General features: G+C 38.4%; 5 protein-coding genes, 1 long non-coding RNA gene, 2 other non-coding genes and 1 pseudogene across 47 annotated transcripts in view; 3 read left to right on the forward strand and 6 right to left on the reverse strand.

The window, feature by feature from the left end:
• The first annotated feature begins 16,391 nt into the window (after positions 1–16,391).
• Positions 16,392–75,926, forward strand: LOC148878146 (glycerol-3-phosphate acyltransferase 9-like). The gene is made up of 12 exons (XM_088949380.1): positions 16,392–16,617; positions 16,746–16,803; positions 32,862–32,980; positions 49,094–49,193; positions 68,532–68,627; positions 68,766–68,862; positions 70,770–70,857; positions 70,944–71,040; positions 71,359–71,444; positions 71,661–71,780; positions 71,927–72,025; positions 75,700–75,926. The coding sequence occupies exons 1-12, from the start codon at positions 16,511–16,513 to the stop codon at positions 75,755–75,757; spliced, it is 1,125 nt and encodes a 374-aa protein (XP_088805506.1). The 5' UTR covers positions 16,392–16,510; the 3' UTR covers positions 75,758–75,926.
• Positions 75,927–86,586: 10,660 nt separating this feature from the next.
• LOC148878147 (small nucleolar RNA snoR80) lies at positions 86,587–86,714 on the reverse strand. The gene has a single exon (XR_016106426.1). It is a non-coding gene; the product is annotated as a small nucleolar RNA snoR80 (small nucleolar RNA).
• A 280-nt stretch (positions 86,715–86,994) lies between these two features.
• On the reverse strand, positions 86,995–87,089 carry LOC148878148 (small nucleolar RNA Z157/R69/R10). The gene has a single exon (XR_016105965.1). It is a non-coding gene; the product is annotated as a small nucleolar RNA Z157/R69/R10 (small nucleolar RNA).
• Positions 87,090–92,052: 4,963 nt separating this feature from the next.
• LOC148878149 (protein NDR1 pseudogene) lies at positions 92,053–93,250 on the reverse strand (annotated as a pseudogene). The gene has a single exon (XR_016100674.1). The product of XR_016100674.1 is annotated as a protein NDR1 pseudogene (transcript).
• Positions 93,251–99,435: 6,185 nt separating this feature from the next.
• Positions 99,436–100,740, reverse strand: LOC148878150 (uncharacterized). Its single transcript, XR_016105247.1, has 2 exons — positions 100,040–100,740; positions 99,436–99,950 (listed from the first exon to the last, which is right to left on the reverse strand). It is a non-coding gene; the product is annotated as an uncharacterized LOC148878150 (long non-coding RNA).
• A 1,373-nt stretch (positions 100,741–102,113) lies between these two features.
• Positions 102,114–105,143, reverse strand: LOC148878151 (Late embryogenesis abundant (LEA) hydroxyproline-rich glycoprotein family). The gene is made up of 2 exons (XM_088949394.1): positions 103,866–105,143; positions 102,114–102,567 (listed from the first exon to the last, which is right to left on the reverse strand). Exon 1 carries the CDS (start codon positions 104,549–104,551, stop codon positions 103,871–103,873), a length of 681 nt encoding a protein of 226 aa, XP_088805520.1. The 5' UTR covers positions 104,552–105,143; the 3' UTR covers positions 102,114–102,567; positions 103,866–103,870.
• Positions 105,144–110,086: 4,943 nt separating this feature from the next.
• Positions 110,087–114,834, forward strand: LOC148878152 (mitochondrial arginine transporter BAC1-like). 39 transcript variants are annotated; one of them, XM_088949501.1, is made up of 11 exons: positions 110,087–110,431; positions 110,520–110,592; positions 112,209–112,335; positions 112,513–112,550; positions 112,674–112,790; positions 112,868–112,940; positions 113,369–113,720; positions 113,793–113,891; positions 113,965–114,165; positions 114,240–114,338; positions 114,424–114,834. In XM_088949501.1, exons 8-11 carry the CDS (start codon positions 113,799–113,801, stop codon positions 114,538–114,540), a joined length of 510 nt encoding a protein of 169 aa, XP_088805627.1. In that variant the 5' UTR covers positions 110,087–110,431; positions 110,520–110,592; positions 112,209–112,335; positions 112,513–112,550; positions 112,674–112,790; positions 112,868–112,940; positions 113,369–113,720; positions 113,793–113,798; the 3' UTR covers positions 114,541–114,834. The 39 variants fall into 39 exon arrangements, with proteins under 39 accessions (XP_088805627.1, XP_088805666.1, XP_088805683.1 ...); XM_088949615.1 differs by having other exon boundaries at positions 110,116–110,431; positions 110,520–110,659; positions 112,249–112,335; positions 113,798–113,891; XM_088949511.1 differs by having other exon boundaries at positions 110,116–110,431; positions 112,249–112,335.
• Positions 114,835–129,970: 15,136 nt separating this feature from the next.
• Positions 129,971–131,682, forward strand: LOC148878153 (peroxidase 3-like). Its single transcript, XM_088949828.1, has 4 exons — positions 129,971–130,261; positions 130,409–130,603; positions 130,725–130,887; positions 131,002–131,682. Exons 1-4 carry the CDS (start codon positions 130,052–130,054, stop codon positions 131,415–131,417), a joined length of 984 nt encoding a protein of 327 aa, XP_088805954.1. The 5' UTR covers positions 129,971–130,051; the 3' UTR covers positions 131,418–131,682.
• Positions 131,683–143,188: 11,506 nt separating this feature from the next.
• LOC148878154 (peroxidase 27-like) overlaps positions 143,189–144,179 on the reverse strand; it is a 1,660-nt gene continuing 669 nt past the window's right edge. The window contains exon 3 of the mRNA XM_088965533.1: positions 143,189–144,062. Within this exon, the coding sequence (XP_088821659.1) occupies positions 143,490–144,062 (573 nt within the window). The 3' untranslated portion in view covers positions 143,189–143,489. The remainder of the gene's footprint in view (positions 144,063–144,179) is intronic.

Here is a 144,179-nt window from a genome sequence, read left to right on the forward strand (position 1 = left end):
ACAAAGTAGGACTGAAGCTCACATTTAAAGCAAACAAATCCGTGTTAACTAAAAATAATGTATTTATTGTAAAAGGATATAATGTTGGTGAATTATTTTTACTAAATATTTTTTATATTATTATAAATAAAGATGCTTCTTCTTCTACTTATATTGTTGAAGCAATTGATATTTAGCATGCTAGATTAAGACATTGTAATGCTCCTTATTTAAAATGATTATGCAAGTTAGGAGTGTTGAATGTTCCTATAAATTTTACAAGTGAAAAATTCCAAGTATGTGTAGAAATAAAATTTATTAAAAAAACCTAATAAAAGTGTAGAAAGAGAATTTGAATTACTACAACTTGTATACACTGATTTAAGGGATTTTAAGTTTTATGAAGCTAGAGGAGGAAAAAGATATTATATAACCTTCATAAATGACTTCTTTAGATATGCAAATGTTGTTTTAATTAGATCAAAAGATGAAGTTGAACAAGTTTTTATAATATAGAAGACTGAAGTACACAATTAATTAGGAAAGAAAATAAAAAATAGAACAAATAGAGGGATTGAGTATTATAAAAAAACCATAAGAAAATTCTTTGAAGAAAATGGAATTATACATGAAACCACAACCCCTAACCAAACTAAATCTAATGGAGTTATAGAAAGACTTAACAAAACGTTAAAGGTGCACCTCTGAACTTGGGGGGGGGGGGGGGAGTAATCCTAATAGTTTGTCACCTGTATAATAGAACACATCCCAAGAAGAAAGGACAAATACCATTTGAACTTTGGTATAATAGGAGATCTAGTTTAAACTACTTAAAAGTTTGGGGTTTCTTAGCAAGGGTTGAATTACCTGAACCTAAAAGAAAGAAATTGAGATAAAAAACCTATGGTTTTGTATTCATTGGATATATCGGTTCCTTATAATTAAAACTATGGATAATGTTTTAGAGTACAACACAATAATTAAGTCCCTAGATGTACAATTCTTTGAGCATATCTTTCCATGGAGAAAAGAAACAATAAATAGGGAACTTCCCCAAGTTTAAAACAGAAATCAAGAACAAGAGTTAAATGCTCAAAGAGTCAGTACTTCACTTAGTCAAGGAAACATCGATTCTATGGATCAAGAACCAGACTTAAGGAGAAGTAAAGACAAAGAAAAGAAACAAACTTGGGTGATAGAACGTTCACATTTCTGGTGGACAATGACCCAATAACCTATCAAAAAGTCATAGCCTCCCCTGATGTAGTATAATAGAAATAAGTCATAAAAATTGAAATAGACTCTTTAGTCACTAATTACACTTGGGAACTTGTTTGCTATAGCATCAATTTACAAACTGGCAGTCCATCAAATGGATGTAAAAACAACTTCTTAAATGGGGAATTAGAGAAAGAAATATATATTAAGCAACTTGAAGGTTTCATAGTACTAGGACAAGAGAACAAAGTTGAAGGAGTAGGATATCCATCACATGGACGCCCAAAGATTACAGAATAAGGGGGCGAATTGTAAAAAATTTTCTCTCCCTTCAATTGGGAATCGAATTCCCTATTTAGAAAATCATATTTTCAATGATCATTCTTGAACCATAAACTGAACCAGATCTGAACCAAAAGGAGTAGGGAGGGATTATACCTGATACGGAGAAACAGTATCTCCCAATGGAGGTGTTCACGCCCAAGGAAAGATCCAAAATCTGCTCCCATTGAAGATGGCACAGTGTAGGGTGGAGCAGAATCAGTAGTGTTCTTCCAAAGAACTTGACCCTTCACAAGAATCAACTAGATGGAACGTGAGGACAGCTTCCTATCAATTCTTTCTTAAAGAACTGATGTCAAGATCGAATCTTGACTTCTCCCACAATAGGAGATCAAACTGGAAAATAGGGCGACAAGAACAAGTAGGCGGCAAGAAAAGAATTCTGTAAAGATGCTTAATTCTTCCTACTTGATTTCAGCACTGAAGAGGATCTGAATGTGATATCTTCTAAAAGCTGTCGCCCCCTCCTGATTTTGTTAACCTAAAAGATCAGCTCCTAATCCAATTAGGAGGTGCTTATCTAAATCATATTTGGATAAGATCTCTCTTTAGATGATAAGGATAAACCCTTATCTTATCTACAGATTGGATTAGCTTCTCCTAATCTCATTAGGAGGTTTCTAGATCTGAATCACATTCAGATCTGGACTTTCTGAGTAGATAGGGTCAAGACCCTATCCTATCTGCTAATCCATCTCAGAATTTGCCCCATTATTAACTAATTAAATAGTCTAGTTCGAAATGGGCTTTAGGCCCATTAAGCTTATGTGCTCACTTAACCTTCCTAACTACTGCCCAGTTGGGCTTCCTTGTATGGCGTGAGACCCAAACATCGATCTACACATCAACCACATGGGTTCGGCCCAGCCTTTGTTACAAGGCCTGGCCGAATACACTGTTATGGATAGTGCACCCCTTGAAACCCATCTCATGGGCTCTATGGGCCCAACACTTACCCTAAGTGGTCCCTGGGCCAAGCCACCTTGTAACACTCAGGGACTGTGGGCAGATGCAAGATTAACCCATCAGGTATTATCCTCAATGGTCTTACACTTAACCTCTCGGCCCATAATGATCATACACTGCCCGACAAGAGAGGACCTCTCCCTCGGCTATAAGGAACAGTGTTGCACTCTTTGCTTATATGGATCATAGGAATTAAAACCTTTTGCAAATCATTTCGAAACCAAAATATATATACTTTTATATCTCATATATAAAATATATTTTACAAAACAAATCTCAACGATTGAAATCGGCTGCCGACAGTCTTGGTTTCCGTCAATGAGAGTGCATCCACGATCATTACCTTTGTCCGACAAAGGGGTTGATCCTGTCACTATGATCATCCACTCAGATGAATTATCAGACTGTCCCAACATACCCAGGTTTTGACCCCCGCTAAGGATCTCACTGAGTGGTATATCAAAGACAGCCCAATCCAACACCTAGTGCAATATCATAATCGAGTCTAGGGGTCGGGTGTAAATTTTCAGTTTTGCCCATCAATCTCCAAGGTCCAGGGCAATACTGAAAATCTGGTCCCGTTCATAGATTTAATTAATCATACACTGTATGTGCCTAGGGTCTCACCCTAGTAGCTGAGACAAGTCACCCCAACTGACTTGGTGGCACCACAGTGTCAGCCTTATCAGGATAGGTCTCTCCAAACCGACCCACTGGCTGTGAACATTCTAAACTAACACGAGTCTCATTAAGTGTCCAATTTAAGGGTATTACACAGAAACATACCAAGGGAACATGAATCAAATATGAAACATACCAAGGGAACATGAATCAAATATGCACTTTTATTCATTTACAATAAACTCATAAAGTACATCATTTGATTGAAGCTAAGGGCATACAAAACTATCTAACAAAAGTATGTAAATTGATTAAGTATTTGTATGGATTAAAACAAACTCTCAAACAATGGCATGAAAAATTTAATAATGTGGTAATAACGAATGAATATAATATAAATGATTTTGACAAATGTATCTACAACAAGTTTGTAGATGATAAAGGAGTCATGATCTGCCAATATGTTGATGATATGCTAATAATGGGTATAAGTCTAGAAGTAGTAAAACAAAACAATTTTTAATGTCTAAATTCGACACTAAGTCTCTGTTTGGATGCAGTGAAAATACAAATATGCATTGCACATTTTTTGCAGAACCGGTCCATGTGCATGCAAAATAGGGCCAGGCGTCTGGGCACTCTTTGCACTCTTGTTGTTTGTTTTCAAATACAAATTTCTACAAAACATATTTGTTCATGTTTGGCTTTTTGATGGATGCAAAAATAAAGTGGCCCAACTCCTGAAACCACTCTAACCAATTTTTGTGTCATAATTGACCATTTAAGGCACCAAATTTAACCATTGGCTCACTTTCGCCATTTTGATGTATAATGACCTTTTTTTATAAATGTTGATGTATAACTACCATTAAGCTAAACTTTGTAAATTTTTTATAGAAGTTGCACAAAATAATAAAAATTGAATAAAGATAAAAGAAAATGCAACAATTACAAAAGAAAATAACAAGCCTTTAAACAAATATAAAAAATAACATATTAATTAATAAATTATAGAAAATAAAAAATGTAGGAAATCTTATTATAAATTCCAAAAAAACAACAAAAAATATAATGAAAGACATAGAAATTGCATACAAATAATAGAAATTGAATAAAAACATAAAAAGTGTGACAATTACAGAAGAAAATTGAATCCAATATTGGATTAAAATGGAAATTGTCTAATTAATGAAAAGCAATTTGCTTAGATGAATGCCCCTTTCACAAAAATGTGAAGAATGTTGTCTATCAATAAAAAAGAAAAATAAATGAAAGAGGAAGAATGTAATTTTCATACCACCACTAGATGCTGATCACTTAGATCATGGTTCAATAATTTGACTACCTGAGGAGTGAAACAAGTAAAACAAGTAAGATATAAGCAGTAATAAAATGCATAGTTAACCACAAATATTATATAAAAGAGGTAAAATTTATCCAAGCCAAAATAGTATGGCGGTCTAGGAGTTAATCTGAACAGCCTAGATGGTCTATGCGGTTCAACTTTAGGTCTAGTCTAGTCTAGTCCAACTTTCAAAACACTGGTTAGGTATGGACAATGTGCTTTGATGCTAGTTAGGCTTACCTTCTCTGGTAAGAATGCTCCTAGAAAATAACCTCCCAAAATGACAACCTAAAACAAGACCTATGTCTACTTGATGATATATCCAAAAATCTAGCTAGCTAATTAACACTTCAAATGTGCAATAGGTGAAATTTTAAGTTACAGAGGATACAAGAATCACAATAACATGACCAGTTAGTGCTCCTCTAATGACTCGCAGAGGTGAAGAACCTGCAACAAGTGCTGCATAAGGAAAAAATAAATTAATTAATCTAGAATAAGAAAGGAAATACTTGGATAAGGAATTAAAGGAGTAATGCACCCTATCTATGCAGTTACAAATGTTAACATGGCACACATGTATAGGGGGTTTTGCTAGAGTATTATTTTTCCCATATTGATCCTAGATATCCAGGATAAGATTTCTTTTTCTTCTAGTATAAAGAAAATAAAATCAAAAGAAATACTTGACATGCAAATCTAAATTCTGAAATAAGTAAATTCTATTAGCATAATTGGTTAGAATTATGTGCTATTGGCATGAGTTTGTAGCTTTATAGATTCAAGTCCTACATAGGTTTAAACTGTTTAAAAATTATATTAATAGCTAGGAGTTTTAAACTCCAAATGGTTTCAAATAGAAACTTGGAAATCAAATAATTGACATCAACTGGAAACTTCAGCAATGGCTTTATCCAATATGAAAATAAAATTTCTATACATAAACCTCGAAATAATATAACTTTAGAATGATTGATCAACAACTCACAGCACAAAAAACCTTATACTACATAATTTGAAGATGGGGATCTTTCTACTTACTTTTCCCTTCGTGTTCTAGCAATAACCTCCACCATGACCACCCAGTGAATTCAATTTCTTTTTAAGGTTAAAGTTGAAACATCTTGCCATACACCATGAGGGTGTTTGGAAAGTTTTTCTACAGGGTCTCTTGGGCTTTTCTAAGCTCAAAAGGCCAACATTTGGTCATTTTCCATTTGGCTATTAAAAGACAAAAAAAAAATCAAAACAAAACAAAAGATGGATTCTTTACTTATCCAAAAAACAGAACTACAAGGGCAATTTGAACACAATGTGAGTGAAGCTAAATAGTTGGAGGAGGGAAAAAGAGAACTGTTGCAGGTTCAAACTGAACTGCAAGAGCAAATATTAGAATTGGATAGAATATCTAGAGATAAAGGAGATTAAATTTCTTCTATCCTGAAGAAACTTTAGGATGTCAATAATGATGCATCAACTCAAATAGAGGAATTAAAAGCAAAGATCAATAAAATCAAAGAAACTTCAGGATGAAATTTCATTCTCCTTTGGCACAGAAATTTCAATTGGAAGAACAGATCAGAAATAAAAGCCACAAAGTTGAAAAGGTTGGAGAGGAAAACCATACATTGCATCTAATTCAGACTGACTTGCAAAATCATGTGCAAGATCTGTAGAGAGTATTAAAAGAAAAGGAAATTGAACTTTCCATACTACTAAACACAAAATGCACGCCATTCTCATACTTGTTTCATACCCAAAACACCATACCTATGCATCACAATCCCAAAAATCAAACATGTCTATGAACCTAGATCTATCCAAAACTTTCAGTGGGAAAGCATACAAGGTTAGTAGGGTAGATTATGTAGAGTGGAGTTTTTGGAATGTTTTGGTAAATATGGAGAGTGCCTACTGAGAAAATAGGGATCTGAAGATCATGTTGAATGTTTTGCAGAGTGGTTGATTCAAGATGGTTGAGTGTATTCCAAACAATCTGCAACTTGTGATAACCAACCTATGTCTTATTCTAGTTTTGTGGTTCAGAGGGCAATGATGTGGATGGTGAAGATATTCTTGAGTAAGAGGTTGTCTGTAGAATCTGTTTCACCAATCCATTCTATTTAAAGTCATATCCACTACTAAATTATTAGTGCATATATCATTTCTTATCGCTTCTACCCATGTCCTTTTTGGTCTACCCCTAGATCTTCTTTCCCCTTCAACTTGTAACCAATTACTAGGTTCTGCCTAATTCCTTGCCATAGAGAGAAATATCAAGACCATGGCATATGTTATTTCATAGCTTGCTAGTTGCCACTAAAAGGATACTCTATGCATTCCACTCGCTTATATTATTCACAAGGAAGGTTTAGATGGACCCATAACTAATGCTATACTTTTTCATATGGCATTTCTTCCTAATCAGTTCTTGGTCCTCTTTTAATAAAGTTTGTTACTATTTTTATGCTTAGTGATGAAAAGGTTTCTCTGGATCTATGTGCCAATTCAATTTGCACTAGTGGCTAATCTTTTCTACACATTGCTAAATAAGAAGACTCTCCCTGTAACCATTATTTCAGTACCTGTTGAATTGACTCCAAAAATGAAAAGTTCAACACCAATAAAAAAAGAGAAGTTCAAATCTTTATAAATACCACAACTTTGTAGATTCTAACTTCTAGCATTTGACAAATCCAACAATCAATTACCTAATGCTAGATTCTAATTAATAACTTAAGATTTAGAATTGAACCTAACTTGAACCACATAAATGAAGATCAATGAAAAGAAAGTTTTGATGTGGAGTAGAGTTTTGTTAGGTCAAATCATCCTTATTTGGTCAACCTTCATACTGGTACCAATGGGGGGCATAGATTTCCTCATTAACAATCTCATGTAGCATAACATACAAAGTTCAGACTCTAGATTCGACCATAGTCAAATTCTAAGAGCACAAAATAAGAACCCAAACACCATAGACCAAATATCAAGAGAATTAGAAAAATGACCACCAGCCTTATGAACTGACAATAAGAACATACATAATTATTCTACCAATGATATGAACTAACTATAAAATTAGACAGTCAAATTCCCCTACTAGTTTATGAGTTCATCTCTGGTGGTACACTCTCCTACAATGTCCATCATCAAAGTGAGGATGTTCCATTGTCATGGAACAACCGTTTAAGAATGCTACTAAAGTTGTAGGAGCAATTGCTTATCTACATTCAACAACTATTGTATCAATCTATCATAGAGACATAAAGTCTTCAAACATTCTCTTAGATGATAAGGGCAAAGCTAAAGTTTCAAATTTTGGGATTTCAAGGTTAATATAAATTGATAAAATTCATTTAACCATAGTTGTACAAGGGACCTTTGAATTTCTGGAGCTTGAGTATTTTCAATCAAGCCAATTCACAAACAAAAGTGATGTTTATAGTTTTGGGGTTGTTCTTGTAGAGCTTCTAAAAGGGGAGAAGCCAATTTCTTCTACTAGACAAGCATAAGGGAAGAAATTAGTCACATATTTTGTTTCTTCAATTTATAGAGGACTTATCAAGAATTACATAGTTGTGACATAGATTCTCTATTTGTCTTTCCCCTATATTTTATATTTCACTATTTGTTCTAATTTACTTGGTTGTTATTCTTAATTTATATTCAACATAGATTTTTGTTTTTTTTTAAATTGTTATTTGAAAAATCTTATATACTAATCAGAAAGAAAAGGTTGCGACAAGTTCTGGTATGATAATTTTATGCTTTTTAAACATTCAAATGGATGTGTTAATATTTGTCAGTACTCGACATTATGGCCCCGTTTGCTTTTCAGTAAGTTACAAACCTGGTTAAATGTATTTACCTGGGTAAGTGTTTCCTAGGAAAGACTTTCCCAGGCAAGTGCATTTACCCATGTTCTTTTATTTCCAATGTAAATAAGGCAATGGCCATTTTATCCATAAAAATCCATTATTAAAAGGGGCATTTTTGTCACATTCAAGTGTTGGCAAATTTCCCCACAGGTGGGAAAGTCATTTACCCACCTAGGAGATGGGTATCACTTACCCGGATAAGTGATACCCAGGAAAATAAACCTTCACTGACCCCCATATAAATCTGAAAAAAGAACAAGGGATTCTTGGTTAGTGGGAATAAAAATCCCATTGACCAACTTTCCCCCCTCTCAAAATCCAGAAAAGAATGCCCCTATATGTTTTTGTACTTGTTGAGTATTTATTGTAATACTATTACTTTTTATGTTGCACAAGTTCATTATCCAAGTAACACTAACTTGACTCCAACTGAAAATTCAGGGTCAGGTTTCAACTAAACTTATTACTGCTTATTGAAGCCCTAGTTGTTAAGCTTCTAATAACCCTGTCTACTTTCATGTTTAGTCTATATTTTTTCTCTAGCATTGTAAAGGACTACATCAATTTGCATTTTTCTAAACCTTTTTACTACAATATGGCCATTTCTAACATTTTCTATCATATGTTACCAATGGTAACAGCTTGAATTAGTCAGGACCATATGATATTGTGGTAGCCATATAGTGGTTCAAAAATCCCTAGATCTATAATGGAAGAAGTACAAACAAATACGACTAGTAAAAATGATGTGGGACTTCTTGAGATTTACACAAACAAATACAACAAAAAATCTAAAGACAAGTGAAGTTCCTGTGAGTTCTCTAGTGAGTTCTCAAAAGCAAGTTTCAACACTAGGTTCGTTAAGAGCTTGTTCTACTTTAGAAGTAAAACTAACCTATTCATAGTTTTCTATCTCTTGTTTTAGAGCTCAATTTAGCTTGGTTATATCTAAAAATTTATTGTGAATGGAATTTAAATCTGATTGAATCCAACTTGTGAAAGAGGTTGGATACATTACTAGTGAAAGTGTAGATGTAGGGAGGGGAATCCCGATTTGGAGAAGTAAAATGAACATGAAGAAAAAGAACCAAAAAAATATAATGATAGTGGTTATACATCCAAGTAGGAGGAAAATGAAGCATATCTAACAATATCTGGACTTACCGTTGAGGATGAAGCTATGATGGTGAAGTTCTAGGTTCAGATCTGAGTCTAATTGCAATGAGGAAGGCAGGAGCTCAAATCTAGATATAGATTTTGAAAGAATGGTAGGATCCATCTTATGGATGCCAAGAAGGGTGTGGAATGGGTGGGCGAATTTCAAAAATTTTCCTATCTTCTCCCAACTGGGAATCATATTCCCTAAATTTAGAATACAAAATTCAAGGATTCTACTTGAACCATAATCAAACCAGATCTGAACCAAAAGTAAAAGGGAGGATTATACCTAATCCAGAGAAATAGTATCTCCCAAAGTTGGTGTTCACGCCCAAAGAAGACACCAAGATCCGCTCCTGCTGAAGATGACACAGTTGTGGATGGAACGGAACCAGCAAGGTGCGTCCTACACATTGGATCCTTCGCAAGAACCCACTGGAAATTCTGAACACCGAATTCTTTTTAGTCTTTTCTACAAGACTGATGTTAAGAGCTGATTTCTTGACTTCCTTCTACTGCAAAGATTGAATCTTGCAAGAGGGGTTGGCAGCGACTTGGAGGAGAGCTCCTGGGACGAAGATGGCTCAGCAACTTTTCTTCTCTTTGGAGTTCTGAGATCTAATCTCTGTATGCAGAAGACTTTCTTCTCCACTAGAAAAAACTCTGTTCGAAATCTGGTATATTCGAATTGATTTTCTCCTCCTTTCTTCTTGATTAAGAAATCCTCCTAATTAGGAGTTATCCCAATCCAAATCAATATTTGGATAGGGGATAATCTTAATCTTATCTGCAGATTAAGTTAGTTTACTCTTGATCTTATCAGAATGTTACCACATTCAAATATAATTTGAATTTGGTCTCCTAGAGTGGATAAGGTCAAAAGCCCGATCCTTTTACTAACATTAATCTCAGATTCGCCCCTTAGATGGGTGATCATATCAGCCCAGCTTGTAATGGGCTTTTGGCCCATTAAGTGTTCAGTGTTTAACTAGTTTCCAATTTACTGCCCAGTTGGGCTTCTTTGTATGGTGTGGGACCCAAGCATTGATCTACACACCAGCCACATGGGTTCGGCCTAGCCTTTATTACAAGGCCCAGTCGAATTCACTGAAAACTCAGTGACCCCTTGAGCCCATCACATGGACCCTATGGGCCCAACACTTACATTAAGTGGTCCCTGGGCCAAGCCATCTTATAAAAACCCAGGGACTATGGGCAAGTGCAAGATTAGCCCATCAGGCATTATCCTAAATGGTATTACACTTAACCTCTCAGCCTTTAATGATCAAGCACTGCCCGACAAGAGAAGACCTCTCCCTCGGCTGTAAGGAACAGTGCCGCACTCTCTACTCACATGGATCCCGGGAATTAAAACTTTTTGCAAATCTTTTGAAACCGTACATACACACACACACACACACACACACACACACACACACTAATATATATATATATATATATTAATTTTGCAAAAAAAAATTCCAACAATTGAAATCAACAGTCGGCAGTTTGGTTTCCATCAGAGAGAATGCATTCCCGATCATTACCATTGTCCGGCAAAGGGGCTGATCCTGTCACTATGATCACTCACTCAGATGAATTCTTAGACTACCCCAACATATCTAGGTTTTGACCCCCACTAAGGATCTCACTGATTGTCATATCAAAGATAGCCCGATCTGACACCTAGTGAAGTGTCACAATCGAGTACAGGGGTCAGGTGTAACTTTCCAGTTTTGCTCATCTGTCTCCAAAGTATAGGGCAATACTGGAAATCTGGTCCAGTTCAAGGATTCAAGCAATCCCATACTACATGTGCCTTGGGTCTTACCCTGGTAGCCGAGACAAGCCATCCCAGCATTTAGTGGCACATCGGTATCAGTCTTGGCAGGATAAATCTCCCTAGACTTATCCAACGGTTGTGAACATTTAAAACTAACACGAGTCTCTATAAGTGTCCAGTTTTAGGGTCTTACACAGAAATATACCAAACAACATGAATTAAACATGTACTTTATTTAGGGTCTAACCTATTCACAGTTTTCTATCTCTTGTTTTAGAGCTCAATTTAGTTTGGTTATATCTAAAAATTTATTGTGAATGGAGTTTAAATCAGATTGAATCCAACTTGTGAAAGAGGTTGGATACATTACTAGTGAAAGTGTAGATGTAGGGAGGGGAATCCCGATTTGGAGAAGTAAAATGAACATGAAGCAAAAGAACTACAAAAATAGAATGATAGTGGTTATACATCCAAGTAGGAGGCAAATGAAGCATATCTAACAATATCTGGACTTACCGTTGAGGATGAAGCTATGATGGTGAAGTTCTAGGTTCAGATTTGAGTCTGATTGCAATGAGGAAGGCAGGAGCTCAAATCTAGATATAGATTTAAGAAATCTTGAAGACATAGAGAAGTCACCGACGACAAATATTAGACATCAATAGCAATCATTATCGTCGAGCTTCGATTGATGTTTGTAGAAAGTTGTGACGACGAATGCAAATGGTTGGCTTGTTTCCCACAATTGCTTAAAAGAGAAAAAATTTGCTTGGAAAAAATTGAAGTAACCTTTGTCCTCAATATTGATGCATTTTCTGACAAAAATGCATATTTGTACCAATCTTTAACACATTTTTACACTCTTTCCAAATGCTTGCAAATCCAACCTGGGATGCATATTTGTGTTGAACCGGAATTTGCACCCCTTCCAAACGGAGCCTAAAGACATGGGTGATGTTGATGTAATTTTGGGGATTAAAATCCATAAGCAACAAGAAAACTTTATTCTCTCCTAGTCACACTATCTGAAAACTATACTTAGGAAGTTTGGACATTATGGTTGTAAACCAGTTTGTAGTATCCACTTAAGAAAACATGTAGGAGAACCTGTTTCACAAAAGGAGTATGCAAGTATAATTGGATCTGTGTCATACTTAATGAACTACATAAGACCAGATATAACAATAGTAGTTGGAAAACTAAATCAGCATACTCATAATCCTGGGAATGAACAATGCAAAGCTCTAGTATGATTATTAAGATATTTAAAGGGAACTGTAAACTTTGGTGTGTATTATTTAGGTTTTCCTCTTGTTTTAGAAGGCTTTAATAATGTAAATTGGATTTCAGATTTTAAATGATAGTATCTCCACTAGTAGGTATATCTTTACCCTAGGAGGTGGAGCAATTTCTTAGAAAACAATAAAGCAGCTTTGCAATACAAATTCAACAATGGAAGTTGAATTCATTGCATTAGAATTGGTAGGGTCTGAGGCAGAGTGGCTAAGGAACTTATTGGCAGATATACCACTTAGCCACAACCGGTCCATCTATATCTCTCCATTGTAATAGTCAAGCAGCAATAGCTAGAGCCAAGAATAAAACATATAATGATAAAAGAAGTCACATCCACCTAAGATACAACTTGGTAAGACAATACCTTAATGAAGGTACAATCGTATTGGATTTTGTAAGGTTTGAAAAGAATCTTGCAGATTCATTAACCAAACCACAAACTTCTAAAGTGGTTTATGAGGCATCGGTAGGAATGGGGTTAAAGCCCGTTATATAAGTCATTGGTGATGGACACCCAACCTATGTGAAAGGAGATCATTGGAATTAGGTTGAATGGGTGAGAATGAATCATTGAATGACTTGGGAAAGCACTATTAATTTGTGCCCCATTACAGATGTCGAAATAAGATAGTATTCACTACAGTTTGAGGAGGGTGAGTGTAAGACTCTTAATCGGTTAAGAACCGTATGTGTAGTGTACACTAAATAACTGACATAAATGAGTGTGAAGTGTGGCCGTTTCTATGAGAACTCTAAGGGCTGACTCTCTAAAACATTTATGATTCGAAGAGGGGAACAAGGCTGAAATGTTTCAAAACAAAAGAACCACTAAGGAAATGTGAGTTGAGTTAGTTGACAGATTAGTTAGTTACAACAAAGGGAAAAGGTTAAAGGAGTCTGACTCTACTTATACTCTATAACACAATTTGTCATACCTAAGTGTTGATTGAAGTCCAAAAGACATCACCATGAATACTACTCTCGCTGTGATGCTCAGGTGTCTGATCTTCTTGTAATTTTGAATATTGTAGGGTATTGTTGGAGGGAGATTCAAAATTTCAAGAATCACCTCTCTCCCTCTTTTTGTTTTAGTTGTCTTTTCTCTCTTTCCCTCCTCTTGCATGTAGGAGACTCTTGTCCCACTTTGCTTAAGAAAAGAGTTGGCTTGGAGTATATTATCATCCTATCGGTAGGGACCTATAGGAGGAAAGCAATATATATCTCTACAAGAATGTGAGGGGGGTTGGGGGTACTTTTCACACATGGTTGCTAAGCCAAGCCAGGCCAGAATGGGGCATGGGCAAGGGCAAGGATGAGGGTGCGGGTATATGCATGCTACATTGAAACGTTTTTGCCTTTGACCAGTTTAAACTATTTTGACTTTTGAGTTCAAAAGTTTTGTTTAAAATGTTTTTGTCTTCTTATACTTGCTTGTTTTGTGTCCCTATGTCTCTTCTAACAGGTGTCTTGTTGCACCATTCTGGAGAGACACTTCTCTCTAAAAGAACACAGTTGTGTCCATTCGGGTGACCGAGAACACTATATAAATAAAGTGGTGGTCAACCCAATGTTATACACCAACAAATTCACAATTCTTTGTTTGTCTTCTTTCTTGAGCATTCTCTTTTGTGGTTTGCGGAGGTATGGTAAGCGAGTGCACATTTACTAGTGGCCTGTGGGCTGTTTTATCTTAGCGACTGATTTGCAATCACTCGACTACATCGTAGGGGGCAAATGTGGTTTTAAAGAGATTGACCAAGTGGCATGACTCAGCCCTCCCTTTCTCTACAATTCTTAGTCTCGTTTTCACAGTTCTGCAACATTGTCGAATTTGGTTTGGAAAGCGTTCACCAATAAGTTCTATTATGCCCTATTTATTACTATTTTTCCAACAAACTTCCACATGAAAATTGAGATTTTAGTGGAAAAATCTCCATTCCAAATAGATTTTTCCAACTAACAATAGTACTTTTGAGTGTGGACCAACTCCCAAGCTATACAAGCTAAGAAAGTGACATTAATATTTCTAGTCTAGACAAGTGAAATTAATAGTTCTAGTCCTTTCTAGTCCAAAATAACTTATCCTCACCATTAGTCAAATTGACATTAGTATTCATAACTAGGGATTGAGCATTGTCCTTAATTGCAATATTAGTAAAAAGTGCCAACTTCCATTAATACTTAGAACTTCATTCAATTTAAAATCATAATCAATAGATTTCATGGCATAATAGAGCCATACCTGACCAATTATTATACCAAAAGGATAGATTACCATTGCATATATGCATGCAATATGGGGTTATCAATTGTCATTATATAATATATTTCTAAGCAAAGTTCTTAGGGAGTCTTTTAAGGCAAACGATTACTCATTTTAAGAAAGAGTATCCATTCTATGAGCAATTTTATTGAACATATGGCTACCTTGGCTTCAAAAACATGAAAGCGATTATTTCACTCTTAATTAAACGTACTCACTTCAAATGTGAGGGACTAATGATGATGATAAAGACTTGGGTGGTGCTAATTAGGGACAAGATGTATTCACAACAAAAGTTGTCCCAATAGGGTACCAACATGAACTTGTCTCACATCTCACCACGAGAACATTTTTTTTTTGTTGTGAGCATATATGGACTCTACCAATTGATTCAATTAGTAATGTCTCTATTTGGTGTATTAGAGATTACTAGAGATTATGGATCAAATCTTGCTATCATTAGAGTTGGGAGTGTTAGGTATAAGGGGTAGTAACCACATCTTCTCCCAACAATAAAATCTCACCACGGGAACATTTTTTTTTGTTGTGAGCATACCTGGACTCTACCAATTGATTCAATTAATAATGTCTCTAATTGGTGTATTAGAGATTACTAGAGATTATGGTTCAAATCTTGCTATCATTGGAGTTGGGAGTGTCAGGTATAAGGGGTAGTAACCAGATCTCCCAACAATAAAAAATGTTCCAACATATTAGAACGTGATGTATCTACTTAGATATGATGAGTCTTAGGGCTTGTTCCTTTCCTATTATCTTTTATCTCTTAAAGTGCAATCATACAACTTTTTGTTTTCCAATGATACTCTCAAAAAGACAAACAAAAGCTCTCATATATGAGGTTAAAATGGATATTTGATAAACTTTAGAATTTAGAACAATATTTTCTGTATTAAAAATTCAAATGAAAGAAAAATTCACCAATATCAATATACCTTTTAATGTAATTATTACACTTTTAAATGTCAGACTCGAAACAAATGAATAAGCCATTAATCTCATGGTAAAGTGTGTTTCGATTTTTTTTTTTTGTCTCAACTCTAGGGGATGGGCTACACCGTTGGGGTAGGGATATGCTATCAATAAAATGATCCTAATAGGTAACCGTAGCTACATATTAACATCTCCCTTATTATTCATGAAAATATATATGTGACACTCACTTGTTGGGATACTACTGGAAATTTTTGTTGGTAGTAGATCTGAACTACCCTTGGTGGGAAAAAAATTCACCGTATTCTTTATTTTTGTTTTTTGGAAAATCATCATAAAAAGCTTTTAATATGCTGAGTGATTAATTGATACCGAGTGTGGATCTTATTGTTTTATATGGGATGGGATTTTAGTTGTAAAGTTTTTAATGACTTAATTTTTATTATAAGAAATTCAACCCAAATTTACTTGCATCCAAACAAAATAATGGATATAGTAGCCCGTACAAAATACGGGATGGTCATTTTCCACACGTGTCAAAGGAATGTCGAGGTGCGCGGATATAAAAAGTAGAGGGAATCTAAGTGGGAAAGAGGGAGGTACTGAAAGAGAGGCAAATTTCCGCAGTGGAGGAGGATCTACCCATCTCTACTCTATCTACCTCTTTCTCTCTCCACAGAGAGGGCACCGAAAAAGAAGGTGCCAAAATGAGTCAGCTCAACTCAACCAGCTCCGAGATGGATTTGGATCGACCAAATATAGAAGAATATCTACCATCAGAAGCCATTCAAGAGTCTAACGAGAAGCTTCACTTGTAATTTCTTTCTTTAGTTCCTCCTGATCACCACCACCTTGCACCAGCACCGCATCATCATTAATTTTTCCCTGATTTCGATAGTTGAATCTTCTATTACTAATCACACTGTCCATAAACCTGATTAGGCGTGATTTGCTCGATATTTCGCCAACTCTGACAGAGGCTGCCGGCGCCATCATTGACGTAAGCCTCTGCTTTCTTCTTTCTCTATTTTTATTTATTTTCTCATTTGGATTCATTCATTAAACTTAGATAAGTTCAACCATAATTTTTAGAACACCTTAACCAGGTCGCATTTTGGGCGTTAATCAGATTTCATAAGTTTAGCATTTAAATGTCTATCAATTTAATTTAGTTTTTAGTTTTTGTTTTTATCGGTAACTGTAAAATTCTTTAATATTAGAAATAAAGCTCAAGAGTACGATAAAATACAGAAGCAGTGAAACATAAACCCTGTTATCCCTCCCCGAAACAACTTTTCTTCTTTTGACAATTGTGCCCAAAACAATTTATCAAAAAAAAAAAAAAAGGAAATTGTGCCCAAAACAACTGATCTCTACCCGCCCCTTGTTTAGCGAGAACATGTACAAAGGAATTTGCACTCCTTTTGACCCATCGAACTCCCACTTCCATATTTTGTGTGAACCGTTTGAAATTCTTCCTTTCGTTGTTATAACTCCACAGTTTTGCCTCCTCACTTAGTAGCCACCCCACAACCAATTTAGAATCCCCTTCACTAACTAATTTTCCAATTTTCAGAGATCTTGCTCTCTATACTCCTTCAATTAAAGCCAAAATTTCAGCTCTTAGGGAATCTCTTACTCCAATTGGGCCAGAATAAAAACCAAGTATTTTTCCCTCTCATCCCTAAACATCCCTATTCCTTATATGCCCAGTTATCCAAACTGATTCCATCAAATTGAGCTTAACAAGTCCTCTTTCTTTGTGGAGGTCAAGTAGGAATACTGATATTCTTAATTGGGGCAGAATTTGTGTCAATATCTAGGGGGGGAGGGATTTACAAAGCGGCCCTTTTCCTTGGTGTCAATATCTTCTAGTGACTCAACTCCTTATAGTAGCACTTTGATTCGTACTCTCAACTCAGGGAATTCTTTGAAGGAGTAATGTTACTAAGAGCACTTGCGCAAACAAAGGCATTTGCAAGAGTTCTCAACCACTTGATCTGCTTGTGAGGGGGCTTGTTATTAAGTGCGCTCTAATAACAAATACAAGGGGGATGGGTGGTGTTATTAGAATTGAAAATTGAAGGGATGAGAGATCCATCATATGGATGGCCGGACCCTGTAGGTAGGTTGGGCGAAATTTCAAAAATTTCTCTCTCTCCCATGTGGGAATCACATTCCCTGTTTTAGAAAATTGCTTTTCAAGGATCAATCTTGAACCAAGAACCGAACTAGATCTGAAAAAATTCAGTAGGAGAGGGATATACCTGATACGAAGATGCAGTATCCCCAATGAAGGTGTTCACGCCCAAAGAAAAACACCAAAGACTGCTCCCGCTGAAGATGACACAGCATATGGTGGAGCAGAATCAGTAGGGTCCGTCCAATGAACCGAATTCTTTAGCAAGAATCCGATGGAGGCAGTGAGCACGACTTCTGATTAGCCTTTCTCCAAAGACTGATATCAAGACTCTTCTTGATCGTTCCTACAATGGAGATCGAACTGGCAGTATGGCGGCAACTGGTGGAGAATGCAGGGAGAAGATGGTGCAGTCACACTGGTGCTATCTTCTCTCTATGTAAACTGAGATCTGATCTCTGGAATGCTGGGATGGGTTGAATGGTTTGCCCCCTCCTCCTTTTATAGGCTTAAAGAGAGTTCCTAATCTCATTAGGAGTTTCCTAATCCAAATCTGTATTTGGATAAGGAGTTCTCTTTAAGAGATAAGGATAAGTCCTTATCTTATCTGTAGATTAGATCAGCTCTCTCCTAATCTTATCAGGAGGTTTCCAGATTCAAATCCTTATTTGAATCTAGACTCTTTGAGTGGATAGGGATAAGACCCTATCCTATCTGCTGATTTAATCCCGGATCCACCCCCTTATTTAACTAATCATATTAGGCCAGTTCGAAATGGGCTTTAGGCCCAATAAGTCTAAGTGCTCAGAATGCTTCCAAACTGCTGCCTAGTTGGGCTTCTTTGTATGGCGTGGGACCCAAACATTGATCTACACATCAGCCACATGGGTTCAGCCCAGCCTCTGTTACAAGGCCTGGCCGAATTCACTGAAAAGACAGTGAACCCCCTGAAGCCCATCACATGGACTCCTAATGGGCCCAACACTTACACTAAGTGGTCCCTAGACCAAGCCACCTTATAAAAACCCAGGGACTGTGGGCAGATGCAAGATTAGCCCATTAGGTATTACCCTCAATGGTCTTACACTTAATCTCTCAGTCCATAATGATCAAACACTACCTGACAAGAGAGGACCTCTCCCTCAGCTACAAGGAGCAGTGTTGCACTCTCTACTCACATGGATCCCGGGAATTAAAACCTTTTTGCAAACGTTTAGAAACCGTAATATATATGTATATCCGTATATAAATATATTTTGTAAAACAAATTTCAACGATTGAAATCGGCTGCCGGCAGTCTTGGTTTCAATCAGAGAGAGTGCATCCCCGGTCATTACCTTTGTCCGACAAAGGGGCTGATCCTGTCACTATGATCATCCACTTAGATGAATTTTCGGACTGTCCCAACATACCCAGGTTTTGACCCTCGCTAAGGATATCACTGATTGGCATATCAAAGACAACCCAATCCGACACCTAGTGCAGTATCATAATCAAGTCTAGGGGTTAGGTGTAACTTTCTAGTTTTGCCCACTAATCACCAAGGTCCAGGGCAATACTGAAAATCTGGTCCGGTTCAGGGTTTCAAGTAAACCTACACTGCATGTACCTTGGGTCTCACCCTGGCAGCTGAGACAGGCCACCCCAACACTTGGCGGCACATCAGTGTCAGCCTTAGCAGGATAAATCTCCCTAGACTTATCCAACGACTGTGAACATTCTAAACTAACACGAGTCTCATTATGTGTCCAATTTAAGGGTATAATACAAAAACACACCACTATAGCATTAATCAAATATGTACTTTATTCATTTACAATAAATGTCATAATGTACATCAGTCTAATTGGAGCTAAGGGCATACACTGCCTAACATAACTCAGGGAATTCTTTGAAGGAGTAATGTTACTAAGAGCACTTGCGCAAACAAAGGCATTTGCAAGAGTTCTCAACCACCTGATCTGCTTGTGAGGGGGCTTGTTATTAAGTGCGCTCTAATAACAAATACAAGGGGGATGGGTGGTGTTATTAGAATTGAAAATAATGGTATGATTTGGTGTAAATCATGGGCACTTCATATTATTCAATACAGTGTAAGTGCATCAGCATTGAACAAGGTCTGGTTTCCTGAGCTAGACATGCAATACTGGTATAGATAGAACTAATTCTATTAAAATGCCGTTTGACAGTAAAAAATGGAAAGAAAAGAATTTGGTGAACATGCAGCTTTTGTGAAAACCATAGAGCGTCTGCTTAGTGTTAGGTACTACCTAACTCAGAAACTGTTCGAGGTGTCTAGCCTCCTACCGTGAGAGAGAGAGAGAGAGAGAGAGAGAGAGAGTAGTAACTTCTGTTATCCTGGCTGTAGCAGTCTGCCTTATTATATAGGCTTACACTGAATCAATTATTGGCTTCTTGGCCTCTTGGTTGTTACACTTCAGTTATGCCCACATGGCTCTCTTGGCTTTCTTCTTGAATAAACCCTGATACCACTTGGGTCTATGGCTTTGTGGTTCTAATACTTAGGCCATGTTCTTTTTTTTTTTTGATTTTTTCTGAAACACATTTACCCATGTTCTTTTTTTGTTTGATTTATCCAGGTAAATGAAATCCTTTATTTTCCCATGTTCTTTTGCAACACCCACTTTCCTGGGTAAATTGCTATTTTTTCATCTCTTTCCAATTTTACCCCTTGGCCCAAATCCATGTTTTTTGGACATTTTGTCTCATTAACACATAAGCTGTCCAAATAATAGGCCATATTCTTAGGCCATGTTTCTGATAGGCCCCCAATTATCCTCACATATGCTAGGAGAGGGAAAGGGCAGTGTAAGCCAGGTTAGCAGTCGGTTGAGGGAAATGTTTAGATATTGGTGTGCTTATCGTAGCTATGCCAGCTGGGCATTGCTAGAGGGAGTTAGTTATGATATCAGGAGGGAATATTTCTGGAGGGAGTTAGTTAGGATGTTAGGAGGGAATATTTCTAGAGGGAGTTAGTTGTGATGTCAGGAGGGAATATAATATATATGGGAGTTTCTAGATAGGGGGAGGTAGACGGTGAGAAACATTTTGAGTGTTTGGGGAGAGCCGGTGGTCTCTCGAAGAACCGACCACTGTTATTACTCTCCATTGAATGAATACAAGTTTCTTTTCATTTGAGTTGTGTATTTTCGTTGAGTGCCTGTGAATTGCGTGTGAGATTTCTGGACATATCAGTGGTATCAGAGCCCGACTTTCCTCGGCCATGGTAACAGTTAAGGAGGTGGCATCGCAGGTGGAGGGATTCGAAGAACGCTTGTCTTCTCTGCATTCTGATTTTCGTTTAGGGATGGATGGCTTACATAATGACTTTCAGCGTCTCGATCCAGATAAGATAGCGACTCTAGAGAGCTCAGTTCAATCTCTGGAAGAAGGCATTCAAGGTCTGGTGAAACGTTTTGATCTGTTGCTTCATCAACGTGATCTTCCTCAGGTATCTTTTGCTCCTTTAACTACTACTAACGTTTCTCCTCCATTTCTCTCATCGAGTCATGTTGCTGACAAAGGGAGGAGCACAGCATTTCCGACGTCTTCTTCGATGCCGGTGTCGTAACATGCTTCTGATTCTCTTCCTCGGAAGTTGGAGTTGCCTATTTTTGATGGGGAGAATCCAGACGGCTGGCTTTTTCGTGCTGAGCGCTATTTTGAAATTAATGGATTGCTTCCGGTGGAGCGTTTGCAAGCTGCCGTTGTTTGCTTAGAGGGAGATGCATTGGCTTGGTATTACTGGGAAGAAGGTCGGCGACCTTTTCGTGGCTGGGAAGAATTCAAAGAGCTCTTCCTTGAGCATTTTTGATCGACTCAGGAAGGTAACTTACAGGGGCAGCTCTTCTCGTTACATCAATCTTCTACTGTTAAAGAATATCGCCACCAGTTCGAGGTTCTCTCGGCTCCCTTACGTGGCCTGCCGGAATCAGTCCTTGAAGCGGCGTTTGTTAATGGTTGTGTCTAGATATCCAGGCCGAGCTCCGATAGATGGAACCCGTTGTGTTGATTAGGAAAATGGTCGCAGCCCAGGAGATTGAGGATAAGAACCAGGCCCTTTGGGCTTATCAATTGGGGTTATTTCCTCGTTGGCCCACAACATCCCCATCTAGAGCCCATATAAATTCATGTGTGACGCAGGTGACTACTTCTGCTGACACTCGACCTACACGTGCTGCGGTACCTTCTTCTTCTTCATCGGTCCCTATTATTAAGTCCTTGCCACCAGCTTTCAAAAAAATGTTCGATAAAGAGATGCAGCAGAAGCGTGCGAAGGGTCTATGTTTCCGTTGCGATGAGAAATACAGTCATGGTCATCGTTGTGCTCAAAAATCACTTCAGGTTTTATGGGTTCAGGATGATGTGGAGGAATTTGCTTCTGATGAATCTAATTTGGACAGCACTTCGGATGACACTGAAATCGCTCCGGCTCCAGATTCGGCCGTGCTTTGTGTTTCATCTCTTGTGGGCTTGTGTGATGCTAATTCCCTTAAGGTGAGTGGACGCATTTTGTCGCGTGAAGTAGTCGTGTTGATAGACTCGGGTGCATCCCACAATTTTATCTCTGAAGCTTTAATCGAGGAGTTGAAATTGCCCCGTACTCCTACACACGAGTTTGGAGTTCAGATGGGTAACGACGATGAGGTGAGAACTTATGGAGTTTGCCGTCAGGTTTGCCTCAACTTACCTGAATTGGATGTCATTGCAGATTTCTTCCCTTTGAAATTGGGTTCTACGGATGTCATTCTTGGTTTTCAATGGTCAGCATCTCTCGGTGATTCAGTGATGAATTGGGGTAACATGTCTATGAAGCTCACTCTGGGGGGTATTTGTGTGAAACTACAGGGCGACCCTTCTCTCTGTTCTTCTCAGGTGTCTTTGCACGCTATGATGCGTAACTTGCAACATGGGGGACAAAGGGTTTTGTTGGAATTGAGACATTTGCTGGTGGTGGATCCTTCTTTGAACTCTACTTTGTCTACACCCCTGTCTCTACCAATTTCTTCTTTACTGGGTGAGTTCAAAGACGTTTTTTGATAGGCCTACGGGTTTACCTCTACTCGGGCTAGGGAGCACGCTATTGTCTTGCGTGGCACTTCCCCTATCTCTGTTCGTCCTTACAGATACCCTCAGTTCCAGAAAGATGAAATTGAACGCCTTGTCTCTGAGATGCTGGCTGCGGGTATTATTCAACCAACTACAAGCCCCTACTTGAGCCCGGTCCTTTTTAGTCAAGAAAAAGGATGGAAGCTGGCATTTCTGTGTTGATTACCGAGCCCATAACCGTGCCACGGTTCTGGATAAGTTTCCCATTCCGGTTATCGAAGAACTTCTCATGAGCTTCATGGTGCTTCTATTTTCAGCAAAATTGATCTTAAATCGGGCTACCATCAGATTCGTGTCCGTAGTGAGGATATCCCCAAGACCGCATTTCACACACACGAGGGCCATTATGAGTTCCTTGTCATGCCCTTTGGTCTTACTAATGCGCCATCGACTTTTCAGTCGTTAATGAATACTGTTTTCCATAATTTCCTCCGTCGCTTTGTTCTGGTGTTTTTCGATGATATTCTGGTTTATAGTGCTTTCGAAGCTGCCCATTTGGATCACCTTCAACAGGTCTTTTCTGTGTTGCGTGCCCACTGTCTTTTTGCTAACTCAAAGAAATGTATCTTTGCTCAGCCTAGCATTGAATACCTGGGTCATATTATCAGTGCGATTGGAGTTTCTGCCGATCCTTCTAAAGTCCAGGCTATGGTTGATTGGCCCCAATCGTTTTCACTTAAAGCTCTTTGCAGTTTTCTGGGACTTATGGGCTATTATCGCCGTTTTGTGCGTAACTACAGTAAAATAGCATGGTCATTGACACAACAACTTAAAAAGGATGCCTTCTCATGGAATGCAGAAGCTAAGAATGCTTTTCGGGAGTTGAAACGGGCTATGATGACAGTACCTGTGTTGGCCCTTCCGGATTTTTCCCAGCTCTTCTTGATCTAGATAGATGCATCCGGGGCAGGTCTCGGTGCAGTATTGATGCAGAATAATCGCCCTATAGCTTTTTGCAGCCACAAGCTTAGTCTGTCTGCACAGTCTAAATCTGTTTACGAGCGTGAGCTGATGGCCATTGTCTTTGCCATTAAAAAGTGGCGCCCCTATCTTCTCGGTAGGCGCTTCACGGTACGTACTGACCAGCATAGTCTTAAGTATCTGTTGGAGCAACGGGTTGTCGAAGGTGAGCATCATAAGTGGCTCCTTAAGCTTATGAATTATGATTTTGAGATTCAGTACAAACCGGGTACTGAAAATGCCGTGGCTGACGCTCTTTCCAGAGTTCCTGCTGAAATGCACTTAAATTCTCTTACACTCCCTATTTTTCTTGATTTTGATGACCTTAAGGAGCAAGTTGATACTGGTTCCTTTCTGGCCAACATTAAAAATGTTATACAGCAGGATCCTGCTGCCTATCCTGCCTACTCTTTAGTTGGAGATCACCTTTGTTATCATGGTAAATTGGTTCTGCTTGCTTCTTCTCCATATATACCCCTCTTAAAGAGTTTCATTATGGTGTTGTGGGGGGTCACACTGGTATCCGCCGGACATATCAGCTGAATTTTATTGGCGGGGGATAAAATGCTCTGTTTAGGAGTTTGTGCAGGCTTGTGATGTGTGTCAATGCAGTAAGTATGAAGCCATGTCTCCTGCTGGCCTTTTGCAACCTTTACCCGTTCTTGATCAGATCTGGGAGGATATTGCTATGGACTTTATTGAGGCTCTTCCTAAGTCTAAGGGATTTGATACCATTATGGTGGTGGTCGGTCGTCTCTCCAAGTACGCCCATTTCATCCCTCTCAGTCATCATTTCTCAGCTCTCACGGTAGCTCAGGCTTTCTTACACAACATTGTTCGTTTACATGGCATTCCCCGATCAATTGTGTCTGATCGTGATAAAGTCTTTATGAGTTTCTTTTGGCACGAGCTTTTCACCTTGCAAGGTTCAGAATTGCGTCGTAGTTCAGCTTACCATCCTCAGACGGATGGTCAATCGGAGGTGGTTAATTGCTGTTTAGAGACTTATTTGCGCTGTTTTGCGGCTGATTCTCCCTCTCGCTGGTCTTCTTGGTTATCTTGGGCGGAATACAGCTATAATACCTCCTTTCACACTGCTGCTTGTATGACACCTTTTAAGGTGGTTTATGGGCGTGATCCTCCCGCTTTGAGCTTGGTTCTACTGCTAATGCTGATGTTGAAGCTGTTCTCCTTTAGCGTGACGCTATACTTATTGAGCTGCATGCTCACCTACACCGTGCACAACAAAAGATGAAGGACTCAGCTGATGCGAGCCGGCGTGATGTGAATTTTGATGTTGGGGATTTGGTATATGTGAGGGTGCGACCTTATCGTCAGCAGTCTTTAGCTCGCCGAGCCAATGAAAAGCTTGCCCCTCGTTTTTTTGGACCATTTGCTATTGTGGAAAGAATTGGTGCTATCGCTTATAAACTTCACCTTCCTCCAGATGCACGGATTCACCCAGTTTTTCATGTCTCGCAACTCAAAAAGGCGATTGGTAACCATATCTCTTCTCCTGTGATTCCTTCCACTCTGTCTGCTGATATGGAGATGCTTGTGGAACCAGCTGCCGTGCGCGGTGTGCGTCCATCCATTATGCCTGGAGTTACTGGTTTGGAAGTGCTTATTCATTGGCAGGACCTGCCTGATTTTGAAGACTCTTGGAAGCCCCTTGACTTGCTTCGAGACCAATTCCCTCATTTTAACCTTGAGGACAAGGTTAGACTTTGGGCGGCGGGTAATGATAGGCCCCCAATTATCCTCAAATATGCTAGGAGAGGGAAAGGGTAGCGTAAGCCAGGTCAGCAGTCGGTTGAGGGAAATGTTTAGATATTGGTGTGCTTATCGTAGCTATGTCAGCTGGGCATTGCTAGAGGGAGTTAGTTATGATATCAGGAGGGAATATTTCTGGAGGGAGGGAGTTAGGATGTCAGGAGGGAATATTTCTAGAGGGAGTTAGTTGTGATGTCAGGAGGGAATAATATATATGGGAGTTTCTGGATAGGGGGAGGCAGGCGGTGAGAAACATTTTGAGTGTTTGGGGAGAGCCGGCGGTCTCTCGAAGAACCGACCACTGTTATTACTCTCCATTGAATGAATACAAGTTTCTTTTCATTTGACTGTGTATTTTCGCTGAGTGCCTGTGAATCGTGTGTGAGATTTCCAGGACATATTAGTTTCCTGGGTAAATGCACATGAGAGATACCTTAGGCCATGTTCTTTGGACATTTTGTCTCGTTAACATATAACCTGTCCAAATAATAGCTTGAATAACCTGTTCAACTATAATCTGTCCAAGTAACAAGTTCAACGACTTGTTTAATTATAACCTATCCAAACAATAACTTGTTCAATAACCTGAAACAAGAAATATCAATAAATTGAAGAAAAATTTTCTTTGTTATACTGAATCAATCGACTGAGTAATAATTCATATGCATTCTTTTTGTTTATGGTCTCATATAAAATACTTGTCAATACATAGATTTCAGTGTTTTTTTTTCTCTGTTTCTTCTTTCTTCTGCTTTTAGAAGATACAATCTCCTCTTTCTTTGATACACATGGTAGACCACCTGTTGAAGAACCTTGAGGGCGTCATGATTTTCGCTTTTTGAAGTAGGCTCCTTGGTGGGTTGGCTCTGATTGGAATTCTCACTTTCTGCTGGCTTAAAACCTGCCAAGTTCGCTAGTTTGTCCACTGCATTAACTAGTGGTTGGATCCTTGTTGCAATTGAAGACTATAGCCATGTTCTTCATCAAGCTTCTACATTGGTGACTATTATGCATGGTGCTGATCTAATTTTAGTTTATTGTTTAGATTTTCTAAATGAAGGCAATTGAAGACTATAGCCACATTCTTCATCAAGCTTCTACAGCTGGTGTTGATCCAACATGGTGATGTATTGGTAGAACTGTGTTCAGCATATGAGATGGTGCTCTAGGAAGTCCATGAAGTTGCACAGGGGGATTATTATGCATGCCATTGACGAATGATGGAGATTTTGGCCACATCATGTTTGTTGGAAGATGAGGCTGATATGAGTTGGAGCAATTCCACATATGATGATGTCCATGAAGAGGGTAGCTCCCATTTACAGAAGAACCAAAAACTGTGAAACACAGGAGACATTAATTGCAATGCAAGTAATAGGGGAAACAAGCATGTAATAAAATCCCAACTACCATCTTTTCATTCAAAAATAGCAAATCACCTGACTAAATAAACAACCGGCTTATCAAGTTGTTTCTAGCTACATGCCGACTTGTTCAATGGTCCCCATTCAGGTCCCCATGAGTTTCACTATCCAATATTTAGTCCCATCAACAGTTGTTCCATAGCCCACAATTGCCACTCCATGGTCCAGCTCCGTGCCACAGGATCCGGTGAATACCCCCTGAGATCAAGTTGACCCAGTTAGACAAATATATATTTGCGTCATTCATGAGGATTTGGACCCTTGAGTTAGGTAGATCATAGTATCTCTGAGTAGAATTGGAAGTTGAGACCACCAGCCTCTATGGCGACAGATACAGGTTTGTTTGCGACAGCCTTCATCAATGCATCATCGTCGTTAGGAGGGATGTTCTCATGCCCATCAATTGTACCATAGGAGAATTTTTCTACAAAAACCAGCAAATTTGTTCTCCATAAGGACTTAACTTTTTGGGAAGGATGTAGACAGGAAACCTATAGGAATAAATGTGTCACCTTTGATGCTTCACAACTCCCATCTTCAGCTCTGTAAGGATATATCTCCTATGAGGTTAGCCCTCCAGTGTTCTTGATGAATTCAAATGCATATTCCATTTCAACCTTGGTTTTCGGTTTTGTCACAGTTGACCAGCTCCTGTTCGGACAGAGTGACAAGCTCATTCATTCTGATTTTGTTTATATCTTCAACTGCAACCACAGTTGAAAATTCCCAACAACTACCTGTAACACCAATGAGAAATGGTATATAATTGCTGGCTAGATGTTTGATAGCATAGAAATTCATGAATCATGACTACTTGTGGATAATAAGAACAGATGATAAGAACTGTCTTGTCTAAGTCTAACCAAGCTTAAACTAAAGAGAAATGGACTAAAAACAAATAGTTTAATGATGAATCGAATAAATCTTATTGTTTACTAATAAGAATCATACCGCATTTATAAATAGATATGTCAGGAGACTGCCCCTTCTTGTTATCAGTTTGGCCAAATCTCTCATTTGGATCAAATGCAAGGACTGGCCAGCATGGACTACAGGCAAGGATGATCTCCATGGTAATTCAAAAATTACCAATGGACCAGGTTCAATGTGAACACATTAGCACCACGGAAAGAATAGCGCCAACCCAGGTAAAGGAGCAGATTTGAACTAAGAAAAAAAGCAAAACCATGTGTTGATGTGTGACTCCTCAAAGAAATACCATTTATCATCCAACATTGCCTTCTTAATAAGAATGTGTATGATTATGACATAACTCATCCCCTACTTAAAGACCTCAGATGCATCCAATAGCATTAGGATGTGGAGATTAACAGCTATTCTCAGAATAATATGCAAAAAGTTGAGGGAACCCAGTTCTCGACTTTTTTTTTTTTCCTCCAAAGTAACATTAGGGATTATCTTTTGATGTTTGTTTGAAGAAAGAATTACTACATTGGATTTGATCTTCTGACATGTTCTTCCCTTTTCTCGCTAGTAATTGTAAATGTGTTGCATTGATGCCAAAATATGCAAGTTAAATGCTATTAGAAAGCCCTAAAATTCACTGCAAAAATACTTAGAATATGGAGCTACCATGCATCTACAAGCAAATGTAAGTAAGTTGCTATCACAAAGGTCCAAGCTTCACCAAAAAATTAGAATTTGGAGCTGCCCATAACCTCAATTAGACTCCTTATCTATGATAGCTATATAATAGTGCGTGGGCATCATATTGTGGCAGGCAATTCCAACATTAGTGTATGTTTTATGCCTGAAATCTTGTCAAACTGTGTCCTTTCCATGCTCAAGTTACTCAGCCCCCCTGTACAAAATAAAAGAAGTAAAAATAAAAATATGTGTTCAGTTTGTACAGATATATCAAAAAGAATCTCAGTAGTTGACACTTCCCTCTCTAGAGTCTGGACTCTGGCTGATCTAATAACTAATGAATATAGAAGTTGAATCTGAATATCAAAGATCTAGCCTCTCAAATGTGGCAACAAAATGTCCCGAGTTCCATTCGAATATGTCACTGTCTCTTATCTATTCCATAGAAATCTATAAATCTGGATTAGTATTTATACTTGATATCCCATGGAGATATCTAGTTATATAAATAGTAAGAGTTCAGATCTTGCATAATCCCATGGGCCGACTAGTTCTGAGTCAGTACACACCATTGCTGTTCTTGAGAATACCTCCAATTCTCAGAGGTCCTGGATTTCCGAGGGAATATCCATTAAATATGGAACTTTTACCATGCAGTTCCAAATAGCCACTATGTTTTCCCTATGAGAAGAGTCTTAATCAAATGAAAGATAGAAGGGTTGCATTTTTTTCTTCTTTGAGGAAAGGTGAAGTATAGTATTTCATTTCATTAAAATTATGCCCATGTACAACTAGAGGCTGTACACTAGGAATATACAAAAAACTACTCTTGCAACCCTATAAAGAAATTCCTTGGCTGTTTACAAGAAGATTATAAAATACAAAAAAGGATTATAAGTACTCCTTCCCTTGAAAATTTTGTGAATATTGAACCTAGAGTGTAATTTTTGCATCATCTTCTGAGAAACAGAGTCTGCTAAGCTACTCTTGTTCTGCAAGACCCATGCATTTCTCTCCTGCCCTAACATCCAAAACACAGCCGAAGGAGCAATGCTCCAAGCAAATTTTCCTTTTTTCTCGGACCTTCCAACCACCAACTCTTTAAGGATTCCACCACAGTGGCCACCCAGCATCCTTGATCATGAACAAGCCAAAAATTCTGATACAAATGGAATTTGAAAAACTACAATTTAGAAGAAGGTGGTCTACCGATTCCATACAATGATCACACAGGAGACACAATCTGTACTTGCCATAGTCAATCCTCTCCTCACCAGGTTATCTTTAGTGAGGATTCTATTCAAACAAACATGCTCTCCAAACAAAAGAAGCCACCTTGATGGGATGTTCTTGTACCATACTTGGCTGATAGGGAATTGTTGTTCATATAACCTTGCCAAATAGTTGTGAAATGATTGACAGAAAACTTTGCCTGATTTCTCCCTCCAAGCCATACAACCACTCCACATGGGCCTTCTTCCCAATCATTTAGGTTTCTGCAAAATTGAGGAGTCCATACAACATTACCATTCTGTACTTCAATACAATTAGCCACATATACCTTGTCCACAACTAAATCATATATAGAATGTATCTATTTTTTGGTAAAGATATAAAGAAGGAAATGATTCCATTAAAGGTCTCTTGCACCATACATCCTTCAAGTAATTCACTTATCGATCATTTCCTGCATCAAACCTCAGGCCTTTAGTGAACTTGCTATAGGCCTTTTCTTTTCCCTTCTAGACCAAGCATCCATATGTTTGGTAATTGGTTTGACTCTGCAGGGTCCCATCCCCCATTCCTGGATCCATACTTGTCTTGAATCACCCTCCTTGCTGGTTTCTAAACCTCTAAAACGGTTTTTCAAAAAAGGCTGTATTAACATCCCTCACCCACCTTGATTACCTTTCAAGATTATCCTCAGACTCCAACATTAAGGAAAATTTTATTATACTACACTTACAATATATTTTAATATGCTATAAAAAACATTTTATATTATGTTGTTTTAGAATAATAAATAATATTTTGTATCATATATAATAGAAGTTCACAAGCATGGATTCAACAAGAAGAGCAAATTCACACTAATTTTACTGAGGATTCTGATTCAAGCTTCAGAGGTATCTCTCATGCACTCTCTTCAAATAAATCTAAAATACACCTGGCCATTCTTGGTAAAATATTACAGCAATATCTACATCATTTTTCGTAAGAAAATTATATGAAAAAAATCCTGGTTTGGTTTTCTCAGATGCAGAAAACCAAAATCAAACTACAATGTGGAAATCAAAATCCATTAGAAGATATTGAATAATGAATGAAGAAGCCATCAGAATTGGATGCAGAATTCATGAAATAGAAAACAAGTCAATGTTATCTAGAAATTCAATATTAATCAAATATTTAATTTAACGAGTAGATCTTCTACAACAAGAATTGTTTCTTTGATCTGATTTTGAAAACACTAGGTATCACAGTTGATCTAAAAACACCAAAATACCAGATCCAAGAAATTTGGAAACAAAAAATCAAAATAAAAGAAAGGAAATCAATGAAATAATAATAAAAGAGAAACAATAAGATGAGAAGCTACATTTTTTGAATAAGATGCAGAGAAATAGTAATTCTTACTGTTTAAATGGAGGAAAAAATGACCAGCGATGGCAACCAGATGGAGCGGCGACAGAAACTGGGATGATCAACGGTGCCGGCAACAGAGGGAGGACGGCGACGGCAACTCTTCAGCATTTGCAATGACTTGATGCAGCAGCAACGATGGCAGAGAAGTATAACTCAGAGATATGCAGAGATACGCAACAAAGATGGCAGGAAAGCATAATTCAGCATTCTCTGCCTGAAAGAAAATGGCTGAGAAGAAGAAAGGAGTGGAGGAGAAACACAGAGCTGATTTTCGGAGAAGTAGAACGAAGTGAAGGAGGGAAACACAGACGTGATTTTTCGGAGAAAGAGTCTCGAACTTTTATATCTTGTGGGGGCAATATTGAGATTTCTTATTTTTATCTGCTTACCCTCTACTTGGGAAATCAACTTACCCGAGTCTCGCAAAGGTATCATTTACCCGAGGAAGTGATACCCGAGTAAATCAAACTTACCATGGGTCCCACAAAACTTTGAAATCTGAACACAGGTAAATTAGTCAATGGGATTCTGAATCCCATTGACTAAACTTTCCCCCCTTTACTTCGTGAAAAACGAACATGGCCTTGGATTTTCTCTTCGATGAACTAATAATCAACTTGCATATTATTGAGTAATGTGGTTTAATGTATATGGTCTTGTAATTATGGTCTATGGAATTAAGTGGCATGAGGGAAATGGGCGACGTGTAGGAATTAGGATCCACCAAATTCATATAATCTCTTAGCATGTGCAATTCTATGTTCTTTGTTTTGCTTTAGTTATTAGATTCATAATGCAGATATACATGATTTTCATGTATGCTGTGGCATTTCTGTCTTGTTTAATCGTGGGCCATTTGATCTGCTTTTAGTATTTCACATATGATAAGGAACAACTGATGACAGTAGTCAGTAGTGAGAGCAAACTGATTGTTGCATATCTTATTCTTGATATTGTGATACACAGGATTGAATGAGAAGAGATACAAGTTAAGCAGAAATCAGCAAGTTGAATAATGTAACTTTGCCTTGTAACTGCATAAATAATCAAATGTAAGAAGTTTCCAAGCATGAATACACACAATGGTCATAGTCTCATGGGCCCTAATTATTTCCAGATTTTTCAGTCACTTTACATACATTGGCCAAGTATTCCCATGAAACAGGCATCACATGGATTTGGATAGAAAGGGAGCATTTAAAACTCTAGCAATAATATATTGCTATCAAGATTTTATTGACAAACGGGAAAGAAAATCAAGTATATAGTAGCAAAAGGGAGTCTCTGTGTGTCTCTTTTGTGTACTGTTAAATTTAAGATGGTCGATTTCTTTTCCATGTCTTTAATATCTGAAAATTTTATATATTGGATGAGCAGGATACTTTTACTCGTTGTTTCAAGTCAAATCCTCCAGAACCTTGGAATTGGAATATATATTTGTTTCCACTATGGTGCCTCGGGGTGGTGATAAGATATGGGATTCTTTTTCCAGCAAGGTGAGATCTTTGTTGTTGATATTAAGTTTGATAACTTTTCCTATGATGAACATTAGTTGGTATTCCTAGTTCTTATATGCCCTCAAATTCCTAGTTTTTGCGCTACTGTCTTTGTATGGTTTGTCATGCTTAACCATTAGCTATTTTTCTTGATCAATTAATAAACAGTTTTTAAATCTATATCTGAAGCTTCATTTCACACACGTGTGATGTGTTAGAAGTAGTATATGTAGGCAGTAGGGTATAATTGTCACTATTTTATGGTTAAACTCAAAGAAGATTTGCCTTATAATTTTACATTGTTAAAGTATAATAAACTGAAGGGATGAGAGATTCATCGTATGGACGCCCAAATCTTGCGGAATAAAGGGGCAAATTTCAATTGGGAATCGCATTTCTTATTTAGAAAATCATATTTTCAAGGATCATTCTTGAACCATAAACTGAATCAGATCTGAACCAAAAGGAATAGGAGAGGATTATACCTGATACGGAGAAATAATATTTCCCAACGAAGGTGTTCACGCCCAAGGAAGGATCCAAAGACTATTCCCACTGAAAATGGCGCAGTGCAGGATGGAGCAGAATCAACAGTATTCTTCTCCAAGAATTCTGTCCTTCGCAAGAAACAGCAGGATGGCATGTGAGCACAGCTTCCTATCAATTCATTTTCAAAGAACTGATGTCAAGATCGAATATTGACTTCTCCAACAACTGGAGATTGAACTGGCAAACAGGGCGACAAGAACAAGGAGGCGGCAAGAAAGAATTCTGTAGGGTTGCTTAATTCTTTCTTCTGTGTTTTCAGTTCTCCAGGAGGATGTGAATTATCTCTACCAAAGGCTGCCGCCCCTTTTTTCTCTTGTAACCCTAAAGGATCAGCTCCTAATCCAATTAGGACTTGCTGATCCAAATCTGATTTGGATCAGACATCCCTTTAGGTGATAAGGATAAACCCTTATCTTATCTGTAGATTAGATTAGCTTTCTCCTAATCTCATTAGGAGGTTTCTAGATCTGAATCACATTCAGATTTGGACTCTCTGAGTGGATAGGGTTAAGACCCTATCCTATCTGCTAATCCATCTTAGAATTCGCCCCATATTTAACTAATTAAATAGCCCAGTTCGAAATGGGCTTTAGGCCCATTAAGCTTATGTGCTCACTTAACCTTCCTAACTGCTGCCCAGTTGGGTTTCCTTGTATGGCGTGGGACCCAAGCATTGATCTACACATCAACCACATGGGTTCGGCCCAACCTTTGTTACAAGGCCTGGCCGAATACACTGCTATGAACAGTGCACCCCTTGAAACCCATCAAATGGGCTCTATGGGCCCAACACTTACCCCAAGTGGTCCCTAGGCCAAGCCACCTTGTAACACCCAGGGACTGTGGGCAGATGCAAGATTAGCCCATCAGGTATTATCCTCAATGGTCTTACACATAACCTCTCAGCCCATAATGATCATACACTGCCCGACAGGAGAGGACCTCTCTCTCGGCTGCAAGGAACATTGTTGCACTCTCCACTTAGATGGATCACGGGAATTAAAACCTTCTTGCATACATTTTAGAAACCATAATATATATACTTTTATATCTCATATAAAATATACTTTGCAAAACAAATCTCAACGATTGAAATCGGCTGCCGGCAGTCTTGGTTTCCATCAGTGAGAGTGCATCCCCGATTATTACCTTTGTCACTATGATCACTCACTCAGATGAATTCTCAGACTGTCCCAACATACCCAGGTTTTGACCCCCGTTAAGGATCTCACTGATTGGTACATCAAAGACAGTCTAATCCGACACCTAGTGCAGTATCATAATCGAGTCTAGGGGTCGGGTGTAACTTTTCAGTTTTGCCCATCAATCTCCAAGGTCCAGGGCAATACTGGAAATCTGGTCCAGTTCATAGATTCAATTAATCCTACACTGTATGTGCCTAGGGTCTCACCCTGTCAGTTGAGACAGGCCACCCCAACCGACTTGGTGGTACCACAGTGTCAGCGTTATCAGGATATGTCTCCCCAGACCGACCCACTGGCTGTGAACATTCTAAACTAACATGAGTCTTATTAAGTGTCCAGTTTAAGGGTATTACACAGAAACATACCAAAGGAACATGAATCAAATACGCACTTTTATTCATTTACAATAAACTCATAAAGTACATCATTCTGATTGAAGCTAAGAGCATACAAAACTATCTAACATAAACATGATAGGGTGGCAGAGAAGAGTTGTAAGAACAGATCTCTCTCTTGTTTGCCCTATTTTTCTTCTCCTTTTCTCTTTTCTTTTCTTGTTGCTTCTACTCTCCCTTATGCTTATTTTCTCTGTTCTTACCTTGAGTTTATGGTCGTCTTCAGGTTGATTAAATGGTATCAGAGCACTATTAATCACCTGGATTGATTGTAGATATCCTGAACCAATTTGCGTGCAGATTTCTCTCTCTTTTGCTCAAAGGAGGAAGTTATTTAGCATATTTTGACTGATAGTATCAAAGAAGAGAGGCTTCTATGCCTTGATTTGGATGTGTTGGTGTGGATCAAGTGTTTGTTTGAGACCCTCTAATTGGTTAGAAGAGAGCTATGCTGGTGGTCGATGTAGGCGGGTTTCTATTAGATTATTAATTCAATTATTGTATGGTGTGATTGGATGGAAGTTTAGGATCACTAGAGATTATTTTTTGTTGAGTTTATGAGATTGGCAGCTTCTTGAAGTTGTTCCAGACCTGTTTTTCATACAGCATTGATACTATAGAGGAGTGATTGTTTTTGTGTTGGGGCTGGTATGGTGTTTAGTTGGGCGTGGAATTGATTGTTGATCAATACAGTGGTACAGTTTAGTATTGGACTGGTTTTTCAGATTTAAACTGTTCCTATGACTTCCAAGTAGTGAAAGCAAATCTTGTTGATAGTAAACCCAGATTTTATTACGGTACAGATGACATCAGTCAAGTTAAATTGTGCTAATTATGTTCCATGGGCTAAATTAGTTGAGGTATTCCTTACTGGAAAGGGGAAGCTGAAGTACATTAAGGATGCCAAGCCAGAAAGTGGGTCAAATGTCTACAACAAGTGGGTGGAAGAGAATGCACAGATTATGACATGGTTATGGAATGGTTTAGAGACTTCTATTAGTGTTAATCTCATGTTTCTGACACAACCAAAGAAATTTGGGATCATGTGAAACAACTATATTTAGGCCAAGATAGCCACACAAATTTATCAATTATTCCAAGATCATTTCCTTCTTCAACAAGGAGATAAAAGAGTTGAAGAATATTATTCAGATCTTAAGAACTTCAGGAATGAGCTAAATGTATACTAGCCCCTCTCTAATGACTTGAAGATTCAACAACAACACAAGGGGCATGTTGATGTAGCATGTTTCTTGTTTGGATTGAGGCCTGAGTATGAGCTAAGTTGTTCACAAATCTTGGGAATTCGAGTGTCCAGGTTGAAGTGGGGAATTTCTTGTCATAGAGAAACATTGTTCTTGATTTATTGAGTGTGACAGTATTGTTAGCAGTAGCGGAGCCAGAAATTTTCTCTTGGGGGTGCCAAAGTATATAATTTTTCTTTGATTTATGTTGGTGAAAAAGTCATAATAAGTCAAATTGTTAAAAAATAAACTCACAAACATTCTTCTAATATCTTGATTCATAATCTATTTAGGGTATTAAAAAGACAAGAAATTTGACATGAACATACACACAAGAAAGAAAGGAAAAGAACTAAACATCTCATAAATAAGTTATTTGATGGAGATGGGGAAAGAAAAGGTAAAGGGGAGAGAAAAATGGTTAGATGCTGGTATGATATTCAATAGTGATAGAAGGCTAGTACAAGAGATGGATTACTGGTCTGTGTTTGAGTTAAACATCGATTAGATTAAAATAGAAACTAAAAATGTAAAAACCAGAAGAGTCACCAAGAAATTAGATACTTGTTTAACTTTTGAGAAAATTATGAAATCAGAATGGAAAGTTAAGTAATACTTAGTCTATAGGCAGTGATTGGAGCATAATTGGAGTCCTAGAATAGGATAAAATGAAATCAAACAAGGAAAAGCCTATAAACAGAACCCAAGCTTTGCAAATAAAGAAATAGTAACTTCTTGTAGTTGAAACTTTCTCTAAGTAAGGAAGAGATCCATAATCAAATCAATAAACCAATAAAAAAGGAATTTTTGAATTGCTCTGATTATATAAGTGATCAACCCACTCAAGAAACTTATTTCCACAAAAGCCTACAGGAGAAATGATTCTGTTAAAGCGGAAGTTTTTGGCGCTGTTGCAAGTACCAAGGATATCTAAGAATCTTGGAATCAGACTGTTGGAAGTAGAGAGAGATGCTAAGGTTGTCATTTCTTGGTTGAGCAGTAGTATCCCAGTATGGGCTTATAGGCAAACAATGAGGGAAATTCAGTCTTTAGATAAGGATGTGGCAGCTACCTTCAACTGGGTTAAGAGATCAGAAAATGGATTTGCTGATTATATGGCTAAACAGGGAGTGGATGGAGATCAATTGTTTTGGTCTGCATTGTAATTGCTGTTATTGAAAATATGGGTGCCCTGGATGCCTATCCAGTAAATTTGTAATTTTGTTTTTATCTTTAATCAATGAATTCAGTTGCTTATATGAAAAAACATTTGAGAACAAATACTCCAAGGATGAAATAATTCCTCCGGTTCATACTGAAGGAAGCTTTGCTCCTGGCTGTCGGTACACAGGGACTTCAGGAGCATAGGTTATAATATGCTTTTTGATAGGGGCATTTTGTTTTCATGTTAAGTGCTCATTAATAGAAATTCTGTATAGTCCCATTATGGTATGGTTGTATATGGCACTGGTCTGCAATCTTTTTGTTTACAATACAATACATTACCTTTCAAAAAAAAAGGTTTTGTAATGACTGACCAAGAGGATCATTTCTCATTCTATTGATCCTAGTTGAAAACAGTCCTAGAAGTAGGGACTGTGTTTGAAACAAAGAAAACTAGCAAGAGAAGATTAGAGAAGAAGAGAGAAGAAGAGAGAGCTGCGGCAAGAAGAGTTAGAGGATGAGAGATTCGAACATGACTTCCCTCTAACTCTCTAATACACTTTTATTAAGTTAATCTTTTAGTAATTATAAAAGAGGTCCTTAGTTGGACAAGAAATTACAAAAAGAGGAACATCAAAGAGTATGGGCCCAGAATAAGGCCCATTACAGAGAAGAACATAAAGATAACATACAGTAACAGCCTATGGGCCATTCGGCCCATCTTCTCTACACTCCCCCTCAAGCTGAGCATAGATGTCAATCATGCCCAGCTTGCTAGTGTCATGATGAAGTCTTGCCTTGGAGATGCCTTTGGTGAGAAAGTCTGCCAATTGGCCTTCAGAGGTAACGAATGGAAGGCACACTTCTCCGGAGGAGATTCTTTCTCTGATAAAATGTCTATCAACTTCAATATGTTTGGTTCGATCATGTTGTACCGGGTTGTGAGCAATGTTGATGGCAGCCTGATTATCACAGTACAATATCATGGGCCTGTCATGATCAATCCCAAGTTCTTCCATTAAGGATCTTAGCCACAACAATTCCGAGACCCCATGTGCGATGGCCCTATACTCTGCTTCTGCAGAAGATCTAGCCACAACATATTGTTTCTTACTCCTCCAAGAGACAACATTACCAGCCACCAGACTGCAATATCCTGAAGTAGATCTTCTGTCATCCATATTTCCAACCCAATCAGCATCAGTATAGGCTTCAAGTTTCAAGTGGTCATGCTTGGTAAATAGGATTCCTTTCCCTGGAGAGCCTTTCAGATAGCACAAAATCCGTTCTGCTGCTGCCATATGAGTATCTCTAGGAGCATGCATGAATTGGCTAATGCAACTGACAGCATACGCAATATCTGGTCTAGTCATGCACAGGTACAAGAGCTTCCCAAGAAGTCTCTGAAAAACCCCTTTGTCTTCCAACAGAGTTCCATCTGTAGCTAAAAGTTTGTGACTCATATCAATGGGAGTTGCAGCTGGTCTTGCACCCAGTTTTCTAGTTTCAGACAATAAATCAAGAACATATTTCCTTTGGGAAATAAGGATCCCATCCTTGGATCTGACAACTTCTATGCCAAGAAAGTATCTCAACTCCCCCAGATCCTTAATCTCAAATTCTATACGGAGGAAAGACTTAAGAGCCAGAATGCCTGAGGCATCATCACCAGTCACTATAATGTCATCAACATACACAATGAGATACACTGCCAAAGATCTACATTTCTTCACAAACAGAGTATGATCCGACTGTCTGAACATAGCCGAATTTAACAAGTGCAGCTCTAAATCTCTCAAACCAGGCTCTAGGAGATTGTTTGAGACCATAAAGAGATTTCTTCAATCTGCATACCTTTCCTTGCATATCTTTCCCATACATCCCTGGGGGAAGGCACATGTAGACTTCCTCATGTAAGTCATCATTCAGGAATGCATTCTTTACATCCAACTGATAGAGAGGCCAATCAAAGTGAGCTGCCAGAGATAAAAGAACCCTCACAGATGTCATCTTGGCAACAGGGGCAAAAGTCTCCAGGTAGTCAATCCCATATGTCTGTGTATACCCTTTTGCAACAAGCCTAGCCTTGTACCTCTCAATAGTTCCATCAACCCTGTATTTAATGGTGAAAACCCACTTGCACCCAACCGGATCTTTCCCTTCAGGCAAATCCACCACCTCCCAAGTACCAATTGCATGTAGAGCATCCATTTTGGTTTCCATGGCATCTCTCCATTCTGGAATCCCAAGAGCTTCTGAGATAGACCTAGGAATGGGGTTAGAAGCAACAGAAGAGAGATAGACAAAGTATGAAGGAGAAAGCAGGTCATAAGAAAGGTGTTTGGAAATGCAGTGTGCAGTACATTTCCGCTTCCCTTTCTTAACAGCAATGGGGACATCAAGGTCTGGAAAAGATGATTCCAAAGGAGTTGAAGCAGTACCTGTTATCTCATCTGTGATTGGGAATGTATGAGCTTCATCTGTTGTAAAGGAAACCACTTGCTCATTCCTGGATCTCTGCCTTTGATACACTTTGGGATTATGGATAGGGCGAGGGGGTAAAGAAATAGGGTCCCCTGGACAAGAGGTATGAAGTGATTGATCCTCCTTTGACTCATTTGGTGAGGATACAGGTTTGTCAAGAGACTCAACTGGGACAGGAAGAGGTAGAGCAACTTGTGACAGACTCTCCCCCTGTGGACAAAGTCCATCCTGAGAGGAACTATAAAAAGGAGAAAGTTCATTAAAGGTAACATCCATAGAGACATGTCGGGTGCCAGTCTTTGGATCAAAACAACAATAACCCTTCTGCGTGGGGAATTAACCAAGGAAGATACATTTGTGGGCTTTCGGTTCAAACTTGTGTCTTTGCACACTTAGAATGTGAACATAGCAGGTACAACCAAACACACAAAGAGGAATTGGGAAGAGATCCTTGTCTGGATGAAGAAGACTGAAGGGGGATTTAAACCCTAGAACCCTGGATGGCATACGGTTTATGAGATAGGTAGCAGTAAGTACAGCATCACCCCAAAATCTTGTGGGAACATGTGAGGCAAACAAAAGGCTCCTTGCAACTTCAACAATATGTCTATTTTTCCTCTCAGCAACTCCATTTTGTTCAGGGGTTCTAACACAGGAGCTTTGATGAATAACCCCCATGTCTGAAAGATACAAGGATAAACTCTTCTCAAAGTACTCTTGTGCATTGTCAGATCTGAAAACCTTAATTCTGGTACCAAATTGAGTTATAACAAGCTCATGATAAGTATATCCAGGTGAATCTAGAGAAGTCATCAATGAACAAGATAAAATATCTGTAACCCCCCCATAGAGGATAAATGGTATGGCCCCCACACATCAGAGTGCACAATATGAAAAAGAAAAGAGGATCTTTTATTGCTCACAGGGTAATTTTTTCTACAATGCTTTGACAACTGACAGGACTCACAATTGAGACTGGACACACTGACTTCCTTAAACAGTTTTGGAAACAAATGGCTTAAAGCAGAAAAAGGTAAATGACCCAACCGACAATGACTCAACATAATTTGACTAACAGACTCTGAAAAAGTAGAACCAAAAGCAACATTCTTGGGATGATCAAAGCATTGGCCAGGGGTGTCGAGCAAATATATTCCATTCGCTTCATGGCCACTCCCAATCACCTTCTAAGACTTCAGGTCCTGAAACACACAGTGAGAAGGGAAAAAGGTTATACAACAATTCAATGATTTGGTCAGGCTACTTACAGATAACAAATTGGTATTTAATTTAGGCACATGAAGAGTGGAAGGTAAGAGTAAGGAGTCTGTAGCCTTGACAGTTCCCTTGCCGGAAATAGGGGCAAGAGAACCATCAGCTAAGGTGATTTTGTCACGGCTAGGAAGTAAATCATATGAAACAAATAAAGTAGAAAGGTTGGTCATGTGATGATCAGAAGCACCTGAGTCTATGATCCAAGGGGTTTTGTGTTTACCTGAGGTGGATGCATGGTTAGCGGAAGCCCTTATACCTGAGTGAGCGAAGGCAATGGTGGCTGAACTTCCAGAAGTGATGGATGATGAAGATGCACCTTCAAGCTGACTGATCATCTTTCCAAACTTCTCATATTCAACTTTCATGGCTACCAACTGTGCACTGGTAGATTCAACCTCTGTATCTGTGGCTGTGGCTGCATGTGCACTTCCTGTCTTTCTACTATCATTCTTCTTCTGGAATCTGATGGGTACAAGATTAGGATGCAACTTCCAGCACTTGTCCTTTCAATGTTTCGGCTTCTTACAATATTCACACACCACTTCTTTCCTTCATGAGCCACTGTGAGCTTCTGTAACCCCTTTGGGTTTAATTCCCATATTTGCAAAATGATCATTAATACCAATTCCTTGAACCTGCACTTGCCTTCTACTTTCTTCACTGCTGACCAGAGTAAATGCTTGTGACAATGAAGCATCTTCCTTGGACAAGATGTTTTGCTTTGTAATATCATATTCAGAATTCAGCCTTGTCAAGAACTCAAACACCCTATTCCGTTCAACCAATTTCCTGTATGTTTCAGCATCCTTAGGGGTATCCCAAGTCATAGCCTCTATCAAATCAATCTCTTGTCATATAGATTTTAAGATTGAGAAGTATGCTGCAAGTGACTTCTCCCCCTGTTTTAGATTTTTCACATCACTTCTCAGTTTGTAAGCTCTAGCAACATTCAACTTCTGGGAATAAGTCTTTGCAACACTATCCCAGATCTCTTTAGCCGAATTCATCCACAGATAACGTTGACTGATTTGTGGCTGCATTGAGTTCACAAGCCACCCAATCACAGTGTAGTTTCCTTGTACCCATCTCTCATAAGATGGATCATCCTCTGGAGGAGCTTTCTTGCTCCCAGAAATAAAACCCCATTTTCCTTTGCTACAAATATGGATTTCACTGATTGTGACCAAGCTAAGTAATTGGTCCCATCAAGCTTGACTGTAGTTACAGCTAGCATAGAATCGGTTGGGGTTCCCAACATCTGCCCATATTCAGCAATATTCTTGTTTTCGAAGTTTGAGAAATCCATCATGCAAAGTTCGGTGATAGTTCTTTTCTTTTCTGTTTCAGCCTCCAAAAGACACCCAGCAACCTCCAAACACAAGATATTTCTGATTCTAACAGCCGATGTCTCAAGAGGAAGACAAAAGAAATACAGTCCTTGAGAGACCTTCTGTCGAGCAATACTTAATAGTCCACTGTTTACTGTTTCAGCCTTCAAAGTATAGGGCACTGTTTACTGTTTCAGCCTTCAAGAAGGGGCTAGAATGAAGATGAGACTAGTACCACTTAGTTTTAACAGTCTCAGCAACTTCCCAACCCAATAATCAGCCGAATAGGACCTCCAAAAACAACCCAGAAATTTCTGGGTAGGAGCAGTCCAGCAACAGTGGCCGAATGAAGCAGTCTCAGCAGCAGTGATTCCAGGGGTATTTCGGCTACTTGATAGTCCAGAAAAGAGATAAAAACAACCCAGAAATCTCTGAAGTCAGACCAGAGGATAGCCGAATAGTAGCACTGTTTCCAAGGAAACTTCGGCCCTTTTAATAGTCCAGAACAGTGAAAAATTAACCCAGAAACAACTGAGCAAAGACTTACAGTAAGAGAGTCTCTGGTTTGTACAATAAACCAGGCCGAACACTTGTCCTCTAGGATGACTTCGAAAAACCCTTTTCTCTGATTTTAAATCAAGCAAAGCAACTTGTTCTCTGATTCTTCGTGGTCACCGAACCCTTCTCCAAGTGTGTAGAAGCTTGGGAACCCTCCAATGACCTCCAAGAATCAGGCGGATGACTGTAAACTCTCAGCCCTAGAACCTCCTCATGTAGTTGGCTGGACTAGAACCACATGAGGGACACGCCAAGCAGTGGCCTGCTCTGATACCAAGTTGAAAACAGTCCTAGAAGTAGGGACTGTGTTTAAAACAAAGAAAACTAGCAAGAGAAGATTAGAGAAGAAGAGAGAGCTGCGGCAAGAAGAGTTAGAGGATGAGAGATTCGAACATGACTTCCCTCTAACTCTCTAATACACTTTTATTAAGTTAATCTTTTAGTAATTACAAGAGAGGTCCTTAGTTGGACAAGAAATTACAAAAATAGGAACATAAAAGAGTATGGGCCCAGAATAAGGCCCATTACAGAGAAGAACATAAAGATAACATACAGTAACAGCCTATGGGCCATTCGGCTCATCTTCTCTACAATCCTTAAGTTCTGTATATTTATGTACCAACCTCTTTACAGTCAGGGTGGTCCATTGGATTTATATGAGAGAAACAAGGTTAAGGTCTTTCTAGTTATCAATATTATTGGGGGCTGGTTCTATGTTTCTATAGCCTCTTCCAGCTAGCATGCTTGTCCACTTGAGATGGGCTTCCCTTCCCCTGGGTGTATCCAAGCTGAATCTTGATGGTTGCTCTTCAAGGACATCCAGGTTATATGGAGATTGAAGGTGTTTTCACAGATCCAGTGGGAGAGGCACCCCTAGTGTTCTCTGGGCTTAGTGGTTGGTGTCCATCACATCTATCAAAGTGGTGCCCCTCCCACTCTATTAGTGCTATTAGTGCATGGTAACCATAAAGTAGTTATAGAAAGTGGCTATTAGTGCATGGTAACCATAAAGTAGTTACAGAAAGTGGCTATTAGTGTATGGTAACCACAAAGTTAGATATAAAAGGAGTGGCTATCTTGTATCCTTCTTCTTCTTCTACAATTTTAATGAAAAATCTCTCTTTGGAGTGTGTGTTCTTCCTGTGGACGTAGGAGGATTTTCTTCGAACCACGATACGTGATCCAACCCTTCTACACCAACAAATGACATCAGAGCCAGGTTATTAAATCTGTGAGGTACTTACAATGGCAAAGATGTCGATTATAAAGTTCAAGGTGGAGAAATTTGACGGCAAGATGAATTTTGGGTTTTGGCAAAAGAGGGTGAAGGCAGTTCTGGTACAACAAGGTTTTCCCAAAGCTCTCCTTGGAAAGGAGAAGGCAGAGAAGATGACAAGTGATGAGTGGGTTGAGTTAGATCTGAAGGCATTGAGCATGATTCAGTTATATTTGGCAGATGAAGTGATGTACAATGTACTCGATGAGGAAACCACCATTGACTTGTGGACAGAGTTGGAGAAATTGTATATGACAAAATCTCTCACTAATAAATTGTACCTGAAGAGGCAATTATATAGTTTGCGTATGGCAGATGGAACCAGTTTATTAGATCATTTGAATACATTCAATCGGTTGATTGCACAACTTCTCAATGTAGATGTGAAGATTGATGAAGAAGATAAGGCAATTCTTCTCCTCTCATCTCTCCCAGAATCATATAATCATTTGGTGGCGACCATCTTGTATGGGAAGGATACATTGGTGATGGATGAGGTCACAAGTACTTTGTTGTCAAACGAGATGCGGCGAAAGCCTACCTTTAGTGATAGTGAAAGTTTGACTGTAAAGGATTCGGGTTATGAACGGGGCAGATCTAAAGAGAGGGAGATAAGAAGAATAGAGGCAGATCAAAATCCAAATTGAAGAAAACACAATGCAAGTGGTGCAAGAAAGATGGTCACTGGCTAAAGGATTGCAAGAAATTTGTAGAGGCTCAAAAGAAGAAAGGAAAAGCTGCAGACGTGGTAAGCCTTGCTTCCGATATAGAGAATGATGGAGATCTTCTTACGGTCTCCTCAGGCATGGATCCCTTGGATACTTGGATACTTGATTCTGGATGTTCTTATCATATGTGTGCTTATAGAGATTGGTTTTCTACATATGAGTCACATGTTGGCGGCACAGTTCTTATGGGAAATAATGCCGAGTGTAGAATTGTTGGGATTGGGACAATTAAAATCAAGATGTTTGGTGTGATTGTTAGAACATTAACAAATGTTAGACATGTCCCAGATCTTGAGAAAAGTTTAGTCTCACTTGGTGCTTTAGATGATCTTGGGTGTACATATAGTGGGGTTGATGGAGTCATAAAAGTTAAAAGGGGTGCCATGGTTGTCGTAAAAGGAGAAAAAAAAGGATCATTATATAGGTTAATTGGAAAAACTATCATTAGGGATGCAACTGTCACATCTACTTTAGATGATGATTATAGTCAGTTATGGCACTTGAGATTGGCACACATTAGCGAGAGAGGCATGATAGAACTGCACAAAAGGAAATTACTTGATGGTGTTAAATCTTGCAAATTAGATTTATGCAAATATTGTATTTTTGGAAAGCAATGCAGGGTTAGTTTTACAACATCTACTAAAAGAAGCAAGGAGATTCTTGAGTATGTGCATGCAGATACATGGGGTTCATCGCCAGTGACTAATAGTGGTGGAGCACGATATTTTGTTAGCTTTGTTGATGATTATTCCAGAAAGGTTTGGGTATACTTCATGAAGCATAAATCTGAAGCTTTTGAGAAGTTCAAGATTTGGAAGGCAAAAGTGGAGAAACAAACCGGAAAGCAGATAAAATACTTACGAACAGATAATGGTGGAGAGTTTACCTCTACAGAGTTTCAGAAATTTTGTGCAGCTGAAGGGATTACTCGACATCTTACTACTCCAGGCACACCACAGCAGAACGGGGTAGCAGAAAGAATGAACAGGACATTACTAGAGAAGGCAAGGTGCATGAGGATCTTTGCAGATTTACCAAAGCAGTTTTGGGCCGAGGCAGTTAATATGGCCTGTTATGTGGTAAACAAATCACCTTCCAAAGCATTGGGACTCAAGATAGCAAAAGAGGTATGGATTGGTAATTTTGTTGATTACTCAAATTTGAGAATTTTAGAATGCCCTTGTTATGTTTTGTTACAGGATAGAGAGAGGACAAAGCTTGATGCTAAGTCAAAACCTTGCATTTTTCTGGGATACAATAAAGGGGTGAAAGGATTCGGACTTTGGAATCCTAACACCAAGAAGGTTGAGATAAAGTAGAGATGTTGTATTTGATGAAGCTTCTATGTTGAAGAAAAATCAGTAGCAAATCCGAGATGGTGAGAAGAGCAGTACCTCAATTCAGGTGGAGCTAAGTGAGGATGAGAAAATGGGTAGTGAACCAGTCGCTACAGATTCTTCTCATCAAAGCCAAGAAGTTGCACAATCCCAAGAGGAACCACCATATTCCATTGCTGCAGGTAGGGCTAAAAGGAACATCAAGAGACTAGTCAAATTTGATGATACGGTTGCATATGCATTAACAGCTAATTGTGATGATCCAATGACCTACAAGGAGGCAATGAAAGATAAAGACAACTCACTATGGATGGGTGCTATGAAAGAGGAGATGGCTTCTCTTTGAAAGAATGAAACTTGGAAGTTAGTAGAATTGCCCAAGGGTAAGAAGGCTATTGGGTGCAAGTGGGTGTACAGAAAGAAAGAGGCTTCATCTACAAGAAAACTGGTTAGGTACAAGGCAAGGTTAGTAGCAAAATGATATGCACAAAAGGAAGGAGTGGACTTCAATGAGATTTTTTCTCTTGTAGTGAAGCATTGTTCCATTAGAATCATGTTGGCGATGGTAGCTATGTGGGATACGGAGTTGGAGCAACTTGATGTGAAGACAACTTTCCTCCACGGGAACTTAGAAGAGGAAATTTATATGGTGCAGCCCGATGGGTTTGTCGAGACTAGCAAAGAGCAATTGGTATGCAAGTTGAATAGGTCACTCTATGGCCTTAAGCAAGCACCGAGGCAATGGTACAAGCACTTTGACACTTTTATGACTTCACATGGCTGTATCAGAAGTAAGTACGACAGTTGTGTTTATTTTTGTTTCCTTTATGATGACTCCATTATACTATTGATGCTTTATGTCGATGACATGCTTATTGCTTGTAAGAGTTTGCATGAGATTGTTAAGTTAAAGCAGGAATTGAGCATGGAATTTGAGATGAAAGATTTAGGTGGAGCAAAGAAAATCTTGGGTATGGAAATTCAAAGAGACAGGCACATTGGGAAGTTGTGGTTGACCCAAAAAGGATATATTGAGAAGGCATTGACCAAATTTAATATGAAGGAGGCTAAGGCAGTGAGCACACCACTAATTTAGCACTTCTAACTATCTCTTCAACATTGTCCAAAGACAGGAAAAACGTGAGGAGATGATACATATACCATATGCCAGTGTGGTTGGATGTCTTATGTATGCTATGGTATGCACCAGATCGGACTTATCTCAAGCAATTAGTGTTGTGAGTAGATTTATGGTTAATCTAGGGAAGGAACATCGGAATGATGTAAAGTGGATTCTGTACTACTTGAACGGTACCCAAGATATAGGTTTACTATTTCAGAATGGTTTGAAAGGAAACAAAGTGGTTGGGTATGTAGATTCAGATTTTTTAGGTGACCTTGAAAAAAGAAAGTCTACTATGGGATTTATTTTCACTCTTGGTCAAGGTCCTATTAGTTGGAGATCTACATTACAAGATACGGTGGCTCTGTCTACTACAGAAGAAGAGTTACATGGCAGCAGTAGAGGCAACCAGGGAAGCTGTATGGTTGAGAGAATTGGTTCAAGAGCTTGGAATTGATCAGAAAAACATTTGTGTTCACTATGACAGTCAGAGTGCTACATGTCTTGCAAAGGATCTAGTATACCATGCAAGGACTAAGCACATAGATGTGCGGTATCATAGGCTCAAAGATTTTGTAGCAGATGGTGACATTCAGTTGGAGAAGATTTCTTCCCAAATGAACATAGCAGACATGATGACCAAGCCATTGCCAAGGGAGAGGTTTAGGCATTGCCTGAATCTTTAAAACATACAACGGTGCTAAGCTGTGAAGGCCCCAGGAAGAGGGGGTGTATGGTAAAATCAGTTACAGAATCAAAATAAAATCAGTTACAGAAAGTGCCTATTAGTGCTATTAGTGCATGGTAACCATAAAGTAGTTAAAGAAAGTGACTATTAGTGCATGGTAACCATAAAGTAGTTACAGAAAGTGGCTATTAGTGTATGGTAACCACAAAGTCAGATATGGAAGGAGTGGCTATCTTGTATCCTTCTTCTTCTTCTACAATTTTAATGAAAAATCTCTCTTTGGAGTGTGTGCTCTTCCAGTGGACGTAGGAGGATTTTCTCTGAACCACGATATGTGATCCAACGCTTCTACACCAACAAATGGAAAATTGTTGGGATGCACATGTGAGTAGGTGTATCGAATGAGGAATGAAGGAGAGTCCCACATTGGAAAGACACAAGAAGTGCAAAGGACTTGTATACAAGAGTGGCCCATAACCCAATAGCTTAGGTTTTTGGGTTGTAAGTGGTGTCCATCTTGTGTACAAGTCTTATGTGTGTGTACATGTATGAAGCCCCCGGTTTTGGCAACTCCTCATGGTCTGTGACTCCCCTCAAGGCCCAACACTTTCTTATCCTCTTCTTTAGCTTTCTGCTTTATTAAGCATATCTTTTTAATAAATTTCCAGAAGCTATTGACAAAGAAAAAGTTTGTTGTATACTTTATGAATATTTAGTTTTCATCATTAATTTGATGTATGTCATTTGAATATGCAGAGTTTTAATATTGACAATAGGATGGATAATTTTCCTTTCATCCTTCATTCCAGTACATTTCCTATTGAAAAGGCACGATACTTGGAGGAAGAAGATAGAGGTACAATGGTTTTCTCTTTATTTTTTATGCAGTTTTTGCATTCAATCCTTTCACTACTTATCACTTTTTCTGTGTTTCTGAAAAAATAATAATGATGTTGGAATTAGCATCTTTGAAGTTTTCATTTTTGGATTCTTTTCCTAGATTGGAAGTTTAAGTATAATGTTGGAATTAGCATCTTCGAAGTCTTCATTTTTGGATTCTTTTCCTGGGTTGGAAGTTAAGTATATGTTGGGAGACAGCATGCAAACTATTAGTTCTATTCTCAGCTGAAGTCAACTCAGCCTTAATCCCAACTATTTGGAGTTGGTACACGAATCTTGTCCCACTATTTTGCTCTATCAAGAGCTATGTTTTCTGCCAAAGTGTAAGCCCCTGAATCATTTCTTACTTCTACTCATGTTTTCTTTGGTCTTTCCCTTGTTCTTTTAAAATCTTCTACTTTCACTAAGCCACTCTTCATTGGTTGTCTATGCACATGACCAAACCATCTCAGTGGATTTTTCATTTTTGCTCATCTTGTCAACAGCCTGTTGCCTTTAAAAATCGGGAGGTATCATACAATTTGTATAATACTATGGAAAATGCCTATTTTATTTTAATTTTCTATGATCTACATGTCAACACCCTTGGCTGAATAGAGAAGAGAACAAGATTAGAGGTGTCCAGAATGGTTTACCCCCACCTCAAAGTCTCTTATATTATTAAAAGATATTACAATTACAAGAATGCCCATATAGGGCTGAAAGAGAAAAAAATAAAATATACAAGTAAAGTAATATACAACAGGAACTACATTAATAAGATACATCAAGTCACAGAATCTTCACACTACATGCATCGGCATCTAGTTGTAATTGGAATGGTTTAAAAGTCCCCAGATGCTAATCTTATTGCACACTAGACAATGGAAGTTGATTTTACAATCTGTTGTGATTTATGTTCTAAATATATGCTAATCTTGATGCATTGGCATCTTCTTTTCATTTTTTATCAATTCTGTCTAAATAATTTAGAAAATCATGATCTCCCTTTTAGTTTTAATATTGTTCCTCTATAACATGTATAGCAATTTAAAAATTTAATTATAAGAAAATAAGAGTAGAGAAACAAGGGCAGCCTTGGCTACCATCAATAAAATACAGAGACAATTTAATATTCAGTCTTGCAATTGAGCCCAGAAGCACTCTGCCCTATTTACCCCTTGCTTTTCTAGCTGGTCAGCTAGACCATTTGCCGACCTAGGAGTCCATTGAAATATCAGCTGCATATCCCTTGAGAACTTCTTGAATTGTTTGATTTTGTTTCTGAAAAACCAAGGAACCTTCTCATTCTGTTTTAACCAACTTATTACTATTTTGGAGTCACCTTCAACTATTAGCTTACGTATCCCCATTTCCATAGATTTCTGCATCCCATAAATTACTGCCTTCAGTTCTGCTGTTACAGAATCACACACTTCAATGGGGCCTGAGTACATTCCCATGATCACTCCACTTTCATTTCTTAAAACCCCTCCAATTCCAGACAGCCCCGGATTCCCAAAACTACTTCCGTCGAAATATAATTTCAGGAATCCAACCTCTGGGGGTTACCAGTCCTTTAGTGCCTTCTGCTTAGCTGAAGTTGAGGCTGCAATTGTTCTCTAGTTCCTTAATATGTCATCAATAGAGAAAGCTGAAAACAACTCCATTGTCATTATCCAGAAAGCCGCTTTTGCCATAATCCCTTTAATTAATGCTTCTTTGCTCCTTTTCTTTTCCTCAAATATATGTTTATTTCTTTCCTCCCATAAGGTCCAGATTACTGCTGCTCTTGTACACCTCCACATCAGTCTTCCCCTCCTTTTTGGCCAGCTGAAAGTAGAACCATCAAACAACCTGTCCAATCTGTCCGGAGTATTCCACCTGCACCCAAAAAGAGAAAAAAAAACCAATCCCAAATACCACAAGCAAATGGATAGGAAATGAACATGTGAAGAGCAGATTCACCATTAGGTTCATACAAGCAGCACCAATTTGGGGAAAGGCACCATCCAGGTCTCTTTTTCTGTAGAATATCACAAGTGTTGATTGCACCATGGAAGACCTCTCAACAGAAAGCACTCACTTTGGGGGGAATTGGATGACACCAGATCTCTTTAACTGGAAAGGGAGCAACTGGTTGAGAAGGCATAGACAACGACTTGAAAAAGGAAGCACAACTGAAAACCCCAGAAGGATGCAGAGTCTAAATTCTATCATCTTGTTTACTTAGGTCAAGGAAAACCCCCTTAAGAATGTGTAGTAGGTTTGAAACAAGGCCCAACTCAGTGTCCCTCACATTTCTGTGAAAGCCTAGATTTCACCCATACCCATTAACCAAGGGAGAGGGGAGCAAGAACTCAGAAATTGGCTTTCCCTTGAGTGCAGAAAGGGTAAACAAAGAAGGGAAGGAATCCTTTCACCCATACCCATTAACCAAGGGAGAGGGGAGCAAGAACTCAGAAATTGGCTTTCCCTTGAGTGCAGAAAGGGTAAACAAAGAAGGGAAGGAATCCTTTAAAGGGGCTTCACCCACCCAAAGATCCTCCCAGAATTTGATTTTGTTACCTGAATTAATATCAAGTTTGATGTGATCGAGAAAAAATGGGAGGCATTTCTGAATCGCTTTCCAAGGTGAAGAGCAAGAGGCCCTGTTAGAAGTTCCAGCATCCCACCCATTCTCTGAGAGCCCATGAATACTAGCAATCACTTTATGCCATAACCTATCTGATTCTCTCGGGAATCTCCACAACCACTTTCCTAGAAAAGCCTGGTTCTTTTCTTTCAGCCTCCCTAACCCCAGCCCTCTATATTCCTTCCTTCTACAAACTATTTCCCATCTAATTAGGTGATCCTTCTTTGTCTCCCACGGTTCCCACAAGAAATCCCACATAATTTTCTCCAACTTCTTTACAATTGCCTGAGGCATGGTAAACACCGATGGTCCAATAGGTAACCGGAATGTTAGCTAAAGTAAATTTGATTAAGGTTATCCTACCTCCCAAAGAAATGTAATTCCTCTTCCAAGCCGCTAACTTCTTCTCAAATCTCTCCACTACCGGGCTCTAGAAGGTCAAAGATCTAGAATTTGCACCTAAAGGAAGTCCTAAGTATTTCATAGGCCAATCATTGGACACACATCCGAGTTCCTTTGCCCACAGCTCAATCTCCTCCTGTCCCATATTTACCCCAGCTACTACACTTTTATTGAGATTAACCTTCAGATTTGTCAACTTTTCAAACAAGCTCAATAACATCCTCAAATTCCTAGCCTCTTCCTCACCTTCCCCCTCACAAAAAATAATGATGTAATCTGCAAATTGAAGATGGGTTACCATCACCCTGTCTCTCTCCACTCCCCACCCTCTTAAAAGACCCACTTCATCCGCTTTTGTGATCTCTTGGCAGTGTAGCCGGCCAGAGATAGGTGGAAGAGGAGAGAAGAGAAGAGAAGAGAAGAGAAGAGAAAAGAGAGAGTTTGCAATGCAACAGTACTGGCGGCACCAGTGTTTATTTAATATATATAGGGCGACAGAAATAACAAGGGAAAAGACCCTTGCGCCCCTGAGTACAATAACAGTCATAACAGAAATAAAAAACGAAATAAAAAAAAACACTTTAATTAGACAAACAGGCCCTAACAACTGCAACTAAGTTATTCTAACATTATTCCAACACTCCCCCTCAAGTTGGAGCATAGATGTCAATCATGCCCAACTTGTCACACAAATCTTTGTGCCGCACATGATGAAGACCTTTGGTGAAGATATCTGCAAGTTGCTCTTCCGAGTTGACATATGGTGTGCACACTTCTCCACTTTCAAGGTTCTCTCTGATAAAATGTTTGTCCACTTCAATGTGTTTCGTCCTATCATGCAGAACTGGATTAGCAGCAATATTGATGGCTGCTTTATTGTCACGGTAGAGTGAAGTAGGATTGTTTACTGCAAAACCCAGTTCACCTAACAGATTTCTTATTCACATGATTTCCGCAACCCCATGAGCCATCACTCTATATTATGCTTCAGCACTGGATCTAGCCACCACACTTTGTTTTTTGCTTCTCCATGTGACAAGGTTTCCTCCTACAAAGGCACAATAACCACTGGTGGACCTTCGGTCATTGACTGCTCCTGCCCAATCTGCATCAGTATATACTTCCACTTTTAAGTGACTGTGTTTCTGGAACAACAAACCAGCCCCAGGAAACTTCTTGAGATATCTCAAGATCCTCTCTGCAGCTTCAAAATGAGTTGTCATCGGGCTGTGCATGAATTGACTAAGGACACCCACTGCATAGGCAATATCAGGCCTGGTCATAGACAAATACAGAAGTCTCCCCACAAGTCTCTGGAACATCTTTACATCTTTCAAAAACTCTCCCTGACTGTCTCCCAGATGGTGATTAGGTTCAATAGGTGAATCAGATGGTTTTACCCCCAACTTGCTTGTATCTTCTAGTAGATCTAGTACATACTTCCGTTGGGAAATAAAGATGCCCTTGTGAGAGCGGGCAACTTCAATTCCAAGGAAGTATCGTAAGGAGCCTAGATCCTTCACCTCAAATTTAGTGGCTAAGAATTTTTTTAGTCTCTGGATTTCAGCCTCCCAATCTCCTGTGATCACTATGTCATCCACATACACAATAAGAGCTGCAATTTTACCTTCACCTCTTTTTACAAACAAGGTATGATCTGATTGGCATTGTTTGAATCCCATTTGTTGGACTGCTACATGGAACTTACTAAACCAAGCCCGAGGTGATTGTTTCAATCCATATAGGGACTTTTTCAACCTACACACCTTTTGTTCACTGCCTCTGGCACAGAACCCTGGGGGTTGGGTCATGTACACCTCCTCTTCCAAGTCACCATTCAAGAAGGCATTCTTGATGTCCAATTGGTGAAGATCCCAGTCAAGATTTGCTGCCAAGGAAAGGAGAATCCGGATGGAGTTCATCTTCGCTACAGGGGCAAAAGTCTCTGCATAGTCCACTCCATATACCTGTGTGAAGCCTCTTGCTACCAGTCTAGCCTTGTACCTTTCAATAGTTCCATCAACTTTGTGTTTCACTGTGAACACCCACTTGCACCCCACTGGTTCCTGCCCCTCAGGAAGATCTACCAACTCCCACGTACCATTTTTATGTAAGGCATCAATTTCTTCCTGCATTGCATCTGTCCATTCAGGTTTTGACAAAACTTCTGCCACGGTCTTAGGGATGGGAACACTGTCCACAGAGGAGAGGAAGGCACGGTACGAGGGTGAAACATGCTCATAGGACACAAAGTTAGAGATAGGATGATTAGTGGTACAAGATCTAACACCCTTTCTCTTAGCAATATGAATATTAAGATCATTGGGGACATGTGAATCAACATTTAAAGGAGCAATGGGAGCAAGTGTACCTGGCTGATGAGACGGATTTGCCTCGGGTGAATCCGATGATGTTGGTTGCATAGTGTCCGGCTCCACGGCTCTTGAACTCTGCTGGCTCTTATGGCGACGATGGAAAACCCGGAACGGAGGAGGATCGGGTAAAGGAGGTAGTTGAATCTGAGTCGTCGCCTGTTTCTCCTCAACCCTACTCTCCCCCTGAGGAGAAACCGAGAAGAACGGTTGACTCTCAAAGAATGAGACATCAATGGAAACATAGTACTTACGGGCAATGGGATCATAGCAACGATACCCCTTTTGAGATGAGGGGTAACCAAAAAAAACACAAGGAATAGCCCGAGGGTCAAGTTTACCACGAGTAGGTGATAGGTTGTGGACAAAACAACGACACCCAAAGACACGCATCGGAATGGTGGACAGCGGGGCTGTAGGGAACAGGAGCTGATGTGGGGCCTTATACTCTAGTAGCCGAGAGGGCATGCGATTGATGATATATGTCGCACACAATACTGCATCCATCCAAAACTGTTTCGGCACATTCATATGAATCAGCAAGCCACGAGCAACTTCGAGTAGATGACGATTTTTTCGTTCAGCCACACCATTTTGTTGGGGTGTCCTGGCACAAGAGCTTCGCTGAAGTGACCCACTCGAAGCAAAGAACTTCGTGAGATCACTATGGAAATATTCCTTTGCATTGTCCGACTGGAAAATATGAATTTCCGTTTGGAACTAAGTGAACACCATGCGTTGGAAATCTTTCACAATTTGTGGCACTTCATCTCGAGATCGCATAGGATAAACCCAAGTGTATCGAGAATAATCATCAATCAACGTAACAAAATACTTATAGCCAGCCGCAGTAGGTAGAGTAACAGGGCCCCAAACATCAGAATAAACAATATGAAATGGAAATTCAGATCTTTTATTTCTTAAAGGTAAAGAGCTTCTACAATGCTTACTCAACTGACAAGTTTGACACTGTAATTGACTCACTGACAAGGACTCAAAAATCTTTGGGAACATAACTTTTAACGACTCAAAAGAAAGATGACCTAAACGACTATGCCATAAATAGGCCTGACTCTCACTCGCCGAACTTGTGGATTCAGTCGCCACTAGACCAGCATTATTCTCCAACACGTAGAGACCATCCACCATGCTTCCTCTACCAATCGTCTTCCCCGAGGTCAAATCCTGAAACACACATGAAGACGGAAAAAAGGTGACTGAGCAGTTCAAAGAGTGAGTAATACTACTAATGGACAACAAATTAATAGGTAATTTCGGAACATGCAGGACATTTGGTAGAGTAAGGCCAAGTGGGAGAGATATGGTGCCTCGGCCAACTATGGTAGAAAAGGAACCATCAGCCAGTCTTACCTTATCTCTCCCAGAGAGAAGGTTATATGTCTGGAACAAATTTGACTTACCGGTCATGTGATTTGAGGCTCCAGAGTCAATAATCCAAGGTGAATCCGTAGTATGAGATGACACATGGAAGGTTGTGGCATTACCTGATGTAGATGCAGATGAGGTAGGAGTAGGCCTAGAATCCACCTAGCGGAGAGTCCTACCATACAATTCCAAATGTTCACGGAAGGAATTGATAATATCTTCCTTAGGGTCAGAACCGGGATGTCTCTCCTGAGTTACGGAAGGACTAGTCTTTGTCGATGCCAGATTAGCTGAGTTATACCTTCTTTGATTCTGCTGGCCTGGTTTCTTGCCCTAATCCGGTGCTGACTTCTTACCCAAATCCTGTGCCCATTTAGGTTTTCCATGGAGATCCCAACATGTATCTTTAGTGTGTCGTGTCTTCTGGCAGTGAGTGCACCAAAGCTTGCTTTTATCTTCTGTTTTTTTCTGAGTGTCACCCCTTTTAAAACCACCTCCGACATTTGTATCTGAATTTCCCCGGACCACTAGGGCAACTGACTCCCCTTCTACACCATTCATCACACTTCTTCTACTTTCTTCTGACTGCACCAAGGCATACACCTCCTGGACTGATGGCAAGTCTTTACTACCCAAGATCTGTACCATGATGGACTCATATGACTGATTCAGCCCTAGGAGAAAGGCAAACACACGTTGCTGTGATACAAGTGACTTATAGGCTTTTGCATCTTCATCACACTTCCAATTCACATTCTGATAGTGATCAAGTTCTTTCCATATTGATGTCAAATCAGAATAGTACATCGAGAGACTCCTCTCCCCCTGTTTGCAAGTAGAAGATTCTGCTTGTAGTTGATATATCTTGGCATAGTGTCTCTGTTCTGAATAAGTGGACTTCGTTTGTTCCCATATCTCACAAGCAGTTTCAGCCCACATAAACGTCTTCCTTGTGGCAGCATTGAAACCAAGAGCCAAGACATCACCATACTGTTCTCTTGGTCCCACCTATCATGCTCAGCATTTCCATACTTCGGTTCCTTCACTCTCCCATTGATGTATCCTATTCGCCCCCTAGCAGTGATGTAGAGTTTTATCCCCCTAGACCACTCAAGGTAATTCAGACCATCAAAGGGAATGACAGCCATGGGAAAGCTCATATCCATTCCCCCACTCACTCCATTGTGGCTCCCTGAGATTTCTGAAGTAGCAGAATTCTCAGTCGATATGGTCAAGCAGTTACTCAGTCCCACACACCGGATTTAGGACCCCTCCTTACTCCACAAAGCAATGCTCCACTCAGTTCACACCCACACACTAGGGTTTACCAACCAGATTGTGCACAAACCGTACCAAATTCTGGACAAAACTGAGGTAATAATCGGCAGTTTCAGACTTGCGTATCAGAATTCTAGAATGGTTAACAGCCACTAATCAGCAGGAGAGATCCTTCTTGCTTATAGTCAACTCAAACCATTGAGAAGACAGGTCAGCATTGACCTACAGTTGTCTTAACACATCAACAGGATCACACCATCCAAGACAACTAGGGTTACACAGGTTCGATAGCATTCAGCCGCCCCAGATTCATAGGGTTTTCACTCGGCCCATGATCAAGGAGAGTAAAGAGGAGAAAAATAGAGGAAGAACTGTACCAGTCGTAGCTATTCTGTAGTCCAGTAGGGTTGATCGATCTGCTCTCTTTTAATCAGTATTCCTGCTCTGATACCATCTTGGCAGTGTAGCCGACCAGAGATAGGTGGAAGAGGAGAGAAGAGAAGAGAAGAGAAGAGAAAAGAGAGAGTTTGCAATGCAACAGTACTGGCGGCACCAGTGTTTATTTAATATATATAGGGCGACAGAAATAACAAGGGAAAAGACCCTTGTGCCCCTGAGTACAATAACAGACATAACAGAAATAAAAAACGAAATAAAAAAACACTTTAATTAGACAAACAGGCCCTAACAACTGCAACTAAGTTATTCTAACATTATTCCAACATGATCAAACTACTAAACACCTCTACTACAATAGTGAATAGAACGGGTGAAAGTGGATCCCCCTGTCTCACACCTCTCATAGCACCAAAAAAATCTATAACCATCCCATTCACCAAGACTGAAAAATGACAAGATTTTAGGCATCCTCTAATCCACTTGCACCATCTTGCACCAAAGCCACATTTGCTCAAAGCTTCAATCAAGAGACCCCAGTCCACAAAATTGTAGGCTTTCTCCAGATCCAACTTGCACACAATACCTTTCTTCTCATTCTTCTTGAATTCCTCTACACACTCATTTGCAATGAGCAGTTGATCTGAAATCTGTCTCTCTTAAGGGTCTTTGATACTGTGATATAATTGATGGGAGTACCTTTTTTAGGCGATTGGAGAGAACCTTGGCTATGATTTTGTATTGGCTTGTCACTAGGCTAATGGGTCTGAAATCCTTGGGGTGACATGCTCCTGATTTCTTAAGAATCAATGCAATAAAAGTAGCATTAACCCCTTTGTTGATCATCCCTCTGTGGTAGAATTCCTCAAATACTTTCATTAAATCCTCCTTTAGCCACTCCCAACAATCTTGGTAAAAAGCCATGGTGAATCCATCCGGTCCCGGTGCCTTGGACCTATCCATTGAGAAAATAGATGCCTTCACTTCCTCCATCTCAAAACCTTTTTCTAGTTCTCTACTCAAAGTGCTATTCTCAAGTAGGCCATGTCAAACCCTCTAAGATCCATCTATTCTCCACTGGCCTTTTATAGATTAGTTTAAAGTGATTCACTAATGCCTTTGCAATGTCATCTTGTTGTGTGATGACAGCTCTGTTGTTGCTTGTGGTGATTGAGAGAGAGAGAGAGAGAGAGAGAGGTACGGATGATAGAAAGAAAAGCAAAACCAGTACTAGCAGCCGCCAGTCTTCTATTTATATTAATCTTTATAAAAAAGACAAAATTACAAGTATGCCCCTGGCGGCATATCCTAGGATAAGAACAATAAGAAAAAAAGAAAGAAAGAAAGGACTAGTAGCTGAAACTGTCCCACTAACATCAGTTACAAGGAACACTTAAGCCTTACAACACTCCCCCTCAAGTTGGGCTGAAGATGTTTATCATGCCCAGCTTGTCACATAGCTCATTGTGCCGCGAACACGGAAGTCCTTTTGTGAGGATATCAACAAGTTGTTCCTTGGAGTTGACATAAGGGATACAAATTTCCCTTTTTTTCAGTTTCTCTCTTATGAAGTGCTTATCCACCTCAATATGCTTAGTCCTCTCATGTAGGACCGGGTTGCTGGCGATGTTTATTGCAGCCTTGTTGTCACAGTAAAGAGACATAGGATTATGAACAGCAACTCCAAGCTCACCTAGGAGGTTCTTTAGCCAAAGGACTTCAGTCACCCCATGTGCCATAGCTCTATACTCAGCTTCTGCACTTGATCTTGCTACCACACTTTGCTTCTTGCTCTTCCAGGTCACCAGATTTCCTCCCACAAATGTGCAATACTCACTAGTGGACTTTCTATCATCCACGGCTCCTGCCCAATCAGCATCTGTAAAGACTTCCACCTTTAGGTGATTGCGTTTACTGAATAGTAGGCATGTTCTTGGATGTTTCTTCAGGTATCTAAGGACTCTCTCTACTGCTTCCATGTGTGGCTTCTTAGGAGAGTGCATAAACTAGCTCAGAACTCCAACTGAATAGGCAATATCTGGACGGGTCATGGATAGATAAATCAGCTTTCCCACTAACCTTTGGAACTTCTTTACATCTTTCAGAGGTTCACCAATACAGCCACCTAGCTTGTGGTCCACATCCATAGGAGTGTCTGCCGGCCTTGCACCTAATTTACCTGTATCCCGTAATAGATCAAGGGTGTATTTCCTTTGAGAGACAAAGATACCCCTTTTTGAACGGGCAACTTCGATCCCAAGGAAATACTTTAGGAGTCCTAGATCTTTCACTTCAAATTTGGATGCAAGGAATTGTTTCAATTTCCGTATCTCTGAACTCCAACTCCCTGTAATGATGATATCATCTACATACACTATCAATACGGCAACCTGCTCCTGACATCTCTTCACAAAGAGTGTATGATCAGACTGGCACTGTTGGAACCCCATCTCTTGAACTTCCATGTGAAACTTACTGAACTAGGCTCTAGGAGACTATTTTAAGCCGTAGAGAGACTTCCGTAGCTTGCACACCTTGTTTTCACTTCCCTTGGCAGAGAATCCAGGAGGTTGAACCATGTATACCTCTTCTTCCAAGTCACCATTCAGGAAGGCATTCTTTATGTCTAGTTGATGCAATTCTCAGTCAAAGTTAGCCGCTAAGGATAGGAGAACCCTAATTGAGTTCATCTTAGCCACTGGAGCAAAAGTCTCATCATAGTCAACTCCATATACCTGTGTGTACCCTTTGGCTACTAGTCTTGCTTTGTACCTTTCAACTGTTCCATCTGCCTTGTGCTTAACTGTGAACATCCATTTGCACCCCACGGGTTCTTTCCCCTCTGGAGGATCCACCAATTCCCAAGTTTGATTTTTGTGGAGGGCATCAATCTCCTCCTTCATGGCACCTATCCATTCAGGGCATTTTAAGGCTTCTGCAACATTCTTGGGAATAGGGATGTAGTCAACTGCTGATAGGAAGGCTCAGTACGAGGGAGAGATGTGGTCATAGGAAACAAAGTGGGTAATGGGGTGTTTGGTAGTGCAAGACCTGACTCCCTTTCGTTGAGCAATAGGGATGTCTAGGTCGTCCACAGTGGGAGTAGGGTTAGGGGTTGGACTTACCTCCTGGGATTCTGATGATGTCAGTTGCTCAGTATTTGGCTTCTCCACATTTCTATCACACTGCTGATCTCTCCAACGAGTACGTTGGAAGACATGGAAGGGAGTGAGGTTCGGAATAGAAGGAAGAGACACCTGAACCTGCTTCTCCTCTTCCACACTACGGCTCTCCCCCTGAGGAGGAGGGAAGAATGGCTCGGACTCAAAGGACACATCCATAGACACAAAGGATTTACGACTAACTGGGTCAAAACATTGATACCCCTTTTGAGAGGATGGGTGCCCCAGGAAGACGCAAGGAATGGACCGAGGGTCTAACTTACCTCTAGATGGAGACAAATCATGGACAAAGGCCCGACAACCAAAGACTCTCATGGGAATGGAAAATAAAGGTGACTGAGGGTACAGTAACTGATGAGGGGCCATGTAATTCAATACTTTGGAGGGCATGTGGTTGATGATATACGCAGCTGTAAGTATAGCATCCACCCAAAACCTTTTTTGGACATTCATGTATAATAGCATCCCGTAGGCTACCTTAAGGAGGTGTTTGTTTTTTCTTTCTGCAACCCCATTTTGCTGTGGTGTTCTAGCGCATGAGCTTCTATGAATAGACCCATGGGAGGCGAAGAACTCATTTAGCTCCCCATGGAAGTATTCCTTTGCATTATCAGATTGGAAGATTTGTATTTCAACATGGAACTGTGTAAACACCATCCTCTGGAAGTCTTTCACTATCTTTGGAACCTCGTCTCTACTACGCATAGGGATTATCCATATATAGCAAGAGTAATCATCAATCAATGTAATAAAATACTTATATCCACTCTCAGAGATTACATTTGTAGGCCCTCATACATCAGAATACACAACATGAAAATGAACATTTGATCTTTTATTGCTTGAATGAAAGGTTGTTCTACATTGTTTACTCAACTGACACGTTTGACACATGAACTGACATTGAACAGGACTTAAATAAAAGTGGGAACAAACATTTTATTACTTCGAAAGAAACATGACCTAAACGACTGTGCCACAACAAAATTTGACTCTTATTTGACTGACTATGTGACTCTGAGGATGACACGGAGAGACCAGCTTTGTTGTCGAGAATGTAGAGACCGTCCACCAGGCTTCCTCTACCAATCGTCCTCCCAGAAGTTAGGTCCTGAAAAACACATGAGTCAGCAAAAAAGGTTACACTACAGTTTAAAGAACTTGTAATGCTACTAATTGAAAGCAAATTTGTGGGAAGTTGAGGGACATGCAATACACAATTCAGGTTAAGGCCATGGGGAAGGGATATCGATCCTTGACCTGCAATGGAAGAAAAGGAACCATCTGCAAGTCTCACTCTATCCCTTCCTGACAAAAGGCTATAAGAATGGAATGGGTTAGGCTTACCGGTCATGTGATTTGAGGCCCCTGAGTCAATAATCCAAGGGGAATCTGTGGGAGTGACATGGAATGCAGAAGCCACATTACCTGAAGTAGATGCAAAAGAGGTAGAGGGAGTACCAGTGGCTGAGCTGTCCAATTGCCGCAATGCCCTACCATAAGATTCCAGATGCTCTCTGAATGAATTCATTATATCCTCCTTGGGGTCAGGCTTATTAGGAGGGTCCCAGGTACTACTAGCAACCTGAGTGTCTTGGGTTGCCACATGTGCTGCACTCGTTCTTTTCAAGTGACCTTTACCCTGTTCTTGATTCATTGCTGCCCACTTGGGTTTGTTGTGGATGTCCCAACAGGTGTCACGTGTATGTCGTGACCTTCTACAGTGGGTACAAAAGAGTTTATCTTTATCATCTGCCTTCTTAGGATCACTTTTCTTCCCTGTTGAGCTGTTATTCACCGCAGCCAAGGCAACTTGTTGCTCCCCCTCAGCTGTAACCATCACACTTTGCCTGCTTTCTTCAGATTGGACAAGGGAGTATACTTCGTGTATTGTAGGCAATTCTTTGCTTCCTAGGATCTGCACCCTTAATGGTTCATATACAGGGTTCAGCCCTAACAAGAAAGCAAACACTCGTTGCTGAGAGATCAGCTTCCTATAGGCCTTAGCATCATCATCGTGCTTCCACTCTATGGCTTGATAATGGTCCAACTCCTTCCATATGGAGGTAAGAGATGAATAATATGAGGACAAACTACGGTTTCCCTGTTTACATGTTGAGGACTCAGCTTGTAGTTGGTAAATCTTGGCATAATGCCTTTGCTCAGAATAGGTAATTCTGGCTTGTTCCCAGATCTCACTGGCGGTGTCTGCCCACATAAAATTCTTTTTCACATCAGGTTCCATGGCTGTGAGGAGCCAAGACATCACCATACTGTTTTCTTGGTCCCGCCTATCACGTTCAGTCGTCTCACCCTTGGGTTCTTTCACCCTTCCATTGATGTAATCGGCTTTACCCCTTGCCGTTACATAGAGTTTTACACTCTTAGCCCACTCCAGGTAGTTCAGACCGTTCAAGGGGGTAATTGGCATGGGAAAAGCCATGGTTTCACCTCCCATACCTGCTGTGTTGTGGGTTGGGGTGTTCCCCGGTGAGGTCAGTTCATGACTTGCCATTGAATATTACAACCAACCAGTCCAAATGCCACCTAACATCATAGCCGCTACAACTGGAATGTGGCAACTCAGGGTTTACTCCTAGAATGTGAGCAACAAACTATTGAATATTGCTGAGAGCACAAGAACTACTATTGAGAATAAGAGATTAGTCACTACAACGTCCAAACAGAACAATAAATAGTCCGGTCATCAGTTCAGCACCACCAATACAGACATTACTGTCAGTTTGAATGTGGTTCCCCCACTCTAACCATCCAATTATCCAAACTAGTAATCATATAATCAAGGCATAAGCCCTGCGCACCATTGGATAAAGAATACTGAGATAAACTGAAACAAAACCACACCTGTTCAGCACTTGATCAGAACCTGCTAGGGTTTCATTGCACCATCAACACCCTCCTTCGATTAGGGTTTCAGCAGACCAGCACCATCCCACGGCCAGACACAGCTAGGGTTTTTCAGTAACTGTCGCTTGGGGCCACTAGGGTTCAGCAGAAGTACAGCCGCAGGACTTACTAGGGTTTCTGCAAGCCCAACCGCCAGAGAAGATTGAAAGCACAAGCCGCCACTAGGGTTTCTATAAGAGCAGCCGCCAGAGAGAACTGAGACTAGTAGCCACATCCAATCCTCTTTAGAAAGGCTGATGCTAGAATCGTAGGTCTTCTCCAGCCCATAAATTCCGCTCTGATACCATGTTGTTGCTTGTGGCGATTGAGAGAGAGAGAGAGAGAGAGAGAGAGAGAGAGAGAGAGAGAGAGAGAGAGGTACGGATGATAGAAAGAAAAGCAAAACCAGTACTGGCAGCCGCCAGTCTTCTATTTATATTAATCTTTATAAAAAAAGACAATTACAAGTATGCCCCCGGTGGCATATCCTAGGATAAGAACAATAAGAAAAAAGAAAGAAAGGACTAGTAGTTGAAATTGTCCCACTAACATCAGTTACAAGGAACACTTAAGCCTTACAACAAGCTCCACTTTCCAATTCCAGCATAGAGATACAATTTTTCCTTCTCCTACCATTTGCAACCGCATGAAAATATCTAGTGTTCCCATCACCTTCCTTTATCCACCTTGCTCTTGACTTTTGTTTCCATGATATCTCCTCTCTCAACAGTGTGACTTCCAGCTCTTTTTTCAAATTTGTCCTCTCGTCCTTCTCTTCCATGCCCATTTCTCCTTCCTCCTCCTTTCTATCAATTTCTTTAATCTGACTAATCAAGGTGGATTTTCTTTCTTCAATCCTCCCAAACTGATTGGAGTTCCACTCCTTTAATTTTCCTTTCAAATTCTTAAGCTTTCTATGGAATCTAATCCCTTCCCATTTAGCCACTGAGGTGTCCTCCCACCAGTTTCTCACCTTTTGCACAAAGCCTGGAACTGTAAGCCACATATTTTCAAACCGAAATGGCTTTGGCCCACCCCCATTACCCTCTTGATTAAGACAAATTGGCCAGTGATCCGACGTGAGCCTAGGTAATATCCTACCTGTCAAGTTCCCGCAATGATCCTCCCAGTCTTGTGTCACTAGAAATCTATCTAACTTAGAGAGAATAGGGTTTTCCTGACAATTGGTCCAAGTAAATCTGTTCTGCCCTGTCGTGATCTCCTTCAGTTCCAAATCTTCTATAAAGCTGTTAAACCTCCTCATACTGGTAGTCATCTTTTGTCTTGGGCTATTTGATTCATCTGTGTGTCTAATCACCTTGAAGTCACCTCCCACACACCATGGCCCTTGCCACAAGCCTCTAACAACCGCCAATTCTTCCAACGTTTCATTCCTTTCCCTATAAGAATTCGGCCCATAAACATTTGACATCACCCAAGTGAAATTATCACTTACATTCCTCAGTTTTACTGACACCGAGATTCTTCCTATCAACTCCTCGAAGCACTCCACTGACTCCTCACTCCATAGCGTAATTATTCCTCCAGAAGCTCCCCAAGATGGAGCCTGAGCCCAGCCTACACCCCTGCCTCCCTAGATACTTCTCACCCATCTCTTGTCAATTCCCTGCACTTTTGATTTTTGTAACAATACCACCTTCGGCTTTTCTCTTTTAATCACTTAATTATTCTTCTTTTGTTCGCACTACCCAATCCCCTAACATTCCAATTCATAACCTTCATCTTCATTTCAGATTATTATCTCCCCTCTACTTTAGCCTTCCTATTTTCTACCTTTCCTCCTAATGCTCTTCTCTCCCATCTCCATGTCCTTCCTTCTGTCATCTTTAATTTTTTCCACCTGGCTCCTCTTTCTTCTTCCTTTGAATTCACTAACCTCCTGTTCCTTCTCCTGCTTCTTTTCTACAGGTATGTTAGAGACTCTCAGTCCTAACCTCTCTGCCCATTCTCTTAGAGAAAGTTCCTCATCTGATATTTAGAAACCTCAGAATTCACCTGCTTTTCTAACCGCCCTTCTTCTTTTTCTACTTCTTTTCTCTTTCCTATCACTTTCCTTGTTTTCGTCTCTCCTTCCTTTCCTTCCTTTTCTCCCCTTCTCCTCTAGTTCTCCTTCCCCTTTGCTCCCAGCTCCTCCCTCATTAGCAATCACTGTATTCAAAGGCTCATTTAGAGGTTGGTGAGATTTTGTAACATCTGCACAGGCACTAGAGAAATCATTAGTTGCCAAAAAAGAATTCACAATAGTACCTTGAAGGTTAGGGTTGATGCAAGAAGAATGGGTCGAAGGCAGGTCCTTATCAATCACCCTCAATCCCTCCTCAGTAGGTGTTCCAAGTTGGGTTTCTATTGGTGCAACACTAACAGTTTGAGCTATTAATGCTGCCTCAACCCTTATTGGTGCGCCTGCGCTCAACCTCTGGCTATTCTCCCTGTTTGATATGTCCAACCCCTGCGTTTGCCGCTGGTTCCCCTTTCTGAGTTCGTATCGTCCTCCTGTCCAGAATAGACCTGAATGGCTGGGAGTTTGCTACTCAGTTGGCTCTGAATTCATTGCTCTGCTATCTGAAGGTTGAAGAAACGGTCCAGAACACAGTCCTCCATTTCTAGCACTGCATCAGCCTTTTGTTCAAACACACTTCCTTTACTATTTGACTCGTCGGAGCTTAAATAATCTTCTTCATCTTCTGAACTACACCAATCCATATCACTGTCCTGTTTCTACCCGTCTCTTTCTGGAAAATCTTGGGTTTGGATGCCCCACTGAGCAGGTAGATCTGGGCATCCATTTCAGATCAACCCCCTTCTTGCTTTTGACTGCCATTTCAGAGGTTGGGGACGAAGGTAGACGAGGCCTGTGATCTCCCATCGACACACCCCTCAATCTCACGTGACTACTAGCAGATCCTCATGCCGGCTGGCATTCCTCCGGTGCACCGGTTGATTGGACCTACCTCAGTTTGGTCTATTGTTTCCTTCCTCTCAGCCGATTGTTCTTGGGAACAAACCAGCCGCTTCTCCTTCTCAGGTGGGCCCCGCACACCCCATGACTTTCCTCCCGACTTAAGGACTTCCTTGTAAGAGTAAGACCCCGCCTTACTACAGGAATTATTTGACAAAAGCTCTCCTTCTGAGAAAAATCCCACCCTATCCTCCTTAATACATGACTCATTCTTCGCTGCCACACCCTCCACCTGTTTACTTACATGTCCATGTTCTCTTCCCCTAAAGCTCCCACATATCACCAACCCTGCCACATCTTGTTCTTCTTCAACCTTTGATTTTCTACTCCAGAGCGTCGCTTCCACTTCTGACGCTACCCACACTTTTCTCCAGAAACCTTCAGCAAAAATTTCGATCGATTGCGGTACTCTTTCCAGCTTGACACCTGCTATTCTTAATCGAGCTGCTCTCAGACCAGTTTTTTGAAGGAGACAAGCACCCCTCCCATGGCGATCGCTACCTTTTCAAGGATGGATTCCTGCCACAGATTGAATGGCAGTCTAAGCAGTTTCACTTGGAAGCAGCTGCGAGAGTCAACGAGTTGCAAGAGGGGCACCAGTTATCGATCATTATCGATCCCTCTTTCGTTTCTATAGTCGTAAACTCCACCTCTGCATTTCCCACATCTAGTACTGCCTTCTTATCGGAAAAAGGGATTAGAATAACCGTTCTTTTCAGGCCTAGCTTTTTCAACACCTCCAAAATCAACTTCCAGTCCTTCACTTCATTCTTCGCTGATAATATTAGCTTTTGCTCACAATCTCCTCTTTCCCCTTCCACCAAGATCTTTGGTATAGGCACAGAGAAAACAACTGACGCAGCTTCATTCTTTTCTTCCTTTTCTTTGGTCTCCACTTTCTCCAATATTTCCCTCCAAACCTTCAAATCCTCTTTCCTTTTCATTGCATTTTCCTCCACTACAGGCTTCTTAGTTTGTTTCTGCGCTGCCTTGGTCCATTTTCTCACCACAAACTGGTGAATCTCGTTTGCTACCTTTATCCATCCCTCCAGATTCTTACCCTCAGGTATGACAATTATTTGTATTTTTTCTTTCTTCAAATCTTTCTGCTAACATCATGAACCACCCTTTTTAGTTTCTCCTTCGTTCTGCAACATACTCTTTCCTTAATGTTTTGAAAGTATCTTTCCACCCCACAGTCCAGCTCACATTGACTGCACTACCAAGAAAACTTTGAAACCACACCAGAGCTTCACCGACCAGAAACACCACCCCTCTTGATCATTCTCTAATTTTCACCGTTAACTCCTGATGGAACATCTCTTCCAGTATCAGCTCTTTACTCTCCACCTTGATAGATCTTCTCCAGCTCCTTGCCGGTGCAAAACCCTCGCGATTATTGTCTTCAGCTCTTTACTCTCCACCTTGATAGTTTTGGCGTATGATAGGTACAGTGTCTGCTGAAATTGGGTTCATGGTGGGTGGAAATGTGGAATGGGAGAAAGTAGGTAATGTAATTTATGGGTTTTGGACAGAAAAAGGGTAGAAAATGGTCAAGATTTGATTTTCGAAGAAGATAGTATAAATTTAAAAGAGATTGATGGGTTTAAGATAGAGAAAGATGAAGTTTTAAAGGTGTCTCAAAATGGGAGAATACCAGTTGTAAATGCATCCTTTATCAGCCCAACGTGCTTTGTTTTTCCCCTGGTTATTATTAAGTTTAGTTATGCATTTGAAGCTCTTTTTTGCCATGTCATATTAATTTCTTTATTTTCAGAGATATCTGGTGGAGTTAATTTGCAGCTTCTTTGTTGCATCATGGACTGGGGTTGTCAAATATCATGGTCCACGGCCCAGCATGCGACCCAAGCAGGTGTGATAAGTTAACACCCTAGTTCTCATAGGTTCTTAATGTGAGTTAGTGTCTCTCTCATTGAAAGTCTCAGTAACTGTCAGTATTGTTACTTATATATGCTTATGTAACCGAATATCCACTTTCTGTCTTTAACAGGTTTTTGTGGCTAATCATACTTCTATGATAGATTTCATCATCTTAGAACAGATGACTGCATTTGCTGTTATTATGCAGAAGCATCCTGGATGGGTTGGTAGGTGCCTAAGGCCAATGTTCTATTCTCAGTATTCTTAGACATCTGCAGAAATTTCATGTTTATGTGGCAAATGCACTTAGTGGCTGATAATTTCTCTTCTGCTGAAGGGGTCCATTTTTTTGGTGTCTGTGTGTGACTAATGTTTCTCTTTGGTTGGGTTTGTGTTCCTTGATAAGATAGGTTACATGTAGGCCACCTAAAAAATTGAAAAGTGGATTTCCATTTGACTCAAGTGGATCACCGACCAATTTGTGTTGGGAGGATGCCAATTGAGGTAGATGAATTCTGGACTTAGGTTGGAGTGAAGGTTGAAGGATACAAAGGAGAGAGGTATGTTCCCTTTAGGTTGGGACTTGGGTTTCTTGATGAAACAAGCTAAAGAAAGGAAAAAAAGGTGGTTCAGTTATCTTCAGAGATATTTGTCCTAGTTTTCTGAGCGATTCAGCCAAGTTATTTGAGTCAATGGCTAGTAAGTCAACAATTAATTGAAGTAGCTCTCAGACTTTCCCAATGGACTGCTGATCCCTGAGTTGACCAGGTATTGTTCAAAGTCTCCATTGGTGAGATGTGTTTCAAAAATTCTGCTAGGAAGATTGAAGAGAGTGGTCCGTATGGTGGTTCAGGTGGTTCTGAGCAGCTGGAGCCAAGAGATAAAGTATATGATTTTGGGTTCGACTACAGATTTTGTTCCGATCTGTGAGGTGGTTCCACCTTTGATGTCAGATGCTTTGTGTTTTGATTTTGGCTCGGCTTCATCAGACTCATTGCTGAAGCAGGTGAGGGAGGATTCTGATTGCAGTCTAAGGAATGGCTTTTGTGATGTGGAGGATAATGTTGTTATTCAGAGGAGTAACAAGAAGTGACTAGAAGAAGAAGTGATAGTTGGAAGGATTGGAGTTGATTTGGGAAGGAAAAGGTTGGTGCCTGACTGCAGTTTCTGGTGAAGGTTAGGTGGCTGCAAAGAAACCTAGAAGATCGGGTAAGTCCCATCTTGTGCATGTTACCAAAGTTTTCTTGAGGCTAAAAGAGAGACTTGTTGGGGCTGGTCCCAGTAATAAATATAAGAGAGTTTTCATTAGAAGAAAGGCCAGTTCCAGTACCATGAAGCATAAGGCTCTCGATGATGTTAGCTCTGGTGGCCAAAATAGCTGGGTTGGGAGTTTTGGTGAAGGGGAGTTGAAGAGAAATGAAGTCATAGAGGTGAAAAAAAAGGAAGGTATCTGTGAAGGTTTGGGGAATGGAGAGTTGAATAGTGGAAAGAAAGGATGAAGGACTGGACTTGAGGAAATTTGTGGAGAGGGCCGTGGAAATTGGAAAAGCTCTGGATCTTATTTTCCTGGGCAGTGAGGCCTTTGCTAGAAGGGATTTTGAAGAAAAAGAAGGAAGAAAGTCATAACAGCATCATTCATGGGGAAGGGGGAGAGGTGTGGGATGAGGGAGAGGAACAGGTAGAGGTTCTGGATGTGGAGAACTAATGATGGGTGTTGGTAGGAGGTTTGCGAGCTTGTTATTCTTGTTATTTTGAGGAGGCTGGATATGTTGTTAGTAGAGTTTATTGGGGTTGGTTTGGAGATGTCTTCCTGAGTAAGGCTGCTATTGCTTTTGTTTGATTTCTGGAAGGTGGTGTTAGCTCTGTTTTGGTCATAGTTTTTGTTGTAAGGCTGATAGATATAAGTTATCCATTTTGATATATTGATGCAATTCTTTTGTTTATGATTTTCCTTCCAAGGCAAGTACCATTTTTGGTATTTATATCTTGCCAAATTTCATGAAGTCTCTAATATATGCAACTGATTATGCTCTAGAAATTTCAATGCAGAATCTGGTATGATATCATGTCCGGGTACACTTAGTATGCATACATATCTAGGTACCACAGAATAATTACTTGTTCTTTTATACAGGACTGTTACAAAGCACTATTTTGGAAAGTGTTGGCTGTATCTGGTTCAACCGTACAGAAGCAAAGGATCGTGAAATTGTTGCAAGAAAGTAAGTATTACGTTCTTGTTGTGAAAGTTTTTCCTGCCTGAGAATACTTTGAAAGCAACACTCAATCCACCATCATCCTTTCACAGGTTAAGAGAACACATTCAAGGAGTTGACAATAATCCTCTTCTCATATTTCCAGAGGGAACCTGCGTAAATAACCACTATACGGTTATGTTTAAGAAGGTTTTCTTATCTTATGTTTCTTTATAAAAGCTTTCACATAAATGCCATAAATTTTGTCTTAATATTTATTAGTCACGTGACAAGAAGCTCCCTCCATTTTTTCTCCACCAGTTTGTTCTGCCTTTGCATGTTGAACTCATGTTATGATAGCTATTATTCATTGAAACAGAAAAAACTAGGTTATTTAAGTTTTGGGCATAGGTTATATTTTGAGAAGTTTATTGAGAAAATGACAAAATGCATGTCCAATAGTGCATTCGTTTTTTTTTCTACTTTGTCTAAACTCTCTTATTTATTTATTTTATTGAATACTTGTAGGGTGCATTTGAACTTGGATGCACTGTTTGCCCCATAGCAATCAAGTACAACAAAATTTTCGTGGATGCTTTTTGGAATAGTAAGAAGTAAGAATGTCCTTCGGGAAGCTAATTCAGATATCTACATATCCTATGCTTTTGTTGCATGTATCTGTTTCTCCTGCAAAAATCTTGCCTTTCTAATATGTTTCATCTTTTTTAGTTATGCTTTGAAAAGTCTTAACAGTTTTCTAGAATAGGCCAAATAATTAATGTGTGGCTTTTTTATTATAATCTTTGTTCTCTTAAATCTAAATTTCGCAGGCAATCTTTTACCATGCACTTACTGCGCCTTATGACATCATGGGCTGTTGTTTGTGATGTATGGTACTTGGAGCCACAAAATCTGAGACCTGGAGAGACACCCATAGAATTTGCAGAGAGGTTAGTTCATGAATGTTTTCTTCTTTTGAAGGCTTAACATGATATTTAAGCATTTCCCTTGATTCTAATGACAGAATTAGTGACTTTCTGTTACTTAAATAAAACAATGATAACTGTCATCTGAATTCGTTGCTCATGTTCTGCAGAGTGAGGAACATAATTTCTGTTCGAGCTGGTCTTAAAATGGTTCCATGGGATGGGTATTTGAAATATTTTCGCCCTAGCCCAAAGCACACAGAGAGGAAGTATGTCTATCTCCTATTCTTATTTTAAAGTCTTAATAGAAGCCACAAATAACACCTTTGCAGTTCTTGTGGTCATCACTTCTGTGGTCACAACCACCTAGTATCATACCACAAACCTTCTATTCTTAATCATAGTTCACAGGAGTAGAACCAAACCTAAGGCTAAATTAGTTGCATCTGGAAAGTTACTAGGGTTAAGTTTATCAGTAGATTGTGTATCTTATAAATGGAAAACAAGGGGAGCCTTGGCACTCCTTGGCCCTAGATTATCCAGTGTCAAGGAGTTACTAAATTGTCTATGCATTATAACAAACTATTGCTAGTCCTTTTGCAGACACGGCATTCCATATTCCATGGGTAGCCCAGGTAAGAACTAAGTAGTTGGATGGTTTTAGACAGGATATTCCATCGTGTAGCTTTGGATTCCTTTCACCACTAATGGAAGATCTGGTCTACTGCAGTCAAATAATTCTGTGCACTTGGTGGCTGAATTTTGACTGGACCTTCTCTGTGTTAATTGAGGCTTTCACATCTTTTCCAAGAAAGACTCCATCTTGAAGGGTTTGCACCTAAGGTTACAAAGATGATTCAAGGAGAAAAAGGTGCACAGAATTGAAGACAAGCGTCTCGTTCAAGAATTTGAGTAAAAAAAAGTCTCTTCTGCAAGAAGACCATGCAATATGCAGCAGATAAAGGAAGATGTGGAAACAGAAATGATAAAGCTCCCAGATTCTAGCCAAAACCTGGGAGCTATCTTTGTCAGAGAGCTTTATTAATGCTGCTGGTGTATCTAGAATACTTCCAAGAGATTGAAGATATGGTCTTACTTTTACTCCTGGAGGTCCTATATCAGATACTTGAACTTGACTATTAAATTGTAATAATGTAATTATGAGCTTGGAATTGCAAAGGGAAAAAAATATGACAAGATCAAGCTAGATAGTGAGTCAACACCTTTCAGATTCAGATCAAGCAAAAGGTTAGGCCTTTTTTAGCAGTGACTGTGAGGATGAGAAGAATGAATGGACACATCAAAATGACTAATAAATCCTTAATTTAAGAAGAGGTTCGAGCGGTGATCATGAAGGAAATGTGAAACCAGATTTGCTTTACAAGTGACTTAAAGGAGATGCTATAAAGGTGTGGGTTGAAGCAAGGAAAAAAGAGAGAATATGTGGTTTAATAGAGACAACCCTAGACAATGCAGAGAGGTAGAATGGGGATTCAGGATTAAATAGTTGGTATTGTTCTTTGTTGAGTATTTGTCACATCAAGGAACATGAAGCGGAAAGAGATAGGCCATAGAAGATTAATGGTATGTGGTCATAAAGGCATAATGAGAGTATCAGAGTAACTACAAAAGAAAGAAGAGAATGATTGGAAAGCACCAGGAAATTGGATGTTTTAATAGAATCAGCTAGTCACAAGGAGTTGATACTGTGGCAGATTTTGAAAAGCACCAGTGGTTCCTCTAGATCATCTATTTGTTGAATTACTAGACTGTCAGCCTTATACCCCACCCACCTTTGGAGTTTCTCTAGGTGATATTATCCATTCAACTGTTAAGTTATTTAGTGTAAAATGTTGCATAAAGAAGGGCTTATTTTGGATGTGGCAAGATTTTTCGGCTGAAACTTACCCCATGAATACTCTGAGAAAGAGGAACATGGAAATTCCCCTTGAACCTTGAATCATGTTACCATGTGGAAGATTCCTAAGTTTATAGACTTCTTTAAACAACCTGAATAACAGACCTGTTCACTAGACATACATACATAAGCAACAATGCATATATATTTATTTACTGTCCTAACCATATACATGAGTTTTCTTTTGTGTACAATATCAAGTACAACATTATATATACATAATAAAGAACTTACTCAAAGGAATCTAGGAGTAGCTCCAAATAGGTGATAAAACAAGTAGACTAAATGGTTTGGGCACGTGCAGAGAAAACTATCTACAGCACCAACAAGAAGTGATCTGTCACAAAGTGAAGGGGCTAGAAGAGCATAGTGGTAGACTAGAAAGGACATGGGTTCAAGTAGTAAGAAATGATTTAAGGGCTCATACTTTAACAATGGATATGGTACTGAACAGACAAAATGGCCAAACAGGATGTCATGGATTCATATTAGTGACCACATATAGTTGGGACATTTCTTAGATGATGATGATAATGATGGTTGGGACAAAGCTTAGCTGAATTGAATTGAATATGTTAAAAGATTTTAGAAATGCCATTTGTCCTTTTCATTGGATTAAATGGAATATGGACCCCTAGCCACATATTCTTGATAGAGGTTAAGGAAAATTATAAGCAGTGTTGTGGTTATCACTCTTTGACAATTCACTCGTTTCTCAAAAAGATATTAGGAGCATTTCCCAAGGAAAATCATGCTTTTTGTATTTTATCTTATGGTTCTGTCTAGGGGTGCAACTCGGGTTGGTCCAAGTTAGCATTTTGCACTACTTCATGCTCGGGCCTTCAGGCCAGGCCCATTTAATTTTTGACAAAAGCCCAACCCAAGCCCGCCCAAGTCGCATCCCTCGTTCTGTCCAGCAAGTCAAGTTCACATGGAAGGAGAGGCAAGCTGATGTTTTGTGTGTGGTCTCAATCTATAATGATACCTGGATGGATACCTGTAGATTCCTGGTTTACCTGTGAACTTATAAAACTACGCTTTATAGAATTAATACTTTCAGATATGTTAAATGATATATTTACTCAAATCATGATATATAAAATTTGTATATGCTAGAAATTTAATTAAATTTGGCACAATAAAAGTATTGAGAATTGACATCTAGCTTCAAAAGTAGATATTAAAGCACAATAAAAGCATATTTAGATACGCAAACCTGTGCCAATTTCTGGGATCTTAGGAAATGGAAAGTTATGTCCATATTTCCTGTATTTGTATCGGTATCTGTTTGTATTTGCTAACTTTGTTTTATTAATTGAATAGCATTTTCAAATGATAGATTTAAGTGTCTACAGTATGCATGAATGTGATGGGGGGTTTCATATTCTTTTTTCTGCATGTTAGGGCCATCATTATCATGGCAAATAAATTCAGGATTTAGAATTTTTTGTTTATTGACATCCTCTCACTAAAATAAGAAAGAATACTTTGACATGCCTCTAAGTTTAATGTTATGTTGTCAAATAGTATATCATGATTTGTTAAAGTCTAGACTAGATTGCTTTGATGTTTTAGGCTGTGAGGTCTTACAATTCTGGTTATCAGTTGATTAAGAGACCATCAGGGTGGCACCAGTAAGTTGAGTTTGGAAAAGCTAGGGGTAGGACGTGGTTGAAGTAGTGAGAAATGATTTGAGGGCCCATAATTTAACAATGGATATGGAATCGAATAGAATGGAATAATGGTGGAGTAGGATTCATGTAGCTGGTCCCATGTAGTTGGGATGAGACATTTTTCAGTTGAGTTGATTAAAGATTAGAGATTATTTGGAGGTTATTACTTGATTCATGTAGCTGGCCCCATCTCTCTCTCTCTCTCCTTTGTCTTATCAGATTATAGATCTTGCGTTAACTCTTACTGGTATTTCATGGTTACTAGCCTTCTATATACTTCATCTTTGCAGGCAACTCATTAAGCATGAGTAGAGAAACCGTTACTCATATCTCTTTGGTTGTACATTTTCAGGCAACAAAGTTTTGCCGAGTCACTATTACGACGATGGAGGAAAAGGGAAAATGATTGACACCCCTCTTTCACCCTAGTCTCTTTCCTGTGGTTCTCTTTTTCTTATGTTCCTTGGTTTCTTCTATTATGCATTCTCTCGACTATTTATACTTTTGTATCTTCATGTACATTAAAGTTACCATGCAGAACTTACATTGCTATGAGGTAATATATTCAGATTTGAATCAGTTCGTTTTTTGTTGGTACCTCTTTTCTCAAACAAATAACCTAAAATAAATATAGAGGGGAGTGGAGAGGGAGTCCATCTCGAGGGAGATGACCTCGTAAGATTTGGACTCTCTTCAAGGAGCCAAGGCCTGAACTTAGATTGGATGAGTGGTTGCTTCCTAAAATAAAATGATTGGATAAATGTTTATTGTTTTCTTCCATTGATAGTTGAAGAACAATTCTACTCAACCGTTGAATCCACCTACAAGAACTCTAACATCCTTGTTTTCCATATTGATATCTAGGCTTAATTGAGACTGGTTCAACGCAAGGTTTAAAATATCAATATGGGTGCATCGGCCTGTATCAAAGTTGATTTTTCCTATTTTTTTAGTTATTTTTTTTAATTGGGTCAAAGGGGTCGGTTTAAGGCCTGTCTACCCCCTTGAATCGGGTTAAACCCTGAAACACTCCCTGTAGGGCATATCCGGAAGCCCCTGATATGATATGTATCGGCCAATACAACTCGATACGTATCAAAATTTTGAACCTTGGTTCAACCATAGGACCGCAAATGGATGAATTCAATTGTATATAGGTAAGAAGAAAAACAACATTTTGAGAAGAAATGATTGTTTAGAAAGTTGCAAAAATTCAAAAGAAAGTAGCAGAAATCAGAGTTCAAGAGGAGAGAAGAAGAAGAAGGTGGCGACAACTTGGGTTCAGAGAGATAGATTTTCGAATATAATTCATTCTCTTACTCTCTTAATTCTATTTCATTAAGTTAAACTTTAGTAATGTACAGAGAAGCCCTTAATTGGGCCAAAAATTAAAAAGATATAACATAAGAAATAATAAAACTCAAATTAAGGCCCATTACAGCAAAGAACATAAAAGATAAAAAGGATAAATAGCTTATGAGACATTTGGCCCATCTTCTCTACACTCCTCAAGCTGAGCATAGATGTCAATTATGCCAAGTTTGCCAGTATCATGCTGAAGTTTAGCCTTGGGAATGTCCTTGGTGAGGAAATCAGTTAACTGTTATTCAGAAGTGGTGAAAGGTAGACACACTTCTCCAGAAGTCATTCTTTCTCGAATGAAGTGTCTGTCAAATTCAATATGCTTAGTTCTGTCATGTTGCACTAGGACGTGAGCAATGTTGATGGCGGCCTGATTATCATAGTATAACATCATTGGCTTATCATGCTGAATACCTAGTTCCTCCATCAAGGATCCAAGCCACAATAGTTCAGAAACTCCATGAGCCATGGCTCTATATTCTGTTTTGACTAAAGATCGAGCAATAACTAATTGTTTCTTGCTTCTCCAATAGACAATATTATCTACCACCAAGCTACAGTACCTAGAGGTAAATCTTCGGTCATCAATGTTTTCGGCCTAGTCAGCATTTGTGTATGCTTCAAGTTTCATATGGTCATGCTTAGCAAATAGAATTCCCTTTCCAAGGGAGCCCTTCAAATAACACATAATCCGCTCTATTGTTGCCATGTGAGTATCCCTAGGAGCATGCATGAACTGGCTGATGCAACTGACAGCATATGCAATGTCTAGCCGAGTCATGCATAGATAAAAAAGTTTTCCAAGTAGTCTCTAGAAGACTCCTTTATCTTCTAACAATATTCCATCTGAAGCTGAGAGTTTATGACTCGTATCGATAAGAGTAGCAACTGGTCTAGCAACCATATTCTCATATATTTTATTTGAGAGATAAGGATCCCATCCTTAGATCTAGCAACTTCTATGCCAATAAAGTATTTCAATTCCCCCAAATCTTTGATCTCAAGCTCTAAATGAAGGAAAGGTTTGAGATCATTAATCTCTGAGACATCATTACTAGTTACAACAATATCATCAACATATACAATTAGGTAAACAGCCAAGGATCCTCTCCTCTTCACAAAGAGGGTGATGTAGCGCGATCCGGGCACTCCTAGTTGGCTGCGAACTGGCTTCTTGTTGGCAACGAACAGTACCTGAGAAGATGAAAGGAAGGAGTCCCGAGGGTTCACCCGGTGGGAATACTCCGATGCTTAAGTTAGTATTGTGTCTAGGAAGTAAAGAGAAAACGAAGGCTAAGAGTGGAGGTCACGCTTATCACTATATTCAAGTGAGTAGAGGTTTTTTCAGAAGAAGAAGTTTCTCCTCTGCCCTGAGGGCTTTTATAGAGGCGCTTTTGTGAGATCGGGCATAACCGCCACTGGGCCCCTGCCATAGCCGTTACCTGCCAGGGCTGCGTAGGTGGTTGTTGTGACGTGCTCCTTGCCCGGGTAAGTGACACATCCCCAAAGTGACAGGCACGCCTCTGCCTGCTGAGAGACGTGGGTGCAGACTGCCGAAAGGACAGGGACTGTGCCGTCAGTAAGGGACTTGGCGCAGTCTGATTGGTACGACCTGTTGGATAGAAGCTTCCTGAGGAATGCTCGTGCGGCTCATTTGCGAGCTACTCTTCAGCGAGCTTTGAGTACTTCAGGAGTGCCCTTAGTAGAATTGGTCATTGGGATGACTTGTCTGCTTGGGAGCTCGGGCAAGCTAGTTTTCTTAGTTTGCGAGCTAAGGTTGCCTCGGAATATCCCTTTGGAGGTAGCTCGGGGAACCCAGAGCTCGCGTTGTGGCGAGCTCCTCCTTTTGCGCACTACGATGTAGCGAGTTGCTTTATGGGCCCATTACTTAGCCGTACTGGACCGCAATGCTGAGTTGTCGCTTACGTCGAGTCAGTGTCCACGTGTTGCCATTTCATAGATCGTGTCAAATCATCATTCATCAGAGGGTATGATCAGACTGTGTCTATACATAGCCAAAGCTAACAAGGGCAGCCCTAAGCATTTCAAACCATGCTCTAGAGGACTATTTGAGTCCATAAAAAGATTTCTTCAGCCTACAGACTTTTCCTTTCATATCTCTTTCATACATCCCTGGAGGAAAAGACATATAGACCTCCTCATGTAACTCTCCATTCAGAAATACATTTTTTACATCTAGTTGATAAAGTGGCCAGTCTGAGTGTGTAGCCAAAGATAGCAGAACTCTCATAGAAGTCATCTTGGCAATAGGGGCAAAGGTCTCCAGATAATCAATCACATATATCTGTGTATAGCCTTTTACAACCAACCTAGCCTTGTACCTTTCAATGGTGCCATCAACATGATATTTGATAGTAAAAACCCACTTAAAGCCTACTGGATCATTCCCTTCAAGCAAATCAACCACTTCCCAAGTGTCATTCTTGTGCAGAGCATCAATTTCTTTTCTCATAGCATCCATCCCTTCTGGAATAGTAAGAGTTTTTGACACAGACCTGAGAATTGGGTTAGAAGCAACAGAAAAATTGTAGGCAAAATATGAAGGAGAGAGCAAATTATAAGAAAGGTGTTTGGAAATGCAATGTGCAGTACACTTTATTTTTCCTTTCCTAATAGCAATGGGGATATCAAGGTCTGGGAATGATGGCTCCAAATGAGCTGTAACAATACCTATTGTCTCATCTGTAATTGGAAGTGCATGAGGTTCATGTGTTGTAGGGGAAACAATCTGCTCATTTCTATTTCTCTGTCGTTGGTACAACCTGGGATTAAAAAGAGGGCAATGAGGTAAAGGAGGAGGAATAGACTCAGCAAATGTGACATCCATTTGATCCTCCCTTGACTCATTTGAAGGAGGAAGAGACTCAGCAAAAGACTCAACTGGGATAGGAAGAGGAAGAACAAACACTTGTGACAAATCCTCCCCCTTTGGACAATGTCTCTCTAGAGAAGAACCATAAAAGGAAGAAAGCTCATCAAATGTGACATCCATTGAGACATACCAAGTGCCAGTATTTGGATCAAAACAACAGTAACCCTTCTGTGTGGGGGAATAACTAAGGAAGATACACGTGTGGGTTTTTGGTTCAAATTTATGTCTCTGGACACTTGGGATATGTACATAACAAGTGCAACCAAAGACACGAAGAGGAATAAGAAAAAGATCTTTGTCCGGATGAAGAAGACTGAATGGAGAATTAAACCCTAAAACCATGCATGGCATATGGTTTATAAGGTAGGTAGTAGTGAGAACAACATCACCCCAAAATTTTGTAGGGACATGCAAGGCAAATAGAATACTTCTTGCAACTTCAACAATATGTCTATTTTTTCTTTCAACACAGGAGCTTTGATTAATAACCCCTAAATCAGTGAGATAGCATGTAAGGTTTTTCTCAAAATATTTTTTTGCATTGTCGGATTTGAAAATTTTAATTATAGTATCAAACTGGGTTAGGACAAATTCATGGAATTGCCTCACAAATATGGGAACTTCATCAAAAATATCCAAGTGAGTCGAGAAAAGTCATCAATGAACAAGATAAAATATTTGTGAATAAATGACTTAATGCAGAAAAAGAAAGATGGCCCAAGCGAAAATGACATAACATGACTCGACTGATGGACTCTGTAGATATAGACTCAAAAGCAGATTTTCCAGGTTGCTCATGGCACATCCAGGAGTATCCAACAAATATATTCCATTCGCTTCACGGCCACTCCCAATCACCTTCAGAGACTCTAGATCTTGAAAAACACAGTAGAAAGGGAAGAATGTTACACAATAGTTTAATGACTTAGGCTAATTACAAATAACAAGTTTGTATTTAGTCTGGGTACATGAAGAGTAGAAGGAAGAACCAAGGAGTCTATAGCATTGATGGTTCCCTTGCTGGAAATAGGGGCAAGAGAGTCATCGGCTAGGGTGATTTTGTCACGTCCAAGATGTAAATCATATGAAACAAACAAAGTAGAAAGGCTGGCTATATAATCAGAAGCACTAGAATCAATAATCCAAGGGATCCTACGATTACCTGAAATGGTTGCATGATTGGCAGAATCTCATATACCTGAATGGGCAAATGCAGATGTTGAATTTCCTAGAGGATGGAAGAAAATGTCACACCCTCTAGGTGACTGATCATCCTCCCAAACTTCTCATGTTCTGCCTTAATAGTTGCTAATTGTTCACTAGTCATCATCTCTTCAGTTTGGTATCTGTCACTATCTGGACCAACAGCAACATTGGCACTCCCTGCCTTTATATTATCAGACTTCTTTTGAAATCGAAGTGGTAGGAGTTCAAGATGCAATTTCTAGCACTTGTCTTTAGTGTGTTTTGACTTTTTACAGTATTCACAGATAATCTCTTTCTTCCCTGTGCTACTTGGAGTCCCTGCAATCCCCTTGGGTTTCACTCCCATATTAGCAAAGTGATCATTTAGACCAGTCCCTTGGACTTGGACAAGTCTTCTGCTTTCTTCACTACTTACCAAGGCATATTCTTGAGATAGTGAGACACTATCATTGGATAAAATATTTTGCTTTGTAATGTCGTACTCTAGATTTAGCCTTGTTTCTCTCAACCAGTTTTCCGTAGGTCTCAGCATCCTTAGTGGTGTCCCAGGTTACAGATTCTATCAAATCTATTTCTTGCCATAAAGACTTTAGTGTTGAAAAGTATACAGCTAATGGTTTCCCCCCTTGTCTCAAATTCTTCACATCACTTCTCAACTTGTAAACCCTGGCCACATTTAATTTTTGGGAATATGTTTTAGCAACACTATCCCAAATTTCCTTTGCTGAATTAATCCACAAATAGTGCTGACTAATCAGTGGTTGCATTGAGTTCACAAGCCATCCAATAATAGTATAATTTTCTTGCATCCACTTTTCATATGATGGATCATCTTCCGGATGAACCTTTTTGCTTCCGGAGATAAAACCCCATTTGCCTCTACTACAAATATGAATTTTTACTGATTGTGACTAAGCCAAATAATTAGTTCCATCCAGGCTGACTGTGTCACAACCAGTAAAGAGTCTACAGAAGTTCTCAAAACTTGTTTGGATTCAGCAACATGCTTGTTTTCAAAGCCTGAGGAGTTCATCTTCTTAAATACTTCAAAATTGACTTCAAACAACTTCGAATAACAACAAATGAAGACAGAACAAAAACTATGTTGTGAGCCAACCTCTATGCAGCCGTACCAATAACTTGCGTCACACCCGGAAGTTGGGAGAAACAGAGAAAACTCAGTTGCTCCTTGTAAACTTCACAGAACACCAATCCACTTGATTCAATCTTCAAGAAGAAGAATGAGAAGGCCTTCAGTCACTGAGCGCCCAGGTCAAACTCCCTATGGGGCCTACAATCAGATTTCTCCAGAAAATTAGGGTTTTGGGTAACACACTTGAATCTGTCAAGAGGACGACAAAACCAGTCCCCTTCTCTCCAGAAACCACCAACAACTGGGCTGAAATATGTTTCTTTAACTATTCATACGATTCAAGAAAAAAAAAAGGGAACAAAAAGGGGAAAAACGAGCCTACTCTGATACCAAGAAAAAAAAACAGCCTTTTGAGAAGAAATGACTATTTAGAAAATTGCAAAAATTCAAAAGAAAGTAGCAAAATTCAAAGTTCAAGAGGAGAGAAGAAGAAGAAGAAGGTGGCGGCAACTTGGGTTTAGAGAGAAAGATTTTCGAACATAATTCCTTCTCTTACTCCCTTAATTCTATTTCATTAAGTTAAACTTTAGTAATTTACAGAGAATCGCCTATTTGTGCAGAAAATTAAAAAGACATAACATAAGAAAGAATAAAGCCCAGATTAAGGCCCATTACAGCAAAGAACATAAAAGATAAAAAGGATAAATAGCCTATGAGCCATTTGGCCCATTTTCTCTACAAGGTATATCCAACTTTTATTGTTTTTATTTCAATTCAAATGAGATCATATGTTTGGATTTATATGGGATTTAAATCAATTTCAGATTGCAAATAGATAGAGTAGCACTAATTAAACTAAAAAAAATTAATAAAATGAAATAAAAATGACTGATATTTTATGTCATGGACAAAATGAATTGAAAATAATTTGTATCAATAGATACGATCTAATTTTAGTAGCAAAAAAAAAAAAAAAGGATACAATACAGTTTGATCCAATTATAAATGCATCCAATTTCGGTCACTCTTAACAAGATGGAACTCTAATTTGAATTTGGATGAATGGATACCGTTGATATATAATCAATTTATGCCAAATGAATTATTTTAATTATTTGGTATTTTATAGAAATAAAAATAATCATCATCATCATCCATTGTGGGATCCATGAATCCTGTTTTGTCAAAATAATCATTTTAATAATTAAAACTTATGAATTTCAAATTATATGTGCCCAAAAATTCTAATGGTTCTGATACATTTACATCAAGATTACATTTTTCTGTCATTTATTTTTTAAACTAGCGGGGACCCATGTGATGTATGGGCTTTGTTAAGTGAAAGCTAAAAAATAGAAATACATAAGAGTATATAATTGTTTTATATTTTAACTTTTTAATAACCAATTCGATATAACTCCACCCAAGTTGGTCGGTTTTCTAGTCTTTTTAATCAACTTTGTTTTAATAACTTTCTAACTCGACCAAGTTAGTTTTGTTTCAGTTTGGCCATTTGTAAATTGACTCAACCATAGATATATATTAATATTTTATATTTTAAATATGATTTTTTAATATGGGAAAGTGAGAAAATTCTCATATTTCTTAGTCTAAAATATTTTATATCATAAAATATTTTTTAATAATACCTCTATAATTTATTAAATTTAAATTCAATTTTTAAGCTTAATGTTTTGAACAAACAAGCCAAACTGAAAATAGACCCAAACCAATACAACCCAAGATGATTGATTATCACTAATGGTAAGTCAGTTTTAGGTGACAAACTCCCAACCTGACCAAGTTGATTTGGTAGGCAAAATAGCTTACAACTGAACTAAACCAATCCTTGAACACTCCTAATTTTAGATAAATTAATAGTTTAATCTCCAATAATTATTGAAAATTTATAAAAAAAAAACACAATTATTAAAAATAAATTTATAATGAAAATACAATAGTTAAAAAATATAATAAATACTGAAAATATATTAAATTAGTTAATAAATAGTGTAATCTCAAATTATAGTTTAATATTTAATAAATATTAATCAATAAATTAAATTATAAAAAGTACATAATTACTAAAAATAAATTTATAACAAAAATACAATAAATTAAATTTCTAGAGTTAAACGATAGTTGTTTAATCACCAATAATTATTGACAATTTTCTATTAAATAAGAATACAAAAATAGATTTATTAATAATTATTGAAAATATATTTATTAAAAATTACAATAAATATTAATTTTAGTACATATAAATATATAATGAATATACACTATTATCGTCAAATTATTACTAATAAATATTATTTTTTAAAATTTATTTTCTACAATTATTTATTAATATAAGTGAAATTAATTATTTACAATATTATTTAGTAATTTAAATAATATTGTTATTTAAAATTTTAAAATATTAATGATTTATTGAATTAAATAATTTGTAAAATTATAATTAGTACTATTATTACATAATTCGTTATTAATTTTTTGTAAAGTATTAAATTATTATTAATATGAATATTATGAAATCTACTATAATTATTTTTCTACTTTTAAGAAATTTTTTAAATTTATTACATGATTTCGCTATTTTAACAATTTAAAATTTGGTCATGCTAAATATTTAAAATTTTTAATTATTTGAATTTTATTTATTTTAAAGTTATTGTGTAATATTAAATATTTTGTCATATAATTATTTAGATATTTTTAATGTTTTTTATTTAAGATATTTAGTTATTGAAATATTTAAATAATGTTTTATTTTTTAATGTTAAATTTTTATTGTTTGAATAACATTTAAATTGAATAATTCATAAAATTATAATTTATATTGTTACAATATAATTTCATGATGAATTTTGTAAAAATATAGAATTATTAATAATATGAATATTATTAAATCTATTATAATTAATTTTTGTGTTTTGAATAAATACTTTAAATTTAGTATATAATCTCATTATAATATTTAAATAATTATGAAATTTTTTAATTGACACTTTCTTTCAAGGTTTTAAAAACTGACCAAGAAGCAGAATCGTTCTAGCTACCAATTTTCGGGAAAACAGTTCGATCGTCCAAGTCGAACGGTTTGCATATTAGTGCATATATTTATATGAGATTGGATAAAGGAGAACTAGAGAAGAGATGTCAGCTGAGAAACGAAGCCGGTTGTCTAGGTCAAACAAGTCAATGGCTCAATCGCCCAGGTCAGCAATTTTCCGATGAAGTCAACGGTTTTTGACCTAGGAATGAATTAGGGGTGAAACGGAGCCGATTGCAAGGGGGAGGAGGATAAATAGGAATTAGAGATAGTTTAGGAGATAATCTATCTACTAAGTTAGTGATAATTTAAGAGATAAATAGGAGTTAAAGATAATTAGGATATAAATAGGAATTATAGACAATTTAAGAGAAAGTGGTGCCACTTGGCCGAACATCAGAGCAAATTCCTCTTTCTTTATGGTTAGAAATAGTTAAGCCTATATTATTTCCTTATTGGTTTAATGAATAATTACATGGAATTAAAAAATTAAAAATAAAAAAAAAAGGAAAGTAGGAAGGTGATTCATCTTGCTATATATACATAGATAGATACATAAGTGCGCTTCATTCAAAGTAGAACTTATTTATATAATTTATTATTTATTAACAATTGAATTTGCAAAAATTACCAACATATTTAATCATTTATGTAATAAAAATAAGAGAAATTTCCACTTTAGTATCCTGAACTTTGGGGGTAGTGTCAAGTTAGTAACTAAACTTTCAAAAAAGTATCAAGTTGATCATTGTCGTTAACCAACTGTCAATTATCTATTGAAAATATCAAAACCACCATTCAAAATAAGACATTGTTCATTGTCTTCTACCTTGAGAATGAAGTGATTATCTTCAAACAAAAAAGAGAAAAACATGAAACATAATAGAGGGAAAGGAAAACAAAAAAAAGATATCACAAGAATGTGTTTAATTCTTTCAAATTTAAAGATAAAAGACAATAACTTCATTAATCTCAAACACCTCAACCAGCTCAATCTAAGGTAGAAGAAAATGAACATGTCTTTTTTTGAAAGATAGTTTTAACATTTTTAAAAGATAAGTTCGGGTACTACCTTGTTACTACCGCCAAAAAAGTTGAGTTCAGTAAAAATTTCCCTAAAAATAATTATTCACTTGTTAATCTGATTTACGTTAATAATTTTGAATAAGTTATATAGCCATTGGTTAGTTTATTAATTTAAGATCTAACTATATAAGTAATATTTTAATTTCCATAATTATGATATATTTTAAATTAATTACATGTTTTTATGTTATTATATAATAATTTTACATAATGACGACAATATATTACCGAACTCGTCATGTTTAATGTACTTTCGTAATGAGTTTTTTAATAAACTGGGAGATGAATTTCTAAAACTGAAGAAAATCCAGCTTTGTTTTGGTGTGAGTTCCTTCTTCCTGGATCTTGAAGAAAGGTGGCACTTTCGTTCAATGATACATCCAGTATTTGTGTTGTCTTTGGTCCAGAGTGGCAATAGATTTCAAAAACCTGGTTCAGGTGTTGAATACAATCTTTCACCAAATAAAGATTGCTACTTTGGGCCTTTGGCAGTCGCAGATCTATGGTTAATAGAAGATGATTAGAAGGACGTAACCCTTTGGTATGTATGTGGCGTGTCCAGGATCGGATGGCATAGAGAACAGAGAGGCCATTGACCAGGATAACCACACTGCGATATTGCGCCCGAGCCATTATACCAAGAGGAACCATTTATCCCCCAGAATTGGTAATGGACGCATTCTCTCTGTTTTACTTTATTTTCTCTTCTCTCCTTTACAATTGCATAAATTTCTATACAAGTTCAATGCAGAAAAATCAAAATAAAACAGTGTATTCAAACAAAACATTCGCCACAAAAACAAAAAAACGGAAACCTACCGACGAAAATGTACAGTAAAATCTTTTAGTGCTTCAAGATCATCAGGAGATTAAGGTTGCTTTTTTGCCTTACACTAAAACCTAAAACAAAGAAAAGAAGCGGTAAGAGATAAAGTGAGAGCCAATACTAGAAGATGCTCAGACAGCCAAGGGTTTGTCTTCAACTTCTAGGTCGAAACCCAGATCAGAAACTCTAGTCCACAATAGCTTCATCACTGCAAATATTCAGAAACATCTAAAACCGATAAAATAAAATAATAAACACCGGGAAGAAGATACCCATACAAGAAAAACAATAATAGAGTGAAAAGCAATGAACAAGCTGAAAAACATTCGAATATGATAATTTATCAAAAAATATTCGAAGAAGATACGGATCGAAGGAAATTTGGGCACCGACCGAAACCGTAAACCCTAACGTAAAAAGAAACATGATAGAGAAGCATTGCAGACAGTCATATTTATAGACTTGTTTCCTAAAATAGGGTTAGGGTTTTTGGTTGCGCCGTCACAGGTCCTAGCCGGGTCGGGCGGTAGGCCGTAGGCGTTTGGAGCGATTTTCATTCGAGTACCCTTTCTCCATTTATTAGGGTTACACTTCTACAGTTCTACTTGTTCCTTGACTCCTTGCTCTAATCTCTACCCTACCCATGTAGTGGACCCCGCCTATAGCGGCAGCGTCCACAGTCAGCCATATCCATTCATTCGTCCATTGTCAGCGTCCGTTTGAGAAGCCAAACCAGATAACGAACGGCTGAACTAGCCATTCATGATTCACCGGTTCAACCGCCGTTGGAGAGGATTGACTCATTCTTCAATGATCTCGTTGGCATTTTTATGTTTGGTTTTCCTTGAAAAAATAAAGGGTTAAGGCTATGTTTGGGAGTGGTAAAAATAAATGTTTATTTAAACCATTAAGCATTTATTGGGATTTGAGAAATAAGTTCAAAATAAGTGTTTATTTTTTAAGTCCAAATTCCTAGCTTTTTTTAAGTGCTTATTGTACCATTAAGCATTTATTGGGATTTGAGAAATAAGTTCAAAATAAGTGTTTATTTTTTAAGTCCAAATTTCTAGCTTTTTTTAAGTGCTTATACAATAAGCACTTATCAAAATTTTCTTTCAAAATTATCCCTATTTGAATTTTAAAATACCACTTATAAAATTATCCCTAATTGAACTTTATAAAAATACTTTTATGAAAGCAGATTTACAAAAGCACTTTTATAAAATCACTTTTACGAAAGCATTTTTATAAAAAAACACTTTTAGAAAAGCACTTCTATGAAAACACTTTTGTGAAAGTACTTTTATAAAAATACTTTTATAGAAGTGCTTTTATAAAAGTGTTTTCATAAAAGTACTTTTATGGAAGTGGTTTTATAAAAGTGCTTTCATAAAAGTACTTTTGTAAAAGTGCTTTCAAAGGGTGTATTTTGAAAATTTGAAAAGAAAAATGAAAAATAAAATGGTAACAAATGCTTATTAGAGAAAAAGACTACCAAACACCCAATATAAAATAAGTGTTTATTTTAAAAAATAAACACTAGAAAAAGTTCGGTGCCAAATGCAAATTAATGCTTATTCGAATAAGTCTATTTTTAAGCGCTTATTCAATAAGCACTCCCAAACATAGCCTAAATATAACTAATGGAAGAAGTTGTCCTACTACTTCAAAAATAACTTGGGTTGTGTTTGGTGGTTTTAAGGAAAAGGTAGGGAAAAAATGGAAAGGTAATAATAGCTTTAAGGTATCCCTAGCTGTAAGCTATTCCTAAATTGTCTTTTTATAGTCGAAAATACCATTGGGCCTTTTCAAATAATTTCTCTTAATCCCTTCTTAAGATGGTGGACAAATACACCCCTTACTCGTTTTTCTTCGGTGGCATTGGAGCTGCATCCACGTCAATGTAGAGAATCATAGAGCATTAAACATCAATTTCTCACCAAATTCGTACGCGTGTGCCTTTGTGAATGGAATCAAGATCCTTTCCATACCTGAGATGAATTACTCTCGGAGGAGTATAGATAAGTTTAATGTAGATTTTTGAATTTGACTACAGATCTATAAACATTCAAAATGTCAAAACTCTCATTCTATACACATTGGCATCAATTCCGAGATGCATGCACCTAACTGTACTTTGGGTCTAAAAATTCTGACCATGGGCTGGACGTCATTCTCCCCCTACAACTAGGTAGAATGATATTTTCGTCGCCCTTTAGATGCTTTACTTATTAAACGTCGATGGAAGCTATGTTTCAACTCAAGCAGATATTGATATGTACCCTACTTGGTCAGATAATACTCTTTACTTTGATGATGACCTCCGGTTGAGTGTTGTTCATGCTAATATGGCCATCACGATCGACTATACTCCTTCAATAATTAGTTCTACTGATGAGAGTAAATCCAACATGCAAACTATTAAACACGTGATACGTTTGGGTGCCTTGCCTTTAGTTCGGATATCACCATCTTATCGTCATCTCAAAGAATAAGAGTCATCTGGGTGACATATAAGACCACCTCGGGCTTATCAACTCAATACCTACATATAGGCTTTACCGACCTCCCTGTTGAGACGAGCTCCCACCTAGGAGAGCTCCTTCCTTATTAGCAAGACAAGCTCCTTCTATGAGACATCTACACCCAGACACTTATCCATCAAGTGACCACCTAGCAGCACATGCAACAAGATCATCAACACCTAAGGTAAACCTGCCAGGTAGCCGGTCTCGGGCCTACTTCATACATTGGAGACATGGATGATAGATCACCATAGCATATCACAACTACGCACCAGGTGGCTTAACAGGTAGCCCTGATTAAGCTCCAGATGTTCGGGCCGAGCACTATGTGGCCAAGCTTGAGTAACAAGTGTCTTGACAGAATCCTAGGTATCCTACCGAAGCTCCACCAAGGCAAAGTAAGCTCCAGGTGTCTCAAACTATGACATGTGCCCTATGTCTATCCGACACATACTCCGATAGGTATCCCGAATCCTATATAAGGGACAGGTATCCCGAATCCTTTATGACTCACTGAATTTTCAATCACCCTCTAAACAATTCAGCATACTAACTTGATTGTTGGAGCTACAAATACGGGATATCACCTTAGGCCCTCTGACCTCGTTTTCCTCTTTATAGGATACATTCGAATTGTCCTAGGAACTTGAGCACTTTTCGATGGCACCATCTATCAATGAAGAGGGTAAAACATATGCCAGAATGCCAGAATGAGATTATCATCAGTAAAATTGGGGTAACAAGAAACCGGAATTCCTGGATGTGTCAAAACATCCCTATCGAACAGCACGAGGGAGAAACAAGGCAGCCACGAAAAGCTTTGGAAGATGTGTTGATGCATCCCGATCGAAGAGCTTGAGGGAGAAAACAAGGCGACCATGAGGAGCTAGCCATCAATTGCATACAAGAGAATTAGGGTTTCATTGAGTCAGGAAGCTTAGAGAAGATTTGAAGCTCATTGGATAACAGAGCGATTAGATCCATGGAATTTTGATATGGTAGCTAGCTTCTTGATGTCCTCTCGTCAGAATCTTTTGTCCCAAATTTTGATGTGGTAACTGAGCTTTAGATGACCAACCACGATACTTCGGCGCCATATGGGATAGGTCGGGTGGAACTAGAACGGCCTGGATTGAGGTGCAGATTGGGTATCCTTTAATTTACATTGTGGCCGGCTAGGTCCGTTCAAATTTTGTTAAATGCTCAATCCGAGCCCGCCAAAGTTTGCATCGTTAATTTTGTCAATTCAAATCTCCCCAAGTCTAAAAACTCTAAGGCTGTGTTTGGAAACGATGCAAAATAGAGTGTAAATCCCGGTTCATTTATGCTCTGATTCACTTTTGTCTATGATTGGTAATATTATATTTATGCATCGATAAAAGACAGAAAATACATCTATCAAAATATATTTACATTGATAATAAGATGTAAAAGTACATCAATAAATAAAAGGGATTTTTATAGTTCAATCTAGTTCTACAGTGGAGATAAAAATTTTAGGGGTGGACTGTATCCTGCCCGTGGATTGATCACAAATTTTCGAGTAAGATGCGATTTATAGAGGGCTATTGGTAGACTAAGAGGGGGCTGCAATTTCAGATTTTTGAGGTGCATTAAAGTCCACTTATCCCTAAAAAAAGTAAATTTGCATTCAAATGAGTTTTTGATAACAAACAGAAGACATACTTTATTGAAATTAGTATTTACATCCATTACAACTAAAAATCTATTTGATAAGAAGGTAAATTTGTCAATGCAAAAAAAACCAACTTTACACTTTATGCACCATTTTCCACTTTATTTGCATCGTTTCCAAAGCAGCACAAAAGGGAGAATAGAAATGCAAGAATCAGAAAGGCTTTCAATCAATTGGAGGGTTTTAAAAGAAAAGAGCGGCCAAATTAAGCCGTACTAAACCAATTCATTAAGTTGTTCTTGGCTTGTTAGTTGTAGGAAAGTCCTTTCATTCGGCAAACAAAACAAACTACAGGCTACAACCATCCGAAAAAGCCGTCAACAGTCAACAGGTCAGTGACCAGACCTAGCGGGAAAAAAACAAAAGGAAAATACTCAAGAGAGGAAGAAAGTAAAACAATGTCATTAAGCAAACACAGATTTAGCAGAGTCCAAATTTTCTTTCTTGATCACAGCCTGAATGAGATGCTGGCATTGCTACTTAAACACTACTCTCTGCCACTTGTCAAAAAATAAAAAAAGAAAACATCACTCTTTGCCACTGCATTCTGGAAACCAGCGGAAATAGAATCCTCTCTTTCAGAGCTACCGCTTCCCGCCTGGAGAGGAGAAGAGGCGTCCGTAGGACCAAAAATAATTGCTAGAAGCTACACCACTACTCAAAACAACCTGCATCCGAATTGATCAAATTTCTTTGCTTTAAGCCCAATCCATATTGAAATCAGCCGTTTCACATCCTTGTTGTCTCTTCTACTTTACATTCTAACAATGGATTTTTATAAATGACAATTGCAATAACCAAACAAAAATCAATTAACATCGGTTCACGGGTTCTGTGGTAGATGAAGGGCATTTAGAATCCTATTGTCACACCATAGATCTGGAATCTGGAATTGTCCACAAAAGAACGGGATCATCTCTTTCCTCCGTCCAGACCTCCATCTAACATCTTCTCTGTGGATTGTGGAATAACAAATATTGATAATTCTCCTTCCAATTAAAATTACAAACAATAAAAATAAGAACCAAAAATGGTTTTGACTTCTAATTTTCCAAAATTTAATTAAAAAAGAAAAAAAAAATCGAAAGAAAACCCAGCAACTGTTACTACTAGTTGCTAACACAAAATTAAAAAGAAAAAAGAGAGAGCCAACATCCACATCGGTGTACGACAGCAAACCAGCTCCGATGCGCCGGAGAGTTTTATGTTTTTGTTGTATGTTTTCTTCCCATCCCGGTTGACTTGGACCCGCCCGCTGATGTTCATCCTGTGCCGCTTAGTCTTCCACCACACTATCTTAAACCTCACCGCCGTCGCCAAATCCACCCGGAATTCCACCTCCCCGTTGGCTGAAACATTCTTCTGAGCGTTATTCCAGGGAACTCCCTCGGTCTTTACAGTTCCCTGTTTGGTAGCCTTCTTGTTATGCCCTTGATAGAACGCAGGTATTGAGGTGTTCCCAACGGCTACCGTTCCGCTGACGGCGTCGTTGTAATAAAGGGCGATTCGGACGTCGTCGTAGTAGATACCCTTGTCCTTGTTGCCGTTGCTGAGTCTAAGATGGATGGCTACGGTGGCGTTCCGGGGGTCGTTAGCGGTTAAATTGAGGGCCGGAACGTAGAAGCTTTGAACGGAGCAGGAGGGCTTGCTGGGGCGTAAGCTGAGCCACAGGAAGAGAGCGGTGAGACCAAGGGTGAAGATGAAGCTTGTGCACCATCGGCAGCATCCCGTGGACTCCGACATGCGTTGTGGGTTAATTTTTTTCTGGGGAAATCGCTGCTGAAAAGTCAAGACGATGAACTGAAGGGTCACTAAAAGCAGATTTAAAACAAGCACAAGCGATTGACTTCTCTTCTCTTCCCTTCTCTTCCCTTCTCCTTCCCACATCAAATGGGGTGGAGGTTCTTCCCTTCTTTTTCTTCAGTTATTCTACTAACCGGTACTCTGGATCGCCTGGTATATATTTTGGTTTGTTTTCTTATCGTTTTGACTCCTTTTGTCCTTTTTCTTCTTTTCTCCTTTTCTGGAATGACGAATCTGTCCCATACTCACCCGATATTCCAGGACCAGGACTAGCGACGAGTAGTCGGACTCGGACATTCTCACACTCACCACTTCCAGGACTTACGCGTTGGCGTTTACGAGCGAGTAGGTGAGGAGAAGGCCGTGGTCCGTGGAAAAGAGGATGATCACCAAAAACATAAAATAAAATAAAATTAATTTCTTAATACAAGCTAACCATGCTTATGCGAGACCGGATCTGCTCCTCACACCTGACGCCTCCCGTATTTATTAATGAATATTCGCAAAAGATATTTCTAATGTATGGTGAATGTGGATGTGAAGCGCCATCTGTGAGAAGCAGATCCCGTCACGCTTAATGCTACACCTTATCTGTAATTGTGCTCAAATAAATAAATATATAAATTGGAAGTTATAATTGTTGGGCTAAACAATTTACAATGCTCCATGAATAACTCTGCAACCATTGGATTGGAATCCAGTTGAAAATGGTACATGTGAAGCACCTCCAATCCAATAATTTCGCTGTGAATTTCGTAAAAGTTTCTTACAAGTTTTTACTAGTTAAAACGTGAGAATAGTGGGCCAGCCAACCACGATGAACCACGTCATCGGGACAGAACTTTGGGAGTTGGGAAGGCAGTTGAATGGAGAGAGACAGATAGAATCAGGGGGAGATGGTGGTCGGTAGAAGTACTTGATACAGATGAAATCAGATCTCCTATCTACGTTACACTACAGCTGTATTCCAGATACTATCAGGCAATTTAGCTTTGGGATGGGAATGGGATATGACCAAGAAAAGTGGGGAGTATCTCTGGCTCTTTAGATTACCAATTTTAATTGTACGGCCTTGGTCAAGTGGCTAAGTGGATACCTCTGCTCTGAGCAAATCTGCTGCAAGCACTGATCTCCTGAAAGGGGGACCCTGAGATGTACACGGCATATCCAGCCGCATATCGAGAATATCATCTTCTTTCCCCTGTGTATGATTGGATTCAGTGCACAATTTGTACTTTCAGGAGATACCTTCAACCGTCCGTGGCTACCGACGACCCCGAATAAACTGATTCCCTTTTGGTTTGGGGGGTCGTAACTCGTAACTCGCAAGGGAGTGCTGCGAGAACATATCCCATTGTTTGCGATAGGCAATCGTTACCGAAAAGTATGATAAAAAGACTTTTGACTAATCCTCCCTACATTCCCAAATCTTCCTCCCCGTACCCTCTGCTCTTCCATTGTTTTAAAATTTGACCCCAAAACCGAATAGTTTTTGTCTCCGGTTTTCAGATCATCATCAGTTCAACCATTCAGATTAAACGGGTCAACCCGTGATATTATAAATAAAAATATAAAATTTAGATAAAATATTAAATAAATAGATAAAATGCAGAGAACTGAAACCATCATATGAAACATAGAAAATGTAACAAATAAAATGTTAAAATTATTACTATTAAATATTTAAATTCAACGGTGGTAATGTCTAAAATTACAGTAAATACCAACAAATGCAGAAATTTGTATAGAAAATTAGGCGCACATACTCAGTTACAGAGAAATTGCACATAATTGTGTTGTACACATTCATTTACATATTTAAAAAGCATTTGTATATATTTGTTCATATTTATTTATTACTAGTGGAGACCCGTATGATCCACGGGTTTTGTTGAGCGAGTGAAAGAACATCAAATAGGGTAATAAAAATACTGTAACAATGAGAAAACCACTACAAGAGATAACCATCTCATTGGTCTCTATTCACCGCTGCAAAGAGGTAGCTGCCTCATCGGTCTTGTTTGCAGCTGCAAAAAGGTGGTCAGTGTTAGAAGAAGAGGTTGCTGATACTTTTATCGATCGTTCTTGGCTTCAAAGGGATGTGAGAAGAAGGAAGAGTTGGCTTCGTTGAGTTGCAGGCTTCCTTGGTACTACACTTGGGAATGGTAAAACAAATATCGCAGAAGTAAAAACAAATAGCATAAACAAACATCAAGCTTTCCAATTATTTGACTAAAACATGTAGAAAAAACAAATTATTAATGATCCTCCACATAAGATTCAAAGTAGTATTAAATTCAACATAGAACATATAAGTTTATATGTCTCGCAACAATAATATAATTGGAAGCACTAGGGCTGTTCTGGTAAATTCGATGTACAGGTCAGGTTTAGCTTAATACTATACTCTATCTATATACAAAACTCGTCTCTGCCCTAGAATCCGCCCAAAAAAACCCACCCTGTGAGGTGGATACGTAGATACCCATTCGATTGGATAGAAATTACCATCCTAAATTTTACAAGTTGATTGGTTATAAGTTTTTAAGGCATCATGCTTTGTGTTTTGAGTTGACCTCTAGTTGGATAAAAAAATAAATAAATAAAACAAATTAATGAAGTCCTTTTATTCCATGTTTGTTCTCTGTACTAAGGGCTAATTTGATAAGAGCTGAAATGGCTGAAGTTGAAGTTGTGGGCTTAAAGATAAAGTGATAGAAGGAGGTTGTGGGCTTTTTAGTGGTTGAATTTTCAAGGATACAATATTAAATAATAAAATTTTCAAGGATACAATATTTAATATTCTATACAACTTCAACTTCAACCACTAAAAAGCCCACAACCTTCTTAAAGACTTATTAAATTACCCCTTATTGATAAATTTTCAAGAGTTTTTTATTTAATTATTTTATCCGCTTAAAGATAAAGTGATAGATAATATAGTTCAGCAATTTCAGTTGATATCAAACGGCCACTACCAATGAAGCAACTTTTGTCAATCAGAATAAATTCTCAAATGTCCTTGCATGGGTATGATACCGAAAGAACTTTGACCAATCAAAGCCTCCACTTTAATGACTTTTGATGAACTTTTATCGGTGACTGTTGGAGAAAGGGCTCCAAATGAATCGAATCATATTAGATATTGATATATTTATTTTTGAATTCTAATTGCATCTTTTTCATGGATTTATGTTGGATTAAATTGCAAGTAGGATAAACTAAAAATGATTAAAATATCATATGTTATTAATAAAATGAATTAAAACTTATCTTGATATTGTATTCCATAAACAAAATGAATTGAAAGTTATTTATATGAAATTTGAACGTACAACAAAGTAAAAATATAACATTCAAACCATCTTTATATGTATAGTTCAGTGCATATATTTAAATTGAACAAACGGATCGAATTCGGACGATCAGATACCATTTACAGCCCTAACTGAAGATCCTTATAGCTTTTATTCTCTGTCAGAAGTGTAAACGTAAAGGAGTGCAGAAGATTGGTACTTGCCCCCTTCAATTCCTTGCAGGCCAATGGCATAAATTGATAAACATGCCTTCGATCATTTAGGCTATGTTTGGTTTGAAGAAAAAATCAGAAAATGTATTGGTTTCCCTGTTTTTTCTTTCTTTTCCTACTTTTTTCCTTCAAATCAAACATAGTCGTAATGCTTTTTATACCTGATTATTGTGGAAAAATGCCGAAAGATTGGATGATGGAGGAAAAAATAAAACTCAAACAATTATTATTAGGGTAAAAGACTTAAACATACCCTGGGTTATTCCCTGAAATTTGCAAAAGGATTTAGGTTGACCCCATGAGATTTCAATTATTTTATTTTAGCTCTGCAAAGTAATTGATCCAACACACCATTACCTGAAACCGATTCATATCAAAATGTTAAGATTAAAACGCAAATGGGTTCATTTTGTTTCTGCATTGATCTCAGTGAAATAGAATTTGGCACCAATTCTCCAGTTTTGGAATTCTATCATTTGGAACCAATTCCATAGTTGATCAGAATTCAGAGACTAGCAGTAAAAAAAATTGCTAGTGCTGCTTTTGTGGTGGTGACGTGGTGTTAGTCATTTGCATTCATCTGAACTGACAGGGTATGAATTATAATTCTGTTTCAGATATTTCCGTCGAAAAAACCTTCGTGAGAACTGGAAATGTTCTATATCTTTAATCAGTAAAGGAAAAATAATCTTATTGCAAATGCTTATTAAAAACCATGAATAGATCTATTTTAAATGTTGATTTTTTAGCAATGTACAAGAGAATTATAACTAAACCATTTTATTTTTCATGGCATCCAAAAAGGTGTGATCCAACACAATTCCAAAATCTTTCATGAGTAAAGGAACTATTGCATATTGTATCCATAAGAGGTCACAAAAATATGTTCTATTAAAATCGAAGAAAACATGCCAAAGGAAAAGTGGAAATAAAAACAAAGAATTTCATTATATCAATCAAATTACAGAGATTTACAATGAATCAATTGATACAATTCAATCTTCATACACCCAAAAGTAAAAGAGAAAGAATTGGAAAAATCCCTGATCTATAGTTAAAAAGAGGTCCTCTCCTTGACTAAGAAAAGCTACTTAGATTTTCTCCCTCATCGTTCCTTCTATTTCTTTACAATTCATTCGTTTTGTTTCCCACTTCTAAACTGTCAAAAACCCTTGCCAATTTCCTTACACTAGTAGAAGTAGTTTGTCTTCTAATTCTTCTTCCTTGAACTTCTATACCAACTTCTTCTGCAGTGCTCGACACCTTTTTCTGCAGAAAGGATGAAGCAATAGCATGTCAACTGTTCACCTGAAGCTGGCATTCCTCACAAAACATCCCTTCATAAATCCTTCCCCTCCTCTGATATCTCCTCTAACATCAAAGGTGAGTAATGGTCCTGACCCATAACTCCATTCTAGACTTCCACTAAGCATGTCGAGTACAGTGCAACCAAGAGTCATACATCACATGGAGGCTCCTCAATGTGACCAATAATGGATTCTGGCGACATGTACATAAGGTGTGCCTCTGAAACAGGGTGGCTCCTTGTTCTGATAAACCTACTTTGCCAACCCAAAATGGGCAATCTTCGCAACATAGTTGTTGTTTTCACTCTTATTCTACCTCTTCCTTGAAGAAGGAGATGATGGTGATGATGCTATAAGAAGGATATTTTCGGGCTTGATATCACAGTGAACTTACATGTGAGAGTGGATGTGACTAAGACCTTCAAGAATCGATCTGGTATATAGACCAATGTACAAGTCTGGTAACTTTGAAAAAATCACACAAAATGCAAAAAATAATAAAAGAAATGAAAATAAATACATGAATAAAAAATTTAAAAAAAAGAAAAGAAAACAAGAGGGTGTTTCAATGTGGAAGAAGACTTCCTTTGAGTTTTAGAAAAGGGCAAATTTCTCGTTTTGTTTGATCCATCCAACCACACATGGAGAACATCTCATCCTCTGCATAGTATTATACAGGGGAGATGTTCCCAATTCACTGGGGGTGGTGTATTATGGATAAAAGTGGGTAGGGTTCTCGTGGGCAGGAGATCCGGGTTCCCAAGATAACAAGATTGTAAAAGTTATTTTACAAAATGCAGGGTATATTTAAGTCAATTAATAAAAACTCAGGTACATTTAAGTGTTTTACCATTATTATTATTATTATTATTATTATTATTATTATTATTATTATTATTATTATTTTGTAAGACCTACTTCTAGTAGTTCCAAGAGGAGGATATATGGGAACTGGGAAGAGGGCATTCTAGGTTCTAGCCTGCTGCTATTATTCTAAATTATTCGATCAAAGTGGTTAATAAGAGGCCCATCATAGCAGAGTTTTTTTTTTTTATTACTATGTATCATTAATAACTTCCCCTACTAAAAGTGCTAGTCGGAGGATTTGATTCTACATCAAAACTGGAACAAACCAGCTAACACACCGGCCAACGAGCCAGCCTTCCGTTGGTTCATTACGCTAGCACGAATCATGTCCTACCCAATTTATGCTGACAAAGTGCGGTCCATGCATTGAATATTTTTCTTTTCTTGTTCCAAAGCCAAAGCGGTGAGGCTGAGGTAGCAGCTTCCAGCTTTAATCCTTTCTATTTAATTAATATATTTTTCACAGTAAAAGTGTCTTCAGCTCTTCGGGTAGCAAGAAAAGCTTTTGAAACAGTTGGGGACGAGCTACCTCAGTCCACAACGTCATATATAGCTTTTCAATATGTATTAAATAGGCAAGCAGGAGTGGGATCCATATCTCAATGACTGAAACTTCTGATCAGTCGGATTGATAACCCTGACAATGGAGTTGATTTCAGGGAATTAATATCCACAATTTTGTTTAGAATTTTCTACATGCGGCATAGAACATGATTGCTTTACTTTGTATTTAATTTATTGATTCCTATAAGTTCTACACTATTTTTTTCCTTCATTTGTTGAGTGTTACCGGTATTATAATTTCTACACTATTTATATCAATCAGTAGACTAAATATACTAAAACAAAACCTTTATAAACTCTGAAGTAACCCTTCAACCAAAAATTGCTAACTGCTAAGCGAGTCTCTGAATAAGTTTTTATTTTCTAATACATCCCATTTGGTTATCAAAACAAACACACTCCTCACCCAATAGCCAAGCACAGATCAAAATTGAACCCTAGACCACTTGGTCATTCAGGCTCTATACCATCTAAAAAAATAAACAAAACAAAAGAATCTTTCTTGCACTTAAAATAATAATGTACATCTAAATATAAATATGGTGTAAGGTTCACAGGAATAACGATACCAAGAAAACTTGGAGGGTTCACTCAAATCCTACCGACCCGGACAGGAATTAAAAGAGAGCCATCAACCGGATAAGTCAATGACCTGAGTTGGAGGAGTCATTGTCAAATGGAGACTTCAGAGTGGAGTCAAATCAAGGGAGTAAGGCGGAATCGGCTGAGAGCTGAGATGTAGCTCAGCTGGCTTTTGGACTGGACCTTAGCAGTAAGACGCTTGTAATCTGGGTGATGATATAGAAGTCTAAAATTGTCAAAACCTATCGACGGAAAAAATATATAAAACAGAAATAAATTGAGTTTACGTTTTTACCTGCAGCTCTAACCAGAATCTTGACCTGTACTAAAAGAAAAGAAAGCCAGCTTATTAATTAATGTCCAGCTTTTGGCTGTTCCAGTGTGTTAAGCAGCTTTTTGTTCTCCCCAACAAGCTTGCCATCGGAACCGACCTGCAAGTTGGCTTGTAATTCCATGTTCTGATGCTTCGTCTTAGAAGAGAATATCTTAAATCTTATAGCAGCCGCTAGTCCCACTCGCAGATCCACGCTCCCTTGTGAAGAAACTGCTCTGGATACATCTCTCAGGAATTGCAGGTCAGCGTTGAGTCTCACTTCACGTCGAGCGGTCTTCCTGTGACCTTGATAAAAAGAAAACACAGAACTCAACCCGATTACTGCATCCCCATAATACACCGACAAGTTGATTTCGTCGTAGTAGATGCCGATTCCTTTGTTAGGATTCCGGATTTCGAGGCTGAAGAAGAGACTGTTATTCCGACTGGTTTCACTATTTTCATGGGAAGTTGCACTCTTGACATCTAAAGCAGGGATATAAGCATCCACGATGGTGTAGGTGGGGCATTTGGGACGTAAACTGAGCCATACCACAACCGAGGCTAAGCTTAGGACGATTATCACTTGCAGAATCCAAAAGCAAAAGGCAACTCGATGATCTTGGTACATCTTTCGGGGAAGCATTTTTATGGATCTATTTGGAGAAGAAGCGGCTTGGTTTGAAGGAATTTGATGATTCCAGATGCTTTACTATAACTAGCTTGCTAGGATTGGAAGATACTTAGTGTCGAAGGGAAAGGGTAAGTGCAGATGTTATTAATTTCTTAATTAATTAGGTCTGTGACTTTGTGAGTGCATGACATATTGACATGGCCACATGGGTAGCTAGCTTAGCTTCTCGTTATCTCATACCCCCACAAAAGTGACAAAGCAAATAACCAATTCTCTGCACCAAAAGCTTGCCGAACATGATGAATGTAAGTAATCTCACGTGAACGTGAATCGAAACCAACTTTACACCATTGGATTGGTGTCAGATATTGGACATGTGACAACCTTAAGTGGGGTGTGGTAGTATGGATATAGGCCACCCGATGACTTGGGTTCATATAGGACTTGAATGGAAACAAGGTGGCCGTGTGATCAGGTATTAAGGATATTCCAATCTGATAACAAGAAAGCATCTAGATGGTGCATCTAAACTTAAGAGCTTGATTTGATCAACTGGTCGATGATTCTGTGCTGGACCTGGAATTGGATATATATAGATGGTGTAGTATCTGCTCTGCAATTCTTGCAGATTAGCATAACTTTTGGCCCACTATATAGTTTAGTAATAGTTTTGATCTTAGTGGTAACTAAAAGTAGGGCATTTAATTTAACCATAGGAAAAAAAAGGTTAAAACAGAAGCGGGGCGTTTTGAAAGGTACTTTATGTGTCAAGATCGCGACTCTCTTTTGGGTTGTTTTTGGTTGGAAATTGTGACTTTTGTTTACATCACAAAGCAACAAAACAAGGGGCACACAGATCGCAATTGTACCACGTCTCCATTTGGCTATGTTAATCTGAATCTGATCATCCATTGAAACGTATGGTATGGATATACAGGATATATATTAATGCCTCATTGAGACTGTCGCGGTTCTCCTCTTTGATGCATGTGAACTCTAGTAGAAAGCACATCAACAAAAAGTAACAGACGATAAAAGTTAAAGAAACACCAAAGTTGGGTTTTAAGTTGAGAAAAGTTGAAGTGACAACAGATTTTAGCTATATTCTTTTTCCTCAAAAGCTCGCTTTCAAGAGGGTCACAATGGATTAATGTACAAAGCGCATAATTAGGTTCAACGTACCGACTTACATCAATCTTTGCAACAAAATTGAGCAAGCAATTAATTAGCAAAGAAATTGACGCAGACAATATACCGACCATAGAAATCGATCGCCTTCATATCTATCAAAAGTTGGCCTCGATCGAGGGGGGTTGTACGCATGCCAACTGCTAACTTACATTCGTTAAATAACTAAACAAGTCAATAGAACAAAGCATGGCTATTAATCCTAATCCATGAATGAAGACCTCGTTCACCGCAGAAACAAAAGATACGAGTTCCATAGTGTATATAAGCATTTCCAGTTCCAGAAGAAGGGTGTACGTGCTTTTTTATCTAGATGAAAAAGTAAGACTCAGGTTGACTCGATGAGTTGCTAGTTGACTCAGGAAAGTTGAATTTTATATTTTATGAGATCGAGTCTAAGTAAAAAAAAGAAAAAAAAATCCTGATTTAATTTCCAGCCATAGCCAGCACATAGACTAGGAGAACAATGGGATGGTGCCTTTTGCCTTGTTTGGAAAATGGGTCGAGCACTTGGGATGCAAAACAACATCCTTGCGTCGGATATTCCTTTTCAGCTACGTGAAGTAAAAGGAAAGATGGAGTGACATGAAAATCTTTATCCTTCACGTGTAGGGTAGCCGGTACGGAACCTCATCCAGATCATCCACCCGATCTTTAGCTTTATATCCTCATGGGCCTCATCTGCAAACTGCAATATAAAAGCGGCCTATGCATTTTCATCATTTGTTATACTTTGGCCATGACAATAAAGCCCCTATTATTTCTCTACCAAGCTAGAACGGGCAATTCAACTAGCTTTGTCTAATTGTCTAGGTTAAAGTTAAATTCCGCAGTGGAGTGCGGATCTGCTGTAACGTGGAGCTGACTTAATCAAAATCAAAATATATATATATTTAAATCGATTAATTTTTTTATGCAAAACTGATTGTTTTATCAATATATATTTAAATTTATATAAAACTGAATTAAATATTGTATCATTGTATTATATTTGTATTAGTTTTTATCATAAATAATCATTTTTTTTCTAAGTTCAAAGGAAACATAAATAAAATATATCAACATTTAATATATAGGGTAAGGATTAATTAATAATTACTTAAATATAAGATCAGTTCAGTTTGATTTGATTTTAATTTTCATACATGAAAACGGAAACCTAATCAAATTGTAAGCTTATTTTCTCATACAAATCGAAACTAACCATTGATTTTGAAAAATCAACCAACTTAACTTATGTCAGGCCAGTCTAATCGGTTTGATTGATTTTACATTTAATGTGAACACCTATCATTCTAATCAAATGGTGTGGGTAAGGGCAAAATTAGGGTTAGCCTGAGTTAGCATATCGAGCTGGCAGCCTAATCTAAATCCACCTAAATTGTTCCCCTAAGTGCATGATATATCAAGCATCAACCGATCACCTTTACAATACTTGTAACCTGGTGTGGATGGACGGGAGGCATTTTCTTGTGTTATATCAGAGCCAAAAACGGTATCGGTTTGTCCAATTTCAACTAGGGTGCAATTCGGGCTAGCCCAAATTAGCATTTTAAAAGGCTTGCTCCATTCAAATTTTGACACAAGTCAAACACAAGTCTGCCCAGTGTCTACATTGCATCCCTAATTTCGAATTTGATTTTCCATCATTTATAATTGGATTGGATATGGATCAGTCGCTATTGGATTTTATATGATCTATTTTGATTCAACTCAAATATACATACGCTTATTATTATGCTTAAAACTTATATTACATGTGTTGATAAAATTAATTCGATCTAGGTCCATACGATTACATCGATCCATTTGCAGCAACAATTTAGTTTTAGGTAAAGCCATAACAAGTCAACAACCAATACAAACTGAGCATCAGTGACGACCCGGATCCGGTGCCGGAAAACCAAAACCTTCAACAACAGAGAAAATAAAAAAGAAAAAAAAATTGCTCCAAAAAAATAAAAAAAAAAGAAAAATCGAACTTACATCAATCAACTGAAGTAAAGCGAGCATCTTTTATTCCTCGACGCCGGCAAGATAAGACCGTCCTGGCCCACCGAAACATCACAGCTAGCGTGCACCTTATGATGCTTACTGTCCCACGTTGACACCTTGAACCGGATCGTTGACGTTATATCCAACCGGAATAACACAGTTCCTGTGGCTCGATCAGCCATGAATTCCTTCCACCTTTCAGTGTTCACGTTGAGTGTGGCGCCACTCAATACACCGGGAATCACCGTCGTGTTCTTCGGTGGCTGATAGAATGGATACAGCAATGGCGTTTCGCCGATACGCTGGTTCCTGTAGTAAGCCGATGCTCCAGTGCTGTCGAAATATATCCCGATATTTTGGTTGGGGTTCCGAACCGTTACATTGAACGATATTTGAGCGTTTTCAAAGCCGTTTTCTTGGGACAAACCCGGCACCGAAAAGTCAATAACGTGGAACCTGGGGCGGTGAGGTCGCAGGCTAAGCCAGAGAATGAAAGCGAGGATCCCTAAGATGAAGAGAAGCCCCAAGAAGATGGTGCATAGTACCTTCGAAACGCGGGTGGCGAGGCTCTCGCGTACCCGGTGTGCATAATAGCGTGCAGTATGCTGACGCTTTAATGGTGGGAGACGTGGGTCTTCATGAGTGGCTTGGATTGGTATCACGGTGTGGTTAGACATTTTCCGACGAGAAATCTGAGGTTTTCCGGCCAATGGGTGTGAAGAACAAGAGTTTGTTTGGGGTGTTTATGTAGGAGGGAATTTGGCGGTTGAGCAAAGAGATGATCTTTTGGAGCAAGAAAAGAATAGGCTCTGTACAAGAACGGGAGTTCGAATTCTTCTTTTTCTAATTTTTATTAATTATTTATATCTGTATAGAGATAGCCAGATAGGTTTCCTATAGTATTCGGCAAAGAATATACGCAGAGAACAAATGGTCCAGAGGAGTTCGCATCTGTGGCGACTGTGGTCGCCGGATGCCAGTGAAAAGCGAACCTGCCAGCTAACCAAATTCGATCCAATTGCAGAATAGGCTTGTTCCCAGGTTCCTCTGTTTCAGTTTGTCTTTTCAACTCTTTCTGTATTCAGATGGATGTGGAAGACAATCTTATATTTTAAATCTGAAGGAAATTTTAGCATTTGGAGGGGGAGCTCGGAATCACAGTGGCTCTTAAATGATTTGATTCATTTAAGTTGAGTTTTCTTCGGAATAGAACCAGAAACTTCCAATCCTAACTCATTACTACTTGTGAGACTGCACAGAATGCTTGTTCATAAAATCTTTCAACCATGAGAAACAATCATTTTATAAGTGGACAATTCAAAGATCAACCGTGGAGGTGGGCATATTTCGTTATGGTACAGTTGCTGGTAACTGCTAGCCATATATGCTAAACAGGGAGCATTCCTTGTTGTTCGAAGCTTCCCAGAAATTTATAGGTGACCAGTGGCTACAGAGCGTAAAATGTACAGGTAAGGGTGAAAGAAACACCAGTCGACAATAGCAGGGACTTCCTTTGCTCACTAGTAAGTACCATGAATAATCAAGAAAATCCCAACTGCTTTCACTAATTGATAATAGTTCTCTACCTCTGATATGTGGGATATCTTGGTCAAAATGAAAATTTCATTGAAATATCACAGAGGAGAAAGGTAGACAGGGCAATTAATTTTCCTTGTAATATCATTTGAATACAAGAGGGGAGGGGGGGGGGGGGTGTATAAATTACACAATAGCAATTCTTTAACTGAACCACCAAATACTTCGCTGCTCTCTCTCTCGCTCTGAGTGAAACATTCAAACAAACACCAAGAGGGGCTTACAAAATTATAGGAGAAGAAGAAAGAGAAGCTTTATTACTCTCTTCCCCTTGGACATTGTCTTCACAAAACCTTGCTCTAATTTGTCAAAGTACACTTCTATGATCGGAGGTCCATCATTCTTTCCGGTTTTGGGCATGTCCTTTCACCTCTGCACTCATTTACTGCACCATCTACACCACCCTTCGCATTGAGAGGCGGTAGATCGGGAGAGGGCTAGTGCAAAGGAGACCAAAATCAAGGACCTTGCAAATCTCTTCCTTGAAACAGGAGTCAAGTTTGGGGTCAATCACATGTTCAACTCCTTTCAGATCCATCGTGGTGCAAACCCCTTCACTAGTCCTCCCCAAACTTACGATCAACTGGGAGTCTCCGTGTAACCAACTCTAGAATAACAACCCCAAAGCCTATATATAATGTATACATATTCTGCACTAAGTTTAACATCAAAATCATCAGATTGTTTAAAAATTTGAACAAGCCAACAAGCTAAAATAAAAGGGTCTTCTTGCCTTAGGGTCTTCTAGGGGAACAACTGAGCCGAGCCAGCTGAACTTTGGTTTGAACTAAAATACCACTAGGCTCGAGAGTTCAAGTTTGAATTCGATTCTAACTATATTTTTCGGTTTGAGCTCAATTCAATTAAATATTCAATGAGGTCAGCTCAAAAATTCGAAAATAAATATATTTTTATAGGTCTTTTTTTTTATAATATAGGATATTCTTTTATTAAATATATAGATATAAAAATATTTTTTCATAATATTTTTTATAATATGTATATATATATATATATATATTAATTAAGCCAGGCTCATGAGCTTTTGAACCGAACATTTCATTGGTCGAGTTTGAGTTCAAATAACTAATTGAACTCACCTTGAGGTTTGAACTTGATTTTGATTGTAGCCCTAGGGAATCGATTAAATCTTTTATCAATTGCTCTCTTTTTCAATTTTCTTAATTCTGCTCAATTCACTTCTCTTTGTTTTTTAGATCAAACCTATGCATATGTAGCATGAATCAAGCTTAGAGAGTTTGTGACCAATATAGAGCCATTGGTAATGATTTATATCACTCTAGGAAATGTTTACACTTTATTCCTAATATAGTTGAAGGCTTACCAAAAGAGAAAAGAATTGTTGAGTTTAAACAGTAAAAAGTTGGCCTTTTCTTCATGAAATAGTCAATTAGCAAGACCAAGTAGTCCATTGCTTCATCTTGTTAGAATTATGTAATCAATTATTAGGTCCAAGTAATCAATTACTATTGGCAAGAGATAATCTTTTTTTCTCTTGTAGTTGATTACTACATTTTGGTAGTTGACTACTACTTGTAACTTAGTCTCTCTTGATAAACAAAGTCAAATATCCCCATTCCATTAGTCGACTACTAGCTAGAGCCAATGTTACACTAGGCTCGATTGTCACTGGTAGACAACTACTAAATGACACCAGTCTCAGCTATCAAAGATAGTCGACTATTACCTCTTGGATAGTTGATTATTGCTTTATGGGTAGTCGACTATTGACTATGTCCAACTTTAAAAAACTTAAGTAGGCGATTCCAAGGATTCGGGAGTTGATTCTTTAGGTTTCCACACAAAATTTTTTTAGTTAAGATGCATTTATTTTAAGTGTAATTTCAAATTTACATCGGTGGAAAATTTGATCCCAGTTTAGTGATCGTTGGAAAATTGAACCGAGGTGTTTTGAAAATTTTCTCTCATATTGTTTGGTTGTTTCAATGTAAAAGTGAAAGGTTTCCTGCTCCTTTGCTCTGAAACTCTCATTGTTCTCGATTTGGTAAAGTCTCTTGACACTAGTGGTTGTCACAAACAATGGCAGCAGTGGTGTGGTCTTGGGTGGAGAAAATGTCATAGGAGCACACACGGAGGTCTTCTTGACGAGCAGTGACATGGTTGTAGATAGAAACAGACATTTCACCATTGACGATCAGAGGAGGTCTTCTTGACGAGTAGTGACATGGTTGCGGATAGAACTAGACATTTCACTAGTGACGATCAGAGACGAGTAGTAACGATCAGTGACGATCAGAGAAGGTCTTCTTGACGAGTAGTGACATGGTTGCAGATAGAACTAGACATTTCGCCAGGAATTTTTCCAGTGACAAGTAGTGACGATTAGAGGTCTTCTCACAATCTCTCGTCTGAGGTTAGGAATATATGTGGGTGAAATGAAGAAAGAGACCATTGGATGGTGAAGAATATCGATGTAAACTTTTCATTGATTTTCAATGTATATATTGGCGAGAATGGACTTTTACATCAATTTACGAGGCAATATTAACACCTCTACCAAACACATGTAAAATCGAATCATGGTGTAAAGTTTACCCTAGTTCGATTTTCCACCTTAAACAAACGTGGGCTTAAGGTTAGTATAAGTTCTAGGAAAGCCTAGCCATCTTTTCTATCTTAACCATTAGTCTCTAAGATTGTGATGAACTGAGATAGTTCTGAATTAAGCCCATAGCAGTGCGTCTTGCAATTGATTATGAGCCCGCTTGGTGCATCTTTTTTGGAAGATCTTCTAGTAGTTCTGACAGTCAAAAGGCACATTGAGCTTTTGCATGAAGATTTGAGCAGCTTGAAGCTAGTTTGGTAGATATATGTTTTTTCGTGTGAAAATAAAATACGAAAGACGCAAAAAACTTCATTTGAAATTTTCCAAAATAATCCAAAATGGGCTTCTCGTGTCTTTTCGGAGCTCCATCTTTTGACGGCTAGATCTTCCATGAACCAAACAAGAATATACTAAAAATTGGTGATCTCGGCTTGTAAATAGCTGAAAGACCACGTGGAAAGACATGCAAAATGGGCCCTATGTCAAATACTAAAGAAATAAGACAAATTATAAACTCTAGAGTTTGATGTCTTCTTTTTCTTGTCCACGGTAGGATACTTCCTTTGCTTGGAGAAAGTCTAATCCATCATTTAATACAACTACTTCTTTGTGTGTCTCAGATCATCATTATTTTCATAAACTCTTTTAGGTTTATTTATAAAATTATTCCATATTAGTATGTAGTCTCAATAAATCTATTATCATCAAAACACATAAATCAACAATATCCTTCTATCCATATTCATCATTCCATGAATATGGGATGTTCATGTTAAGTATTCTAGCCACCAAAGAGAAAATGGATGAACAAAAGATTCCAAAAATTAGGAAGATCTCTAGCTGAATCGACTTGTTTTGATGATTGTGAAGCTGAAAATTAATGTAATTCTCTTTATCATCATCGTATTCACGTAACGTGGTCAGTTTGTTCAATATACAAGTACGTATGTCTCGGTAAACATTTCAAGCTCCTCAACATCATTCTTATCTCCCTGAATGATTATAGCACTTGCATTATTTGCTCTATGTTCGAACCTGTAGTAGGGGAAGCAGCTAACCAATTGGGTGCACTAGAGCCACTGACATGTCAACATAAGTCGGAGCTAATTTCCTTGATAGGTAAAGGCCTGCCATATCATCATCATCATCATCACACGAGACTACAACAATTAATTAATTAATGGTGGTTTAGTGGTATTTAAAAATCTGATTTTAAATTTTACATTCGACATAATCGAATTAAATTTGAATAATTTGAATATTTAATTGGTCGAATTTGGATATTCTTTTCATACCAAATAGTTAATTGGATTGTAATTCAGATATGACCTTATCCGATATAATATATAAAATTTTTATATAATTTATATATATAATAATTAAGTGATATAAATAATTTATATATTTGTACACTTTATATCAATAAAACATTAATTTTATATATTTATTAATTAATCGAATTCGAATCAATCGAATATTCAAATATTTAATCAGATTTGAATTCAGATATTAATTTTCAACATCCATCGGATTTCGAATCAAATTCGGATATCAGATTTTCTAATAAAGTTCAAATTTAAATATTGCCTGATTTGATTCGAATTTGATCCATTTAGGCCCATACAAGCTACCTGGCTAGTTGTATAGCCCCTTGAAAAAAAAAAAGAAATAAACTTTGCCACATGGCATACTTATTGCTTATATGGAATATTGGGATTTTTGAAGGGTAAAATAAACATTAGCTTCTTTTTTTTATCTTTTAACTAAAATGTCATTTGCTAAAAACATCCTTGTAGTTTCACTGACTTACTTAAAACCTACGTTATAGTTTGTATTTTACTAAAACACTCTTATAATTTGCAACCAATTTATTTAATTAATCTACTATTAACAATCATTTGTGTTGCTATCAGAAAATGGTCATCTAACCAATTAAGGTAAGTGGAAAATGTTTAAGGACATAGGCCAATGGTTATTTATTAATAAAGTATACCAAGCACTTTATATCAAGCTTTTACGAGGAAACAATATTTAGAATCTGTTTGGTTCGGAGGAATAGGGTCCGAAATCGGAATCATTCATTCCGAATCCAAATGTTTGGTTTGACAGAATCAGAATAGAATGGGAATCCCTCGTACGAGGAATGGCCACTCCCGACCCCTCCCTTGCGATTCCCATTCCGGGTATGAATATCTTTTTTTTAATTTTTTTGGATAAGAATGCCCTCCTCATTTTCAATCCAATCGAAGAGATTGGGAGAGCCGAACAGGGAGAACTCCATCGCCATATTCCATTGGGAAAGCCGAACAGAGAGCAGGGAACTCCATCATCATCTTCCATCGCCGAACAGAGGGCCGAACCTACCTCCGGCGAGGTAAGACCACTGCTAAACCATTATCCTCCTCTTCCTCATTTTACTTCTTTTTGTTTTTTCACTAACTGACTGGTTTTATCATTTTCAGATCTGCTCCTACTCATTTTTGGGATCGATCTACTTCACTGCTACCATTAACGGTTTTTCACACCAGGCAATCGGTGAGGAATTTGGCATTTCCAAAACAAAATTAGCAATTTGGCATACAACAGTACAATAAGCTTTCGTGTATGGTTTTCTTTCATTTTATCTTATATGCATATATTTTACATGTTAATGCATATTATTGAGAAATGCTCCATATTTCTGTCTTGTATAATGTTTGAGTAATATTAGGGAGTTTATGTGTGTACGGGTGTATTCCTAGGTTCATTTAAGTTCTTGTCTTTGATTATTTCTTATGATTTGCAGTTTAAGGGAGTACAATCAGGGGTATAATGGTTGTTTTCAATTATATTTGAAAAGGAGTTTATATAATGGAAAGGGAGTGTACGCCTATCCTTTTTTTCAGACCTGTTTTCTTCAGCTTTATACTCTCTCTTCTATTTTTCCCTCTATTTTCTCATTTCTTTCTAACTAGATTACTGACCAAATCATGTAAAATATGTAAGATGTACAATATATGATTATATACATAGAAAAGACAAAAAAAATATTTTCTTTAAAATTATTTGCATAGAAATGACCTATAAAGGTGAAGAAAACATTATTATATATGAATTCCATATTCGTTCTCTGAAAATGGCAAATTATTTGCATAGAAATGATCTATTTAGAAATTATTAACCGTGTGAAGTTCTAAATGTTTAATCCAAAACATGTCGATTGTGGAGTTTGTACATAATATGTTATGTGCATAATATATTGATAAAAAAAATAATACATGCATAATATGCAAGTATGCTAAAATGAAACAAATCTCTGAAGGCACAGTGACACCTTAATATGTTAAGATCCTACTCCTGCAACTAAGGGTGTATTGAAGCCAAATTGAGAAACTAACCATTGATACTTATGAAGCTTACCATGCATAATTTGGGTCATCAGAGTCAGTGCACAATTCAAGCCCAAACTCATTCTGACCAGAGATACATGAATCATCTGAAGGTTTTTTCCAAATGACAGTATTTCCATCTACAACAATCAGCTCATAACACAACACCCTCGCTACAGCTTGCAGATCTCTCTATTCTTTACCTTGTTTAGGCCATTGTACAGGGGGGCCAGAGATGACCCGAAAATAATAATAATTAATAATTATTTTGTATGCGGAGTAATTTGAAGTATTTCTTCTTAATATACTTGAGAAATCTGGGTATAGCACTTGTCTGCATCACCATATTTGTCAAATATTGGCAGTTTGGTATCAGCATTCCCTTTGAAGCTTTCCTACTATTCATCTGTTCACCAAGGAAACAAATATTCTTTGCCATCCATGTATTAACAGAATCAATGGGAACTTTTAATCTCTTGGAATTTAGGGTCTAAGCTTGGGGGGCTGGATATGGACCTAGCCTCTAGCATCTTTTGCATTAAGCAACCACTCTTGGGCTAGATCTCATGTTCTCTCACTCATGATATTACCATTCCACCAGGCAATTACCCCTAAGCTGTTAATAGATAATGGTGTATAACTATGATTCAATAGTCAAATTATGGTACGAAGATAATGATGTGTGCATGCTGTCTTAAACTTGACTATTTGATATGTGTTAATTTTGTTTCACTCCAGACTGAGTATGAAATTTTACTAGAATTCTCTTACAATAAAACTCAGGAATTCAGGATTTAACAAGTACTTGCGATTCAATCCACAGGAGAAGCAACAGAAAAAAGGAAAATTCTCAAATAAAGTGGTTTGTCTTTCCTTATTGTGGGTTGAACTCTTTGTATATGCAGCATAGGTAGTATACAATTTCACATGCTGTTGGTATTTGTCTTTCCTTATGACTTGTCTTTTGGTGCTTCAAGTTGTGCCCATGCAAGGTCCAAGCACCTTAGCATCTATACAGGTGAAACAGAACTCTGTCTAAATACTAACAAATAGACGCACAATCTGCTCTTATTGCTCCCTTTTACAGGAAATGAAGGGGAAATACTATTATTTCCAGCATAGATAGTATACTATTCTTCTTTTCTTTTTTTGTCTTTCTTTTAATTTTTAAGTGAGTTCTGATAAGTTATTTCCAGCAACATCCAGCTGGTAGTGTAACATTTAAAAATTGTATTGCTTCCTTGACAGGTTATTGGAGGCTTGGTTATAGTTATAATGCTTCCTCTTGTGTCACTGACTACACAATCCGCTTCCTACGTGTTCACTCATTTTGAGATATCTGAGTCAACTGGGATAACAAGCAGTGTATATGCAGTCATTCTATCTGTTCTTGTTAGTCAACTTGAGCATATGAGGTAACTTTGCCACAGTGTCCTCTGCAGACCTTCTATATGGAAATTGAGTAGAAACCTTGTGGGTGATAGATTCATCTGAGTGATATCTTCCTGCCAACATGTGAGCATTTTGCTTCTCCTGCATGTGGTACATAAAATACTGTCTTCCTAAGTTTAGCTAATAGCATATTATTATTATTTTTGGTAGAAAGCTAATAGCATATTAGAGTTTTGTAAACATTTACCATGATATTCATTAATAGAAAAAACACCAGTATTATTGTTAAGAAGGGGGTTCCATCTCATTTTAAACAAGCTGTACTGCATTGATTTGATATCTCTGCATCTATTTCTTTTCTTTGTTTTTTTGTTTTTTTTTTCGGGGGGGGGGGGTGTTTGCTATTAGTGCATCTGTATCTAGTGTTCTTTTTAGGTCAGATGGTCTAAACAGTACTTGTATCTGTGAATTTATAATATAGTTGAGAAACCTAAACCTTTTTCATAATTTTGATTCTAAATAATGATAAGTGTGGTTATGCTATTTTACAGGTTAGAGGACTATATCGAGGTGCAACTTCTTCTTTTATTGGAGTGGCAGTTGAAAGTTCAATTCTTTTTGGAATTTATTCCCAAACCAAAAAATCACTTCAGGTTTTTCTCTGTCAAGAGTGATTGAATATGCTGTTCAATGATTTTTTCAACACCGAAACAAGTTGTTGCAGACTATAACCTCATTAGTTGATGTTGCATATATTTTTACTTACAAAAGTTAATTTTAATCCCTGGTTAATTAAACACTTGTACTAAGTCTCATTTGTGAAGGGAGAACTGAATGACAGTAAGCCACAACTTCAGTTTATCATTCCTTCAGCAGCTTGTGGTGGAGCTATAATCAGCTTAGGTGAATTGCTGCCCTCCTGTATTTCAATTGTCTGTTGGCCATATCTCTGCATGTGACACTGAGATCTTCCAGTGTAGGATGCAAGTTCAAGGGACTAATTCGCTTGTTGGTAAATGTGACAAATACAGTAGTCCTCTTGATTGTGCTGTTAAAACAATAAAGAATGAGGGGGTAAGATAATATCTCTGTTTACTTTGAAACATGGAGAATGATGTGATTGGTACTTTGTCATCTATATTCTCAGCTTAAGGGTATATTTTGTGGAGATACTGCAACTTTATTGAAAGAATCTGTTGGAAATGTGATCTTCTTCAGCACTTATGAGTATACACGTTACTACATGTACATGCAAGTGAGTTCTACTTCATCTGTCTATAGCCATCTGCCAAATATATTGATTGATGCAGGGATTGGTGCAACCACTGGTGGGCTTGGTGGTGTTGCAGTAAGTACTTGACAACTTAATGCATATAAGAATCATATGAGACTGGATTTCACAATATTTGGTCTTCTTGACAGTACTGGTCCGTGGTTCTACCCTTTGATGTGGCAAAGACTGTTATTCAGACTGCACCCGATTCAACTTCTAGTAGAAATCCATTTCGCATACTGAGCTCGGTAATATGTAGTTCTTTTCCTCCCCCTGGAATCCTGGATGTTCAAACCACCTTGTGGCACATTCTTATCAGGACTGTTTCTGTAGATATACAGGATGAAGGGAATTAAAGGATGCTACACTGGCATTGGTCCCACGTTAGCAAGAGCATTTCCTGCAAATGCTGCTGCATTGTTGCATGGGAGCTCACTGCCAAACTTTTAGGGATTAGGCTCGATTGAAGGCGTATTTGATGATAGTGACTTCCATTATGCTCCTGTCCTCATCCTGAGAGCAAACATGCACTTCTCCAATGGCAAATCATTCAAGTGGAATGGCAATTTTGTTTTAATGAGTTTTGTTCTTGTTTGATGCAATATTTAGGTACTGTATTGAACTACCATGAATTTGTTCATGCTTTATTAGATTTAATTCATAAATCATAATTGCTAGTGAGGATGATTTGATTTTAAAGATGTCATCATATGGAAGTTCTTTATGACAGAACCGGTTTAATTACATGAATTCCCAATGTGTGTATATGTTGAAAATATATAATTAGTGGATGTTTATGAGGTTGTTTTAACAGGGGCAGAATTGGGAACTTTGGCTGATTCCGTTTTCAGTTTCTAGTTGAACCAAACAGCACGAATTGGAATCCATTCCGATTCCTGACTTAACCAAATAGATGCCAGGAATGTACCATTCCGATTTTAATTCTGAAGGATTTCGATTCCAATTCCAGTTGTGAACCAAACGGACCCTTAGTTTCTAAATCTACCACACAATGGTTTTAGCATAATGAAAGGAGTGATTGCCAAGTTTTTTTAGGGGTGTTTTAGTAAATAATCCTAAAAATTACAAAAAACTATATGGGGTGTTTTAATAAATGGCCCTAAGTTCCAAAAGTTCCAAAAGTTCCAAAACTACAAAAGACTACAATTGTGACATCACGCTGTGCACCCCAACACTTCCTGCCCAAGGTGGATAGAAAAAAGCAGTGTTTTCAAAATAGGACTGGATCGGTTGGGAAAAACTGAGGACCAGTCACCCCAAAACTGCTTTTTAGTCAAAAACCATTGATTTGGTCAGTGAATTGCTGACCTGGGCAGTCTAACCGTTGATCAAGACAATGGTTTTTGACCGTTTTTTTTTTTTTAGTTTTTTAATTTTTTTGTCAAATCTGATCATCTATTTGGATTGGACAGTCGAACCATTCAACCCAGAATCCGATCCTCAAAATGGTTCCCTGTCTGGTACAGTTTTAAAAACCTTGGAAAAAAAAATTTCTCGTACCAGTGGATCATCAAAATGAACTCCTCTGCTATGCTTTTGCGAATATAATAGGATAGGTAACGAGATTTAATTTATTGCAAGTAAAAACTATACACAATCTGCAAGCATTGAAATCTAGCCTTACATTGAGAACATTTCTTCAATGTAAAAGGGGTCATGCTGGGCCAGGCCAGCACAGAACGATCCGCGTGTGACCTATGCAAAGTGTGGATGCCATGCCGGCCCATGGGCTGTGCTTCCCTCCCATGGGGTATTTGGGGGGGTCGACCTTGCATGTCCCACAGCCCGAACCCGTGCTATGCCATGCCATGCCGTAGGTTGGGTTGGTCCGTGGACTGAGCCTTAAGTCAGCATTGACCGTGAATTGGGACAAAGTTATTTATTTAAAAAAATTAAAAAAAAATCTTAAACTTTTTATTTTATATGAATTTTGATATACATAATTGTTTTATTTTATTAATATATTATATACTATTATATAATTATTATTTATATATATATATCTCAACATACTGACATGCAAGCGGCACAGCCCGCTCGATCATACCATGTCGGCCCAACCCGTAAACCTAAAACCCTAAGTCTGGCACGGCCCATGAATCATCGTGCTGGGCAGTGCCGGCTTGATTTACACCTTTACATATATCGAATATATTCTCAACATGCGATTGGATGTTATGCCTATAGAGTTTTAATTTGTAACAACTTCGGGCTCCTCCATTCGCATTGTAAGATTCTTTGCCATGTATCAACTATCTAGTAGAAAAACAGTCTTGTGATAGGGCAAGGAACCAGCTCTGCCCTATATTAATTGGTTCTTATACAGGCACACTCTTCACTCTTACCCACCTTGGGCTTGGTGTTTAGAACCCCAGCATTCAAATGGTGTTTATCCAACTTTTGAGTGAAGAGTCCTTTGTCCTTTTGAGTCTAGATGGTTATAACGGTGGACTTAATATCTCAAACAGTTAGGGATGACTCCCAAAATTAAGTCAGCTGGGAGACTTTGAAAATGGGCTCCTCACATACTCCAAGTTGAATAATCGATCTGTCAAAAACTTAGAATTTAATTTAGAAAGTGATCAGACAAGGGCTAGTTTGGCCAGTTGTAGGAAGAGTAGTTGATTAGAAATTAGGGATTTTAATAATTATCCGATTATCTATGCTCATCAGCTAATATAATGGGGTCTGTGTTTGTAATTTTGGGCTTGGCTGTGTTCTGTTGGGTAATTTACTAATTCAACTCAACTGAAAAGGTAGTTTAATCAATTCAGATCCTACCTACTCTTCCAGCTGCCTTTGGTTATTAGGGGCGTTCTTTTTTCAGATTCTAAGAGGGGTGAAAGTTGGTCAATGGGATTTTGATTCTCATTGATCAAGAATATCATATTCTTTTTTCATATTTATGTGGGGATTAAGGAAAGTTTATTATTTTCTTGGGTATCACTTACCCATCTCCTAGGTGGACAAATAATTTTTCCACTTAGGTAGAAAGTTGTTAACACTTGAATGGGATAAAAATACCCTTTTTAATAATTAATTTTTATGGTTAAAATGATCATTGTTTTATTTACATAAGAAATAAAACAACATGAATAAATACAATTATCCGAGTAAATATTTCACAGAAAAAATTTACCCAACTAAATAACTTACCAAACAACGGACAAGGCTTTAGGGCTGGCTTACTTTCTCAGGTCTAGCTTAACGGGGGCCACCAATTCTGAGTAGCCAATATTGCCAGTAGGTCAGCACTCAGATGTAGCCAAAGGCAGATGGGAGAGTAAGTAGGATCTGAATTGGTCAAACTACCTTCGGAGTTGAGTTGAATTAGTGAATTACCCAGAGCCAAGCTCAAAACTATTGCCTCAAAACAATAGAGGCTGACAAATTTCATTTATTCTCTGGTGCTTATTGTTTTATCAACTTCAAATCATTCACTCAGGTCCTTATAAACACCTTTTATCAACTTCACGCTAACGTTTGATAACGTTGTTTCTTCTCCATTATTCATTTATTGTTCTTTTTCTCCTAAAATGTGATCATGATGTCGTATTTCATTGTATTCTTCATGGATCGACTCTACAGCTTTACAGGTATTGAGCTCGCCGACTCAGATTTGAATCCCAGGTGTCCTTGATAGTGTGAGAAAATTTCCTCGACCCAAAAGTTTTGGTGAATCTATTTTGACACATTCACCTGAGATCTTGATGGGTTAAAGTGTTTTAGATATCATAGAAAATTAGAAATTTATATTTTCAGTTTTAAAACTCGAATCAGAGGCTGTACCATTTTTACCTCCAGGTTTGAATCACCGGTTTGATCATCACTTGACCATCAGGGTTGAACAGGTCAGACTGTGCCATGATATCATTAATTCTATATATTTAAATACATACATATATATTCATATGAAATCACATTTTATTAATAAATAATGTATAATTATTACAGGAAAACCAGACCTAGACAATTCAAATTGTTCGAGCAACTAAGTCAACATTGGTGGGTGAAAACACTAGTTATTTCGAAGTAAGCCTTCAATAAAATTTACTGTTTCGGATTCCCCATGGTCCTATGAACTTATTCTGAAAATCCTTTAAAAGCAGAGGTTGTAGATGGATGTTTATGAGCACAAGTTGTTCCCAAAAGCATCCATGGTTAACAAAACTTTGCTGAAATTTCATTTTCATGGAAAGTCCACCTTTTTATTAAATCAATTAAGAGACCAACAAAGCCGTTGTCGAAAATCTGTTTCTTCGTCATTAGACATCCGAGTCACCTTACATGTAAATATCCTATTAGGAATTGGGATTTGGGAGTCCTCCATCTCTAACACATTCAATTCATAGAAGAAATCACGACTCTTGAACATCCCTTTCCTAGTATTTTTCTTTCATTGGTAATACAAGCTCACGTGGAGTAAGTCAAGCATAAATTTTTAGATTTAGGTGCCATTAAGCAAGTCCTTTTTGAAAGATCTTTCAGAAGATTTGACACTCGAAAAACGTAATGAATTGTTACATAATGATCTTAACAGTTCAAAAATTGTTTAGTTGAAGACATGTTTTTTTACATGAAGAAGAAATGAAAAAAGATGAAAAGGTCTATTTTTATCTTTTCAAAATAAGCTTGAATTGAACTTCTTGCATCTTTTTAGGATAAAAACTTTTTAACAAAAAAATCATTTCCCAACCAAATAAAAAAAGACCAAAACATGAACTATAAAAAATACATATCAAACAAGGCCTTAATCATGTAAGGCATATGAAGCAGTCAAGCAGAGACCCACATTTGAGTAATATTATATGTTTTCCAAAACATAGTATCAAAAAAGTAAATGAAGGAAGCAAGACAATAATGTCAGGGTTAGCTGTCACCGGACCTCATTGGAGTGACATTCCTAGCCAAACTCTAGCCTCCTTTCTTTTCTACTTTATCTTGTCACATTTATTACAGATATAAGCACTTAATTATCTTATTGGTGGAGAGGGAATGCAAGATTTAGCTGGTTTCATTTGTCTTTTTTTATCTCTACAGTGTTGGCATTTAGCAAATCATGGATGCTTCACTCTATTGTTAAATAATCTAATCAATTGATTTGCCTATTTGGTTTTATAAATCATGAGGATTGAATTGAAGCTTAAGGAACCTCTGTGACAACGTCCACTGACTGTTGCTTTGAAGAGATCCACACAACCTCCACCTGTTATTATGCGGCAGACTGCTCCACCCATGTGATTCTAACTTTGTTTTGTCCCTTGATTAAATGAGAAGTGATGGGTGGGACTGTGTAGTGACACAATTAATCCCAGGTAATTTCGTGGTTAGGTTCGATTAGCCATTGAGGGGTTTGTTCTGTTTTGTGGTTGGAAAAGGCGTGATTCATCTCATAACACATTACACTAACATGGTATGTTTCTGCAGATTGTAGTGTGATGGATTCTAGGATGAGGCAAAAAATGATATGTTGTGCATTGCGGTGTATTCTTAATAAAATATGTTAATTGTGACACAGTAAGATAAATTGATATTAATACCAATTCATGCATCAATACCGTATATGTTATATATGAGTCACATTTTACAGTTAATCAAAGAAAATCATAAAGTCATCAATGTCTCATGCTGCATGGTTTTAAAAAACGATTCTAGAAATGAATCATTCTGACCACTAGTTTCTGGGTTTGATGGTTTGATCGTCCGGTTCGAATAGATAGTCTGTTCTAACAAAAAAATAAAAAAAAAATTAAAAATAAAAAATGGCCAAAAACTATTAAACGGATTGACAATTCAACTACCTAAGCTAACGGGTCATTTACTGATTCAACAGTTTTTAATCAGAGATCAAATTTAAAATAAAACAGAACCGATTACCTAAATGGTTCCCAGACTAAATGATCCGATCATCAGAATCAACGGCAATTTGAAAACCATGGTCTCATCTATTCCATCCCAAAACAGGTTGCGATGAATATCTAGTATCTAGCACATTACCGAACGCGGCCTAAACTTACCGGTTGGCTATCATGCATTGGGGAGTGTTGACCGGGAGGGAGTGGTGAGCTTTACTTTGCTCCATTGATATGCCAAGTGGATCCTATAAAACCAAACCCAAAAGATATTGCAATTTGTAAATTGTAACCACTCCATGTGTAAGGCCAGCTAAGGAGGACTTTCTATCCATACAAATTACAATATAAAAAGTTTCTGGTCCTTTCACCATCTCCCAGTATTGATTTAGAAAGGTCTAATAATATATGTTGGAGTGGAACTCATGAAGATGGCAGTTGGTACCTCACTTTAATTATTTTTTTAGAGAAGCAAAAGCGGGGCAGGTAGGATAAGGATATGATACAAGTTAATTTAATTTTTACCCTTTTATTATTATTATTATTATTATTATTATTATTATTATTATTATTATTATTATTATTATTATTTCCCTCGTTATATCTAAATTATGGATTTACGCACCAATCCAACTTTTATTTGTCATTCTGTATTTAACATCTTTTCTCAAGTTGCTATTGGGACCTTAAATATATGGACCCAAGTTTGACACTATAATAAAGTCTTGTACCCATGTTAGGTTTATCCGAGTAATCAAGTGCACATTGTCAAATGTCACCCTATACAAGCTACAAATACAATTACAACTCATACATATATACCTTCCATGCTAATTAATTGATACCTTTGTTTAATTTTCTCAAGCCCCAGGAGCATTAAAAAAACGAAAAATTAAGAATAAGAGTTGTGAAGTACATATGTGAAAGGATGAGAGATTTATCATATGAATGACCGAATTCTGTAGGAAGGTAAGGCGAAATTTCAAAAATTTCTCTCTTTCCCATGTGGGAATCATATTTCCTATTTTAGAAAACTGCATTTTCAAGGATCAATCTTGAACCTAAATTGGACCAGATTTGAAACCAAAAAGGTAGGAGAGGGATATACCTGATACGGAGTAACAATAACTCCCAACGAAGGTGTTCACACTCAAGGAGATTACCAAAGACTGCTCCCACTAAAGATGACACAACGTAGGGTGGAGCAGAATCAGTAGGATGGTTCTTCAGCAAGAACCTAATTCTTCACCAAGAATATGATGGAGGGCGAGTGAGCACGACTTCAGATCACATTTTCTGCCAAAAGGTGATATCAAGAACCCTTCTTGATCACTCCTACAGGTGGAGATCGAACTGGCAATGGCGGCAATAGCAAGAGAAGGCAAGACCAAAAGATGGCGTCAGTCCAACTGTATGTTGTCTTCTCTCTTGAATCAGTAATTTGATGGATAAATTGGGGTTCGCCCTCCTCTTCTATTTATAGCCTTAAAGAGAAATTCTCCTAATCCCATTATGAGTTTCCTAATACAAATATTGTATTTGGATCTGGACTCTCCTTAAGAGATAAGGATAATCCCTTATCTTATCTGCAAATAAAGATCAGCCCTCCTAATCTAATTAGTGGTTTCCTAATCCAAATCTTTATTTGGATCTGGACTCTCTAAATGGATAGGGACAATCCCTTATCCTATCTGTTGATCCAAATCCCAGAACCACCCCTCTTTAATTAATCTAATTAAACCAGTTCGAATTGGGCTTTAGGCCCATTAAGTCTGTGTGCTCACTTATCCTCTAGACTGCTGCCCAGTTGGATATTCTTGTATGGCATGGGACCCAAACATTGATCTACACATCAGCCACATGGGTTTAACCCAACATCTGTTACAAGGCCTAGCCGAATTCATTGTAGGAGACAGTGAACCCTTGAGTCCATCACCATGGGCTCTTAATGGGCCCAACATTTACACTAAATGGTCCTTGGGTCAAGCCACTTTATAAAAACACAAAGACTGTGGGCAGATGCAAGACTAGCTCATCAAGTATTACCCTCAATGGTCTTACACTTAACCTCTCAGCCCATAATGATCAAACACTACCCGACAAGAGATGACCTCTCCCTCGGCTGCAAGGTACAGTATTGCACTCTCTACTCACATGGATCATGGGAATTAAAACCTTTTGCAAACATTTTGAAACCATAAATATATATATATATATATATATATATATATATATATATATATATATATATATATATATATATATATTTGCAAAACAAATTTCAACGGTTGAAATCGGCTGCCGGTAGCTTTGGTTTCCATCAGAGATAGAGTGCATCCCTAATCATTCACTTTGTCCGACAAAGGGGCTGATTCTGTCACTATGATCACCCACTCAAATGAATTCTTGGACTGTTCCAACATACCCAGGTTTTGACCCCCTCTAAGGATCTCACTGATTGGCATATCAAAGACAACCCAATACGACACCTAGTGTAGTATCATAATCAAGTCTAGGGGTCAGGTGTAACATTCCAGTTTTGCCCATCTATCTCCAAGGTCCAGGGTAATATTGGAATTCTGGTCTGTTTTAAGGTTTCAAGAAAACTCACACTGCATGTACCCCAGGTCTCACCCTGGTACCTTAGACAAGCCACCCTAACCAACTTGGCGACACATCAGTGTCAACCTTGGCAGGATAAATCTCCCTAGATCTATCCAATGGCTGTGAAGATTCTAAACTAACACGAGTCTCATAAGTGTCCAGTTTAAGGGTATTACACAGAAACACACCATAATAACGTGAATCAAATATGTACTTTATTCATTTACATTAAATGTTATAAGGTACATCATTCTGATTGGAGCTGAGGGCATACACTGTTTTGTAACTCCTACTTGCACTTAAGTCCAATCAGGTACAAACCGGAGTCCCAGACTTTCCACATGTTTCTCAAACACTTTCTGTGTTAGTTGCTTAGTCAATGGGTTTGCTACATTTTTCGCCGATTTTACCTTCTGAATTAGGATGTCCCCTCTTTCAACTGTCTCTCGCAGTACGTGGTACTTCCTTTCAATGTGCTTTGACTTCGAGTGGGCTCGTGGCTCCTTAGCTTAAGCCAAAGCTATAGTGTTGTTACACAACAATGGAATGGGTGATGTGCTTGACGGAGTGAACTTCTTCATCCAAACGACTTCTTTGGTAGCTTCACTTGCGGAAATGTATTCGGCTTCGATTGTGGAATCCGTCCTGGACCCCTATTTGCTACTTTTCTAGCAAATAGCACACGATCCTATTGTGAAAACATATCTAGATGTAAACTTTCTATTATTTGGATCTGACTGGAAGTTGACATCAGTATACCCCTGGATTTGTAGTGAACTACCATCGAGTACTAGACAAAACTCTTTTGTCCTTCGAAGGTACTTAAGTATGTTTTTCACAACAGTCTAATGCTCATGCCCTGGGTTTGATTGGAATCTTCTTACCACACTCACTGCCTGAGCGATGTAAGGACGAGTGCACAGCATGACATACATGATGCTCCCTACGGCTGAGGCATAAGGAATGTCCTTCATGCCCTCAATCTCTTTGGGAGTCTTGGGAGACATTCCCTTGGAGAGAGTGACTCCATGCCTAAAAGGAACATTTCCTTTCTTGGAGTTCTCCATGCTGTATCTCTTGACTATCTTGTCAATGTAAGCAGATTGGGATAATCTTATTATCCTCTTCGATCTATCTCTATAGAGCCGAAGACCCAATATATAGGAGGCTTCTCCAAGATCTTCATGGAGAATTGATATGAAAGCCATACTTTCACCGTAGTCAACATTCCTACATCATTCTCAATGAGTAGAATGTCATCTACATATAAAACCAGGAACATAACCTTATCTCCACTGGACTTCCTATAAACACAGGGCTCATCCGGATTTTGCTCAAAGTCAAACTTTTTGACGGTAGAGTCAAACTGGATGTTCCAAATCTTAGAAGTTTGCTTAAGTCCATATATGGATTGATTTAATTTACATATCATGTATTCCTGACCCACAGCTATAAAACCTTGCGGATGCTGCATATAGATATCTTCACTAAGATCTCCATTTAGGAACGCAGTTTTGACATCCATTTGCCAAATCTTGTAATCATGGTACGTTGCTACAGGTAGCAGGATCCTAATGGATTTAAGCATGACCACTGGCAAAAATGTTTCCTCATAATCGATTTCCTCTTTCTGAGTGTACCCTTTCACCACAAGATGAGCCTTGTAGGTCTCAACCTTACCATCAGGGCCCTTCTTGCTCTTGTAAATCCATTTGCAACCAATTGCTTTTACCCTAGGGGTGGATCTACTAGAGTCCAAACTCCATTGATCTCCATTGATTCCATTTCAACTCTCATGGCATATACCCACTTCAAGGAATCTATGTCCAACATAGCTTCCATATAAGTTACGGGATCCTCCTCACTTGTCGTGGCTTCTACCAAGTAACTATCCTAATCATAGCCAAAACGAACCGGAGGTCTGGAAACCCGGGTAGATCTTCTAGGTTGGTCATTACCTGGATCTTGTAGGACATCTCCCACTACCCCTGAGCTCTCCTCATCAAGAACAACTTCTTGACGGTGATTTTTCAGGATTTAATGTCTTAATTTCTCTCCCTAACTATTTCTCAACCTCTTGTCTAAACTCTCTGAACTTTTCAAAGGATTCAGACTTGTGTCTCATTAGGTACATGTAACCATACCGAAAGTAATCATCAGTGAATGTTATAAATTAAATGTGCTGGTTATGTATTCTAACACTCATGGGACCACATACATAAGTAATTATAAGGTCAAGCGTGCCTGTACATCTTTCAGGCTTACCGTTAAATGGTCATTTCGTCATTTTACCCTGAAGGCAATGTTCACAGGTTGAAAGATTTTTTATGGTTAGAAAATCCAAATGACCATCATTTGCCAAACTTTTGATATGATCTATGTTAATGTGGCCAAGTCGGTAATGCCACAGGCATGTGGGATTAACTATATCATAGGCTCTTTTTTTGGGGATATCATCCGACAAAGTTTTGGTTATGTTAGTTTCTAGAGAAGGATAGAGAACATAGAGACCATTCTCAAGTTTTCTGTATGCGAAGAATTTGTTATTTTTTTTAATAGTAATCGTATTACTAAAGAAAACAAAATATCCATCCGCACGCAGTTTTGAAATAGAAATTAGATTTCTTCTCAAATTCTGTACATAAACACAATCTTTTAGTACAAGAGTTCTTCTCTGAAAATTAACTCTACAGTTCCTATAGTTGTAGTTGCAACACTTGCAGAAGTCCCCAAGTAAAGTGTCACTTCGCCGTTACTCAGTCTTGTGCTTATCCTGAACCCCTGCAGTGAGTTACACGCATGAATCAAAGCCCTAGAGTCAATACACCAGGAAACAAAGGTTACTAACAAATTGGTTTCTACGACACAAGATTTGAAATTACCTTATCTCTTGGATTCTAGGTACTGAGGACAGTTCCTCTTCTAGTGGCCGGCCTGTTTGCAGAAGTGACAAGCATATGATGCTTTGTCCTTCCTCTGCCTCTTGGACTTAGTAGCTTTCTTCTAAGGCTTTTTCTTAGCCTTCCTCTTCTTCTTGCCCGATTTGCTGGTTTCAACAAGCATGGCAATGGGCTCATCCTTCTTAATCAGTTCCTCGACCCTCTGCAATATATTGTTGAGTTTCTGGATACTAACATTTAGCTTGTTCATGTTATAGTTCATGATGAACTGATTGAAGGAAGGAGACAAAGAGTTTGGGATGGCGTCCACCATTGTGACATGGTCAAGTTTGGATCCAAGAGCCTCAAGTTCATTGATGTAACCCATCATCTTAAGACAATGGTCATGAACCTGTTAGTTATTGGAAATCTGTGTGGTCATGAACTGTTTTAAGACCTTCTGCCGAGTAGAACAATTATGCTCTTCGTACATCGTCCTTAGATTGTCTAGGATATCCTTGGACAATTCGATCTGATCAAACTGTTGTTGTATCGGATTGTCTACGGATGCTATGATGTAGCAGTGGGCTAGGGAATTTTTCTCTTCCCATTCTTGATAGTCCCTCCTATGGGCCTTAGAAGCCCTATCACCCGGACGCTCCGGGGCAGGATTTTTAGCTACTTTGTCCAGTTTTTTTGATGTTAGGACCAGCATAAGATTACGATACCAGTCAACATAGTTAGGGCCCTTAAGTTTGTTGTCATCCAACAATTTTGTGAATTGCCCATTTTCCATTTCTGATAAAAAGCAAATATTAGTCCACAACCTTATTTGATTCATGTTATCTACATAGATATGGTTTTTAATCTATGTTCCATTCCCATTTGTTCATCTCTGAGATTTCTCTCCTATCTTAGTGACGGAGACTACGAATTATGTTTCTAGAAATGTGGGAAATCACATAGGGCACATGGAGCCAACTCTACCTTCCTATGAAGGATTATATCCACTCATCTTATGAGTTTTCCCTTTGGCCTCTGTCAAACAAGGTTCGTTGCCATTTTAGGTTAAACCTTTCTATCTAGTGAATGCTCATCCATCATGTTCGTGAACACCAAGGTACCATGAAGAGTCTTCCATTTTATGATAGGCCCCTCCCACATCAGTCTACGATGCCCCTATAATCTCATGAAACAATTCAACAGATCCAACAGCAAATGGATAGCCCAATTTTATGGTGCGTTTCCTCATTACTGAATGACCCATCTTTATGCTAATGATGGAAGGCCTTTATAGAGTTCATCATATGAATCTCCCTATCACATGCACTCATATTTTAGTAGAGGGAACAAAATTATTACGCTATAGTTTAATTTAGGTTAAACCAAAGTGGCTCCCACCGACTTTCATAAAGCCAGATTTCGATGGGCCCTAAACGGCTAGGGTTCCGCACGGTTCCTCTTAGGGAAGAAGCTGGTGTGGGGCCCATCATGAAGGAAGATCATCCAATGATCTTAAGGATACCATGGCAATGATGTGCATTCAACCATGGTGTGTGCAAGAGCCACTATCATATCAACATGGGCCAAGTACTTATGCCCATGAACGTTGCACATCACACATCCATACATCACATGTAGGAAAAAAAATTGATCCAATCAATTAATATCTGTAAAACCCATTATTAAAGCCCATAATAATCCATAATATTACTGATTAATATTATCTAGGTGTATGGGCTGAATTGCAAAAGGCAGTTCCACTCATATAGCTTTTATGCAGCTAATGGGCTAAATCAATTTTAACACATTAAAACTGGGTTTTACAGGTGTGGGCTGAATTGCATCTTGCAATTAACCATCAACCCCTAGACCCAAGAATGAAAAATTAGGGCTGATAACAGCCCCATCGAACCATAGATTTGGTCCAACCAGTTTGGTCCAATCTTGTTCGAATGAGTCAAGGGTTTGATTTATAATTCAAGATTATGATTTGAAATTAAATTACTGATAGAAGACATTTAAGAATCAGTATAGGGGTTGTTCGTAGATATGCTACCCTGCAAAACAGATGTTAGTTCGTAGTTTGCAGTTTCTCAGACTGCAAATGATAGATAGTCGAACCCTAATCTGCGAAACTCCTTCCTTCTGTGCAATCAGCTTCGAATTTGAATGGAATAAAATAGAAATCCCTAATTTCTATTAATGTTACATCAAATCGAATTCCTATACATTCAGTCTAAAAATTAAAAAAAAATTAATTACAGACAAGAATGTAAAAGAACTGCAAAATGCAGATTTCTTGTGCCAATCAAGAATACGATCTCCACCGAACGAACAACCCATAAATCAAGATAAATATAAAGAAAAATTCTAAATATATATAAGACTTAACAAGATTTAATTTCAGATCAATCACCCTTAATTTGGGAATCGATTTCCTAGAAAATCATTAATTTGCGCAAATCGGGTAGGACACCTTCTACCCATTTGTGCAGTTTCAGGTCTGGCCAATTTCGGTTCAAGATTTGAACATGGCTTTGATACCACTGAAGGGATGAGAGATCCATCATATGGATGGCCGAACCCTACAAGAAGGTAGGGCAAAATTTCAAAAATTTCTCTCTCCCATGTGGGAATCACATTTCCTATTTTAGAAAACTGCATTTTCAAGGACCAATCTTGAATCTAAACCGGACCAAATTTGAAACCAAAAAGGTAGGAGAGGGATATACCTGATTCGAAGTAACAATAACTCCCAACGAAAGTGTTCACGCCCAAGGAGATTACCAAAGACTGCTCCCACTAAAGATGACACAATGTAGGGTGGAGCAGAATCAGTAGGATGACTCTTCAGTAAGAACCTGATTCTTCACCAAGAATCTGATGGGGGGCGAGCGAGTACGACTTTAGATCACCTTTTCTGCCAAAAGGTGATATCAAGAACCCTTTTTGATCGCTTCTACAGGTGGAGATCGAACTGGCAATGGCAGCAATAGCAGGAGAAGGCAAGAGCAGAAGATGGCATCAGTCCAACTGTATGTTGTCTTCTCTCTTTTATTAGTAATCTGATGCATAAATTGGGGTTCACCCTCCTCTATTTACAGACTTAAAGAGAAGTTCTCCTAATCCCATTAGGAGTTTCCTAATCCAAATATTGTATTTGGATCTGGACTCTCTTTAAGAGATAGAGATAATCCCTTATCTTATCTACAGATAAAGATCAACCCTCCTAATCTAATTAAGAGTTTCTTGATCCAAATCTTTATTTGGATATGGACTCTCTGAGTGGATAGAGACAATCCCTTATCCTATATGTTGATCCAAATCCTAGAACCGCCCCTCTTTAATTAATCTAATTAAACCAGTTCGAATTAGGCTTTAGGCCCATTAAGTCTGTATGCTCACTTATCCTCTAGACTGCTGCTCAGTTGGATATCCTTGTAATGCGTGGAACCCAAACATTAATCTACACATCAGACACATGGGTTCAGCTTAGCCTCTGTTATAAGGCCTGACCGAATTCACTGTAGGAGATAGTGAACCCCTGAGTCCATCACCATGGGCTCTTAATGGATCCAACATTTACACTAAATGGTCCTTAGGTCAAGCCACCTTATAAAAACCCAAGGACTGTGGGCAGATGCATGATTAGCCCATCAGGTATTACCCTCGATGGTCTTACACTTAACCTCTCAGTCCATAATGATCAAACACTGCCCGACAAGAGATGACCTCTCCCTCAGCTGCAAGGTATAGTGCTGCACTCTCTACTCACATAGATCCCGGGAATTAAAACCTTTTGAAAATATTTCGAAACCATATATATATATATGTGTGTGTGTGTGGTGTGTGTGTGTGTGTGTGTGTGTGTGTGTGTGTGTGTGTGTGTGTGTGTGTATCTCTATATAAATATATTTTGCAAAACAAATTTCAACAATTGAAATCGACTACTGGCAACTTTGGTTTCCATCAGAGAGAGTGCATCCCTGATCATTCACTTTGTCCAACTTGGCGGCACATCAGTGTTAGCCTTGGCAGGATAAATCTTCTCAGATCTATCCAACGGCTATGAAGATTCTAAACTAACACGAATCTCATAAGTGTCCAGTTTAAGGGTATTTCACAGAAATACGTCATAGTAATATGAATCAAATATATACTTTATTCATTACATCAAATGTTATTAGATACATCATTTTGATTGGAGCTAAGGGTATACACTGTCTAACAATATGTGCATTCAATTTGATATTGAGCTAACTTTGAACAATAAAACAAAAGATCTATATAGTATTAAAACCTCATTTCACCAGCGGACCTGTTTTATCCGGAGCGAGCCCAAGAAATAACATTTCTATAGCCGCATTTGGTATCAATCATACATTTTCGGCATCAAGGATATATTGTCATTATCACATTAAAGTACTACAATAAAAGCACATGGTGGTTAGACTTTGAGTGTAGAAGTTTCGAATTCAATGCTTTCCTTCTTAGCTGGGGCTCAATTCAAATAATTGATGAAGGCCTATAAATCTCTTTCCATGGTTGTTCCCATACAGTGCAGAGGCTCAGAGAGTGGGAAATTCTTCCAAACTAGCTACAATGGGAAACATAGGTTGTTTTGGGATTGTAACTGTGGGTATTTTGTGTTTGTTGGGTTCAGCACAAGCTGATCTAAAGCTCGGCTTTTATGATAAGAGCTGCCCAAAAGCTGAGAAGATTGTACTAGATTTTGTGAATAAGCATATCCATAATGCTCCATCCCTGGCAGCAGCTTTTATAAGAATGCACTTCCATGACTGCTTTGTGAGGGTTAGTGTCTTTACTTTTTGGGTTTTCCTCTGTTTCCCATTGTTTTAACATGTACCTTCAATTTCCATTACTACTTGTAATTTTATTTATTCTAGGTCTTCTGGTTTGGCTAACATATGAATTACTATTGTTAATTTGTATGCTCAGGGATGTGATGCATCAGTGCTGCTCAATTCCACTTCGACCAACCAAACTGCTGAAAAGAATGCAATCCCAAATCAGACACTCCGAGGCTTTGACTTCATTGACAGAGTAAAGAGCTTACTGGAAGCTGAGTGCCCGGGTGTAGTATCTTGTGCTGATATCATTGCCTTGGTTGCAAGAGACTCAATTGTTGCCACAGTAAGGATTGACCTGCCAACTTCAATTCACTCGAGGAAACAAGATTCAATTTACTCTTTCTATGATTATATCTACATCACAACTCAACCCCATATCTTCTTACTCATTCTGCAAATAACAGGGAGGACCCTCTTGGAAAGTTCCAACAGGACGAAGAGATGGGGTTATTTCAAATGCATCGGAGGCTTTATCCCAAATACCTGCTCCAACCAACAACTTCACCACCCTCCAGAAAAGGTTTTCTGATAAAGGACTCGATGTGAAAGATCTTGTTCTGCTTTCTGGTATGCTCATCAGTCAACAGAAATAATCGTTTTCTGTGGATTAGTGTCTTTTCTTTTTTCCTGACAAGTTGTTTAGCAGACTGATGATTCTACCTCTCATGTCGATCAACCCAGGGGCCCATACAATTGGAATCGCTCACTGTCCTGCATTCAGCAACCGACTCTACAATTTCACAGGTGTGGGTGATCAAGATCCTGCTCTAGATAGCGAGTATGCTGCAAATCTAAAGGCAAAGAAGTGCAAGACACCTACAAACAATACTACCATAGTTGAGATGGATCCAGGCAGTTTCAGGACCTTTGATCTTAGCTATTACAAACTCCTACTCAAGAGACGGGGTCTATTCGTGTCAGATTCTGCACTGACCACAGACTCCACTTCAAGATCTTTCATCAACCAACTTCTCCAGGGAACGCTTGAAAACTTCTACACGGAATTCGCCAAGTCCATGGAGAAGATGGGTCAGATTGACGTTAAGACTGGGTCTTCAGGTGAGATTAGGAAGCATTGTTCGGTTGTGAATAGCTGAGCTTGGCTGATCGGGGGTAGCTTTGTTCTAATCAAGCAACTCTGTGTCGTGTTCCTTCTTTGGAGTGATGAAAATGGGATACAGCTTTGGAGAGTGGAGTTAAGTTGAATGATGAGATCTTTTATTTACTTAATTGTCCTTGTGTGATCTTACAAAGAAGAATACGTGTTCTTGTTTGTCTACAATTGCCAATTTTCTGAAAACAAAAGCTAAAACAGAAAATAAAAATAAAAAAAAAAAGCTAGCATAATTTTTATTACATTCACTCCTCAAGTGTTGCTCGTTTGTTTGGTTTATTTTGGTAAGTGTGACTTGTTACTTGAGCAATTAGGTTGTGCTGTTGTGGACCAATCCTTAGGTATATCCTAACAGTCTTATCAGAACACTGAGGCCCCGTTTGTTTTTCAGTAAGTTATTTACTCGGGTAAATGCAGTTATTTGGATAAGTTTTTCTTAGGAAACACTTAGTCAAGTAAGTGCATTTATCCATGTTCTTTTATTTCTCATGTAAATAAGGCAATGATCATTTTAGTCATAAAAATCCATTATTAAAAAGGGTATTTTTCTCTTTAGGTGGGAAAGTTATTTACCCACCTAGTGATACCTAGGAAAATAAAAGAACATGGGTAAATGCTAGTGTAGTTGAGAAAGTTATTTCCCGGGTTAGAGATACCCAAGAAAATAAACTTTTCCTAATCCCCACATAAATTTAAAAAAAAAACATGGGATTCTTAGTCAATAGGAACCAAAATCCCATTAACCAACTTTGCCCCCTCTCAGTCTGAAAAAAGAAGACCCTAGAGTCCAAGATAAGATTAGCTGTTCAGCAGGATGTGGGCTGTGGGTACAATGATAAAGCCCCACACCAGTCTACAACCATTCAACCTCTTACTTTGGGCCTCAATGAAGCACAGTTTACTTATAGGGCTTTTAATGGACCTGGTAGACCCAACATATCCAAAATCCGATTATATGGGTCTGGGCCTGCATTGTGTCCTGATTGTAATTGGATCGGGATCGATTTTGATTCCGAACAAGACCCAATTATACCCCAGCAGCCTAGCTTAAGTAATTTGGAGTCTTAATAGAAAATCATGATTTCTATATTCATGTCTATAATTTTAAACGTAGGACCGTTATGGTCTGTGGTCCGTAGTTTCTTGAATCATTTATTTACAAAGTAATAATACTTCTGGATAAAAAAAAGTAGGATGAAATTAGTCTGAGGGCTTTCGGCCCAAGAGAGAAAAAAAAAGAAAAAAAAAAAGAGAGGGAAGTAGAAGGACAATATCAATGAATTAAAATTTGGAAAGGAACATTAGAAATTATTCTTGGTCCTAGCTCGAACTTACAGTTGCATACAAGCCTTTAAAGGGTTTGAAAGCTATAAAATCGAATTCATTTAGATCATTTTTGTTCTTCTATTGATCAAAACAACTTCTCAATACCAATGGTATTGTTTACTAACAATGCCAATTTGAATTGATCTTTAAAAGAATAATTGCAGGAAGAAAAAGGCAAATGTTCAGGACAATGTTGGATGCCATTTATCCGAAGATTTAACCTCCAAGTTGTATCCAAACAATAATAATTCATTATAGAGATCAATTCTTGGCTTGTCAAAGCTAAAAGAATGGGTCCCACCTCCTAATTATACAAACGAGTCTTCTTTTGGCTACGAGAAAACCAACAACACTAGCAATCACAATATTATGTTGGATTAAGGTCCTTTCTTATCCTATTATAAGTGGTTCAGAAGAATAAGCTTCGAGGGCACCCATTTAACTTATTAGATATATCGTGTCCTTCTGCCTGAAAGTAAATCAAAAGCTAGAATGTTCTTGTGGATAAGGTGGAAAGTAAAGCTTCAAACTGGAAAGGTAAATTCCTGAATCAAGCAGGTAAGGAAGTCTTAATCAAATATGTTCTAAATGCTATCCCAACTTATAGCATCTCTTGTTTTGTTCTGTCTGAAAACATTTTAAAGAATCTAAAAAATTCCCAAAGAAAATTCTCGTGGGGTAAAAATAGCGGCCAAAAGGGTATTAGTGGATTAGTTGGACCCAATTAAGTAGAAACAAACTAGATGGGTGTTGGGGTTCAGTGATCCAGCTTGCTTTAATAGAGCCCTCCTAGTAAAATTAGCTTGGAGGATAGCCAGTGAGGAAGACGGTTTGTGGGCAAGGGTTGTAAGAGCAAAATATGTGAAACATAAATCTCTTCTAAATGGCAAGTTGCCTAGAGCTGGCTCATAGGGTTGGAAGAGCCTTCTTGAAGGCAGGAAAGTCTTGTTAAAAGGGGTAGGTTGGGTTTTTTTTTTCAGCAGAAGGAAGAGAACTTCATTCATAATTTCTGAAATTTACATGGCATGATGTAGCAGGATTGAAGTTCAAGATCACCTGGCCCTTACATGCAACATATGCAAAAAGAGAGGATATGGTGTTAGAGTTCTTATTAATATATACAATAGAACAGGACTGTAAGTATGCTAATAGGCGTTGGATATGGCCTTCATGAAGTTGCTCGATCCAGTCTTTTGGCCTGTTGTCATTCTTTACATAATTAATCAGATTACTACTATCAGAAAACACGGGTATTTGTTGTATATTTAAAGCAGCAATTGTGGAGAGTCCAGCGATTATCGCTCGGATTTCGGCATCATAACTGTCAATGGCCGAGCACGGGTGACCTTCTGCCCTGATAATTTCTCTAGAAGGTGATTGGATGATGAACCGTTGTCCTATAAGACCTGTTATTTGGCCAAAAGAGCCATCAGACAAGAGAGAGATGGTTGGTTCAGATGTTGATGCCTGGGTGTGAGGTGTTGACTAGATTTGAAAATCTAAATGGGTGTAGTTCAATGAGGCTTTATTTAGCACAGTAAGTGGGTTTGGTTGAATTTGTTCAAATTTTGTTTTTGTTTCGAGCTTCCCAAGTGAAATTATGAGATTGTACAAAATTTTTCTAGGCTAATCTGACCTGCTCCTTGTCCACCACCCTTTGGAGCCTTGTCATCCATTCGGAAATAACTTGGGGCATAGTCTTTGGCTCCATAATGTCTGTGTTTAACCCAATCTGAGTTGTACACCAAATAGCCCTTGCAAAAGGACATTTGAATAGGAGATGAAATGAAGTTTCTCTCTCTTCATTACAAATACAACATATCTGATCCTATGTAAGTGATTGCTTGTGTGCTTTGTCTTTTGTTTGGAGTCCGTCCCATAGCATCTTCAGGCAAAAACTTGAAACCAAAAGGGAATTTTGAGTTTCCAAATTAGGTTCCAAATGAAATGGGTGGAGGAGGGGGATGGTTGTTGGGTAAGGAGTGAGAAATATGCCGATTTGATAGAATACACACTAGATTTATTTCTTTTCCAAATGAGTTTGTCATTGGGTAGTTGCGGTTAATGCTCAATGAGTAGAATATGGGAGATGGTGTGATTATCGAAGAAGAGTTGGAGCTTGATGTGGCATGATCTAATTACTCCCAACTGGAGGATAATCTGGCTTCCAATCGAACAGCGAGCTGAATCAATCTGCAAGACGATGGATCAGAGAACCCGGGGTGGCTAACCCGACGAGGTCGCTATGATGCTTAAGTTAGTATCTGCAAGTTGAATGCTTTAAGAATCTGAGAGTTTGAGAGCTAGAGAGTAGAGTGATCATGCGTACCTAGGCCCTGGAGGGGTTGTTGCTCTTATATAGCTGAGCTCCCGCAGATTTCATGAAACAGTTCTGGGATCTTCGGCCTGAGGGGATGCGATTCGTTTCCACTTTAATCGGGGAGTATGTATCAGTCAATAAAGTCTATCATTTCCACCCGATTCGGGTGGGGAGAAGATAAAGTCTGCTGTCATGCGGCGTGATCCCATGAGGTTCGGAGTTTACTGGAGAAACTTCCGGAGTCGTTACGTGGCTGTTCAGGCTGTTAGCCCCGAGCTGATACTTCAGTTCTTTAGTTACAAACTGGATTGAATGTCGAGGTGCCCCGAAGCCGAGGTGACTCTATGCCAAAGTGACCGAACGCCCGAGCTCAAATGTTGTGAACTAGGCTTGCAAGCTGAGCCATCATCCCTTAAACAGGTCTTGTCCACGTGTCCCATTCTCGCTAGGTTGCGTCAAACCACCCTTCATCAGAGCTGTTCGAGGTTCCATGGTCCATCCAAATTTAGGAAGTTTGCAACTTGGAGGGGGTTGGATTGGCCGAGATTGTGTTAGGTATATTACCAGGAATGGTGGGGACCCATGGGTCAGCAGTAGTTTTAACTTTGATGCCATCTTTAACGAGCCATATCAGGTTGGGCTTGAAATTAGGGATCATCTTATGGGCTTGTTGCCACTATGACGAGCTTCATGTCCCTTTCTTTGCTAAGAAAATGGTGGTGATTGGAAAGTACTTTTCCTTGATAACCTTACACCATAAGCTTTGGTCCTGTTTAATAAGTTTCCAAATTTTCTTACCAAACATTGATTGGTTCATTAATTTGTTGTTATGAAAACCAATCCCTCCTTTTGATTTGGGTCTGCAGAGCTTCTCCCAAAGATTTGTCAATATTCTCAAAGATTTGTAATTACCATTGTTCCACCAAAATGTTCTCAAAGATTTGTCAATGTTTGAGTGTGCTAAAACTGGTAGAATAGATGATGCCATGGAGTATATGGGTATTTAATAGAGAAAGAATTTTATTAGAGTCGTTCTTTCTGCCTGAGATAGCAGCTTAGAACTCCAAGAGTTAATCCTGGTGGTTATTCTGTTTAGGACTTCTTTATGAGAAGCTTTGTGTTGAGTGTTTACATCGATTTTCGCACCCAGATATTTTGTGCCCATCATTGGATTTTTAACTTTAAGTATGTGGGCCAAAATCTTTTGTTGATGTCTTAGGAAATTTCTACTGATGGTCGATTTGGCATAATTGATTTTTTGGCCCAACAAAGATTCAAAGGTATTTAAAATATCCACTAAGGCTTTGACTTGGAGAACATCTGCTTTACAAAACAAGACAGTCATCTACAAATAGTAGATGAGTGGTAGGGGTACTTGTTCTGCAGATTTTGACGCCTTCAATTGCACCATCCTATTTATCCTATTGAAGCAATTGGGCCATACCAATAATGAATAGATAAAGGGATAACTGATCTCCTAGCCATCTTAATTGAAAAAGTGGTTGTGGTAGTACATTCATGAATCAGGTGGCACCATTTATCTAGAAAATTCATTTTCTTAAGAACATGATTGAGGAAGGACCATCCTATTCTATCGAAAACTTTTGGCATATCAAGTTTGAGGGCTATATATCCTTTCTCTTTCCTCTGGGATCAATTTCTCGCATTAGTAGAATATTTTCTACCATCTACCTATTCTTGAGGAAACGTGAAATGGGAAAATTAGGTCCTATAGGATAGGCTGAAATCTGGAGACCAACCATTTTACAGACTGATTGGTCTATATTTGGAGGTGTCCATGGGAGCATTGTTTTTGGGAATGAAGACCAAGTTAGTGTTGTTTAGTTTTCTGGGTAGGTATTCTGAGTTAAGGAATTGGAAAACTAGGTTGTGGATATCTGGGCCCACTAAATTCCAGAAATGTTGGTAAAAATAGCCTGTGAAGCCATCAAGACTAGGAACTTTGTGCAGATGCATTTATTTCACTACTACAGAGATTTCTTCTAGGGCGGGGGGGGGGGGGGGGGGGTGGATAAGAACGATTTTATTTGATTCTGTTGTAAAGATGGCAGATTGATATTGTTTAACATTCGACTCTCGAATATTTGATTTTGTAGTTCTAGATTATCCCCTATATCTTTGACTGAGTTTATGAACATTTGGGCAATTTCCTCCTTATCAAAAGTCCACGAACCATCAACTTTTCTCATCCATCAAATGCTATTTTTATGGCTCTTATGGTTTGCTATGTGGTGAAAGAACTTGGTGTTTTTGTATTCATCTCATAACCAAAGTTCACGAGATTTTAATCTCTAGAGTTGTTCTTCCTTGAGAAGCCAGTAATGATATTGCTGGGTTAGATGTTTAAGATTGACACTAGAGGGGTTTAGTTGTAGAGTGGCAATGATAAGTTCTTAATGTGAGTCTAAATCTTCCCAAAACAGTCATTGTTCCATTTTTTAAGAGAGCTCTTATAGATCTTTAGCTTAGAAATAACTTGGTGAGCTAGACTACCCCTTATGTTTTATTCCCATGAAGCTGTGATGATGTTGTTACAATCTGGGTGTTCGGTCCATAAAGGAAGAAAATGAAAGTGAGGGTGTTTGAGTGGAGGAGTGTGATTAGTGTGTAGTTTGATAAGACCATGATTCAAAGAAATGATGAGAAAGTGGAAGAGAAGAGAGTTAGGGAAGAATTCACACCACGAAGGAGTGGTAAGGGCTCTGTTAAGTCTTTCTAGAATTTTTGAGGGACCTTGTTAACCATTTGTCCAAGTAAAGGAGGGACCTATGTAGTCGAAGTCTATTAGTCAAAAGTTGATAATGAAGTTCTTAGAGAGGTGGAGAGTGTGGTCTTGAGTTTCTGAAGTTTTTATGATCTTGGAATAAGTAAATGTCATTGATATCGCCCATGAGAAGCCAAGGGAGTGTGGTTGATGATTGAGTTTGAATGAGATATTGCCAGAGAGATCTGCAGTCCTGTCTCTAGAGGTGTCCATAAAATAATAGAAGTTGCTAGGCTTGGTGCAGTGGGAGGTTATAAACTTGGAGGTGTAATAAGTGTTTGTGGTTTTGGATAACTTGTAAGTCAATGGTAGAAACCCAAGCACAAAGTAAACCTCCTGCAAGGCCCTCATCTACGAAGTTGCAATGATTGTTAAAACCCAATTTTTGGGCAAGCCTTGAGCTTTTAGAAGATGATAGTTTTGTCTCACAGATGAATAGAATGTCTAGTTTTTTTGTCTCACAGAGTTTGTACAATTCTCTGAATTTTTTGGGGGTCATTTGCTCTCCCCTGGTATTCTAGGAGATTATTTTTGTTTTGATATGGGTAATGGGTAAATTGATGGGAAAGATAAAAAAGAAAAACTGAAACAATAGTAAGTAAATATAGTAACGTAATAGATGACAATTTGAATGATGAAGGGGTACTTGAGAATGCAAAAGCAGTGGAAAGTTGTGAGTTGTGCCTTGGGCTGTTATGTTGAAGTCTAAAGCTGCAAGCGGGTCCTCTATAAGGTGATCCATCGGACACAATGCTGCTTCCATACCACATGAAGATCCAATATTGGGTTGAACAGTGGGAATGGTGTGAAAAATGGGTCAGCTTCGAAGTGCATATTGGGTTCAGGTGCTGGGTTTAGTTGTATGGGAGGATTCTGTGGGAGGAGGAAGTTGTTGGGGTTGATGATGTGTCCTGTGAAGAAGTCCAATGCTTGTCCATTCTTGACTATGATGATGGTCTTCTTCTCAAGGTCCAGGTGGTAGCTTTTTGGTCTTCTATGCCTTTTCTTGCCTGTTAGGAAGTTGATGGTACCAAGGTTACCAGATTTGGTGAGATAATGTGTTGTGAGTTCATGATGGTTCAACTGGGGTGGTGGGCACATGGGTTGTATGGGTTGTGCATGCTGGATATGTTTAGGGTGACCAAAGCTAGGTGGTGCATGGTGGTGGTTGGTATTAGACAGATGTCGGGGCTCGTTGAGATCAGCCTGCATGGAGGTTCTGGAGTTCCCAAAGACGAGAACGAGCAAGTCATTGGTGGGGTCAATACAACGCCATTTCTAACTACCAGAGCCATCTTCAGAGTCCTTGTCTAAACCATGGTCACTATGTCGAAATTTGCATGGTGCTAGATTGGAGGAGATACCGTAAACTGGGAGATTCAGTGGTTTGTCTGAATGAAACTCTGCACTTGGGTGGTTTATCTTCCTTTCTTCAAGATAAGATTTATAGTTTGATACTTATGGGTTGAGATGTTTGTAGTTTGACCAAATCTAGCCAATAAGGTCGCAGTTCGCACAAATCCTGAGCAGTTGTTCATAACAAAATCGCAACCAGAGAGGTTTTCCTTAATAGAAGATGAACCAACCAGTGTATAGAGGTTGATGTAGGTCGATGATGATTTTTTTACGCTCAGAAAGGCCTCGTTCCAAATGTCCAGTTTTTATCTTGTCCTGGTTCGGTGCGATTTGGCCAACTGCTGTGGCCAAGAAGCAGATTCTCGAGTCTTCAACCATTCCTTTCGGAATCATGTGGATTAGGAGCTAGATGCATTGGGACCATACCTTTTCAACCACGCCAGTGCGAGAATCTTCCACCATCTAGAAATTTTATGCTAATAGGAGCTTCTATCTTCCATAGGTTCCTAACATGATTCAAAAGAGTTTCTTTAGATAGCTATGCGGAAAGATTCTTCCATTTAAAGTTAGGGCTTTGACATTTATAGCTTCCTCGATTGGGTCAAAGCAAGGTAGTTGGTCTTGGGGTGAAACATTAATGGCTTGTGTGAAATAGTTTTCAAATTCCTCGGGTGTGTGTAGTGGTTCAGGATCCGATATACCTCTTTGCCCTTGGATCTATTAGCCATTGGATATTGAGTTCGTCACATGCAGAATAGTGGAGGAGGTGGGTATCAGAAGTAGCACAATGACCAACAGATAAACCTAGGGGGACCCAGGGGAGTGAGAGAGAAACTTATCACAAAAAACAACTGTAAAGTTGTCTGTTATGAAGCGGTAAGGACAAAGTAGAAATAGTGAAGGAAAGAAAGATGAAGAGAGGTTTCTTGTTATAAACTGAAATAGCGGTAAGGACAAAGCGGGCTAGGTTATGACTTCACAAAGTGGGACTGCTGAGGTGAGATTTGACAAAAGGTGGTACAGGTTTTAACTTATTTAGAAGAGTATCTTATTATAGATGCAGGGCCACTTGTTGCAGATGCAACCTGGAGATTGTTATAGATGTAGGCTGCAGTTCCGGGCCTACATGTTGGTTAATAGTTGGTTGGTTGGGTTAGGAAGGAAACTTTCTATTTGGGATGACCCGTGGGTGCAAGGGCTGCCTGAACGCAGAATTCATGGCCTTATACCAAAATATCTTGAAATCACAAAGGCTGAAGATTTGATGGAGCAAGGATTTACAAGATGGAATCCTGAATTAGTTACCTCCTTCTTTACTCCATTTGAAGCAAGTGAAATACTTGGTATCAGAATTCCTCTTGTGGAAAGAGATGATAAACTGATAGGGGTTTTTTTATAGAAAAGGTTTGTTTAGTGTGAAATCAGCTTACTTTGTAGCGAAAAATGAAAATGCCTTCCCCCAGAAAGATGAGAGAACAATACTATCTTGTGGATGACCATTTGGTCTCTTTCTGTGCCCCCAAAAGTCAAAAATTTCTTATGGAGATGTTGTACCAATGCTGTGGTTGTGAAAGAAATCCTCTTTAAAAGGAAAATAATGGATTCCCCTTTGTGCCCTCTGTGCCTAAAAGGGGAAGAATCTGTCATGCATGCTATGTGCACATGTTTGTAGTTTCCTCCCTCCTCGAAGTGTCTAAACTTCAAAGGCTAGATTATAGGGTGGTTTAAAGTGTGTAGAGAGCAAAAGGATAGGGTAGAGGAGCTCCTATACCTTACAGTTGCTTTAATCTGGAATATTTAGTTATTTAGAAATGATTTTATCTTCAATGAAGCTAACCAAAACCCTTCTCAAATCATTGATAGGGCAATGAATGTAGTCATGGAGGTTTAGGGTCTGGTAACTTCATCATAACCAACACTTCTCCCTTCTGAGGATAGCACATGTGCTTCTCCTTTTTGGAAGCCTCCTCCTGTGCCAGACGAAGATTAATGTGGGTGGAGCTTTTGTAGTCAGCTCTTTCGTGTCTAGAATGTTGTTTTAAGGAACAATCATGGTTTTTATGTTGCTATAAAATCTGAACCAGTTAAGACAATTTCTATTGTAGTTTTTGAATTTTTTTTTGTTGTGTTGAATGGGTTAATTTTAGCAAAAGAGTTAAGGTGCTCTCACTATATTCTTGAAAGTGATTGTAAACAGGTTATTGACTGTTTGGTAACTCGAGGCTTAGATTGTGTTTTAAATCTGTTTTTTCCTGCTCAAGACTGCTTAAGCGTGGCAAATGAGCTAATCGACAGGTTCTCTTGGGTGTTGAGAGGAGTAAATTACCCTGCCCATATAGCAGGTCAGAAAGGTTTGCATCGACCTGGTCTTTGGATTGAGGTCTATCCAAAGGTGGCTCTTTGATTTCATTTTGTTGGATTTTCTAGCCCCTTAGCTTTGTTTTCTCTATTTGTTTGTTTTTTTCTTCTTGTTATTTTTTTTTCTTTTTTGTTTTTTCTACTTGTTATCCATGGACCCTTAATTTACCTGTAGTGTGCTAGGTTGCTCATGGAACCGGTTCATCATTTGATTCCTAGTCCAGGGAGGTTTAACAAATTGTATAGATGTTTTTAACATCTTCATCCTTTGATATGAGACAATTTTCAATGAAAATCTTTTTGAAGTTGAGAATCCATATGAAAAAATATAAGAGGTCCAAATCCATCTCCGTTGACTATTGGGTTGGTCAAACATAGTCTACCCTAGTTATGGGGTTTACCATACCGGTCCATAGGAGTGCAATTGAGTCGAGCTGAGCTGAACTTCTGCAAGTTTAAACTAAAATACTATTAAGCTCGAGTTCAAGTTTGACTCGAACTCTATTTTTTTTGTTTGGACTTAGTTTGATTAAATATTCGATGAGCTTAAGTTTAACTCGAAAGCTCAAGATTATATATATTAAAAGAGGCATTTTTATCCCATACAAGTGTTGACAATTCCCAACTGAGGGGTATTCTAGGGAATGATTAATGTCAAGAAAAAGTATGATGGAATGATGACGGGAAGGGGTCATTTGTTATAGGGAAAATCTATGATGCGGAAAAGATATGGTATGGAAAGAGTTTTGACCAATCAAAACCCATCCATGAATTTTGATAAATAACACCTAATTGGCTACCACTTTTATGATTCCAATCATATCTTTTCTATATCATAGTGGAACCCTTTGTTATAATATAAAAGTGCAAGAGCCTAAGTTCACGATGAGAGGGAACGGGGAAGGTCTAGTTTTACTGAAAAGAAATTCTTGTCAACTTTATCAAAGTTTTCTTCTCTTTATTTCTAAGCTTTTTTTTTTCTTTAAACGCTAAGTTCTTGTTTATTTTGTTTGCAAAATTCTACTCTAGAAAAAAAAAGTTCCAAGAATTTATTTTCCTGTTATTTCAGGATCAAGTTGAAAAACATAAGCTTCACCAAAGCAAAACGTTCAAAGTGGATTCGATAGAGCAAAGGACCCATCTGGATAGGACTGGTCGGAACATCCTATTGGTAAACAGTAGAGGGCTTTGGGTCAAAAAGCCTTCCAACAGAACCCCAAATTCTACCCATGCCTGCATTGCATTTCCAGAAAACTTCGTTTTCCATGTTTTTCTTAACTCTAGGCAAAACACTTTTTTAAAAAATTATTATTTTTTATGTCAGAAAATTTGTAAAATCCTAAAAATTTTCTTGCTGAATAGATGACACCGGCCGTAATCAATTTTGGCCCGGTTTATTTGCTAGGTAAGAGTCATCTTTGATGGTGGCAGAAGTTTCAGGTGAAAGTGAAAAGTTTCGGGTGCTCAGGCCCATTGGGCAGTGGCCTATCATGTATGACTTCTGTGTTCCCAGGACCCAAGATTCTAGTTAAATAACTTGCAGTTGGGAACTTGGAAGTCAACTATCCAATAACCATGGTTTGTTCAGGAAGGAATATCGAAGAAATTAAAGCAAGAGGAGCATACTTTATTGTTTTGTTATTACAGATGAACATAAATAAATAACACAATATTGATTATTGAACCAAAAAAAAAACAATATAAATAAGCCAATAGCTAGACTAACGTGGGAGCACACAATATTCCAGATCAACAGTGAAAAAAGCCCGGGGAAGGGCGTTGTCCTCTCAGTATTATCCTTCCCCTTCATCAGACCTAAGAAGTTGGAACGCCAAGGCCAAGTGACACACGTAACAGCGACAAAATCTATTATGCTCCAAAGTCCAAATTCAAAAAGTAGACGTTGCTCATCAGTTAACGAAAGCACAATGTTTCCTGATTTCACCAGCGGAGCCAGTAAGGACTCCAATGTTACCCATGTTGACCATGGACACCCCAAAATCATGGAAGAAGGTAGATCCATGGGTGGAAACCTGGAGCTTGACATAAGCCCTTGTGTCGCTGTCGGTGAGAAGAGCAGCATCGGATTGGAAGAGTCCTCGTCTCTTTGCCACGAGCGTGTAGTAGTCAGCGTCGAATGTTTTGAAGCTGCCAGGATCCATCTCCACGATGGTGGTCACATCTCCTGGCTTACATTTGCTCTTCAACTTGGGAATGTAGTTGGAATCCAGAGAGGGGTCAGTGTCTCCCTTGCCGGTGAAGTTGTATAGCCGGTTGGTGAAGGAGGGGCAGTGGGAATTGCCAATTGTGTGTCCACCTGAGAGCACCACCAGGTCTTTCACGCTTAGACCTTTTCCGGTGAATGATGCCTTCAGTTGGGTGATGTTAAAGAAAGGGGGTGGCAGATTTGTCAGGGCTTCAGAGGCCAACGACACTCTTCCATCTCGCCGTCCAGTGGGAACTTCCCAACGTGGTCCTTCAATCTGATCAAAGGAAGCAATCTAGCTACTTAGTCGTACGTAATACATAGTTACATACATATGGGTCGACCGATCGGTAAGTAATTATTTTTTATGAGAGAGAGAGAGAGAGAGAGAGAG

Source organism: Nelumbo lutea, chromosome 1 (genome assembly GCF_056320005.1).
Source record: "Nelumbo lutea isolate HS-2025 chromosome 1, American lotus-T2T, whole genome shotgun sequence".
Lineage (NCBI taxonomy): Eukaryota > Viridiplantae > Streptophyta > Magnoliopsida > Proteales > Nelumbonaceae > Nelumbo > Nelumbo lutea.

Bases quoted from the DNA above. Each gene is read 5' to 3' on its own strand.
- LOC148878146 (XM_088949380.1), top strand. From the start codon at position 16,511: ATGAGTCAGCTCAACTCAACCAGCTCCGAGATGGATTTGGATCGACCA. The intron at 16,618-16,745 runs GTAATTTCTTTC...AAACCTGATTAG, and splicing joins TCTAACGAGAAGCTTCACTT to GCGTGATTTGCTCGATATTT. The intron at 68,863-70,769 runs GTAGGTGCCTAA...TCTTTTATACAG, and splicing joins GAAGCATCCTGGATGGGTTG to GACTGTTACAAAGCACTATT.
- LOC148878151 (XM_088949394.1), bottom strand. From the start codon at position 104,551: ATGTCTAACCACACCGTGATACCAATCCAAGCCACTCATGAAGACCCA.
- LOC148878152 (XM_088949401.1), top strand. From the start codon at position 110,277: ATGCCCTCCTCATTTTCAATCCAATCGAAGAGATTGGGAGAGCCGAAC. The intron at 110,593-112,248 runs GTGAGGAATTTG...TTCAATCCACAG, and splicing joins TTTTTCACACCAGGCAATCG to GAGAAGCAACAGAAAAAAGG. The intron at 112,288-112,673 runs GTTTGTCTTTCC...CTTCCTTGACAG, and splicing joins GAAAATTCTCAAATAAAGTG to GTTATTGGAGGCTTGGTTAT.
- LOC148878153 (XM_088949828.1), top strand. From the start codon at position 130,052: ATGGGAAACATAGGTTGTTTTGGGATTGTAACTGTGGGTATTTTGTGT. The intron at 130,262-130,408 runs GTTAGTGTCTTT...TTGTATGCTCAG, and splicing joins TCCATGACTGCTTTGTGAGG to GGATGTGATGCATCAGTGCT. The intron at 130,604-130,724 runs GTAAGGATTGAC...TGCAAATAACAG, and splicing joins GAGACTCAATTGTTGCCACA to GGAGGACCCTCTTGGAAAGT.